This window comes from Colias eurytheme, chromosome 9 (assembly GCF_061535395.1).
Source record: "Colias eurytheme isolate Ceu_HAF_F1 chromosome 9, ilColEury1 Martin Lab GWU primary, whole genome shotgun sequence".
In the NCBI taxonomy this organism is placed as follows: domain Eukaryota; kingdom Metazoa; phylum Arthropoda; class Insecta; order Lepidoptera; family Pieridae; genus Colias; species Colias eurytheme.
In genome coordinates, this window is record NC_142988.1 from 4331138 (window position 1) to 4475316 (window position 144179).

The 144179-nt window shown below is 33.1% G+C and overlaps 3 protein-coding genes and 2 long non-coding RNA genes across 6 annotated transcripts; 3 read left to right on the forward strand and 2 right to left on the reverse strand.

Moving 5' to 3' along the window:
- The first annotated feature begins 10686 nt into the window (after nucleotides 1-10686).
- On the forward strand, nucleotides 10687-38557 carry Tob (Transducer of ERBB2). The gene is made up of 4 exons (XM_090105731.1): nucleotides 10687-10972; nucleotides 34411-34711; nucleotides 35254-35345; nucleotides 36374-38557. Exons 2-4 carry the CDS (start codon nucleotides 34423-34425, stop codon nucleotides 36749-36751), a joined length of 759 nt encoding a protein of 252 aa, XP_089961857.1. The 5' UTR covers nucleotides 10687-10972; nucleotides 34411-34422; the 3' UTR covers nucleotides 36752-38557.
- A 1591-nt stretch (nucleotides 38558-40148) lies between these two features.
- On the reverse strand, nucleotides 40149-49819 carry LOC149905740 (uncharacterized). The gene is made up of 5 exons (XM_090105993.1): nucleotides 49488-49819; nucleotides 48705-48851; nucleotides 48529-48618; nucleotides 48197-48277; nucleotides 40149-45717 (listed from the first exon to the last, which is right to left on the reverse strand). Exons 1-5 carry the CDS (start codon nucleotides 49626-49628, stop codon nucleotides 41473-41475), a joined length of 4704 nt encoding a protein of 1567 aa, XP_089962119.1. The 5' UTR covers nucleotides 49629-49819; the 3' UTR covers nucleotides 40149-41472.
- Nucleotides 49820-52939: 3120 nt separating this feature from the next.
- On the reverse strand, nucleotides 52940-103822 carry Rab26 (RAS oncogene family member Rab26). Of its 2 annotated transcripts, XM_090105903.1 has the most exons (6): nucleotides 103662-103822; nucleotides 91412-91570; nucleotides 89593-89703; nucleotides 57250-57358; nucleotides 54805-54915; nucleotides 52940-53373 (listed from the first exon to the last, which is right to left on the reverse strand). In XM_090105903.1, exons 1-6 carry the CDS (start codon nucleotides 103665-103667, stop codon nucleotides 53132-53134), a joined length of 738 nt encoding a protein of 245 aa, XP_089962029.1. In that variant the 5' UTR covers nucleotides 103668-103822; the 3' UTR covers nucleotides 52940-53131. The 2 variants fall into 2 exon arrangements, with proteins under 2 accessions (XP_089962029.1, XP_089962028.1); XM_090105902.1 differs by lacking the exons at nucleotides 89593-89703; nucleotides 91412-91570; nucleotides 103662-103822 and adding exons at nucleotides 58798-58908; nucleotides 59071-59378.
- Nucleotides 74367-76104, forward strand: LOC149905742 (uncharacterized). Its single transcript, XR_016457070.1, has 3 exons — nucleotides 74367-74716; nucleotides 75273-75414; nucleotides 75765-76104. It is a non-coding gene; the product is annotated as an uncharacterized LOC149905742 (long non-coding RNA).
- A 1324-nt stretch (nucleotides 103823-105146) lies between the features above and the next one.
- LOC149905743 (uncharacterized) lies at nucleotides 105147-106532 on the forward strand. The gene is made up of 3 exons (XR_016457113.1): nucleotides 105147-105606; nucleotides 105733-105794; nucleotides 105872-106532. It is a non-coding gene; the product is annotated as an uncharacterized LOC149905743 (long non-coding RNA).
- Nucleotides 106533-144179: the final 37647 nt, after the last annotated feature.

The following is a 144179-nucleotide window of genomic DNA, read 5'->3' on the forward strand; positions in this document are numbered from 1 at the left end:
GATCTTTTCAGAGAACCTCTTGCGTAATTTATTTTTTACATTGTTACGTAGAAACAATAATAGTCGTTAATCTTGGTCTTTGTAGCGAATTTAATAAATTTGATTTGTTTTCCCATTTAATAACCAAGTAATTCAGATTCTTACATATTTCTTTAAGATTAAGAAAATATGAAATAAACAACCCCTTTTTGCTCCAAAACGACGTCATAATCCTAATATCTATTTATAGCTACAAAACAGAGGTAACATAAATACAATTCCAAACCATGACCATGGTTATGCGGTTTTATTAATCACCCAAAGTACCGTAAGTTTATAACCGCTACGAAGCTGAATATCGTCGCCTCCGAAACTATCGAGAATGCTCCTAAACTAACAAAGTGAATTTAGAAATCTAGCATCAAACACCAACTTCGAAATTTGCTAAGCCAATAATGCTGTGTTTCGCGAATCATTAATATGATATTACTTTAATTAACATAACTGAATACATTAATTTTAACATTGGCATTAATGTGAAGACACTTTGAATCTTTGATGCATAAAATATAAGGTACGAGATAAAGGTGGAAGGGTATTATGGTCTGTATAATATATTGTTCACTGAATTAATATATCACATAAATAGGTTACAGTGTGTGACATGAGTAATTTTAGCTTATATAAAGGATTATTAGTTTCTCGTTGCCCTTCAAATAATTTAATACGGTAATCAGTAAAGTAATTTAATTATTGTTTATTGCGAATAAGTAGATATATATATAATAAGTAGCATGTTCAAAACTAGTCAAATTTAATGAGATGGCAAATATTATGTACAACGTAAATACTGACTGAAACTACTGCCCGTTATTTATCTCGCATCTTCATGGTATATCTGTAGATAGCGATGGCCTTCTTTAATGAGATTACGTTTGTCGAAAAAAAATAATTTATCTAAAACATTGAACAAACTACACAAACATAATTATTAGTTTACGATACCTTTCGACTTACATTCTATATCTATATTCTCACATTCTCCATTTCTGTGAGTCATAGTGATTATATAAAATCCCTTTTAATATTAATATCATCCCATACTTGGACTCATGACCTAATCTCACCAAACAAGACCTAGTAGGTAGAATAAAGTTTGTTAAAAAATTTGCTTAAAGCCTTGAAGATTGTAGTTTCAGTTATGCGAGTTTTCAATTAATGCATTGTAACCGAACGATAACGCGCACAATAACATAACGTAACTGTTTTGTTGATAAGGGAAATAACGAAAAAACGTAACTACTGTTTCGTATGAAGTAAAGTATACTTCTGTGCCACCTTAGAACTAGAACCTGAATAATACAAGACATCATTAGAAAGCAGGAAAACATTTAATTGTGTGATGTTGCTTTTTGAACGACGTTTGAAGACACTGTTTATCATTACGTCATCCTTTTATTGATCCTTACTTCTTTTTAAAATATTTTAACTCGCCTAAGGGCAGTTTTAAAATCTGATGTGTACCTATTACGAATGGCCTGAGTCTCAAATTCTTCTCAATACATTTATTTTTTCGTGAAAATCCGCTCTGAGAATACTCATGAGCAGTGTTAGTTGATTACTACTATAATAAAAAGAGCGTAATATAAAATTATAGAACTGAAAAATGTATTATTTATACAATAAACCTAAACACTAAACAGTCTAATAAATTACCCACTGTTTCTGTGAAATATTCGGTCTAATCGAGATGAATGCGAGATTTAAAATAATTGCAGTAATATCCTAAATCTGAGCAGTAATTGTGCACATTAGGCTCTCGTTACGGACAAAGAAACGTCGATCTCGAACATCGATTATTCGAGAACTAATCGAGTTGCCGAGGTAATCTCATTTAGTTCAATAAATACAAAGATGTTTGTGCCAAGATAAATTGAATTGCTTTAATTAATGAATTGTTATTGGAACCGTAATTAATATAATATCCATTAAATTTCGAATATATTTTAGTCTATTATCTATTGATAATTAATATCTAATATCGAGTATCTAAAATAACTAATATATTTGAGGGACTGTTTTTTTAATTGTTTCATATTAAATGCTAAGGGAGTAGAAATACGAAAACAGAATTAATTTTTTCTCTGCAAATTTTCCGATATTTGCTGTATAAAACTCACTTATGTTTAATTTAGGTTAAAATGTTTATTTATTATGTAAAAACTTTTACAAATCGGATCAGATTTAGAGTATAGCACAAAGATAAATTATCGAATGAGTTTAATCCCGTAAATTACTAATACACAATTCTGGGTAATTATTTACATACATATAGATTTTTTATATGTTTATTAAAGACTAGCTGCTCCGCGCGGTTTCACCCCCGTGGCTCCACCCCTGTTGGTCATAGCGCGATGATATATTATAGCCTATAACCTTCCTCGATAAATGGGATATCTAACACCGAAAGAATTTTTCAAATCGGACTAGTAGTTCCCGAGATTAGCGCGTTCAAACAAACAAACAAACTCTTCAGCTTTATAATCTTATATATTAAATTCTCGTGTCACAATGTTAGTCTGCATACTCCTCCGAAACGGGTGGACCGATTCTCATGAAATTTTCTGTGCATATCGGGTAAGTCTGAGAATCGGCCAACATCTATTTTTCATATGTACCACGGGCGAAGCCGGGGCGGACCGCTAGTATTAGTATAGATGTGTCGTTTAGGATCTTTTATTGGAATTTATAGTTCAACCTACATAATTGATATTAACTAAACATATATTATTTTATATTATATTTAAACTCTATGTCCGTTAATTAACAGGAACGTGTAATCGTATTGTTTAAATAACTATAAAACGGCATCTCGATTGCTTTCACAGAAATTGGGTTATAAGCAATTGGGTCGACTGCAAATTTTGATGATTCATGCTCTATTTCCTCTGCCATTCATTTAGTCGCCTCCAAATGGTATCCTTGGAGCTTTTATTAAAATTCCCTCTTTACTGTTGTGATTGGAATACTTTCGCTTTCATGGTTATGAAAGAAATGTACAGGGCGAATACTTAAGGGAAAGATCTATCTTCATATTTTTAGCGGCTTTGCCTTTTGGCAAAGGAAACCACCCATATTTTTATATCGGTGGCTTTCTTTTAGAATACAAAATAATGTTTTAGAAATGTAGGTAAATAATATTCGGCAGTGATATTTGAAATTATTTATTGAATAAGATTTAGCTCACACGCCTATTACGAAATATAGAAAAGAAAATCGTAATTGAAAATATAGTAGGAGCTATTTACGTGCCCTATTTTGATGCGAAATATGAATTCACTCGAACACACTGACACAGAATAAGAAAAACCTAGAAATATTAAGACAAAAATAAAACGCCCTATCTATTGAACTCACTTTCAAAAAAAGACCCTCAAATTAAGTTAACGTTTTCATTAAGTATCTATCAAACGGCAAAAGGTCAAATGGAACTTTGGCACTTTTTTGTCAGTTGCTTGAAATTTAGAAAGTCCAATATTAATTTTTAGATAACTTTTCGTTAACATAGCTCTCGTGTTACCCACTCGAAGAGGACAAAAATAGGTCAATATTTGGACAATCTTTCAAAAACTTTGTTTAAAATTCATAGCATAGTTTTTATGATATGTACGAGTAATAGGACTGTTATTATTTTTTTACGATGCTGTTTTTGTTTGTGTATGTTTTTTCTTTTCGTTTTAAAGGCCAAGAACCACGGCAGGGTCACTGCATTTACTCATTAGTAAATAGTAGTCATTGTAATTATCTTCTATATATAAAAATGAATCGCAAAATGTGTTGGTAAGCGCATAACTCGAGAACGGCTGAACCGATTTCGATAATTCTTTTTTTATTATATTCCTTGAAGTACGAGGATGGTTTTTATGTAGAGAAAACGTAAATATATACCACGGGCGAAGCCGGGGCGGACCGCTAGTTGTATGATAAAAAAATATTTATTTAATCCACTTTATTGTTTATTTTACAGTATCTAACGGAATCTGCGCGTTATTTACGCTTTACTAGACACAGCCTTGAAGACCCTTAAAGTTATATCGATAGTTTTTTGTACGGAACACGTTTAGGAAGTAGGAAATGCAATAGAATGGCCTTCGAACCCTAAATGCATTTCGTTACAACTCACTGAATTGAACACTGCGCCATCAAATGCTGGAGGTTATTTGTAAAAAATGTATTCAAATACATACCTTAAATTGCTTAGAAAAGGTTTAGACAAAAAATATGAGAATTAATCATTGGTTGTTGTAAACTTCGATGAAATACATTATAAATTAAAAGCGATGTATATTTGAGTGGTGTAAGGTTTTGGACAAAATACATGGTACGCAATCATATTTATATGAGCAATCGCATAACTAAAAATAAAAAATCTGTCAAGTACGAGGAGGTTTCGAGCATCAAGAGTTCCAGTAAAAAATTGTTTGTATACAAATACTTGACAAATTATAATTATTTAGATGAAGTTATACGCATAGCTGTTTTCCATTTTCCCTATTTACTTAGGCCATAAAATATTGAGATCTAGGTCGAGAAGCCTATAGTTTTAGGCTCCCTGGAGGGTAACAAAACATGCGGTGTGAACGGCCATATCTTTTGATTGCGTTGACTTTGATCTATGATACTTTCTCTCCAGACTCCTATACATTTCCTAACATTATTAGCAAATTATCGAGTAAAAGAAAGACATGGATATACGGGAAGATAACTGTCATCTATCATCTATCAAGTTTATTTTCGAAGTAGGTAACATTAAGAAACATATAATTAATCTTCATCCCTCTTACAAAAAATATCAATATTGCAAAAAAATACAATATTTTCAGATAATTATTGTTACAAGGGTTTTATAAAATAAACTAAAGCAATATTGTGAGAAAACAGTTAAACTTTCTATTATATTGAGGTGTTTCTCCAGATATTATAAAAGCGCTACGGGACTTACTGAAATCGTACCTCCTCGCTATTATTTAGCGCACTATATTTAATTCGATATTACATCTATTTATATAAAAAGAAACCCGTTTTCCTTGGTCACGGTAGCACGCGTGAACGGGTGAACCGATTTCAATATTTCTTTTTTTACCTATTATATTCCTTGAAGTAGGTACGAGGATGGTTCTTATGTAGACCAAATGTAAATATGTACCACGGGCGAAGCCGGGCGGACCGCTAGTTTTTTATAATTGTTTATTTATTTGACTCAGTTCACAGTAATCACTACATGGAATAAACTAGATAATAAAATAAAGCCGCTGTATCTGTCTGTCCTATGTATATGTCCTCAAAACTACGCAACATATTTTGATGCTTTTTCAGATAGAGTGATTATCGAGGAAAGTTTTAGTATATAATTTATTAGGTTTTAGACAAAAAGGAAAAGACTAGAAAACTAGTCACTATATAAACTCTAATTAATGTTCAAATATAGTCCGAATATGTACATATAACAAAGTTAACCCTAAACAAACTAAAATTGTAATATTAACACAAAGTTTAGTAACAAATCCATGTATTTATATAACATACAACGTTATACATGCTCAGATTCACGCGTCATGGCAGAACCATTTATCAAACGATGATATGCAGAAAGTGTACCCCAGTGGCCTGCAAGGAAAATCAATATGAACATTTTGGGAACGCGGAAATCCTGCTTTGATTGTATATGTTGAAGCTAGCATAATTTTTCATGTTTTGGAATAACATTTAGGTTTTGGATATCTTGCTCTACGTTGAAGAATATATTCTTCAACATAGAGCAAGATTGCAAGAGCATGTGTGATTCAAGGGGCCTTTGGAAAAATGAAAATAATATAATCATAGTTAATTACCTATTATGTTTATTGTTATGCTTTACATAAAATTAATTAACTTTAATAAAGACAAATATTATGAGTAGTGTAGCAATAAGTTTTTATTGTATTTATTATACTTCACAAATTGTAAAATATGGAAGAACATTCTTTTGTACTGTATACATCTTGCTACACAAATTTCATTAAGTAAATGTGCTAAATCGTCAGATTGTTGTATTGGTTGTGTTGCTTTCCATGACAACAATTCACGTTACATTAATCCACATCAACAAATTGCCAACAACACAAATAGAAAATACTACAGCGTTACGAATAGACGTATCAAATGGAATTAAAAGGCAAATTTAAAGCGACCTTCACAGTTTCATTCAAAGCCTATACTTTAACAAGTGAATCGCGTTTCGACATATCAAATTACCGTTCTAACGTAAATTATGGCCTCCAACTTATTTCCGTAATACTTTGTAAACATTTCTCCTAAAACATTCGTATTTCTCAACGAGGAATAAATTTAAGAAATTCTGCTCTAATTTCAACGATTAATCTTCAGAACGAGCTGTTTGTTCAAAGATGTTTTATGTAATGATATTAAAAATTATATAATTTTTACACCGCCGTTAGATACGACTTTTTAATTATAAGGTCGCGTTAATTGTTTTATTGTTTGAGTTTGAGTCTAGAATTTTTTAACCTTGCAAGTTAAGAATACGCGTATAATAATATGGTAAATAACGTTTACATGTTGTCCGTGATGTATGGATTTTTTATAATAAAGAAGTATAATATTATATATAGATTTTTGATACTACAAGCTAGTAAGTGTTAGTAATTAATCGTCACTTCGTTTTGTAATAGACCTACCATTTCAGTCATGTAACTTTTTGACTAAATGATGAACATCCATCCAATCAATATCAGAAGCTTTTCCATTAGTAAGACAAATAGTTTCAAAGTAGCCATTAAGTCTCTAGAAAAGCATTTTATAACATTTGTGTACCTTTATTACTTTCACAATAATATAATAAAAGACTTAGGATGATAAAATATGAAAAGAAGACGCCATACTTGCTTCTGAAGGGGAGCGATGCCAGTAAAAACTCCGGCAATTAGTTGCAGATTCATTTCCATATAGACAGGAAAATATCGTAATAATATAATTCAACCCTATAAATTATATATTAAAACCTTCCTCTTGAATCACTCTTATCTATAAAAAAACGCATCAAGATCTGTTGCGTAATTTTAAAGATCTAAGCACAGACACACAGACAGCGGAAAGTTTGTTTTATGCATATGCATAACATAGACAACTATAATATGATATATTATTATTATTCAGCCATGGCTGTCCCACTGCTGGGCAAAGGCCTCTCTTCCCTTCGTCCATGTGTTCCTATTGTGAGCAATTTTGGCAATATTATACAAATAAATAACATTAAATTCTTTAATCATACAAACCAACCATAGGAATGTTTTATGTCACTAATATGCAGTGGTTATACGGATAATGCTAAAATATTCTACTAATGATGCTAATTTTCCGTAACATGATTATCCTGCTTTGCCCGTTAATTTCTCCTGCGGTTAAATTAATAGATGCTAAATAGACTAAAACATTGGTAGCATACTCAATTATTCAGTCTAACCGTAAACATGCTTACTGATACTGATTGAAATATAGCTATAGGGTTAAATAATATAAATTAAAGATCATCTTTAAAACCCCGGGCAAATAAGAAAAACACTAGTCTACAATATCATACCATAGATATTCTTAACTATATCTATTATCAAAAGAGTAATAATAAGAACAAAATAGGTATAGAATATATATGAATGTATAGTACGATAGATATTAAATTACCTACCGAAAAGTAATTCCATTATAATGTAAAAAGGATTAAACACGCTTCCAATTATAACAAATAAAAAGCTAAAAGGCAGCCATTTGAAAAAGTAACGAACACGCCTTTTACACGTCCAAAGCGTTCTCCGCAAAAATACTATTTCGACCATGTTCATTAACAACCTTAACAAAAAGTCCCTTAAAACCAATACTCTTTTTGGCCGGAACATTTTTTCGGGCGAAATTCGTATTGTTCCCATTTCCCAATAAAACGTGGGATTGATAAATTCAGGAATATAATGAAATGTATTCCCCTGCGGTCGTCCTTTCAGTTTACGTTATTTACATTTATATGAAATATAAACGGCTTTGTAAATATTAATCTGGGCACAAAGAGAAAGGTAAAGTTTGTATGGAAGTAGATAAGTATCAGGCATTGTTTTATGTGTAAGGTATGAAGCGGTAAATTGCGAAATAAATTGAATATTAAGTTTTGGGTAAACTAATATAATATCTACTCTTTGTACAGTGGTTAGCACATGAACATTATTTCTCTGGGTTCGATCTTATTGGAGATTGTTAAAAAGGCTGGGTTCATAAAAAGTGTGTAGCTACGCGACGCTTTGATAGTCCGTCAGTGAATACTGAAACAGAGTTAACGCATAAAACATAAAATTTTGATCGAATTTCTATGAATCTAGTAATCCAATAGTAACAAACAAAAAAAAAACAAATGTTTTAAATATTGGCTATATAAAATATAATAGACTATATAAAATATAATAGAATAAACGAGAGAAGAGAAGAAGCTATAGAGGTAAAAGCCATTAATACAATAATGAGCTACATCTACTATCATGGCTCACATAAAACACAGGGTCGATGAAAAGGTTACATTATAACAAGCCAAACGTTGGTCCGTTGGTTTGTTAGCAAGGCCGTCGAGTGCAATAAAGGGCAGTATTTTATAACTTTTGTTGACATTACGCACAATAAATTGGCTTTACTAGCAATCCGATGTTATAGAGAAGCCTAACAACACCGCACTTCTCAACGCCTTGCAGATACGATATTGTTTATATAAAATGTATTTTAAAATGTGTAATACGTAATTTTACTGAACACCAGATTATTTTGTCATCAATTTTTTTTACTTGTTTGAAAATAAGAGAAATTTCGATGTCCATTTTTACATACTCAGATTATATATGATTTAAATTGTCTAGGAAAGTATATAAAATTAAATCTAGGAATGCTAAAACACTAAATAAACTTCACTTATTTGCTTTATCACCATTATTACCGTATTTTATTACGTAAAGTATTTTCCACACCGAAAATACCACTAACGAACAATATGCAAATAATACGCTACAATTTAAACACATTATTCTCACTGATCCGTATATTTCGACCTTCATTACGCGTTCTATTTTATATAAAAAGTAAAATAAAACTTACAATGAATTTCATACTAGCTGCGCCGCGCGGTTTCACTCGCGTGGCTCCCCTCATGTTGGTCTTAGCGTGATGATACATAGCCTTATAGCCTTCGCTATATCAGGCTATCTAACACCGAAAGAATTTTTCAAATCGGACCAGTAGTTGTTCCTGAGATTAGCGCGTTCAAATAAACAAACAAACTCTTCAGCTTTATAATATTAAGTATACTAATCCATACTAATATTATAAATGCGAAAGTAACTCTGTCTGTCTGTTACTCAATCACGCCTTAATTACTGAACCAATTTGCATGAAATTTGGTATAGAGATATTTTGATGACCGAGAAAGGACATAGGATAGGCTTTATCCCGGATATCCTACGGGAATGGGTTTTTCTTTGAAAACGCGGGCGAAGCCGCGGGCGGAAAGCTAGTACTTTATATGTCAGCTAAATGAGAGAGCACACAATAGATGTTCAGTATTTCATGTTTCGCAGTCAAGGACAGTGCATAACTCGAGGCAATTTTATGCAATGGAGACTAATTTTCAACGCTCCATATATGTAAAACAATGTTATAGGCATTTGATAAAGTGCGTTTATTAGATATGATTTGTGTGAGATACCTTGAAATTGGTATCATCAAGAAAGCGGATCTTTATTTTAACCGCGTCGACGAAAGTTCTTCTCTAATGGCGTAACATAGTTTTAATATATCTGTTATTTTGTCCAGATTGTAGTAATAGTAAGTACCAGTCGATTTTTTAGTAAAGATTGGATTTGTTTGGAAGTTCAAAATGTTTATCAATTATGTTATGTAACTGAATAATCATTAGTTACAAAACATTGATATGTAGAGATTTTCTAATCGTTGTAACTTTATTTAGGACTTTATTTATAGAACGTTATTTTTCTTTTCTCAACATTCTATCGTGGAATGTATAAGATCCAATAAGTAGTGTTGTTTTACAATAAAATTTTGCATAGAACCAACTTAATTTGTAATTCAATGCGAATTTTTATGAAAACCTCTATCTATTGATAATATTACGTTTTAAACTTTTAGACCTTAAAAATACAAAAACATTTGAGTTATATAATCTTTTCTTCTTCTTTGATATGAAAAAGCATTGAATAGGAACAAATGGCATACCAAACATAAGAGAGCCCTTTTTGAAACATAGCTCTACAAAATTTAACCTACATTAATTAATTATCAACCAGTTACACTTATTTATGAAACATATAGTAAGCTGCCATGAATACTTTACAGCAAGGCTTTAATCGCAATCATCATTAATCAGAGCATTTACTAGGAATACATGAACGGACAGTAATGCTACGTTCCAGTGCTACGAGATCGTATGCAAAATTATAGAGCGCATCTAATCTTGCCGTTACGTCCTTAAACTTGTCAAGTGTATCAGCGAGCACGCTAGAGTGGACAAGTGCAGCCCAGTCCCCGTGACCTACATCCAACGACCCTCGTTCGGGAAGCTGCTAATTTCCACCATCGACGTCACCGAGGGGGGCGCCTCTACGGCTAGCGAGCTCTCGGCAGTCTACAGCCCCACACCGAACCGAGCACACGTCTCCCCGGCGCCGCGCACTCGCGATCCACACCGAACTGAACCACGGAGCCGCCTGAAAATTTTTCCAAGTGTCATAGTTTTCTAAGTGAGACACTAGTGATTTATTTTTTTAATTCCGAACTGTGATAAGTCAGGCGAGCTGCGCGGGCGGGGCGCGTTCTGCTGACACACTGCCTCAGTCAGCCGACGGACGCCGAGTGGCACACACCATCGATTTTCTCCATACAACTGTACGAGGTACGTAATCACGTGGTCGTATTTTCATCGCGGCTATTTCCACGCGGCGCTTATTTTCGAACGATCTGCTTAGCGTTCAAGGCCGCAGCTGTTTGCTTTAACATTTACGTTAATGTTTTGATCTTGCATCTTAAACAGCCGTCGTGCTGATCGGCGACAGGGGAAGCGAATCGTTTTCATGGTTTCATGATCTTTACGTGCGTTCGGAATAAGTAATGCGATAACGACATGTTCAAGGTTAGATTTATATCGATGCTCAATGTTACTCTCGTGTGTTTTGATTTATTGTAATCATGTTACTAGTGTGTGCATTACAATAATAATAAGGCACAACGTCTCTATGTGAACTGCGTAAGTAGTCTTATTTCTTTAAAAATTATATAAAGTGCTTTAACTGCAATAAATCAAAATGTAGTTACTTAGCCCAAAATGGATTTTACCGTACTTCATTTCAAGATAACAACGGTTAGTGACTGAAACAGCTTCTCTAATCTGTCCGTAAAATATTGATTGTTAGATAGTGACGTAGAGGTTATAAATATTACGTTAGCAATACGCATCTGGCATCTCTTCAGATGAAATTCATTGAGACTCTTATATAATTAATTTATATTTACAAACACAAATTTATTTCCTTCATTCTACAAATGTTTACTATTTCAAATTATTTCGCGAGTGATTATAAATATATAAACTTAAAGTATAGAGTTATTCTTAATATTGTGTATGCTACGTAAATAATAGGCAGGTAGAGATTGTTCTTACTTCAATATATTATATATCTTCTTATATATAAAAATGAATCGCAAAATGTGTTGGTAAGCGCATAACTCGAGAACGGCTGAACCGATTTCGATAATTCTTTTTTTATTATATTCCTTGAAGTACGAGGATGGTTCTTATGTAGAGAAAACGTAAATATTATGTACCACGGGCGAAGCCGGGGCGGACCGCTAGTTATGTATAAAAGTAAACTTATTCTAGTACCGTTTGATAATGTAAAAATATATAAGTTATATGTACAATGTAAATTGGTAGTTCTGTATATTTTTAACCGACTTCAAAACATGAGGTTCTGAATTCAGCCGGTTTATTTTTTTAAGTTATTCGAATTGTTATCATTTAAACTTAGCGAAGATCAATGTGCACTTAACAAACTTAACATTTCTAAGGCTTTTCACATCAAGATCTAGCAAGTGGTTGTATTTTTTAAAAAATATGATTTTGCCTGAATATAAAGAATGAAGAATTAAAGTAACAGTAGATTTTGGATTCAACATAATATAGTCTATCTTTTAGTAGTTAGCGTATATTAGTTATATTTCTAAACTAAATATTAATTTAGAATGTTGTACTTACTGAGACGAAATATTGAGATTCTTTATGGTAGAGTTACTTATTTGAAATCCTTTATTCTTTATAAAAATATTAAATACATAGATATTCTAAAACTCATTCGTGTAAATCACACATACTAAATAATTTAAATAAGATAGAAAATTCAAAATTCTCTATCATATTTGTCTATCTGTTGTTTATCCCTTAAAATAATTGAAACACAGTGATAACTAATATATTAAAAATGTAATTGCGATTAAACTCCGTTTAAATAAGCTTCTTAAATCAATTGAACCAATTAATTGTTTAGTAACCATCAAACACAAAAAATCCCTTATGTACCTATAGTCCAATCCTACTTATTACGTTCATAAGCGAAATAATACTAAATCGGAAACATTGATTCGTTAAGTGACATTAAAATCAATGAGCGCGACTTACAAGGTGTCAGTGTAACACGTATTAATGTCAAGGCATAACCTATGTACCGATCTATTGTCCGATAAGTGGAACAGACTATAAATTATTTTTTTTTAACACTGAGAACGAATTATGGAAAAATAGATTGAAAGATATATTTGGTATTGAATTATAAGCATACAGAATGTTATAGTTAAGATTAAAAATACCAAATAGACCTTCATACGGCATACCATCTATATGTTTACAGATTCTTCTATATAATATGTCTATAGTCTATAGTTATATATTATAAACCCATGTAGGATGAATGGGCATTCAAATAGAAAGGGTAAAATAGGAGTCAATGTAGACCCGAATTTCTTTACCTATCTAATGTGCTTTTACCTTTATGCTTTAGTCCCTCTTCACTCACTCTCTTCATATTCTAAAAGTAGGTATTAAGAAAAGACCTGTCTTTCCAAACGCGCATAGATAACGATAATACAAATTTTATTACCCTACCCTACTACACTACATTATAAACCCATTCTTTCAAATACAATATGACTTACCAAATTTTCTATGTCACTAATAATATTATTTAATTCATTAGTTATCTATACTTTTCAAAATAATAATAACCACCAAAATTGTATTTACGTCAATCAAATTTTATTTTCATTCTCCCTTATTAGAACCGTTTACTCTATCACGATAATTTGACCAATACATTTGTAAGCTATTAAAAACATTTTAAGAACAAGAACGTTTTATAATGTTAATCAGGAACGTATTTGGTGTAACCCAATTTATTAACAGTCACGCGACGCTTTGGACCTGTCGAGGACTTTTCCTTTCATATATTTATAGTTTTCCTTTTGTCCGAGGAAACTGTAACTGTCCAATGTCCATTGTATTTTTACAAAGAAAACGTGTTTTTGAACGCATAGTAAAATAAAGTATTTTTTCTTTTAAAAAGTTGCTTTAATAAAGTCTCCTTAAATTTTAAGACAAGTGGTTTACTCCACAGACTACTACTTTAAGGGTATTGGTTTCTAAACTGATTTTTTTTTCTTATTTTTTTTAATTAAAAAGTTAAGTATAAGTAAAAAGACAAAACAATAAAATACCTACACCTGAATAAGGTTTACCGTAAATAGTTTTTAATCACAATTGTAACCAAAATATCGACATAGTCCAAGTAGGGATCTGAGATATGACGATAAACACGCGATACAAGGATTTACTGAATGAAATTACATTATTATGGGTATTTATTAAAATCTAATTATGTCACGTCAAATTGTACACTATAGTTTAGTATTTCAGGTTAATACTAACGTTACTTTAAAAATACTTCATGAACTTTTAACAAAAAGTATAATGATTTCGGTACGTGTACAAAATTATTCGTAAAATTATCATAAAAACGTGCGGAAAAAAGATCTTTATGGGCAATCAAAACAAGGAAATCTTAATAATTGCGATACAGATACGACACATAATATATACACTATTATATTTTATTCATTTTATTAAAACTCTATATTACTTTCGATGATAAACAAATCCTCCACATAAAAAACATTAAACAATGAGCTCCATAAGAAATCATTTATTACATTTACGATTCACAAGGCCAGCATTTCTTTCATGCGTGGTTTTTGGCATAGATTTTACAGAATATCGGTAAAGTTACCAAGGTCGGAATACTTTGCCAAGCCGCGGATCAATGGTTGCATGGTATATAAAAATGGTGGTCCACAAAGTCGGAATTTATTTTTATTTTTCGACAGTAGCCGGGGTAAATTTGGTCATTTGATTTTGTACGGCATCTGTGGCATACTATTTCTATACTACTTTTAATCAATTATTCCGCAACGCCGTACAAAAATCATGGAGACAAGGGGAGAAAATCTCTACCTGAACCTTCGAATTCTCATCTGCACTCAGGTGGACAGCTTACAAGTGACGTCATAGTGCTGAATTTTATTATTTTATGCTCTTATATACTGTCTAGATAGGTCACCTGGTGGGTCAAATGACCCATAATTTTTTCAACACGGGCCTGTAGTCTAATAGCTTTATATAGTTTAGAAACGATTAAATAATGGCACAGATAACATTTTATTTTTAAGGCATTTAAGAGATCTACCTTATTATGAGGTATAGTTGCTAGTTGCGTTTATAATTGAATAATAAGTTCATATTTCACTCATATTTTAAATAGCCTAAAGTAGCAAAATACGTTTTTAATTACACTTGGAGCATTTCAGCCTTAAATCTTAACAAACATTTGCCTGCCCTACTAGCCCATTTATTGCGTCTCGTTAGAGTTATTATTAGACGAAGGCTTCCAATGTAAAATGCATTTATTATTTTCACGATAACTCGAACAAATGTTGTTTTTGTTAAGATTTTCCTTATCAATTGTGAGATCGTGCGGCGTTAATTTTCTAACCGAATCATTTAAACGTTAATGTGTGATAATATAAAAATAAATTACGACACGTGTTTTCTGTTACGAATGTCCTTCATGTGGTTTATTTATAGTATAATCGCGAAGTGCAAATAGCGAAAGAGTCAGAGCCAATTGTTAATATCTGCTGTGTAAAGTTATTATTGCATTGTGACATATTGAAATAAAACTACATGTATGAAAAAACCTTTAACTTGAATACATTGTTGTAAGTAATACTAGTAGGTCATCTAGGTAATTTTCAAAGAAAGCAAGAACGATAAAAATATCTAAATAAAATTATTAATTATTAATTTTTGTGGCTACGATACGTACGATAGTCAAAAAAACAATAAAAAATTTTAAAAACATCTGCTGGCTCCTCTAAAAGTAGGTAGGTACTTACATACATTTATTATATACCTATTGAAATGTCAATCGCCATTGAAGTCATATTATACAACCTTCCTCTGCGTCTCATATCTAAAATCGTATAATTTAAACTTTAATTTATTTGCATTCCCATACCTCATTAATCAGTAAACTGAGATAACCGTCACATATTCAGAACGTCCGTCGAATGCCAAAAACTTACATCCGAATATAATTGGCATCACTTCAAAATACCAAAAAAATATGTACATGTCATGTGAACAATATGCATTATTTAACAAGCATTAAGCGCGTCACACACGGTGAAGATACTATAATATTTTATCTTAAGATACTGTAACATTTTATATTATAGTATCTTAAGGTATCCGGTATCAGCGTTCTGACCATCATTTTTCTTTTTGTCATTGCGTACTAAGACCCCTGTAGAACCGCCATCCTGTTACAAATGACCCACAAAATTTCGGGTCATTTGTAACAGGATGGCGGATCTTATATACCTATACTTATATACCTACGTACGTATATATATATCTTTTCTTTATTTCATTATCTATTTTTTATATATTCGGGATATATTTACAGAGTCGGTGTAGAGCATACAAATTTCAAGAAACAAAAGTAAAACTATATAAATTAAATTTATTTATTACTAAACTTATACATACAATCATTCTCAATTCAGTGTTCTCAATCAGGTATCTAAATGTAGTTAAACATTCAGATAATTAGATACCCCATTGATCAATCATTATGAGAATCTAACTTCTACATCAAACGTGCAACAAATGCCGTCAATACTTCCTTACCTGCCTTAACAATAAAACTAACCTTAGTTCTCTTGAAATGTTTAGAAAATTGTTCGTGAGATAACGTATAACAAGGTTCCAACAACCGACTAGGGCGGACAATATAGATGCTATTCGAGCAAGTTGAGGGTATCCCTGAGGAAATGCTGGATTTTCTCTTTGACTTGTTACCGAGATTCAATTGTTGTCGCATTATAGAATTTATTCTTACATAACTAGAACCGCGCACTTGAAGTTAAATTATACAATCGTTATTATCATTCGATTATCTGATGTTCCGATATTTTATTCATTGGTATATTTTTCCTAATTCAGATTTTTGCAAAACGAATTTAAATTTTTACTCAGAGAAACGAAAAATATAAAACATTTTAGTAAATTTTCCCTAAATTTGTAAATACTTCCTGTTTTTACAACTACACCATAAACTCTAATATTATAGCCTCTATAAAACGTGCTTAAATTATAATAAACCCTCGATAAACTGTGATTAAAACACATGACTTGTAAGCGGTGCTACGACAATCTTTGTATTTCTTTTAAAAGCTCTATATTTTAGCGGGAACATTTATCTTTTTATAGTATAGTAATTACTCAGTATGGAAGTCGATTCTTTTTAATGTGAATAATTACCGACTAATATTGTAACATCTGTACGTAATCACATGCTAACAACAAAACAATGCTATTCTTATTGTTATACTAGCTAGGATTGTATATATTTAAAGAATATATGAATATAACAGGAACACTGTGACGTCATAATGGCTGTATCATATGACAGGTGTGATGAATTGTGTTTAGATAAACTCAAAACCTGAGCTTATCACTTTAAGAAATCAATACTGCTTTTGGAATGAATCTGTTTATAGAATTATCGGAATCAATTCTGTACAGATTCCTTACTACTTAAAATTACATTTATATTGTATATATATTCTTCATTAGTTAAACTTTGTTTTAAAGTAATAAACTGAATATTCAGGGTGTCCCATTGTTGGTATACTAAGCTCAAAGGAGGTTACCTATAGTTTTGCATACACTGAGTACGTAAAAAATACTTATAAAATTCCAGACGCATATTAATTTCAAATAGATGAATTCTTAAAACTCTATGTTTTTAAAACCAATAACAAGCAACCCGCCCATCTTTGCTACCAGCACGTGACCTATCGTTTAAGATTATGTTTTCATGGACAAAATGCTCACATTAGCGAAGCGGTATATGCCGGCTGCGCGAAGCTAGAGAAGAAAACATGAATTTTCAAGAAAAATTTAGCAAAAATTTTTTGATGTAATTTGAATTTTTAACGTGATCAGTGTATGCAAGTCTACAAGTCCCTTCGCGCTTAGTATACCTACCAATAGTGGGACACCCTGTATAGTATTCGTAGAGCCTAATTTTAGTAGGACTCTATTTGCTCTTGTATCTTTGCGATTCTTCTGTAAGATTTAAATTTCATAGACTGATATTTCAGAGACCACATGCTTTGTAAAGAAAACTGATTTTTTTCCGCGTAGCATAAATTTAGACAGACATGGTTTGTGTAAAATGCCAGTTAACTAATTTCTTCATTTTTTTACATAGACTTATGCATTATGCAAATATTCTCATATCTACTTATGTAGCAATACGTTTGAGATACCGTCCGCCCTTGTTCCATATTAATTATTGCAGGTGTTCCTTCATTATCATTAATAAACATCGCTGTATGTTTTGCCAATTTCGACGTGTATTTTACGTAAATAAAGAAGAATACAGCAAAGTTAACGCAACATGGCTGTCAATTTTATATATTTTTATTTGTTTATTATTGCTAGATACTAGTGGGATACTAAAATAAAAGGCATTTTTGTTTGCGTAAGATTTATTCTTTACCTTCATTTAAAACTTTTACCAAAGCTTACGTGAAAGAGTAACAGATTTTTTTTTATAATTTTAGTATGGATAAAAATAAACTGCAAGTAACAAATAAACACGTTAATAACGCTAAAAGACCAGACATTGTGCTCAAAGTGTATATACGTACTTTATATGTATAAGAAATCTTGAAGCCATATCAATATAGAACATTCACGCATGAAGACGTTTACACGAGGCGGTATAATAACTTTCAAATCTTTGAATTTGTTATTTTTTATAATATAAAATCAGCCAGTTCGATTACTAAAACCTCATTGCTAGGTTTATAAAAAAAATATAATCCTCGGGTAGATTAGACTTAAATGCGCATAGTTCGTTTCTTTAATATAATTTAATATATCTTTAATCTAAAATATATTGATCTAGCTAGAATGTGACCTCTCGAAGATTACATTCCAGCCAGGCCTTACGTAAAATATATAACCTACTTAGGACTGATATCAATCGCTTAGGACATTATCCTTAAGTAACAAAATACATAGGTATATTTCCTAGATATACGTCTTTTCAACTATCGGTCTAAGAGTCTAAAGGATACCCTTTATATTTATGACTGGCCGCTCGTCCCGGCTCTGCCCAGGTTGACCCGGGATAAAAACATCATAAAAAGGTCTATGTTCATCAGTCATAAAGCAGGTTTATTTATTTATTTATTTATTATTTTATTTATTAAACAGGTCCAGTAGATTCGGAGCCTATCTATCCTATTTCCAATCCTATCCTATTTTCCTCCTTATAATATTATAGTGAAGATGTCTCCTATATTTTATATGCTGGCCTACAGAATAATTTAACAAAAAAATAATTTGATTACCACAGCAGTGATCATTTAGCAGCCAGTTGCAGTTAGTTATTTCAAGTTGTTATAAGGATATTGAATGATGAGGTCAAAACTCGGCCTCGGAACGCATCCGTCATAACTCATAACCAATCATATGTAATGTCATCACTGAATTACATTGAACAAGATTAATACTAGCGGTCCACACCGGCTTCGCCAGTGGTACATGTTTACGTTTTTTCTAAAAGAACTATCCTCTTCAAAGAATATTATGAAGAAGAATTAACGAAATCGGTTCATCCGTTCTGAGCTTAACAATACATTTTTATTATAAAGAGAAGATTTATTGAAACTGAATAAAAAAATATCTGTGAGCATAGTAGAAGTAGGTATCACTATAGATATAGTGGATACAGTCGAAGTTCGTATGATGTTTTCCATTTTCAATTTAAATAGCCATAAGAAACTTACTCAATTTATTAGCCTTATGTCGTAAAAGATACATGTAATTAAAATAACACAATTTAATGAAATACGAGTCATACTTTTACTATTGACTCTATCAGTTTTTAAAGGTTCTAGAATCTAGATATTATAATTTATTTTTAAAATTATAACTTAAATAACATTAAATGTAATCCAAAATCATTTTTCAGAATCGGTATACGAATTTATGCTTTCGCATTTCGCCGAAACCACGTCGATAAATCAAAATCAAGTTTCAGACTTCATGCATTTAAACATCACGTAACATCAAACGAATTATCTCACACTGAAACTAGAATATTCTGGAATCTTCGAGATGTAAACTATAATCGAGATGAATAGATAATCGTTTAGTTAATGAGTCTCACCTTTGTTAGTAAACTAACGCCTAGAGGACAGCTTTGTTATATTTTCATAATAGTGCCTTGAGCCGAGTTTCACGTGAATATAATATTCTAGATAGGCTCTCATTTTCTACAGCAATATTGATGTTTTTAATACGGAATACTATTTTTACGTTAGTGCGTATGTACCTAAACCTTTTTATTTGGGACTGAAAGTGTTAAGTACATTTTTTAATGTTCGTACTTATTACTTTAAATTAAAATTTAAGATTAGTTCGATCCCATTCATAAAAAATATTTAATTAAAATAATATTTTTATCTATCTAATATTAATATTATTCAGTATTTTAAAGAGTATATTGCAATAGGACAAGGTTTGTTTGATCAGAGACTTTATAGCGTTATAAATAATTATTATTTATTTGCTTATAACAATCATTTTATGTAAGAATCCATTACCGCAGGTAACCACAATACGGCAATTTGCCAACTCGTCTGTATTGGCCTTAATGATGTGGATAAGCAATATTAAAAACGTATAATAGTATTAAAATGTTAATAAAATGCACTTAACCTTATTTCCATTCCACACGCGACGGTTTATACAGTGACGTACGAACTATGTACATAAACGTTTACGCAATACCATAAGGATTAGCATTTATAAATACAGACGCATCATTTATAGCATATGTGATTATAATGCTGCAAATGACGTATTACAATGTGGAATAGAAAAAAATTATGTAAAACCGGCTACACACCTACCTGCAGCAGAGGCAACTTTGGAATTGCACCCTTAATTGGCTCCTTGTTATGTGTAAAGGGAAGCAGGGGCAATTTAGAGAACATCTGAAATTGCTCCAACCGCCGGCCGACCAACCGAGATTATTCCAATATTGCCCCTGCGGTAGGTACGTGAGTAGCTGGCTTAAATATACCCATTTATAATACGCAGGCTTGAAACAATTTTTCATGAACACACACCTAACTGCTAACATGACATGTCACCGTAAATCCCGCTTAAACCGTTCAAATTATTGCGAATATACGCGAATTTCAATTATGAGCTTTTATAATTTAAATTTAAATGTTATGTAGCTAAATCAAATGTTTCGTGTTTGTTATTTAAACACGCAGCGCAAACAAGCCGTGTCACGCATCACGTGCTTCAACGCCCAAATAGATACGATATTTTCGTGACGAGATTTATTTTGAAGCTTTAGAACTAACGTTTTTAGATTTCTCGTAAATCAAACTATGACTGAGGCTTCCCTCGCGTGATGTTCGAACATAGGTAGCTCTTGTGCTCATCTAAATGTTTTATCAAAAAGATCGGATCGATCAGCTGATCAATCTTTACTTTTAAGTAACTGGTTTTAACACCACAATCGTTATATTTGTGTATATTGAATAAAATATATCCAAACATTTGTATTCAAAAGAACTGCAATAAATGCTTCTCATGAACAAAGTCATAACAGCTCGTATTGTTGTAATTCAAACAATAGACACATAAAACGTCTATCCACTCTTGTCCCACTGCCAGCGATGAAGCGACCGTGACATTGACGACCATCACGCAACGCCAACCTTGCCTTGTGACTTGTGACCACGGAGTTTTCAGACAAAACTTCAATGACTATCCACTTAACTGATTAGCATAGTTCGCACAAGTTACGTGAGCGCGTGTAACATTTCATAATGTTACCCTAAAACGCTCTAATGATAACCGACCTCAGGGTGACCTCTTGAAGAGGTCGTATGTTGCAGTGCACACTGATTCGATAGGATTTAAGCTATCTGATAGCACCCGCATTTGCATTATAACCTTGTGATGTCACAGGCCGCAATCGACGTCGCGTGACATCATTATCGTGTGCCATTCATTTGGAACCATCAAACGATTTTTTAACATTTTCGCTGTACATCGTCGCCTGACCTCGCGAATGTCACGGACGTTGCGTTGGTGAACGCGAAACGTTTTTTAATTATCTCATTTACACGTCACGCGTTACGAAATTGAGCTCACGAGAATAAGTACCTAGATAATCTCATTGAGTTAGGACGTTTATTTAGTTATTGTAGCACGTGATGCTAATATCATATTTATTAAACTGTTATGCCTGACAAAAACGAAATAGACGATTCTATAAATAGCATAATATTTTGAGAATAATAGAATTTCGTTCATTTCTATAAGATATTTTTGGCTTTGATGTTATATTCGTCAAATTCTCAATGTAAATTCCCAGATAATATCTTTAGAAATGATACAATAACATTGTAGGCATTCTTTATCCGAATTAGGAGCTTTCCATTCATCATTTTGTACAATACAGGAATAGTTAGGAATTTAGTTCTTCATGAAGTAAACTTAATATCCAAAAATATATAAAATTTACTTATAAATTGATATGAGAAATCAATACTAAACCAACATAGTAAAAGTCCTAAATAAAGCGTAGACTACACCAATCAACTCTACAGGTAAAACTAAATAATTCAGACGACACTTTCAAGGACTTGAAACTATAATTATAATGGATGCATGTCATTGATTGATACTCACAATTTACTGACCTTGTTTGTAATCGTGATGATGAACGGTCTTTGTCGGAACCAAAACTGATGTGACATGATGTTCATTTGGTTTACATACGCATTTGTATTGTGACGATTTAGTTTTGAGTGTTTGAAATATAGGTTATATGAGGATTATCGTTCCCTTAAGGATAATTGTGGTGGATTGAAGGTAGTAAATTGTATTTATAGTAGAAGCTTTGATATGATTTATTCAGTTATTAATGATCTGTTATTAGGTTAGGTATATTAGACTTATTATTGGGATAGTATTTTAAGTTTTATGGTTAGTGTGTACAAATGAATGTTACCTATATATTATCTACTAGCTTTCCGCCCGCGGCTTCGCCCGCGTTTTCAAAGAAAAACCCGTTCCCGTAGGATTTCCGGGATAAAACCTATCCTATGTCCTTTCTCGGGTATCAAAATATCTCTATACCAAATTTCATGCAAATTGGTTCAGTAGTTAAGGCGTGATTGAGTAACAGACAGACAGACAGAGTTACTTTCGCATTTATAATATTAGTATGGATAGTATACAATCGGATTAGTATATATTTTAAATCAGATAAATCCAAATTCTGGGTGATTAGATCCAAAAAGAGCTTTGATTTATTTTCACGTTCAACTTTAACTATAAATCCGAATAAGCTTAGATATATTTTTATCTCTCGATAAAATCTTTTCTCGAAATTGGCCAGTCTTCATATTAAGTTATTTACCTAAAAAACAAGAGGTATCTCACACCTCTCTTGAATAATTCCCTACCTTAGTAGATAAACTTGTAATTTCGTCATAAGTATTTACTTGACACTTAACAAGGAAGATCGTAATAATCATTTTTTAAACGGAAAATTCTTTACAAATTGAAATAAATAGGTTTCTAGAACAACCACAAACTGTATTCTATAGCACTATAAATATCAGTACGAACCAAAACGCGAAGAAATATTTTGTCGCCAAAATAACGCCTACACATGAAGGCTATACAAAACCGATAAATTATTACAAGACATGACTGAAGTTACATCTATATTATGTACGAATACGGTTCGAAAATAAATTCGAAGAAGTTTCCAATAAAATTATTTACATTTCTTATTTCTCTCTCGTAAGTATAGGAATTCGATCTTGCTGGCGTTTGCCTTAATTAGGTAATCTTTCGATTGTATTTGTCATGTAGTAAAATTTATATCGTAAATGTTTTTTTTTAATTAGCTTTTTGTTAACAAAAGGTTTTCTAGGATGAAACTGAAAAGCATGGTAATTTTACAAAGTACATATTCACTCATAAACTTAACTTAAAAAATAACTATAAATATAAATTTATAAAAATAACTATACTTAAATATGAATGCCATAAAACCAAAAATATCAATAATTTAAACTTCAAAAATAACTTTTAACTACAAATCTCGTATGGTTCTATGATAGGTATATAAGGGTATAGAGTATGCTCATATCTAATCGTCTTAACACGTGCCTTATTCCATCACTGACATAATCATTACACCGAGCTAACAATTAAATTAATACAAACACACATTCATCCTTAATAATTCACTAACATGGAAATATCCCTCATCCATCAAACACGTATAAAACAGAGAGGAAATGGGAGTAAATATAACGAACGTCCTCCGATCCTACATCAATCAAGTTTTTCCCGCGATTCGGGGATCTATGCGATATAAATGGCCAACATTAATCATTATAGATGGACGTTGTTTGGCCCACTTTCTTTTGGGAACGCTTTATCGTCCCATATCTCACTCGCTTTTCGTCAATTGAGGACGGGAATTTTATACTCTGTGGCCCTGGATGGAAATGCGGTTATTTTTTATCTATTCTTATTGTAATGTGGCCAAAACATATTTTTTGGATAGCTTTATGGGGTGTGAAATAACATGAATAAGACATAGGTATACATTTATACTGTTCGTCACTAAAATTATACGAAAAACGGATATATATTAACTTTATTCCATATTTACAAGTAGTTTGCCAAATGCCAAAATTTAATCATCAACTTTTCCTCTTTCTAGATTAAACTAAAATGTAAGTACATATTTAAATTTAATTTTGTACTTAAATAACAAATATTATAATGTTATGTAGGTTTATACCTAATACATATAATAATTACAATCATGTCGATAATTTTCTTATTCAATAATGTAAGTAATAGCTTTTAAAGGAACTTCATTTGCGTAAGTTATGTATGAGGAAGGCTTTATTACGAAGTAATATACAATTAAAGGGGTATGTCTTCTCTAATTATTAAGTAATTGAAACATTTAATTACGTATATTTAATTAAGCTTTATAATATACATAATATATTATACGCCATGTTATGTAGAGCCATACATTGTTTTTCCTTATTATAAAAAAAAAATGTTTTTCATAAAATATATTTTCATTCATTTAAAATAAACATGAAAATTTTCGATTCAATTATTTACAGCCGTTATTGTGACTCTAGTGTTGAATTTTAAAATTGAACAGTTATCGAAATCAATTTTCTCAAGAAAATCTCTATCCATTACGCCTTTTATGATATAAGAATATTTGAAAAGCGTATTAGAAATACAATAAACTAAAACTTTGATCTCTATATCACTTTTACTGCCTATTTTATATTCACGCAATACAGACCAAAATATTCACTTATCTTTATTGCTCTCCACGCAATCTCATTCCATTTACTCTGCGTCAGACCAACACACATACACTATAATATTGTACTATTATTTATTCTCCAATATAGGTCAGGGAAATGTTTCAAAGTTACGCTATAACAATCAGAAACAATCATTCCTCACACATTCCGTTGCAACACGGGGTTAATTTACAGCAGCTTCGTTACGTCACATATAGAAAAATAGAATACAGGAAACTAATCTTTATTAACGTTGCACAGAGTTTAATTTCCCACACCACCGCTACGACCGAGACCTAGCTTCCTAATGTGAAAAGTTTGACGTCAGCGCGTCCCGCATTTCCCGCCCTTGTCTGAGCTACGCTATTCGCTAACATATGTTACTTTGTGGAGAAATTCTACTATTCCCAAGCTTTATTGTGAATAAAATTCTCGCTTTGACTGCGTTACCTATGTACAAGACGATTTTAAATTGCTCTGGGAATATCCCGTTGTCAGTGCTCGTGTGTGGAATTTCTAAAATTTGGCACAAAGGATATCCTCGCTGTGATAAGAACTTTTGTTTAATTTTTACTAGGTACAATAAAAGTTTATGAATATACACTAAAACTTTTAAGATAAAACCTTATATTTTATACATTATTTTTTATTTACCAGACCATTCTTGACGTAGGTAAGTAATTATTTCTCAATTTCAAATTATTAACGTTGAAAGCAGAAAAAGTAGAATTATTAAAAGCGTTATTTGCCTCATTAAATTTAACATATATTAAGCATGGATACAATTTTAAATATGTTAACAAAGTAAAGTATTATTCACGATATGTAAATATATATTCGTGTAACGCGTATTTAAGAGCTCTCCGCTAATTATCTGAATATCTACATAACGAGGCGGTCATGAAAAATGTACACATTCGTTACCGACCGATGGTTGCTATATGAATAAAATTTTATTTTATGGAATATATTTTAAACACGGCAATAATAATATGTGTATTTAAACGCAATACATATATAAAGCATGTTAACTATGTACTAAACTAACAAATGATAAGTAGGTACCTATTGGTAATTCAGAAGTTTTTAACTGTATCTGTTATCTCATAACTAGCTATAAATAATGAGTATTTGGTAGCTCTACGTTGAAACTTTACGTTTATTAATTTTACTATTGATAAGAATTTGGTGACATAACACTTTTAGAACCTATGTATTGCTACATACATACATGTTATTTCATAATCACTTACGTCGGAATGTCGCGGTCGGATGAAATGTTTGCTTCGTCCAAAGAAATTTCTAGAATAAAACCTAACATTATGAATGATGATCGTAATTTTATTGCATCAACGTCAACAGTCTATTATAAACCCCGATGATATTACCATAACATTATATAGATTTGAATTGTATTGAATATTTCATGAGCTCAATACCTTATCTATAATTCAATCTGTTTATGCCGTAGTCCCTTTATCATATTCCATATAATATAGACAAAGGACTTGTTTACGATCTATGTTTGTTCAAAACGCCAATATAAATAGACGTTTGTACGTAATCTAATTGACTTTTGTTGTTTTTGTTTTCTTTCATTTTGTTGTCCTGACAATACTTATTTACTTCCATAATTATTGGCATATCGTATATTGTATATTAAAATCGTATTCTTGTTTTATTTTTTATCATCTGTGTATGTAGACCCATATTTTCATAGGATAATATGTATACCGCAATACTAATAATTTTTCTATTATACTTATCATCGGTTTTTACTACCGTGAATTATATGTAAATGACATAATTATTCCAAATCATGATCACATGAAATGCGAGGTTTACATCAATTTAAAAATTGATGTGAACCCGAAAAAGAGCCAACAAGCGAAAAAATTACTGAAACTGCTGCTAATCAATCAACGTATATTTCAAGGTTACGTAGATTCTGAGTAATCTATCACGATTTCTGACATCTTCGACTTATACACGTGTAACGTAAACAATCGAGGGACTTCCTAAATTTCCACGTAACAACGTGTTTTCGTGACACAACTATTGTTATACCTATTTGTCAATTTATTTCGGGACGATTATATTTAGTTGTTTTCTTCACTATTTTTGTGTTTTACTATTTGTGTGTATTTATTTTAATATTTTCCTCGTACCTTATTTATCTGACAATATTATGTTTTAAGCCACAGAGCTTAATGAGGAGGTATTATAGCATTTCGGCACCGGCTACGCTCGTGCGGGTTTTTTTACACAATATAATATTTCCACCCCCTATATCGAATTTTTATGTATATTTTGTGGCAGTAGATTCTATCCAATAATGTAAGAGCATTTATCAAGAATTTCTTTTACTTTATATTACCTACTTGATTACCTATTCATTCTTATTTATCTTTTAACTTTAATTACTGCCTTGAAACACTACCCAAAGATAATAAATCTTAAATTTCAAGTTATTTATCGACTACGTTTTCTGCATTGATTACAATAATGTCCCTCTGACTAATTATACGGCGAAAGTCAATTAAATTTCAGCAATAACTTCGTTTAATCTACAAATTGGTTTGAGACTGTAAAGTTTGTACCTAACGCCAGCACTGATATTGAAAACTGCGCAAATTATTTCTAATTTACGGCTGTTTCGAAGTCGTTACTAGTAATCAATCGAAATTAATCAAATATGCTAATGCAAGTGAATTAATTCTAGATAATTGACTTTCCCAAAATAGCTATTAAATGTGATAATAATAATTAATAGACAAGTCGTAGCTTAGTATATAGTATAAGTAAGTACTAAATACAATAACAGCATTATGTGGAAGTACTGAGTATATTTTTAGCATCGTTTATCCTGTATATATCATACTAAAAAGCACATGCATTAGTTATACAGTATTTTAAATAAATTAATATTTTAAAAGTCAAAGAATAAGTGAGCGTAAAATCTAAAAGCGTTTCAGTGAAAAACACGTGAAAACACAAACTCAATTTACGCTCCGAATTAATAATTCGAGCTTCACCTTTCGAGTTAATGTTTAGCAAATGACTTTAAAAGTAGGACGCGTGGAGTGCGGCCATACAACCAATAATTACGAATATCCTCCCAAAAATGTTTCATTAAACGCTAACAAACTCGTTGAGATACGGGTCGCGTTTGCTGAGCGAAAATAGCATTTATGTTCTCAACATACAGTGCATTTTGTTGCAGTGTTGTTGACTGTGCGCTTGCAAACCGCTGATAACCCACATCGTTATCGAAACCATCCCAAAACACGTGTGAAAGTGTATGTACGTTAATTTGCATAGCATGATAAGAGAATTAGGGTTACTCACTTCGCAATGTACCAAAATTTCCAGCATAATATAATATGAATATTCCTACATGTACAAATCTATGTAAATGTGCAGTTTGCAGTGGGAATATGAAAGCGGGACTTACAAAGTTTATTTCAAGCTTACCGCTAAAAGCCGTACTAACTAAATAATAGTAGGTCCATACTTTTAATACATAAGTTGGCGAAATACTTAGTCCAAGTAGAAACAGATGTTCTCCCCGGAGGTCTCTCTTCATATTTTTTTTCTCTTCTTACCTACTTGTTCGTTGTATCCAACAACAGATAATAATATATTAATATTTATGAAATTTCAGACTTCTTAAATTTATTAATATACCATGCTTTTGTGACTACTTTTGCAGCTTCTAATATCATTTTTTTTTTTCAGTAAAATGACGTGACGGTAATTGTACCGTGAATTGTCACCCTAGTCATTGCACTAGGGTGACAATTCTCTCCACTAAATGAAGTGGGTCAATTTTGAACTATTCACACATAAAGTACTACATAAAATCACCCTATTATCGTAACAATTAATCCTTTAATACATTAAGGATCGGGTTTGGGATACGAAATAGTGGCCTAGGGATGGAAATATATAGCTTTAGTTATATGGATGCTGAGCTACTATCGTCCGAATAGCGATAAGAGAACCCAATAGAGTACCTATATACATATAACAATATAAATAACAATATACATATACTGGGTGTGTAGAACAAACTTGGTCATGGATTTTTATTTTCAACTCAATTGGTACCTACCCTTTTTTAGCAGGAAATTTGAACTAGTCTTCATGAAAATAATACTTCCTAGGTACTATAATCATATTGTGATATCGAAATACTAAATGTTCGGTAATACCAAAATGTATTCTTGATACTCATAAATTTTAAACCCAATACAATATTTGATGTTAACTAATCTATCTAATACATATATATACAGTATACATAACGACATTACTACCGCAGATGATATAATACTGTTACTACATCTAAAATAATCGAATACCTCTTAACAGAATAGCAATCTATACTAATATTATAAAGCTGAAGAGTTCGTTTGTTTGTTTGTTTGAACGCGCTAATCTCAGGAACTACTGATCCGATTTGAAAAATCTTTCGGTGTTAGATAGCCTATTTATCGAGGAAGGCTATAGGCTATAATATATCATCACGCTTAGAACAACAGGTGAAACCGCGGAGCACAGCTAGTTTATAAATAAAGTGCCATTATACCGCTAAATAAACTGTGAGCCAACAACGTCCTATAAATTGATTACTTTCCCAACCGGAAGGTATGAGGGTAAAGTACCTCAAATCTGCTGATGAAGGCTCGTAGGCGGAAAATTCGACCAAGTATATTAAACTTGTAAGCAAATTTAATTATATCGGTAATCTGTAAACTTGGGATACGCAGAGTTTCTGATAAGAGGATAGAAAATAATACACCAATTAATTACTTTTATTTAATTTATTTTTGATTTTATTTAATTTATCTCTGATTTTTTTTCGTGTCGTGTAACTGTAAATGGAAGACACAGGCTCCTGAAAAACAGTTCTTACTATCTTAGGAGCCTGGGTCGCTCTAATTTGTAAAATGTTTTAAGTGGAACAAATGATTTATTTATTTATTTATTTATTTATTTATTTATATTAATCTATAATTTTATATAAGGCTAAATTTTAAACGAAAAACAATATTTTTAACAGAAGTGCTATCAATTGGCTACAACTACACTCGACGTAGTTTTTTTTCAGTATTTTTTTTTTCAAACATTGCCACTCGAATATACTTAGGTAAATGTTAAAATATAAAATATGTCCATAAATGTAGTGACAAGTTTTCACACTTTGAATATTAATATTAATGGAATCATTCAAAATGTTAATATTTATTTCGCGCTAAAATGTATTTCATCGAAACGCGAGTAAAATATGTAAATAGAAATGAAACTACCATCCAACATCCATTTGCGATGGCCGTCGAAGCGTAAAATTATTAAAATGTCCTCTTAAAGATATTATATCTAACACCCTTCGTGTTTGTAATCTCTACGTTAAAATATTTCACGCTATATGAACTGTTTTAGTAATAATTTATTATCAGCAAGGGTTCTAATTGAATAAAATGATAAATATAATGATAATACACCTACACCATTTGTAATTATATATCTCGTATAATTAATTACCTATACGAGATGATTTCATTATAATAGGTTTTTCCCAAAAAGTAATAATTGTGATCATATAATCTATTTAGTAATTAGGTTGCTTCGTTATCCGCATATCTTGACAGCTATTCCGTCTATTTTTTATATAAAAATATCCTCTGAATTCCAAGCCTGAAATGGATTATTAAGGCGTAAGAAAATATCACCATTTTATCCAACGATTACACACTAACGTAGATAAATACCGGCCATTTATAAACGTGTGGAGGGGGTGGAAATGACGTCTTTCCCTTTCATATACCTACTATACATAAGTTTCAATTCATACTCGTACTATAAAAGCCGTCGTCTCTTATATTCGGAAGAAATCTTTCTGATTATTTTATTTAACAAGTTTATTACTAAAATTACAATTGCGCATAAGATTATACATAAGAAGTCAAAAATGTTTTTGAAATAACCCACAAATCTAAAATATTATAATTTTGCGTTCATAAAACATGAAACGGAGTAAATAATAACTTAACTGTATTGTTAACTCAATGTAATGTAACCGCGAATGCTTCAAGTACCTTCTACAACTTCTATGAATAATAATTTCACAAGCGTAACATTGAAATACGGTTTTGTTATAGCGATAATTCATGATAAGTTAAGTGCCGTGCCCCTTTGTAGCAATAAGATGAAATGTTACTCAGTACTTGAGGTTTCTATTATATTATATAAATATAACATTTATAGATTATAATATAATAAAAGTATAAAACAAAACATCAAACTCTGCCAAGTTCAAACTCATTATTTATTCAGTTAGACTTCTTCTAAAAGCACTTTTGAATCGTACATATTTTTAACATTTACCATCGATTTGGAAAGCAGTATCTATGGAGAAGAACCGGCAAGAAACTCCATAGTTATAATTTAAAGTACAATCTCTATGAAGCAAATTGATTAGGCACATAATCGCAGCTCGGTTCACGCGAGAGTATTTCTATAAAGATAAGCTTCCATTGTATTTAATGTGCTCAGATAACTTAGACGTCCTAGGGCTTGTGAAAGTTGTGTTCATATTATCATGCTATCTAACGTGATATAATATATATTTTAAAGTTCATTCAATTTTTAGGGCTTTTTTGTCAATATATTATGCTAATATGTACCTTACTATAGTGTATAGATTACAATTTATAATGTAGAGATCATATAATATTGTATAAACCTAGATTCGTAGTAATTAAAACCAAAAGATATATAATATTTTCTTTACACAAGAAAGCAATTCGACATCAATTGTACAATGTATATTGTTTCCGTACAGAACAAAAAGAACGTATTTAAAAGGAGCCATCCTTAATTACACCCAGAAGTCAAATTCGGCCGGCGTATTTCGCCAACGCAGTTGCTGAAATTGCGACCGGGGATTCTGACCTTTACACCTATTGTTACAAGTGATTTTATTGAATGTACACAGTCAGGGGTTGTCGGGCAGTGGGGCGCCGGATCGATACAGGGATATAAATAGGACAGCCGAACTTAACCGCACGCCCCTAGAACGTTTTTATTGTAAATCGATAGAGATGAGATGCTGTTGTCAGCAAGGGTTAATAAAGACTGATGGTCGGGAGCCGTCAAACAAACTTAGACTTGGTAAACTGGTATATTGTAAGTGATCTATTTTAGCACGATTTTGTTAACAGCTACAGAGTAGATATTGAAAGATTGAGTAGAAATTAAAAGTTAATTTTTTTTTGGTTTTCTGTAGTTATAACAAGATTATTTTAAGAAATCGGTCACACATAACTTATTATTTAGTGTTATTTTCATAGCCTAGTTTTATAAGAACACGGTCCACTTATTTCGGGGTTAATCATTATAATGCTTTCCACGTTATCTAATTATAGAGACCTTCAATTAATTTATACATCGTTAGACATATTTGGACAAGTCATAGCTAATGGATCTTAGTTTGTTTATGTAAAAGCAATTACTCGTCGCCTCTATCTAGTAATTTGGGTTCCTAAGTTTTAAGGCTATATGTGATCAATTTAATGGATCCTATTAATTTGTTTTCAATATGGAGTTAGTACTCTTGTTAGGCTTTGACTTATCTATTACAGGACGCAAGGGAATTGAATTATTTAGGGTTTGAATAGGTGTACTAGTTTCTTGAACAGGTTGGAATAGAAATAAAGATAATACTAATGTATTTTGAATAGTTTTTTATTTAGAATTCTGGATTCATTGTTTAATTAAAGAGATATCTTTAGTCAATCTTTTCGCTTGAAACCTGGCTGCTTCTTTGGTTCTTTCTCAAAGTTTTCCTGGCTGCCTTTTAACCTAATAATTCAAATTTAAACTTCTATCTATATTTATAGCTAATCTTAGTTGTTCTGTTTCCACTAGCTCATTTGTTTATAAAGGTCACCATACAAGCGCACACAAGAACACTGACCTGAATTGCTATAGTTTCGCAAAACTTTCCATGCGTAACTAATTGTACACGAAACTTGGGGATATCGCTTCAACTTTAGCGTCAACCGCTCACAAACTTATCTTCCCGTAGGCTCACAAAGGGTTGGCCCTTCCATTTATTCCACGATCGCGTTATCTTAGCCGAACGTTCAAAAGTTTGCCTTCGCTTTCAAGGCTTTTTATGTCCATCTATTCTTATCGAGACGGCTTCGTTGACAATGTGGAGTGGGCTATTTATGTTTCGGCTTATTTTAACTTTCCCTTGCGTTTGTGGATTTTCACTTCCTTATGTTTTTTAATGGGATAATTTATTTCGACCGTTTTTTGACCCAATTCCTTATCTCAACGTAGCTGTAGTAATAAAAATATTCTAAATGGATTTAATAAAAATTTACAAAACGTTATTTTACTTTCATGTTATACTTAAACTTAATTTGACCTGAAAATTTAAAACTTCCATTTGTACGTAATAACTTCCCCATTTTCAGTTAGTCAACATGTATTTGATTACATTCTTGTTTAAAATGTAGCAATTTTGCTGCAAATTGAGGCTTTGATTAATTTAGTCACTGTGTATGACGTGAATGAGTTATATAAGATGAGAACTCAGTGAAGTTAATTGGCTGGAAAATTGAAAATAGGATTGATTGTACACGTGTTACAGTGCTTTTACAAATGTTTCCATTTTTTGCTGTACCTATAAACTTATTGTTATTCAGTAAATAATAACTGAATGAAAAGTTTAAAGTTTTTAATCATTCATTCCAAATTTACAATCGATTCTTACCGCGTTGGATTTCGTTTCAGTCAATTATTATCCATTAGAATACTTAAATAATAATATGGACTGTGCCTGCTCAAAATGTTAGGCTACTGTTTATGCTCATTCAACTGCTTATGTTTGCAAATTTCAAATGAATATCTATTCTGAGTATTTGCACAGTGGCAATCGATGGGACGATACAACTCGTAACAAATCGATGCCATGCACTTAGCTGTATTCTTATAATTAGACATGTTAAATGGAAATTGAAACCGTTTTCTGATGAAACATTTTAGAACTTCCCAACCCAATCGGTCATACTCAGTCTCTCCTGAGCGTGATAAGATTATATCTTCAGAGTTTATCTCGTGAGATGTCACCTTATTTATCGTATGATATATGATACCTACAGATTACTTCACAAAAATACAGTAACATTAACAATACGTGTAAATTTAAGTGGCGTTATTTTAGTATCATTTCTCTTGTTCCAGGGATAAGACAAAATGCATATTGAAGTCCAGGTGGCCCTTAACTTCGTTATATCATACCTTTACAACAAATTGCCCAGGCGGCGGGTGAACATCTTCGGTGAGGAACTCGAGAAGGCGCTGAAGGACAAATTCAGGGGTCACTGGTACCCAGACCGGCCATGCCGGGGGTCAGCGTTCAGGTGTTTGAAAACCGGAGGACCACTGGACCCAGTGTTGGAAAGAGCAGCGAGAGAATCAGGCGTTCCTGTTCGGGATGTTTTGGAACACCTACCACGTGACCTTGCTGTTTGGGTGGATCCAGGTAAATATAGTTTGAAAGCATTTACTTATAGAATAGGATTCTTAGTTATATTTTTAATGGTATATAATATATATTGACATGTGTATAGATAATAAATAAGTACCTAAGTGCAAAAACAGGTCATCCAAATGATTTCAAATTTTATGCCATTATAATATTATGTGACCTTGGAACATTGTTTTGCTCATTACTAGCGACATTTTAAATTTGTTTCTTCCTATAAAACTGACTAACGCCAGTTAAAACACGGTCCATTAAACGCTCTATTTAACTTATTATGTTTTTAACCGCAATAAGCACATCATATTGTACTAACAGTTGAGTTAATTGAGGTCGCTTTACAAATCCTGTTATCCTGGTAGGGAATCCTCTAGGTATATTAAGTAGTAGTTAGTACAAGATCACTGTGGAGTCCCTAGTTCCAATAATGGTTAATTAAATTTATATCCAAGGATCAGGATTTATGATTCTAGAATTTCTTCTCGCTTTTCTCAAAAGCAAGGAATTTTTCCTAATTAAATGTATTGTATTTATTGTTTCAGGCGAAGTGTCTTACAGAATCGGAGAAAAAGGTGCTGTGAAGGTTCTTTTCAGTAGTGATGAGAGAGCAGCGGAAGAACGAACTGACAGAGAGGTAATTAATTTATATCAAATATCAATATCTATAAATGTTAAAAGAATAAATAAAAAACGTTTAGCATACAAAGTAATATATTGTGCATTTTTAAAGCAGATTATTACTTCCATTTTTTGTAGTAAGCTCAATTTTTATAGAGGGCTATTGCCAATTAAAAACTCTTGGCTGATCTAATTCATTCCACGTGGAAAGAGCAAAAAAATATCAAAGCGAAATTGTGTCAATACAAAAACGCTCAATACCATTTAAAGATATCTCAACAGTATTTAAACTGGAATAAAATATTGTTTACAATAAATGTAGGCCACACGGAGACGCGAAATTTGGCAGATGTTCAAGTGGGACAATAAATTACGCAATAAATCAATAGCTGATCAAATGCAGAACTATCTCTATGTTGATAAAGTGTTTTATACTGTGCTACGGAATTGAGAACTTTCAATTATTTATTTGAATTTACGGGTGGAATAAATTATAAATTAAGTTATAAATTATCATGCTTACGAATTTTGTTCATTTTTTAATTGTATTGGTGAATACACCCCATAAAATGAATTCTTTAATTAAGCTCCCAATGCTCCCAACACTCGGATTCAAAAAATCATTAAAGGAATCAAAAATTAAATTCGAAATTGTCATGACAAATCATTTTATTGCCGTGTAACTAAAAAGCTGTTCATTTTTCATGAAGCGTATTATCGTGGTTACTGGTTTACGAATGACGGATGTATGTGAGAACAAATCATACATTGAGCCGGAAGTAAGAAGTAGGAGTGAGCGGAGAGCTTCATAGAGGATATTTAATTTAACGTATAAAGTTGAACTCTATCATACAATGAGAAAATAATTTAATTGGAAGAACAGAAAAGTTTAAATAAAATATTGAAATGTGATGCTGCCACGCATTGATTAGAATACTTATGATTTAGAAAGCTCATTTATATATTACTCATAGAGTATGTGAAGATGTCTGTATAGTGTTGATAATGAACCAAGAGATTAATAATGATTTAATCTTGTTGCAGGTGACCCGCGCGTTCAACCCCGAGGCGCAGTGCTTCCGGCCCGTGGAGCCGGTGGCTGCGCCGTCGCCCCCCGCGCCCGCCGCCTTCTCGCCCGCGCCGCCGTTCCGCGCGCAGCCGCTCACCTTCACAACGGCCACGTTCGCGCAGACCAAGTTCGGCAGCACCAAGCTGAAGACGAGCAGCAAGCGCGCCAACCGCATGTCGCCCACCGAGTTCAGCAACTACATCAAGCAGCGCGCCGTGCAGCAGCAGCTGGCGGCGCGCGCGCTGTCGCCGGCCGCGGATCCGGCGGCGTACTTCGTGTCGCGGCGCGAGGCGGCCCCGCCCGCCGCGCCCCCCTACCCGCCGGCGCCCGCGCACCTGCTGCTCGCCAACTGAGAGAACTAGCCGCCTCGCGCGACCCGCTCATAGAGTCTACTTTTTTACGAGAGAGACGCGCGCCGCGATTTATTTTTTTATTTTTCGCGGGGGCGTCCCGCGCCGCCCGCCGCTTGTGATATCCGTACGATTTTTCATAACTTTTTGTATTCTCGTTCGTTACGTCGATGTGTAAATTTATCGATAGAAGCAATAATCTGCCGCGCGACTCGCCGGCGATTTATTTTCTTACTATTTAAAGCCGAGTCGACTTTTAGATGTCTTCGTTCGATATCGATATAATATAATATTATGCGTAGGGTAAGAACGAGAGGCCGAGTGGCCGTGCGCTTACGACGACGTACCTTCATGAGCGAGCCTGTATTCATTCGTCCTCCGATCTAAGAGAATACTAATATTTAAATATGTATACTTTATATATTCGTACGCGAAACGTCTAATTTTTCACGTTTAAAGGCCAATAGAGAAATTACATATTTTTAATATTGAGAAATAAATTCATACTTTCTAAGATATAGCGTACTGTTGTGTATTCGACTTTTGTATGTAATGATGTTTGCATATCCGTTCGGACGCGGTCGGACGGCGCGGCGGGCCGCCCGAAGGCGTCGGAGATCTCACCTAGTATAATCATCACTTGTACGATTGTACCCTTATAATAATTATAATATACATAAATATATTATAGGATTAGCTACGTTTCAATCTAACAGTATTTTTTTAAGAAGATATTAGTCCTCGTGTACATTGCCGGACGACCGCATCTAGGTGGCCGGACTTAGTCTGTATCGTATACTTATATAATGTTATTAATAAAAAGACGTGAATGTGAATAAATGAATAAAAAATATTTCTCAATTCATAAAGTAACTGGTGCATGCAAATTCATAAAGTAAATACTATGTGTTATTTATCTTTTTTATAATTCACTTGGCAACGGCGAGTGTTTCAATCGAGGTTCATAGTTGTAGATGGCTGTGCTTAGGTATGCAGTAGTCAGCTTGTCGTTGGTTGCGACGGGTCGCATGTCGCCGTCGCATGACGTCACACGCTACGGGTTCGTCCACATGACCAGCATCGTGTTATTGCGAGCGACTCGCGGGCAGGACGGTGCGGGTTGCTCATCCATTCACATAACTCCAATCAAACTGCATCGTCTCTCGCACGTCGCTCGAAAATCGAAGATGCACATTAAAATAAAGCTCAAAATCATGTCTTCTCGCAAACGTTAGCTAGAGCGAGATCACGATTTCGAGTTTTCTTTTTCATAGTTTAACGCATTTTCCTTTATAGAGTACGCTGAGTGATGTTAATATAATTTGTGTTCATATGCTATGCTATAAAATTGCGTGGTCGTGTAGATAACCGTTTTCAAAGCACAACAATGACAAGTTGTACATACGGAAATGTGCACTATTTTTTTACGATTTTTATATTTTGATTTAGATTAAGTGTAGTTGTATAATTTTAATACCTTAAAGTAATTTATTGATACCCTATTCTTATTACGTAACGTAAAAGCTCGATTGAAAAACTGGCCAAGACGCTACAGTATTTTTTGTAGATAAAATCTTATAATGTAAGTTTAATATTACAACTTAGCGTAATGAGATTTTTTATTAATAAAGATACTTTTTATTTTTCCTTTCTTTTGTAAGATATATTCGATGAGGTGTTAAATATAGAATAATATTTGCATAATATAGATAGCGGTTCTCCATAACCGCGGATATAATTAGTCAATAATAATTTTTCATATTGTTGTACGACTTTTTAAGTTTATATTAAAATGTTTTGTGCAATCTATGATGTGTTTAAATTTCCTACTTTCCCCATGACCTACCTACCCTGTCAAGCTCAGTTAAATAAGCCAAACAAACTCTTAGTGGAGATTTTTTTTAATATCTAACTTTGCGCACTGAGGACACCTAGTTATTGTTATTATGAATATTCAGTGTATGTCTATGCACTACGCTTAACATAGGTACAGTTAGTTAAGTTCAGCTCATGGAAAAAGGTTTGGATGGCAATACCTATAATCGTAACTGAAACCAAAGAGCAATTAATATGTTGATCCTTATCACGAGGAAAGTGCATTTACCCATACTTATTCCGAAGTTACGAATATGTATTATGAAAAACTGGCTCTAAGTTTTAATGTAAAGTTTACTAATTTGTAGGTTTGTTTGTATGGATTAAGCGCGTCACACACGGTGAAGATACTATAATATTTTATCTTAAGATACTGTTATATTTTATATTACAGTATCAATGTATCAGCGTTCTGACCACCATTTTTCTTTTTGTCATTGCGTACAAAGACCCCTGTAGAACCGCCATCCTCATCATCATGGTCATTAAGTAGTTACCTACATACAACATAAAACGGTTTTGACACTTCTTTCATCAAAAAACTTCTTTCATCGAAAAATCGACATTGATCATGAAGCGTTCATTCATGTAGAGCCAAACTATACTATACCTCTGTTAAAATACGTGGCTTGGCCGTTTTGCGTACTTCGGATGGCGTAGTGAAAACTTTGTACAATAGTTCTTGAAGTAACGAAACGACCAGTTCGCATATTTTAACTAAGGTATAGTTTGTTAAGTTACGGGTTAGTACTTAGGACGTGTACTAACGTGTGAGCTAGATGAAAAAATATTACAATATTTATTTAGACCCACATTAACTAGTTATATTTGACCATGGTACAGTGATTGACGCGTAAGCGTTGAACCAAGGGGTCCTGGGTTCGGTGGAGACGAAAAAAAATTTCTCGGTCTGATAGTACACAAAAGGCTGATCACCTACTTGTTCCTAAAAAAATCGATCAGTGAACCAGATGTATACATAAGGGATCTGCCCTTACCTCACTAGGGGACACGGGACTTCACAAAAAGATTATTAATTATAATTTATAAAGATGAGATTCTTGTCTGTACCACAGATAATATAATACTGTACGCTCTACATTAGATCTGATAACTTTTTAAAAGTGCAAGCCCTACAATCGCATCTTTGGAATATTTTTCATGATAATGTTCGGGGATTGTTGTTTCTATTAAAAATACTTATACCTACAACTATTGCTGAAGGCTGATGCAAGATGATGACATGATCGTCAAATATTGTAGTTAACCAATCTAAACCTTCATTGTATATTGCTGTTATATAAGAGTTTCCTAAACATGTTTACTTTTAAAATTTAATATTCATGTCTTTATGGTTGACAAAACCAAATTTTTTCAGACCATGTATAATATTGTTGCAAATTATCTTCAAAACATTTAGTATCTGAAAGGTGTATAACTATAGGGAAAATTTGATTCCTCTCTCAAAACATAATAAAGGACAATATAATATAGGGAAATGATCAAATAAAAAACAACATTTTATTAAGTCACTTTATTTGTGAAACCACAAAGATGACAAAGTAAAAACCTCATCTATGGACAATAATTTTATATAGCTATACATATCTTGTAAAATAACAATGATTAAAACACAATTTACAGCCGAATAAAATGAGAGATCAATAAATATACAATTTGGTTTTATTTCCAATGGCAATTCCATGATGTAAAAAAGTATATTATAATAATCAGACTTTTTCCTTAAGAAAAATTACATTCCTAATGAAAGCGATTCAATAAGAGTTACCAATATGTATGAAGATTACATAATAAATTATAATTTAAAATCATGAGAAGAATATAATCAACAAGGCACAATGTCTTTGAAAATGTAACTACATAATGCACATAGCATATGTCGCTCAAAATATACATCATTATTTTTATGGGGTTGATTTAAATCTTAGTATTTTAATTGATTTCTTAGTATGTCTTCGTAGAGACTCAAAGAGATGATGAAATTTGTAAAATATGTTGCGGTATATAAGATTTAGATTAATAAATGATTAAATTGGTTGATTAAAATTAATAATTAAACAGTTAAAATAATGTATCATTTAATTTAAAATGATTAGGCCGAATAATTATCATAGATGAGGAGATGATGCATTTTTGTGGTTAACTTATTCGTAAAAAATATACAAGTTTAATTGCTATAAAATAATCAGTACATTTTAATGGAACTTAAAATACTCTTTAAATCAAAACTCAATATCCCTAATTTGTATTCATCGAACTATTTACAATAATAATAAAAGAACCTAATTATTATTATTAAGAACTCACCAAGATTAATTTAGTTTATCTTGCCCTTATTAATTCAAAGACAAAACATCACTTACATAAAAACAAAACATTTAAATGACTATATGAAAATTTTGGCCCGTTATTTCAGTATTTAAAATACAGAAATAGATATAATCACTTCACTTAATTAAAAAATACGAAATAACAATTAACTTATTCGGCTTAGTATTCAAGGCCTAACTTACACCTTCATAGTTAATAATCAAAATCAAATTATTGAGTCACTTCAATCGCTAAATTGAAAGTTAAATAAATAACACAAGATATGAGCAGATATTAATTAAAATTAAAAATTATTTACCATAATACAAAACCAAACAAGACAAGGAATGACAACAAAATAAAAGTTAAAAATACCTTTTCCTAAGGTAAGAAATCATTAAAAAAACGCTTATTTACAATAAACATATCAATTTCCACCTCACTTGTAATGTCCAGTCATTTCACTCGAAAAGACAATATTGAATCCAGCTGGTGTTCAACCAGCTTTAAAGTTAACATCAGTGAGCCATTTCGATGTGCCGTTGTAAGCTCTTCTTATTCATATAGAAACGGTCGCACATAGCACAAGGGAAGAAAACTTTCTCATTATCAGAATGCCTGGCTCGCGTGTGCGAAGACAAGTCGATTGCTCTGGCAAAGTAGACCTTGCAAATGTTGCAGAAGAACTTGGTGGGCGTCGAGTGCATGGTCCTGTGAGCGATCAGATCGCGAGGGGTGGCGACCCCGTCCCCGCACTGTCCGCAGGTGAACTCCCCGGGCTGTGGGAGCGGCACCGAACCGTCATCTTCAGACTCGTTAGATTCCTCATCACCGTGTTGCGTCTCGCGGTGCATGTTCAACGCTTTAGCGCTCTCGAATTGCTCTCCGCACACTTCGCACGAATTATTATCGTCCTCTTGAAGAGTCATGCTCGAACTACCTTCCCCGGTGTCGTAGTGCTTCTTCATATGCACGATTAAAGTGGACTTTCGCGTGAAACTCTTGTCGCAGACGGGACAGAACACCGAGTTCGGTTGATGCACCTCGTCCATGTGGCGCTGATAGGCTGCTCGTTTCGTAAATTCGCGATCGCATATATTACAGTATCTGTCGTCCGCTCCGCTGGATGAAATCTGCTGGTCCATTTCGATAGAATCATCCGATCGCATCTTTTTGTTCGGATTGACGACGGTCACCTCCACTTCTGGCGGTAGCCTCCGCTTGGCAATAGAGGCGGGACTGGTAGTCGTGTGCGACACGCGGGCTAACTGAGACGGGTCGACGACTTCGTATTTACTGACTTTACTCGTTACTTTGTTTTGCGGCATCCACAAGCCGCTGTTGTTCGCGGCGGCCTTGCCATCTGGCGAGCGCAAGTGCCATCCACGGTGACTCTTGAGTGCAGCGATGGAGGTGTAACTCTTGTGGCAAATTTCACAATCGAAAGTCTGAGGTTGTTGTGTAACTTGATTGATACATTGATGGTTTTGTAAGGCGAGCAACCCAACGAATTGTTTCCCGCACGTGTCGCACGGGTAACGAGCTTGGTAGTCCGCACTCGGGTCCACGGGTTCAGGCTCTGGCTCGTATTCGAGTTCCATTTCTTGACTAATATCTTGAGCTTTACTAGGACCTTGGCTAGCGTTGTAGCCTAACAATTCCCGTGCATGAGCAGACTTTAGATGTTCATAGAGCTCTAGTGTAGAATTCAATGGCTTGCCACATATTTTACACATCTGAACAGTCGACTTGTGGACATTTTTCCTGTGCCTATAGTATGATTTTTTGTCGGTGAACGAAATTTTACATATGGTACAACTGGATCTACTATTGTTAACTTCTACCGAATTGTCTGTGGCGCTCGCGTTAATAATTCCATGCTTTGCACGTTTATGTTTCCACAAGCTTGTTTTAAGAGGGAATCGCTTATAGCACAGGTCACAGGAATATGGCATTGCATCCTGGGAAGGCGCTGCCTGCATGTTAGTTGCAAGATTCGCAAAATTGAAGCTGTTAAACTGTGGCGTAGATAAAATCGCTCCATTTTCATCAGGATTATATTCATCATCTTCTGTGGACGCATGCATAGTGTTCTCCTCGCTGTCATTTCTTTCATTCAAAATATCTGCATGCAGAACTTTCTTGTGTTTCCAGATATTTTTCTTGTGCATAAATCCTTTTCCACAAATGTCACACGAATAAGGTGCATTTGGTACATTACAATTGGGTTTAAATGGACTAAATCCAGGTTGTACCATAGAGAAATGACGAATTGGTTTACCAATAATTTGTGGAGCAAAACTTTTAAGCTCTCCAGACTTTCTCTTAGTAGAGGGCACTTTAGCATGAATACGCATATGGTTCGAGAAGGCCTGACGACTTTTGAATGATCTCACACAAATATCGCAGAAGAATTCTGTTTCTCCGGCGCCTATTCCCATTCCTGGGTGAGTCTGCTGAACGTGCTCCGATAACTTTTGTGGAGTACTGTAAGAATTGGAACAAATACTACACGGGTACAACTTGACGCGCAAGTGACTATTTTTATGCTCTGCCAGTTCAGATGGTCTTAGGAATTTCTTTTCACATTGGTCGCAATGATGCGCGATTTGATTATGTTCTGCAACCTGATGATCAGTCCATGCATCGACAGTTTCGAATATGGCATTACATTCTGTACATGAATAATGGTATTCTTCAGTCTCTTCTTTTACAAGCGACATGTCTGGCTCCGAGGACTGCACTCCTAAAACCTTATCAGAATGCTCCATGTAGATGTGCTTGTTTAGATCGGTGGCTAGCTCATATTTTGAATCACAATGTTGACAGTAATGCGGTTTCTCTTCATTGTGTATTATCTTCAAATGCTTAACTAAATTTGGATAGCCACTGTTCTTTTTACCACAAATGGGGCAATCAGACGGACGACCGTCCACACATTTGTTCTGATTATCAGGATCAAAACTACCAGCATGAATTGCCAGAGCATGTTCATTGAAATCTTGCATATTGCGGAATGTCTCTGAACATAAATCACAGGCGATGTAAACAGTACATTCACCATTACGAATATGTTTCTTCCACAAGTTCTTATCTTTGAATCGCGACCTACAATGCACACAAGCAAGATGAACCCGTGATTGGCCATCCTCATGAACATCTAACACATGTTTCATAATAAATTGTTTCAATTGGAATTTTGCAGGACACAACTTGCAAGCATAGGACCTAGCGTTAAATATATCTTTGTATTGTACTTTGACATCTTTTGGTTCATCTTCAAGAACTTGATCATCACTGATACCATTTTCATTATAAATTATTTTCCATAGATCAGTACAAGTGTTTGACCTCATGTGACTCAATAGAGCACCAATATGAGTGAAGGTTACGACACAATTGTAACAAGTATGTTTAGGTACTTTGTGTCCATTTTTCTGTAAATGTTGTATAACTGCTTTTCTTCTCGGGTGTTCTTTATTGCAGCAAAGACATCTTTTAGTGTTGATCTGTTCGATGATGTCGCGATATTTTTGGATAAATTCCTTTTGCGTTTTGGTGACGTACTGTTTATCTGGATCGAGTTCTTTATCATCGCCATCGACTACGTCATTAGGGTCGGCTGTATCGTCAAGTTCTAATTCTTCTTCTTCATTAATCTCGCTGTTATATGAGTTTGTTTGCATATCTTCATTTATCTCCACAACCGGGGCTAGGGGCGGTAGATCGGGATCGAAAGCATCATCTTGGTTTTCTTCATCTTGATTTGCTTCTTTTTCCTCATTACCTTCTTCATTCTCTGTTACTTCTTTTTCATTTTCGTTATTTTCATCATTACCATCTTCTTGGCCTTCACTTTCTTTAGGTTCAATTTCAGTATCATTCTGTTCCTCATTTTCATTTTCCTCGTTATTTACAGTTTGCTCTGTTTCCATTTCATTCTGATTATCAATTTGGTCACCTTCAGCTTCATTTTCATGTTGACGAGCGATTTCGATCTCATTATCAGAGTCCATGTCAACAGTGTCATAATTCTGGCTTTGATTTTGCATTTCCTCATCATTTTCTCCCTGATCTTGATGATTTATGAAGCCATCGGGCTCTGATAGAATAGTCTCTACTTGAAAAGAAGCTATTTCAGGTTCTGATATTAATGTCTCAGGGCTCTCAGGACCTGAGTTGAGAATTTCTGGTTCAGATACTAGCACCTCAGGCTTCTTTGTAAGTAGCGTCTTCAAGATTTGTGGTTCTTTCTTTTTGATTTGCAAATCTTTTAATGCTTTAATACGTAAAGGATATGGCAGATTGTTTTGTTGTTGTTTGATATTCTTAATAGGAATGGGTTTTGGTGGTATGATAGTTTTTTGTGGCATCATCTTAATTGCCATCGGAGTATTTGGAATGAGTTGCATTTTATGGCTTATAGGATTTGGCATTAAACGGGCCTTAGGATTGAATGGATTAGGCCTCAGTTTTGGTTGCATGCGGTTAGATTTTTTGTTTGTAATTTTATTTGTATATCTATCGAAGCTATGCGCCGTGAGTTCGTGGCGTCGGGCATTATGTGAGTACCTGTAGGATCGGCCACAGACTAGGCAATCCTTTGAAGCTAGTTGCTGTATGCCCTGCCGCGCGTGTAACGTTTCTCCTGTAGGGCGCATTACCGTAATAGAAACTTCTGGTACATTGGGCGGGGTCGGAAAGTTTTGTTGTTCATTCATCTCTTCGTCTTCTTCTTCTTCATCTTTTTCGCTTTCCACGCCCTGTAATGTTATATAAATTAAGAAGTAATTTAGGTAAGTAATAATAAAACGAAAAATTTAAAAGGTTTGGAAATAAATCAACTCTTTATTTAATAAACATAAAAATAATTGAAAAATAGATATATTTTGTATATGACACATCTATATGAATATAGTAAAGTTTAATGAAAAAAATAATATTTCTTTTTCCAATCAATTGCACACTGGTTTAATAAAAATTTTATTCACAACAATTTAAATTATTTTACGATAACGTAATAATTTTACACATTTCTAAAATTATTCAAAATTTTGCAATGAATATTAGATTGCGACTAAGAGCCAGCGCGCACGAGCAACTTTGTCTCCGCAACTATTTTGTCTCTCCCATCAATTTGTATGGGGAGTTGCGTCGCTACGTGCGCGCACTTTCATACTAGCCATGGGTGGGAGAGACAAAATAGTTGCGGAGACAAAAAAGTTGCGGAGACAAAGTTGCTCGTGCGCGCACTGTCTAACAAGCTATATATTATGCTTGAAGACATGTCTGATTGAAAGCTATGATATAATATAAATGTTATTTAGGTACATTTTTTTAACTTCTTTCACCATTCTAAACTATATCGCTTAAATTTAAATAAAAGGTAATTTTACATTGATTATAACATGTAGTTGTAATACTGTCAATATCTTCATTTTCCCTTTATTCACATCATGCAAACTGTACAGATGTTGACTGTATGCTCTCTACAAATAAAAGTTCCACATCTCAAGCAACTCTGCCTCGTTCTTCTATCCTTCTTGGTTGATTTGATACAAATTTTGCATCGTTTTCTCTGCCTAATTCCTGTCCCACTATTATTCCCTATAGCAGACATCCTCGGCCGTTTAATTAAGAACTCTTCTATAAGTTGAGATGATTCATCTGATTCCATTAAACTAACAGCAAGATCACGAATAAACATACGCCGCTGGACTACATTCGTTGAATTAGCGCTGCTCCATATAACTTGAGCATTAACTGAAGCAATATTCAGTAACATAAAAAACAGTGACATAGTCCAATCATTTGTATCCTGCATTGTTGTGTAGTAATGCATTAAAACATCAACAACTTCAATTGCAGATTTATTTCTCTTGTAAGCTGATACAACTGTGTGACTCATATGTCCTCTTTTATAATAATTAGGTTCATTGGTCAGAATATTCACCACTTTCGAGTTTGAATCAATATAAGAAGACAAAACTAAGTCTTTATCTATAAACCCGTTAATAAATGGCTTACACTTTCTATACTGGGATAAAAATACTGGTGGAATATTTGTATCACTTGGGTGCAACGCAGCAATACTATACAAATTATATTCTTTTTTCAATCTGTTTATTAATGTCTCAGATGAAAACCAACAGTCCATATAAATAGATCTTCCGGTCCCTGCAAGATGTTGAACTAATTTTGTAGTTATATCTTCATTACCAAAATACGGGTCTGTTATAACATCCAAGTTGCTGACATAAAAATTAGTTGGATCCACTACAAGTACCATTTTCATTCCTTGCTTTATTTCTTTCTTCTTTATAGAATATCTAAATGGACACGGGCCATGGACTGGTAATAAAAGTTCATCAATAACAGCGGTATTTCCAATTTCCTTAGCAGTTCTACAGTTCAATGCAAAAATTTCAAACACCTTGCGAATGCGTTTCATAATATCCAATTGCATAATACAACTGTCATCACCTTCACTGTCAAAACTCAAGTTCTCAAGAAGAAACTTGAATCTATCATACTTCATTGTTCTTCGAATGCAAATAGATCCAAAGTCATTGTCCCAGAGGTCACTGCATTTCTGATGTGTTGGCCTCATTATGCCATGATAGTACAGTATGCCAATCAATGTTTTTATTTCACTTACATCGGTGGCCTTATTATTTGAGTTCTTTATAATTTTTTCATTAGTGGAAGAAACAATGAGTTCTAGTAAGTCATCGCTGACCAATAGTTGCCATGCATTTTTAGGGAATTGACAACTCTTCACACTTTTTATGTTTCGCTTTCTCAAGTTTGTAAGTTTCTTTACTATAGCTAAATTTTCAGCGAGCGGCAGGATTGGGTTTTTGGACAAAACTCTTTTATTTTTGCACATGTAACCAGTTTTGCAATCGAGACAGTCTTCTGGCACTGCTCCCGTTAAATCACCTTCCATATCTGAATCATGATCAGATTGATGCAAGACTTCACATTCTTCCACATTTTGTAGTGAATCAATCACTTCATCATCTTGAATTATACCAAGTATTGCATGCACCCGTTGCCAATCCATCCTTGGATCTATATATTTCTGCGAATAAAATTAATTCAAATGAACTATTCTCACACTACTACCTAATAAACTCCTACAAAAATATCAAAATACATTCTGTATAGAAGTGCCATATACACTACTTCTCTTATCAGTTCATTACAGTGCATGATAAGAGCATTAATAGTAATCTTTACCTTATCACTTCTTGGAGTGAGTCCCAAAGATGCCAATATTGGAGGTCCTTCAGGTTGGATTTTATTAGAGGGCCCGGCATTCTGAAAAGTTTACCAAAAATTATTTCAATATTTAAAAGTGAATGAACCAAAATTAGCATCAATAAAAAATTACCTTATAAGAAAAAATAATTAATTGTACCACAATTTAAGTATCAATATGTCCTTGACACAAAAATCTAGACATAGCTAAAATAAAATAATCATGAGGCATTACTCAGACAAATGGAGGATATTAACAATTATCCTGTTGGTAAAAATTGCACAATCATAAAAAGTAAAAACACACAGACCTCAATATCTGGATATGTTCCATCAATAGCAATCCCATCATCATATCCACCATCTGATAATCCTTCATTTGGTTCAGTTTTAATGTGAACCTGAAAAATATTTTCCATTATGTAAATATGTAAACAACTATGTGACAACTGTATTATAAAATAACAGTCAAGAAAAATAACCTTACCTCTTCTAGATGGCTGCTCTCTTTATGAATCAGAGATTGTAGTTTGTTTTGTGTCCTTTCACAAACTGTCTTGAATATATGCCAGTTATTGACATTATCCAAGCATTTCCTGCAGACATTAGTGGGCAGTTCGTCATTTTCGTTTATCTGGAAAGATAATCATACGCAATCATGTTACGAAGGTATAAAGAAGCGCGCATTCCATCCCGATGTGGCGAGCGAAACCGCGCCTCATATATAGATAGATATGGCGCGAGGAGAAACTAAGTAGGTAGGCGTAGGTATAGTCGAGCGGCGGCGAGCGCCTGCTCTTCAACCGAATAAGTAGAAGCGAGTCGAGTGGCGACCAGTGAGCCCCTCAAGGGTTACCGCTCGATAGTCTCACACACACACACATCTATAGCGCACTGACGCCGACAGCGACGCTCCTCACTCGAGACGAGCTGCACAGGCCTGGTCGTCCGATAAATCAATACGCCCGCTCCCAACGCCATGCTTATCTAACGCAGACCCCCTCCCGACCAGGCCCCCGGGAATAATGCCAAACCCGACCCTCATCATGCGTTCCATACCTCGCCGGCTGCACGGAATGCGACGCAATGCGGCCACGATTCGAACGAGAGCCGTGGTACATTACAAAATGGTGGACGATCTTACGACATCTCCACCTAGACACACTGCCTGTCATTACACGAACCGAGACGGATGACGAGTTCTCACGTACATCAAGGGTCTACTTTCACTTAAAACTCATTTCTATAACTTAATTATCACTCTTCTTACCTGAACGGACACGCAATCCTTTATTTTCGACACAAGGACAGGAGGTTCCGAGTCATCCGAACTGGTGGTAGGGAATATCGGCAGTAATTCGCCTCGAGATGACAAGCACAGTCTACAAACACGATCATAATTCACATTCATTGTAAATAACTACTATTTTGAACTATTTACACCATTCACAACGTTTAAAATACGGACGCCATGTCACCACGACCACTTCAACACAAAGCACTGCATATCGCTCTTACTTGAGCACGATAGCGGCTGATGATGAGCATGAGAAGTCGATGTTCGTTCGCAATAGCTGGGTCGAGCCGTCGACCACCTGTCGTTCTGCGCATGTGCGCGTATTATGTCGACAAGGCTGCCAACATAACGAGAAAAAAGATACAACTTGCAGGGATAAAACACCCAAAATATAATTTATTAATTGTACTATATTTTTCAGAACATTTAAATTGTAGTTGAAATATATCGAAACGAAATGTTAATAATATAAGCTATATAGTATAGCTAACATAAAGCATAGTGTTACGTAACTGTGAAAAATTTGAACACCAATATTCAGTCTTATAAAACGTATATTGTCGTGTTTCATAATTAATGACTAAAAATGATTATAGTCTGGTAAGTGCTTAAAGTTTTTTAGTTTATGATAAGTAATGTATAGGTTCAAAATTTCAAAATTCTCCCCTAAGATTTGTATTGAGACATAAGAAACTGGTTCCAATAGAAAATAGTGCCTTATTATAATATACTCCCCTGTTTTGAAGGGTAAGATAATACTGATAATAAATTATCGTCTTTTTCATTGCAACAATAAAATTTTACAAAATATGCTTATAATATAAAATGTTTATATCCCCTGACAGTAACCTTCCCCCACTTTCAACACAACGAAGTTGTAGTGGCGCCAAATTTGAAATAGAATGAAGTTGACAGTTACATTTATGAAGCGGGATTTTTAAAAAGATGGGTACATAGCTGTTCTATTTTCGTTTGGATAATTATTACGTATTATGCATGCATATATTATTATTTACTATTATAATATTATATAACAGACTGTCTGATAACTTTAATAATTATCCATTTATGATAAGCTAAAATACAATTGCTTTATAAAAGTAAGTAGCTGTATATTCGAGAGTCCATGTCATAATTGTAACTTCGTTTTTTTGTGTTATCAAGGATATTAAAAAGGAAATAAATAAAACAAAATTAAAATAAGTAGGTATTCAATTCTTTATTTGCGCAAGCATGCCACAACATTTATTACAAATATTTATTTATTTATTTATTTATTTATCCTTTATTGCTCTTAGATTTAAACTAAAATATGAACTTAATCTAATTATAAATTAAAACAAATGGCGGTCTTATCGCTAAATAGCGATTTCTTCCAGACAACCGGAGTACGGAAGGAAATTAGTTAGAGGAGAGGGATAGGGCAGAGCATAAATATAATATGTAAGAATATAATATAAAGATATGTATAAATATAATATATATATTCACAAAAGTATAGGAAAATATTATTTATGTTACATATACATAATATTATGTAGGTACGGGTATCTTAACTAGTTACCTAGGTATAGTAGTATATTCTAACATTAAAATTTTTTAACAATGAATCATACGAGCCTGAACCTTACAACAATTTTCAAAACTACCTATTTAGTAAATATTACAGCAGTAAGTATATTACTATATTTTCCTCATCAATTTTTAGTATAATATTACTAAATATATTACAATATAATATTTATGTTTAAACTTTAAAGGTATTTGTGTAGCGCTCAATTTACATTTTTTTTTTAATATTGAAAAATCGCAATAGATAGGTATTGAGTAAAGAAGTAAATGCTACAGATCTAACAGAAATAAAAGGTATTTAGTTGAATGTGAATTAATATCACAGCAAAACATCACATATTTATAAAAATAGCATATTGAATTAAAACAAATTGTCTAAAAACAAAGATTTATAAAAAAAATTGGTAAGTAGTGTGGTAAGTAGATAGTATCAAAAATGTAAAGTAACATAATTAAAGCATAGAATAAATAATAATATGATACCTAAGTCATACAGATAATTAAGAAGTAAAAATATATAGATAATAATATTCATCCTTTTGGTTATAATCAAATAAAACTGTAATATTAACTGGTAAACTATAATAAGTAATAACATACTAATGTAAAACAATGACAGCAAAATAAATTACATACTCGATATTATAGTTCTGACTAGTTCAGATATAATATGTAAGTACCTAGTACCTACCATAGCTAACATTATATGTAATACTTATATTTTTTACAAATACTTGATTATAGACATTATTATAGATACTATATTATAGTTATATAATAATTTTGAAATAAGTTGATATTTCGCAATCTGAAATATATTTTCTTTCTAAATAAGTGCATATATTATATCTAGGTATATCGATATGTTAATATCAATTACTTAATTATTAGGTTTTTATTATACTAGCTTCCGCCCGCGGCTTCGCCCGCGTGGTGTGTTGATAAAAGGTAGCCTATGTTCTTTCTCAGGGTCTAAAGGTTTTCTATGCCAAATTACATCAAAATCGGGCGGGAAAGCGTAACAGACGGACAGACAGAGTTACTTTCGCATTTATAATATTAATATTAGTAGGGACTAGGAGGGATTATCTCGAACCCGATCTCTTCTAGGATATTAATTTTATGAATGGATGTAAATTGTAGGTAGTAATACCTAAGAATGTGAAATTTACAATATCAATAAAAATATTAGTCCTCCTGTTTTGTTATTTATTTATTTTTATGTTTTGTTATTTATGAGGGTGATGATTATTATTGGCAATTTTGCTAAAGGAGTGATGACGTATGTAATTTATAGTTACTTATGTTTATTTCTATTTTATATCTTAAACGAACCTAATAGTATCTATTCTTCGAAGTGGAAATAATCCTTTCACTTTTGTTCGTATTATCTCACCTTTATTTCTAAATGCTACAATATTTTAGCCTTTTAAACCCATTACACACAAATTAAATATTATCCAAATGTAGGTATGTAGGTAAGTACCTACTTAAGTGATTTTTAAATACCTATTATGTTTAGAATGCTTTAGTACCTTAATTCTCATTTAAAAACCTTAATCAATAGTTTTGAAGAATCCCACTCTCATTACAATAACATAATATTATTTATATGAATACAAAGCTAATAATGTGTGTCACAGTTACAGCTAAAATAACATTATTTTGTGCACTTATTTTTTGTGCATCTGTGTAAATAATGCCAATGCATAATAAGTAGTAAGTACATGTACTTCCCATTTATTAAAAAATAATAATTTTGTAGAATCATCATCAAAATGAACCATTTTTTTGTAAATAACATGATTTTATTTGGTATCATACAAAAAAATACCATTGACTCCGATACTCATTAGGAAAATAAAGAATAATTTTGAATGTCTTGAAAACTGTAATAATACTATAATGAACAAACAATGATTTAATAAAGTGTACAAAGTGCAAGCCCAAGCTTTATACATTTCTGAAAAATCCAAAGATAAACTGTACAAGACACAGAGACCGTCCATTCTATTGGTCCACGGATCCGTTCGAATTTGGCGCGCTTACGAGCATGGCGGGCAAGAAGAGCGTTGTTCTTGTGACGGCTGCGCGCGCACCGCCAGCCGCGCGGGGTCCGCGGGGTTCGCTTTCGCGACGAGAGCGCGTGCAACGTGGGCAAATGCCGCCTCCACATTCAGGCCGGTTTTCGCAGATGTCTCCATGAACGCGACTTGGTACTCTCTCGCCAAGCGTTGCCCTTCCTCCCGCCTCACCGCCCGCTCTAAGCCGCTGTCCGACTTGTTTCCTGGAAGGAGATGCCGCTCCACATTACTGTAGTCTGTACGACGTCAATAAAACTAGAACGTTGGAAAGCTTGTGACATCAGCATGTTCTTTTATGAGATCCTACTATACAGTATTATGACACAGATAGGGTATCTATGCCGCGTTGATGTATGATTATGATGATGTTTAAACTATAAAGAGCTTTCATTTGTTAAATCTCACATGGGTATGGACTAACAAATTCAGGTACGTAGTTACTTCGCAAAATAAAGCATTTCTTTTTTACCCATAGAAGATATTACATCCATAATAATAATTAACGCATGTAAGTAGGTACTCAAAATATCAGAAGGAGAAAAATATATGGTACGGGAGCTATTAACGTTTTAAAAAAAGTCATTTTAGTATAGTTGGGTTTTTGATATACTGTTTCTCTTGCTATTTCGGTTAGAGTCCGCGCTGTCTGGCTGGCGGTAGTGGTTGCGTTTATTAGTGCGCACAGGAAAATATCCGTAATTTAAAGTCATTTATTAACGCGTAATTTTTAATCTTTTGCCTTTAGATAGATCCATCAGACATAAATTTGTTATTGCAAGACGTTTTTTTCGTTGTTAAATAGGTGCCATACGCAATTTTTTATATCAAAATCATTAAAATGTAATAGATGGTTTCATATTTATTACACTTTTGGGTATTAATATGAATTTGATGATATGTATTTGGTTTTTATCAAGTTTACATTGACGTCCTATTTGAGATTCGTTCGGAAAAGGAGGCACCATGGTAGATTGTTGCTAAAAAATTGTAAATAGTAAAATGAATATTATACATAGTATATCCTTCACGGGGACTCATGTTGATGGAATTTCACTTATTTCGATGACATTTTAATGATTTTGTAATAAAAAATTGCGTCTGGCACCTATTTAACAACGAAAAAAACGTCTTGCAATAAAAAAATTATTACTCATGGATCTATCTAAAGGCAAAAGATTAAAAATTACGCGTTAAAAAATTACTTTAAATTAAGGATATTTTCCTGTGCTAATAAGATGCGCACTAATAAACGCAACCACTGCGACCAGCCAGACAGCCCGGACTCTAACCGAAATAGGAAGAGGAACAGTATATCAAAGAACCAACTATACTAAAATGCTCTCTTGTCAACGTTGGTAGCTCCTATACGAATATAGGCATTGTAATTTGTAAGAGTAGCTAGCTAATATAAAAGGGTCACCCAATCGCAGACTGTCGGCCGGAGATTGATTCACAAGCGGACTCGAAACCGTCACTTTTTGTCATAAAAAGGGAATCTACAATGAAAATAATAATAATGGTCTTCTACTATATAGATGAGTGCAACCATTAATTAGTGATTAATTATTTGTACTAATAAATTGGGTAGGCATCCGCATATTTCATAGAAACTGTCGTATGAGTATTGAGCTCACCAAGAAGCATTATAACTACATCATCTTGCGCATACTCCCGGATCTCGCCGAGCCACGCTCGTATGTTGTCGAAGCTCGTTTTGTTCGTCACATCGTATAGAAGGAGCAGTGCTGGAACATATTGAGCATTAAACGGTTGTACACTGTAGTCTCTGTAAAATTACTAGACAATTTGGTTTATAGCATGTTCAAAATTGTAAATAACATAATCATATTCCCTATAGGTATAATACTTAAAAGCTTTCTCGTCCAGTTCTAAAAAAATATGGTTGGTTAAAAAGCTAAAGAATTTTATAGAAATGATTCTCAATATTTCTGTGCTTCGAACCTACATTATCAGCGAAATTATTACGATAATTTCGTTCATTTCGGACACTGCGCCTACTCTCGTACTTACTAGATACATAAATACTTCTAAAAGAGCATCAATATTGAATTAAAAGGAAAATCTCAAAATGTCTGTAAAATTTGTTAATTTCCAAGAAATAAGCGTGTTTCATTGGGTCTGCCTGATGGGTTTTTTACACTTAGGACAATAATATACCAAGAAAATATTATATAAGTACATAATTGAATATTGGCTAGCAAGGAGAGATATAGTCATCGAGATAGAATGTACTACGTACTAGAGAGGCGATCGCTACTACACTCTCTTTAACACGAGCTAGAGGTAAGAATCACAAGTCTCTTTAGTCTGTGTCGGACTGTGCCCCCCGCTTGCCGCGTCAACACGTGTTATTGCTCTGTTCAAAATGCCTTCGTGTTTGCTTAGATATTGTTTTAACAGTTCCCATAATACAAACAAAGCCCGAGGAGTGACTTTTCACCAGTAAGTTTCCTTATTATGAGTAAGTCATGCATTTTACTAATATTGTTATCATTTTGCGAAAAATCACCACGCGTTCTGCGTTTCGCGCCATTTTTCATAGACTAACAGCACAGACGTGACACTATCGATGAGTCTGTTAAAAAAATGTAACTGGATTTTTTTAACTATGTATATACAATATCTACTAGGAAAGATTACCGTGGTGTAGTACCTAAATATTTATACTTTTACCCGACTACGCAAAGTAAAACGGTAGGTTATATTAAGTAATATTTATTTATTTACCTATTTTTATTTATTAAAAAAAGCCTAATCAATAGTTGTTCCAATAGGATTTATAAATTATTATGCACAACAATTACAAATAAACACAACATTCACAGAAACTAATTCAGTAAAAGTTCCTTAATCGCGCTTCCTTTATTCGTGTTTTCACTATTCGCGGATTAAAAAAATGCGACCCAATTTCTATATTCACGACTAAAAATTTTTTTTATTCGCGGATTTAATAAGTACATACATAATAATAAAATTATTCCAATAGGTATCTTACCCAATATCCTTGTCAAATGGACTAATAAGAAAGTAAAATAGATCTTATAACAAGTTTGCCTAAAGTACATAATATTATGTTCTTAAATGATATCGCCGAGGCCTTTGACACAAGCCGCCTTTGTCGCAAGCCACCTCTGCAGCGATTGATGTTTTTGAGAATGTAAATAAACAGAATGGAAGCAACCTTATAACTCAATAAATAAAGTATATTTTTAAATGTAGTTCCGTTTATAGTAAAGTTACAAAAATTGTGATCGAGTAAGGGGGCGTCCATAAATTACGTGAGGTGTTTTTTAAAATTTTCTGCACCTCCCTCCCCCCCTGGTGAGATGTCGTGAGAATTTATTCAACCCCTCCCCCATCCTCGAATCTCGCGTGAGATTTTTCAAAATGTGAGTTTCTTATACGTAAACGCCATCAACATTGAATCATCGTATCCATTTAAATTACATCATGAAGCAAAAACTGATAAAACTATTGATTACTACACAAAACGACAAAAGCTTAATAAATTGATATTATTTAAAGGAAATTAAAATACACAGTTTAATATAAAATCCTCGTTTTATTAATTCCCTAGTATCAGTACCACCAGATAGTACCGAGTAAACAGATTGCACAATGTGTCGCATCTGCACGCATTGCTTAATCTTTGAACTTGAAGCCACGCCTCGCTCGTTCCACACGTACCCCACCACATCGGCCGCGCGCAATGTTTTTGTTTGGAATAACCCCTCTAGTAATATATCTCGATGGATATAGTCTACAAAATAAATATGAAACCTAATTCTAAAACAATAGCTACATAAATAATAGCCGTATACTCTACTCTTTGAATAATAGTGGTAATGAACCAATTATTATTATTATCACAGATAACACAAAATGACGTTAGTTGCTGCCAACATAACAACAAGCCAATAGCAATAGCCCTTATAGTTTAACATACAGCACCAAAAGATAGCGTTACATGACTTTCATGTTTATAGATTAAAATTGCTTTTTATTTTATTAAAACATTAAAAAACAAATCAATTTTATTTTAATTTAAATTTAATTACCATGAGCATCTCTGTAGTAAGCATGTGTGACGCTACGGAAGCGCTCTTGTCCAGCCGTGTCCCATATCTGAAGCTTCACTTTTATACCGTCTACAGTAACTACCTTATTCTGAAATAGATGGCATTAGTATATTATGTGAGATGATTTTAGTGAAAACTTATTTACACTGTTATCGTCAATATATGCCTAATTGGCTAATTCAATGTGTATTGTTTGAAAATATGTTATCATAATATATTGTATGGACAAATTTGAATAATTATAGTAATAATTACAATTGCTAGAAGGAAATACTTTACCATTAGAATATACAAATGTACCTATTTATTTACTACCTACTCTATTTTTAGGTATATTAATATCCACTCAAGTGCGGGACGACCGGGAGCCGGTCGATCCACATTCAGGGGCTTGTGCGTTGCGACCGGCTCCCGGTCGATCAACAGTCGTGGGTTTTGCGTTCGCTTTATAAAACGGTCTAATAACCTTTCTCTTTCTAACTTATATGACATGTTAAGGAAAGAACAGGCTAGCTATAAATCAAGATAACAACATAACCACATGATTTAAGTGGCCCACTTTTCATGACACATTGAGTAGGTAGTTTTTTGTACAAAAAAATAAACAAGGAATGTGTAAAAAAAATGTATGGGAGGGTATGATGTTTTTATTTTCTCGTAAGAAGAGTGTAACAAAGGATCAATAAATATTAAAATCTCACTGAACAGCTGTTTTAATTTTTTATTAGCAGACAAAATGTAACAAAAATTACAAGGGTACATTTGCTTTGACTTACAAGTTGTTTTTATTTATTTAAATGTTACCATGTTTTGACAAGGCATAGACTATTTTATTATCTATGAATATACATACTTGCAAATGTGCTATTGATAAAGGAATCTGAGATAATCGACTTTAAAAAAATATTGGACCGCCAAAAACCCCAACTGCGGCGGCACCGGGAGCCGGTTTCGCACAAGACCCGATTTTTGCAAAATGGCTCCCGCACTTGAGTGGATAAAATACTTTGCCATAGTAATTCTAATGTAAAACATTTTCAATCCCATTTTAATGAAACAACTAAAAAGAATGGTAATATATTTTACAAAAAACTATTCCAACTATAAATTATAGCGTAGTTCATAAAAATAGAAACAGAAAAAAATTAAATACCTCGACCCTCGCAACTTTCCAATAACCATCAGGCAAATACCATAAATCAAACAGACAAAAAAACATCGGTGCTTTGGTGCAATAAATCACTCAGCCGAAGAGTCGATTCAATCACAGCTGTCAAGCTAACGGGGCGGGAACAGAAAAAGCGCGCCAAACTTTAACACCAATAGCGGAGCAGCGAACCGGCCACGTATCCCCGTGACTGGTCCATTTGAACTTGGAACCCTTGCTAACGATGTTATTAATAAATATTAAAGCGAATGCTAATTAACGACCAGCCAGTTAAAATGGCTGTAATATAAACTCTTTGGTAAAACACGGTAGTATGTTAAGGCAATGTAATAGGAAATTGCTATTGCGGTTGCGTGTACCCGGAAGTCAATGCCAACGGTGGAAATGTAGTTGCCGGCGAGAAACGTGCCATCCCGGAAGCGGACGAGCATACATGTTTTACCCACGCCGCTATCACCGAGCAGCATAACCTGAAATAAAAACGTCAAAAATTTAAAGCAGGATCAATAATTAATATTCGAAATTATGTAGAACATTTTTAAGATAGGATTCTATTAACCTACCTACAGGCTATATTTAATTAAAAAAATGTAATTATTTTGTCACATAAGTCACGATAAGTACTTACTAACCTTTCCAAAAACGTCGTATTTATCATCTTGTTTCCCATATTTATCCCATTGCTCACTCGGCGACGGCGGGTCACTATGTGGCATCATGGTAACTTCTTCAGATTTCTCGTCCTCGTCTCTTGCTTCTGGAAGGTTCCTCGCCCACGTAGGCCTCACTCGACCAACGACAACACGCTTCTCCATTTGTCTATTGTCCATTGCTTTTGGATTCCACATGTTCTTTATTTGAATTTCGCGGTTAAAAGTTTTTCAACATTGTGCACTTTGACGTTTTAATTAATAAAACTTTATACGTTCGGGAGTTCATTGTTTGGATACGCTGGCTGAATTGGAAGGTGGTTGGTAAATATGCTTTTCAGTGTTAATTAAGTAATTAGCTAGATAGATAGTCACGTTAATATTTAATTGCAATTGCTTTTATAACATTTTTTACATTCAATCTTTGCTTTTATATATACATATCTATAGATAAATAGATAAGCTAATAAACCTTCATTTTGTGAAACGTAATAGATACCTATCTACAGCTACGTCTTTACATCAAAAATAAAGTTTCTTCTACTTTTTATATGTTTGCATCATACCTACCTCACAACCATTGAGATATAAATATTACTACGTATGGAGGAGACACCACGAACAAAATCTGTGCGCCATTTTTTTGCTCTGACTAAGTTTTAAAAATTATTATTTAGTTAGGTACTTAACGATGAAAGTTATTCCTTTGCACTTTTCCGTATTATTTGTATTATTTGTGCAATATCGTAACACACACGAAGGCATGTTTGATGCGTTTCACTTTAAAACCATTAAAAAATACCGCTCAACATACGTCACATGACGTATGTTGAGTGGAACATAAGTGATGTAGGCGGTGTCGTCTCCATATTAATATTATCTCAATGCTCACAACGTGATAATGTGATTCATGGAATATATCTATTTTAATTTTAACATGAAAGGATATTTTTAGCTCGCTAAAATTGCATTTAAAAAGCGTGGGCCGTACTTAATGTTTTTGCTCTTTAACATATTATTTATAAATGATGCATGTGTGAGTTAAAGAGACTAATTAACTGGTAATAGCTTTGACATTTACTTTTATAAATCAGGTTTAAATTAAGCTCTGTAAAGTGATTTATTTTGGGAGTCGCAGTTCGTTTATGCACCGAAATAATTGTAGGTACCTATAGCATTGAAGTAGGTATTATTACTACGTATAGAGAGGACACCACGAACAAAATCCGTGTGACAAGCGCGGCGGTGCGGGGCGGCTAGTGAGTCCATACACTTTGTAGATATTCTGCCACTTATTACTTATCAATTAAAACCAATTAATGTAACAGAAATAAATTGGTTTGAGACGATTGACTCTAACTTGTGTTACAAATAGTGTAGTAGCAATGTCCTCTCTAGTACGTAGTAGGTACATAGTAACTCAATGACCTAAAGGCTATATTTATTTTAATATACGAAATCAAACAAAATACCTAGTCTCTACCAATTCCTAGGTACATATGTATATGAATTTGTATAAACTAGTCTATACATAATAATATCTACTCGTATTATAATACTAATGTATTATATAATATTATGTACTCATTTATTTTTATTTTGTCTATTTTAATTGATGTCTATTTACTGCCACAGATCGTAAAATATAAAAGAAAAGTTTGAATCAATTTGACATACGATAGAACAATTTTATAAAATGAATATTACACATGTTGTATATTCACTTATAATACCACAAGAGCTTCAAAATTATCGGGTATTTTCCGATAGGTTCGTTGCAAACAAATGAAGGAGTCAAGTTTTTAGTCAAGGTTAAAAAGGTTAAAGGTTTCCTGAAAAACTTGACGACTTTATTTGTTTGCAGGGAACCTTGTGGGAAATGCCAGATAATTTTGAAGCTCGTGTGGTATTCGGGAGATTATTTTTCCGTCCCAAATGTCGGCCAATAATTTCACAATTGAATTGAACCTGTCAGTTTGACGTCAACGACCAGAGAAAATTTTCAAAAAATTATCAGTATAATACCATGTAGGTTGTACCACGTGACGTCGAATGGTGCAATTCTATTGGTCGATATTTGGGTCGGAAAAATAATCAAAATAAATATTGCATATTGCAAAATGTTGCATCCGTTATCAGAAGAGGCATATCTGACAAAGAAAATGGTAGTGAAATGTATTCAAATTTAACATTTTAATTACTATAGTAGGAGTAGTTAAACAGTAACTAACAGTGAGAAAACAAGTTGTTACAGCTTGTTTACACAAGGCTCATAGTGAATCCTAGGCGTTTAACAAACTAATTAACAGCTAGATTTCATTACTACCACTATAATTAAGCTTTTAGACGGGTTGTCACAGATAACGTTAACAATTAATTAAAATATTATTTCATGACATCGTTACTTTTCAGTATTGAAATTTAAGCATTAAAATTTTAATGGCATTTTACATGACGGACTGACAACCCTACGAAGGGTCTTTCCGGCCCGTCACGACCCTTATCAAGGGTGAGGGTGACAAGAACAAATACGATAGGTACCTATCTATTAAGTACGAGTTTGATTTTATCGCAAATTAATCGTTACATTTTCAGCGGTTTCATATTTTGAGGTTAGACATCTCATCAGCGGCATGTTTTTAATAAACTTGTTTAAAAGTTGTAGGTAGGTACTTATTTATACGGACTACGGAGATGAGGTCGCGGAAGAGTTCCAAGTTCCAACCAATACTCGCAAGTCGCAACAGCGACTTGACGGAACACACAACAGTGCAGGGTTTTAATCGTTAAGAATCCGAAATAACCCACGGCTCCTTCCTTCGTGTGTATATCTATTGGTATAATGTATGCAAGATTTAAACATTTGAACATAAAAGTTTATATCCTTTTAAAATGCGATATAGATTATGACAATATGAAACAACCAATAAAACAAACTAAGGTAACTGCATAAAATATATCTATATCTGTGTAACATCATGTGTTTGTGCAAATGTGAGGGATCTCAGCCCTCCGTTTACGCAACCCTCACACTAATAGGCCTGAGTAAAGTAATACAGCGATTAGCAGGGAAAAACAGGTGTCGAACTTAATACAGAATACCTACTATAGTAAGTATTAGTTTATCTTCTTTTAATTGTTATTTGTTAATACTTAAATGTGCATTACTTACGAATATGTAATTCCCGAAATATCTTTAATATGTACCTATATTTTAGTTGTAAGTAACTGGAAATGCTCTTACAAATTACAAAGCAACCCGAAATTCACGTTATCCGTAATATCCGGCTTCAAAAACGGAAAAGTAAAAAATAAAAAAGATTTGATATTATTAATTTTACTACATATTATTCAGATGTGCTATTTACTAAAAAGTGTTATTATATTATGACTTTATTTAAATATCTTTGTCCCAAAGCAACTTTGACTTCGCTAAACTTAAGGTTTCAGGATTTAAATCCTTAGAGCAGTATTAGGTATAAGCTTTACTCTCAGTATATGAAGCTTTGTATGATCTTGATTCTTGTTACATAGCAACTGCTAAGCTCTTGACATGATAGTGTGAGATTAATCTCTTCACATTGTTCTAAAGTACAAGTAAGTAGTGATTATGTTGTTAACATACGCTTAACGTTATAATATGTATTTATTTACTGGTTTGTCTAAACTCTAAAGCAATAGGAAGAGGGGAGGTTTAATTTTTTGTTTCTTTCCATTTATCGATCAAGTATAAAAATTCTTTTAAAATGAAAAACATCACAACTTATACGAATAGTGCTATTACCGGCCATAAGTTGTGTTGTGTATTATATTTTTATTACTTACATCTTTGAATTTAAATAAAGTGGGTTCCCAAATGCATTGATAAGCGTGGCTAAGCGCAATTCTTAAGAATCTCCATTTCAAATCTAAAAAGAATTTCAAGTAACATCAGCAACAGATCATTATATTTTATCAGCTTTGACAGGAAATACCTTTAAAACTCATTTTTGCTTTTAACGCAGTACCCACCGTCTCTCGGGTTATCTAGTAAAAGTATTTTCTAAGATTTTAATAAACGATTTTCCTTCCGTACAAATATTTATCAACACTCTAAAAGGTAGGTATCCGCAATCCTCTGCGGACGCGGTTCTACCGAATACCCGCGGCCCCGTCAATAAAGCGGCACGGCGGAACACAGTGGAGTTTAGTCGGTAGGACCCTGCACTCAGCAGGGTGAGTCCGACATAACCCAGGGCTCTTCCCCCGAGTGCCCTGGGTATGCCTAAATGCATTCTCCACTATAAAAAAAAAAAAAAAGGTATCCGCAATCCATACTATAATATTATAAATGCGAAAGTAACTCTGTCTGTCTGTCTGTTACTCAATCACGCCTTCACTACTGAACCAATTTGCATGAAATTTGGTACATAAAGATATTTTGAAACCCGAGAAAGGACATAGGCTACTTTTTACCCCGGGACATAGGATAGGTTTTATCACGGAAATCCCACGGGAACGGGAACTATATGGGTTTTTCTTTGACTGCGCGGGCGAAGCCGCGGGCGGAAAGCTAGTTCGGAATAAGTCTGTTAATTGCTTTTCGCGCTAGCCTCTAAATGAAAGTCGATAACACCGATTATTGAAACCTCTGTTTTTTCAATTTTAATTAAACCCGGTTTCACCAATAGTCCAGTCTGTGGGGAAATGTAAAAGCCTCTGCTCTACAAAAGGTGGCGTAGAAAATGTTTTGAAACAATATTGTTTAGGTATGAAAGGTTAATAAAAATCCAAGTTTTCGACCTTGACGGACCCCGGCGCTAGCCGCCATCTTGAATTAAAGGTGCTAAAATTAGGTATATTTTAAATAACTTCTCAATTGTTTACTGAATCACAAAAGTGTCTATGAGGGGTTCAAAGAAGACAAAATTACCTACATTTTTTTCATACATGATTATTCTGTAAGTCTTAAAGGTAAAAAGTTACAAGCGACGGAAATAATAATATTTACAGAAATCATATAATTTTAATTTTGTTTAAAAATTGTGCAGCAATCTTTTTTTATTCTTTTTGATGGCCCAGGCTGGTTAATGGTGGCTTCTTCATTATCGTCGCTGAAATTTTCTGTTTCATTGTCTGTATTTTTAGTTTCCAACCATGAAATTTCGTCGATTAAATTTACTTTTTATTGATAACTTTATGAATCGTTCATATCGGATATCTTCTAAAGATTCCTTATCCATGTCCCCTACGTAAAAAGTTACTAGAAAGCGTGCTCCAGCGTCTTCGATTTCTTCTGGTGATGATGACGAAATTTCATGGTTGGAAACTAAAAATACAGACAATGAAACAGAAAATTTCAACGACGATAATGAAGAAGCCACCATTAACCAGCCCGGGCCATCAAAGAGAATTAAAAAATGATAGCTGTACAATTTTTAAACAAAATTAAAATTATATGATTTCTGTAAATATTATTATTTCCGTCGCTTGTAACTTTTTACCTTTAAGACTTACAGAATAATCATGTATGAAAAAAATGTAGGTAATTTTGTCTTCTTTGAACCCCTCATAGACACTTTTGTGATTCAGTAAACAATTGAGAAGTTATTTAAAATATACCTAATTTTAGCACCTTTAATTCAAGATGGCGGCTAGCGCCGGGGTCCGTCAAGGTCGAAAACTTGGATTTTTATTAACCTTTCATACCTAAACAATATTGTTTCAAAACATTTTCTACGCCACCTTTTGTAGAGCATAAATACCTACAGACTGGATTACAACGTATATGGGTGTCATTGTACAATATGTTGCTTTTAAAATGTGCCTGAGTATTATAACGAAATAGCTTCCGCCCGCGGCTTTGCCCGTGTGGTGTTTTACTGTTTTGATAAAAGGTAGCCTATGTTCTTTGTCAGGGTCTAAAGATTGTCTGTGCCAAATTTCATCAAAGTCGATTGAGATGTTTAAGCGTGAAAACGTAACAGACAGACAGACAGACAGAGTTACTTTCGCATTTATAATATTAGTAGGGATTACAAGTACTAAAAAAACAACAAACAAAAAATGTAGGTAGCCGGTAGGTATTCATATGATACTTTTGAGAAACCCGAAACGTTTGAAGTAAAAAGTATTAAAACATAAAATGCAACATCCTTATGTAAAATATCTGTCTATTCAGCAGAAAATGTAAGTTCATAATTATTATAGCGTAGAAAATTCAGTGTGCATTATGTAAATTTGGCCAATTTCACGTATAAAGTTGCTACATGAGAACCTTTCTAGCGTAGCAGTGATAATGTGACAAAGGTTTGACCGCCTGTCATTACTCATTAGCCAACCCGGCTAACAAAAAGGGAATATTTTTGGTGAAAATTGCTTGCCGATGAGATTGATTTCGTGGTTCTATTATAGGATTTGTGGTTGTAATAAAGGATTTGTAAAATATAAAAAAGAGTGTGTGTGCCGAGCATAGTCAGAAGTGAACTTCTTTGGCAAGATAAAAAGATACCAAAATCGTCGCCTTACTCCATGACGTGACGGTATTGCCATGACGCGACCTTGAAATTTTACTCTCAACGCGTCTAAAGAAGTTTCACGTCAAAAAAATCATAATCTTTTAATAGTAAAAAGTTATAACACAAAATGAATTTATCTCAAAAGTCATACGAAAGCGATCTGCAGCCGCGAGCCAAAGATAAAAATTAGCTTATGATCGAATAAGTTTTCTCATTATCAGTATTCAGTATTTTCATTTCCTTTGAAATAGCGCTTCTTTGATATTTAAGAAATTGTGACATAGTATTTAAAATAACATTAAGCTTAGTTTATATTTAGATAGTTATAGAACAATAAGTTTGACAACAAACGAATGACGACGTAATTATTCTAATTGTTTTTTTAGATTATGTATAATTACAACTTATATCGCCAAAAAACTATTTTAAAAGTCCTGCATTGCTGATACAGGAGTTAACTGACTTTCGCATTTTTTATGAAAAAATACAATGCTGAAAATCAACCCTTCTCCGAAAAAATTAAAAAATATATACATTCAAAAACTATTAAAAGACAGTATATTTACGGCGGAACCCTAAAAATTAACATCTGAACGCACTGTTAGCGCCAAACGAGGGAGGGGAGACAATGCTTCAAACAAAATTGCATGCACCCCTGCTCACCTTAATACGATAGGTACTTAATTAAACAGGAATTATAAAAAAGAAACTTTATTTTGAAAATTTTAATTTTCTTCTTCTCTAAATTAATTGCTCAAACAAATATAGGCACAAAACATAATTTTCAATACAACCATAGAAAGGTTTGAGGCGTTTGACATAAAAATAAAAACATGGCGCCAAATCGTATCACAAAAAACTGCCATTTTGATTTTTGATGCTATTGTAATAAATGCCAATATACTAACAATAAATATCGGCTGGTCATTAAAATGTAACAAGATCCCAGCGGACTTCTAGAAAATTCGTATTTGGACAATAGCTATTTTCCTTTTGCGACTACAGTTACATCGAAAGTTTTGTTGTCTCAAATAACGGTTTATTTTGAACGTTGATTGTTGGAAATTGAAACTGTCCTAAGCGTTGTTTGTTCATCGTTGTTTCAAAACAAAATGATGTTTTGTTTTGTGAAATTTACATTGGCTGTGATACAAAATTTAACGCTGTTCTTGTATAAACAGTTCAATGTTTATGATAAAATACATTTATGTTGCTCGTAACGGCAATGCAAATGGATGTAAAATAAATACCTACATACTTCATAGTATTATGTTTCCCTACTCTATAAAATATTTTGTAAAAAAGCGGTAGATATTATTGCACGAGAACCACTAAAAAAGATTAAACTATGGTAAATTATGATAAAATATGATTTATTTCCAAGCGTTGCCGGTTTCAATTAATCCTCTTTCAAAATTTTCCCTTTTGCAGATTATTCAATCCTATACCAATTTCAAATTGTTTACAGATTAAAAATTTAATAAAACCGGCCAAGTGCGAGTCGGGCTCGCGCACAAAGGGTTCCGTAGCAGCAAATATAATAAATTACAGTTAAATCAACCTATCTCAAAAACTATAAGAGATACTTTGATCAAACCAAAAATCGTTGAAAGAGTTAATTAGCATGCATCACCTCTATTTTTTTTAGAATTTTATACCCCGTAGTTATAAAAATAGAGGGGGGGGGACATACTTTTTACGACTTTGAGAGCTGATATCTCAAAAACCGTTCACTTTAAGAAAAATGTTTTTTAGAAAACTTTATATCATTTTAAAAGACCTTTCCATTGATACCCCACACGGGTATGTACATCGAAAAAAAAAATTTCATCCCTCAGTTACATGTATGGGGGGCCCCACCCCCAATTCTTTTTTTTACTATTTAGTGTCATATTTTTGTAGCGGTTCATACAACACATATTCCCATCAAATTTCATCACTGTAGTACTTATAGTTTCCGAGTAAATCGGCTGTGACAGACGGACAGACGGACAGACGGACAGACGGACATGACGAAACTATAAGGGTTCCGTTTTTGCCATTTTGGCTACGGAACCCTAAAAAATGAAATCCCACAGATAATAAACATAAAAATTAATTGCTTTCCACAAATAAAGCATAAAAACCCGTTATCCGCATTATCTCCTTTTTTTCCTTCTAAAAGCTGGCAATCTATTTGCAAAGGCCTTACCTATAGCTACATAATATGGTCTTGCAGGGTTATGGTAGCTCAAGTCTTAACACCCATCTTCTTTGCCGTCTCTAACATAAAAAAGCTTCAAGAGATACAAACGTTTTGGTTTCCTTTCAATATCCACTGGGAAATGCGCAATGAATCCTGATACATACCCAATCTATTATGAATAATTAATATTTGTGAATCTTATTGCGTTTGATATTCAAAGTTTATATCTAATACGTAATAAGAAGATATTTTGCAATATTTTGCATGTATCGCAGTATCGATTTCATTTTAATTCTACCTATGTAAGTATTAATAATCAATTAGCTAATAATATAGGATAACATTATTACCTGTACGATAACAGAATCATTATTAAACATAACCTCTTATTCTACGAAAAGAAGAATGTCGCAGAGATGTTATTATAGAGATATGCATCTACCCTATGCATCTACCTAACCCTCATTAGTTATCATCTCGGAATATTTCTTTGAATTTTATACAATGTAGCTTTTACGGTAATTAGCTATGAGATGCTAAATAATATAGATTTCTTTGAAAAGCTCGTTAGCATTTGCTGCAATGTAAGCGCTGAAGTTTTCAATACAATCCTACTTAATATTATAAATGCGAAAGTTTGTGAGGATGACGTGTGTGTGTGTGTTTGTTACTCTTTCACGCAAATACTACTAAACCGATTACCTACAATGAAATTAAGCACACATATAGAGGGTAACTTGGATTAACACATAAGATAGGTTTTATCCCGGAAATACCACGGGAACGGGAACTGTGCGAGTTTTTCTTTGAAAATGCGGGCGAAGCCGGTGGCGGAAAGCTATTTATTGATAATTTTAAATAGGATTATATTTCATTGGAGTTTGATTTTCATATCGCGTGTTTAAAAAAAATAATGATTATTTTGTTGTATCAATATTTTTTTATTTTCGTGATACAATTAAACTAAACAACTAGTTTAAATTAAGTTGGCCTCAACATGAAATGCGACCATTTCGTGAAATGATCAATCATTTCATGAAATGAGCAAATCTACGATATGGCCACGACATATATAAATTATATCAGTTCTCCATTTTAAACTAGCTCCATTTTTAAGGTCAAACATTTTCAAGAAGTAGAAGTTGCCTTTTAAAGTTTTAAAACGTAGCTTTGTGGGATAAATATTTAAGAATGCATACGAATGTATATTTTAAAGAACTTTGCAAGTGGCTGGAGAAAATTTTCAGAGATTTTAAACTCTCATCTCGACGTTCTTGCTTGGTTTTTTTATTAGACAGTTGAAGAACTGAGCGAACATTTTTTTACCGTACCTACTAGTTCTCCCCTCTCCGTACTAGCCAGTAGTTAAAATATTAACGATATCATTACTATGATGCTTTGCTTAATAAAAATGAAAATTTTAACAACGAATGAATCATATCACATATCTTATGTTAAATAAACTCAACCATTAACTTATTACGTAGGCAGGTAATGGAAAGCTCAAGCATATTTAACCAATTCTTTAAACCAAGGCAAACCACAATTATATGTCCAGTTTTATCAAAACACGTCTAGGTAGGTATGAGTCAAGTTAAATTTTAGCAAATAGTAATTGCTTCTCAACTTCGAGGTTGGGGCAGGGAACAAAAGACAAACAGCTCTAACAGGGAGACTGTAAACAACTTTGTGATTAGTTCCTCTAGAGGACTTCCTCGGGAATAATTATATAGTTTAAAAAACTAAAACACATTTCAATGATGAAATTATTTTGATCCTTGATCGTGTAAAATTGGAATTAAATCTGTCCGTTTAAAGAGACGGAGTCTAAGCAGTTGGTAACATAAAAACATACAGATGAAGCTAAAATGATAGGTAGGTAAGATAGGACTAAATACAGATAACATATGTGACTGATATGGTCCTCTCACTATAGTTTTTTTGACCACCTTGTTCGTAGTACAGTGGTTAAAGCGTGAGCGTAGAATCCAGAGGTCCCGGTTAAAAGATTATTCCCAATTCAATACAACTTCAGTATTAGGTATTCTAAAACCTTCAAATTAATAACGTGGAAACCAGATCACAGAGCATATGCTTTAGATACCGTACACTAGATACATTTATTCTATTCAAACATCGCCTATTAAATGCATTGTAACACAAATAAAAAAACTTCGATCAACACTGAACTGAATCATAAAAGCTGGCTCATTAGTTCGCATTCTATATGGAATTCCTTTCAACAGATAATAAATTTCATTTCGTAGTCTAAAAACTCGCAGCGTATCGAATTTCGTTCGCTTCGTAAAAAGATTCAGATTCCCCATAAAGTTTACAAAGGCTATACCTATATTTTTACTTATATCTATAGGTATTATGGCGACTACTTAATTGGCTTTATAGCTTACGCGTTAATTAATAAGATCTTTCTGGAATGTTCCAAATTTTAATTGAGTACAAATTACAATCTACAAAATACCGCTGTGTAGGAATTTTGAAGTTGCAAAGAAAAAGCTCCTCCAAATTGTCTAACGAAGCAAAGTAACGATAAATGTAAATAAAAAAATCATAATCAGATCCCGCGAAGAGTTTATTCAAAATTCTTTTGACCTTTTCGCGAATGTCAAATTTGATAAGAATGAATTTGGAGATAGTACCTAATTTGCTCTTGGAATTTGTGATAAAGAGGAGCAGATTGCGTCAATGTTTCGATTTTACATTATGAAACATATTTGCTTAACAAAGAATAATATAAATCTTAAGTATTTTACATCAAAGGGGATTATGTCAGTATTACCAAAATGTGTACCTAGGTATTTTGTAATTTTTATAGGTATAAGTTTCTAAGAGAAGGAACCTAGCCGTATTACGACCTTCCCTTTAAAGATTTCTTTCATATTTCTTCTAATAAGTGTATTTTCTCAACACGTAAAAAGCTGCATTTGTTTATTCCTCAGTGAGTAAAGGATTACATTACAATGCTTAATGCAATACTCCCGTGTTCAACCCCGGGAGGTCGGAGTGCTGAGAGGACTTGTAACAATATTTCCTGTGAAAGTAGCTTTCATGCTATGAGCAATCACGCTGAGATCGCTGGAGGGCTGTTGTGTGTACAATACATCCAAGTTATATTAGAGAATATTTAGATGGGTTGTAAAAAAAAACTAATCAGGTTATAATTGTGTAAATTAACTTAAACAATTCAAGAAAAAAAAAATTAAGAGATTCCCAGTTCATTTTCTTATTTTAATACTCAATGTTTTCATCAAAATAATAGTTTAATTTAACCGATCCTTTACCAATTAACATAGAGATTAATTAAATGTACATATTACGATCTTGTTTGTTTTAAGCATCGCTTGGCTGAAGCCATAGTTTATTAATTAATTTACGAAACTTGTAAGCAATTCTATTAAGTCGTCAAAAGCACACGATAAATCACATTACCTCTCACCTACGCTTTATAATTCAGTTATCGATGGATCAATAAACCTTTGCTTGATTTTGTTAATCTTGGACCGGAGACGTGACATTTAAGATAACGATTTTATTAATAACTGCTGCTTAAACTGGTATTATACGTATTGTTAAATTGCTGCTTACTCATACGCATTATATTTTTAACTAGCTGTGCCCCGCGGTTTCACCCGCATTGCTCCGCTGCTGTTCGTTTTAGCGTGATGACATATAGCCTATAGCCTTCCTCGATAAATGAGCTATCTAACACCGAAAGAATTTTTCAAATCGACCCATGTAGTGCCTGAGAATAGCGTCTTAAAACAAACAAAAAAACAAACTCTTCAGCTTTATAATATTAGTATACCTAGATGATGTTGAAAGATTTAATTTCAAGTTACGTGTTAAGTAGGTACTAGGTACTTAACACTATTTAAATATACTTTGATAAAGTGTCATATCTTATTTCTTTCTTTCACAAAATAGACAAGGGACACAAATTAATTGGGCAACTTTGTGACAGCTGGCGAGTGGCGCCTGATGTTACCTCAATTTAATTGAGAATTTACCTAAGGTTCTTTTATCCTTAGTTTTTTATCATGTTTAATGAGAGCCAGTTTCACTTCTGAATATGTTTGGTTAAATAGCTGTTAAAATAACAAATAGTTCACGAAAATATTCGTCAAGAGTCAAGACCAAAGACCTACCTATCTATTAGTGATTCTTGTGGAACTTTTAACGTAATAATTAACTTCTAATACTTATGAACCCATAGAACTGAAATAAAGCTAAATTGTTCAATTTATAAACATATACTAATATTAAATATAATATAATGCATATAATATAACCCATTTCGTTACCATAAGGGATACCTTATAAGCGTGAAAGCTGTCACGAACTCAATTTGAAATTAAAGTAAGCATCCGAAGAGATGGCAGATAGGCCCGTAGCACCCGTAGGTAGGAATCAAATATTCAAGCCACAATTATTATTTTGAAGCCAAGCTGAAGCTTTTCTACTGTGAATGACGTTTTTGCATTATTACAGCGCTTATCAATATTAAGTACCTATAGGTACGTAAGTAGATTTTTAAGACGATTCTAATTCAATGGATTTTGATGTACAAAATGATAAATAATAATTATGATTGGTTAATCTTAGATACAATAGAACGTTGATTAATGCTTCTACAATCAAACAGAAATTAAATAATATTATTTTATTAGGTATTATATAAAACTAGCTTTCCGCCCGTGGCTTCGCCCGCTTTGTCTAAAACATAATAAATTATATACTAAAACCTTCCTCTTGAATCACTCTATATATTAAAAAAAACCGCATCAAAATCCGTTGCGTATAGTTTTAAAGATTTAAGCATACATAGGGACATAGGGACGGAGAAAGCGACTTTGTTTTATACTATGTAGTGATGTCAGCAATTATTGATTAATGTTACCTACCGACATCATTCTATTCTGTTACTTATAGGAATTATAAATATTATTTTCTAAACTTTTACCATACTCCAAAAACAACTTAATAAAATTATAACTCCCCATATTCTCGTGACACGTGCCACAAAAAGCGAGATCCAAATTCGCAGCACAAATATGAAGGGATCAATTTTAGCTGGCAAAGCGTTTCAGGAAAATCCTTCAAAGGCGCAATTTTTCACAAGTTTTTCATAACTGCTTTGTGTGTCTGCTACCGTGGATATGTTTGACCTTTGAATGTGCGAAGCGCGATGGATTAAACGTACCTCTATAACTTTCGGTTTGAAAAAGCAGAGCATGTTTTGAAAGAGAAGTTTCGGTACTGCATAGTCGTTATAAACGTAACAAGAAAAACTAGAAAAGTTGTTTGTATATGTTATGGACCAAGTGATAAATTGGGCAGTATACATAATGCACGGTCATTATGAAAAATGCCCAATATGAGAGTGCAATTTGATAATAATTATTCAAATAATCAAATTGACCGGGCATTATACATATTGCCCATCACCTTTTGGGCAGAGTAATACAAACATATTTAATTACTATTTTTTTATTGTTATTGTCATTTAACTAATAATATAATATTTAATAAACTAAATATTAAACCACTTAAACAATCAGGCTCATTATTTGGATTAATTACCAAGGACTTCTACCTTAAAAATCTACTAGTTTTTGCATTTAAAACTTAAGGAAAGTCATATTAAAAATATAACATAAAATATAATTAAATTTAAAACAAAAATTTCACAACGTACCTTTGTTTTATAGAAATGACTTATTATTATGAAACATAAAATAAACTAAAGTTTAAGCAATCAGACTCATTATTTGGCATAATTAGCAATTACTCTTAATAAACGAAATGTAAAGAAGTAAAATAGAACATAAAATTGAAAACAATAATTATACAATATGTAGCAAGTAACAGGTTTATTTATTAGAACAACTGCCACTGTGATGGCATTTTGAGGTACACAACTTTTTGGCTTTGCGACAACTACCTACATTTATCAGACTTGCAACCACCTTTACAACCACATCTATTATAACCTTGCCCTCAGCATCTAGATGACATTCTACAACACTCTCTCAGCGAAATCTGTCTCTGGAACATCTTCAGGCGAAACAAATCTTTCCTTGCAGACAGTAAATTGGTTTCTTGAATATAGTTGATTTAAAACACCTTGTTTTGTTCCCAGTTTATAAAGGTTATTGGCTGTTAATTCCGGTTTAGAGACATTTATTTTCAAAAGAATTTTACAATTCACTTATTCTAATTCAATAGTGTTAACAATTGTACACCTTGACAAAAAAGTTAAAAATTTGCGGGTGAGCGGAGAACTACTCTGTACAATAATATCGTCTTATGACGGTATGGCTAATTCAATAACTGTAGCAAGCATATTTCTCCCTCCCCGCCCTCGCACCGCGTTAAATATAGCTTTATTATCAAATTGCCCAATTGTCATGTAGCATTATAATAATGACCGTGCAATGTGATAAATAATGAAGTTAACATAGTAATTAATCACTTAGCCCAATAAAGCTAGACATTATTCATAATGCTCGTGCATTATAAATAATGCCCGCATTAATCACCTGGTCCATAACATATATTCGAAATTCATTCATAACAACACAGATCTAGTACCAGTAGATATGCAATGCTATGGTGAAAAGAGATAGATAGCTACGCTTACATTATGTGAGTGAAGGGGATGTAGATACGTTTTTTTTGTCCTTATCTGCGTGGCCACTTTTTTGTTTGGCCCCTGTCAAACCTGGGCCAAACAAACAAAGCAGATCTGATATTTAATTAGTTTTCTTGTGTCTAATGTTCTTTTTGGTGATAAATACATTTGGAAGTTAATTATAAAAGTGTTCTGAATGTACTACGTGTACTGAGTGTTTATAATTATGGGTGGTTGCAGCGTATTAGGCTATAACAGCCGCACGGAAACAAACGCCGATGGAATTTCATTTCATTCGTAAGTAAACAATTAAATAAAGATACATAATATCAGAATCATTATAATTGACTGTTTCCTATCAACTGATCATTCTTATTGTTAATATTTCGTGGTAATTTTAGCTTTTAAGTGTAAGATAACCTCAATCACAATGTTGCCTGCAAATGGGAAAAAAAGTCCACAAAATTGCAAAAAAATGTTTGTCCCATAGTTTTCCAACGTATAATGGCATTTGTATATATGGATTGATGCTAGTCGGTAAAATTGGGTACCATCTAAAAAGCGAGAATATGTTCAAAGAATTTTAACGCAATTTTTTTGTTTGCAAACCTAAATAATCTCTCCTTGAGTCAAATGCTACGCCAACAATCAGCATGAATGTAATTACTTATCTACATTTTAAGAAGTTGATTTTAAATCACAATCAAATTCCATTGTTAGATTTCCCTATAACCCTAAGATAGATTATTTTCATATGCGTTTATTAAACTTTGTTACATATTAAATTGCTTTTTACATTAACTCTCTAGTAAAATAAAAGTAAAATATAAATCTAAGAATTTATATTTTTTAGTTTGAATCTGTGCAGTCAGTATCGGCAACACAAAATGATGATCCAATTTCCAATACCATCAACGAGCTATAGAGGAGTTAAAAGGAATAGACAGAAATCAAATGATTAAAATGTGTCCCCAGGTGCTAAAACTCGAAAACTGGTTTGTACTAAAAAAATACATCTTTATTAATAAAAATAACAAGTTATTTGGTAATACATAGTTAATAATGGATAAAAATTTATAACCGGAGTAAATTAAGCATTAATTCCATTTTATTTGCCATTAATTGTTAGCATTTCTCTTTAAAAATGTTTTTATTTCTAAAAGCAGAGTTGTTTTGATGCCATAGTTTCAAATTTAATATATTGAAGTATTTTTATTTCTAATTATTTGCTATTAATGTTAGTATATTAATGTTATACTTTGATACCAATACATCGGTATTAAAATAATTAATATAATGGCCTTGACACAAAAAATATTTTATATTCTGAAATTTATTTTTTCAGTTGCAGAAGCAAAAACAGATATCAGCTAATCGTCTTAAGAAATTGCTTGTTAAATGCTTATAAATATGGAAGAAACAGAAGTTCTCCGCAGCATCGAAAACGGAAATAAAGATTTTCTAAAACTCAAGGAAACGATATTCAAGCCAACTACGCAACTTTTCCTTATGTCTAAATTTCATAAGCCCAAAAGCGTACATTTACGTACGAAAAACATTCGACATCGGGCTACGTAGATTTTGTACCTACTTGATTTTTATGTTCCAATATTTGTAATCGGCCCTTAGCACAGAAATTTATACATGTGTAAAATAACCTATGATAATAAAACACATTGAAACTGTATCTGAATTTAATATTCCTTTATTTGTGGTCTTCCCTTCTCGAATGTATATTATGTATATAAAAACTACAAAGGTAAATTTTCATTAAAAATACGTCCTCAAATTCACCTAACATTATTTATTTATTACACTGAATTGTTTATTGTAATAAATAATTAATGTAAGAGTGAATTTGAGGACGTATTTTTAATGAAAATTTTCCCTAAAATGAAGGAAAGTTTATAAAATGGCAACACTCGAAGATAGAGCGAAATGCACTGAGGTGGCCACGCATGTTCTGAATCTAGTGGTACTAGATCTGTGCATAACAAAGAATAGTTGATACATCGTGTTTCTTTCATAACAGGAAGGTGTCAAGCAAAATTATTTGTATTGAAAAGTATGACAACACTGTTCATTAGATAGTTCCGTCACAGATGCACCGTCACTTGCATGACGGTGATATGAACAGTTGTCTATTAAGGCCTATACACACGGCTTTGATATGTAATTGATACACTTTAGCGGTCTAGTAGAGCATATCGGATTGCTTTCCTATCCTGATACGTTCCTAATTTAGCCATAGGATGATAGCGATGATGGGTATCTTAAGGCAAACTTTAATACACAAAAAGTTACGTATTGAACAAGTAACAAGCCTTAACAAAGATGAAAAGTTTTACTTTGAAAGTAACGAATTTATCAGCGAGTTTCCATTACACGGTCTCTGATTAAAGCGTTTACTGTGGATTAGTTCACATGAGTCGGTCTGTTCAATACAGGTGTGATATATTTTTAGTTAGAGGGTGCAGAGACTATGAGTAGCGGCTTTTAATGGACTGTCCCGATATAAATATAGTTTTTTTATGGTGTAGGTATTTAGTATTTTTAGTATTGTCTCTTAGTGCAACTTAATAATTTGCTTAGTTATACAGGGTTTCATTGACATAAAATATCGAATAAGTATGTTTAAATATCTAATAATAGTTTCCAGTTGGGTTTGTACAAATAATTTGGTTTTATACAACCGATAACTTGCAGTAGGTATACAATTCCAAGTATAATTTTATACTACATATGTATTTTAAAATCCTCAGGTTAACATTTTTATATTAAATGAATCGTTGTAAATATTATTAAATGCTCTACTACGTCCTTTAAAGCATCTCTTTCACCGTTCCACTGGATTAGTTTGCACGAGTCGGTTCAGTGAATTTATGTGTTATTATGTAACACAAAATGTATTTATGTTAAATAAAAGGTAGGTTTATAATTTATATATTACTAGCGGTCCGCCCCGGCTTCGCCCGTGGTACATATGAAAAATAGATGTTGGCCGATTCTCAGACTTACCCGATATGCACAGAAAATTTCATGAGAATCGGTCCACCCGTTTCGGAGGAGTATGCAGACTAACATTGTGACACGAGAATTTTATATATAAGATATTATTTTATAAATTACAAAGATTGAAGTTGTGAAGTTCTACTTTAATTACGAATGGACGCAATGAAAGGCTTTTTAAAAAATATTTCATTTCAAAGCTTGGAGGTAGGAGTAGCAATATGTCCTGTTATTTTTTTACGTGTAAGCGCGAGTGAGGTTCTTCATCATCCTAAATTTTTGTGTCTTTTCTCTAAAACCTTTACATAATGAATAGATAAAATATGCATTGCTTTTTATTTATTTTTTTTTTTGTTATAAGTTCCTATAGGCATAATCTACATACCTAAATAAATTGCCAAATGTATAATCACCAAAAAATCGATTACTCGACCAATCCGTCTGATTTTATTTAAAAGTTTTTGCAAACGCAGAAGTAAGATTCTAATTGAGAGAGAGCACGTAAACGGAGTAATAGGACAGAAAAACATCTGCGGGGCGGCTAGTTTTTTATAAGTTATTGCAAAACTAAAATCTAAAGCGTTTGTAAAATCCGACAAATGAAAATCAATTCATCAAATTTTAACAGTTAACACGGGTTGAACGAATTTAAACCACATACTATCTGTTGAAATGGAAATTGGGTCGAATCAATCGGCTCATTGAATGCATGTAAAATTGAATCTGTAGGGTTTGGATTTAGGGGCTCGATATGGTGACAATGTTCATATTTACAAGAATTTATTGTAAAAAAAAATCTAGAACTTCTGCGTAGCATATTTATCAAAATAAATAAAACTTTAATTCACCTATTAGATTTATAAAGAAATTATTTATAGTCTAAATGAATAAATCCTTGCTCCTTTATTTATTTTTTAACTATACAGGAAATAATATTCGGCAAAAGTTTACTAGGTACCTACCTGGTTTGTCTTATTAACTTTATAAGTATGTTAATCACAAGCATGTACCTTATTGATTGGCTGCTCAATATGAAATTACTGTACACGACGTTAAAACGTATAATTAACAGAACATTCTCAAATTATGGTCTCCCTTGTGTAGGGGAAGCTTTGTTATCCCCTTACGTTGTAACGAGAACAAAAGGAATCTATTTGTTCCTTGTTTTTACTTCACACAATATATCGTTACCAAGATACATAATAATTAGAATCAACCGAACTTTCCGGTTGGGTAACTGAATAGGGTTCGAATAACATTTTGGGTAATCGGTTCGTACAAAAGAGCATCTCTCGAATACTATTTCTAGGAGAACATATAGGTAAGATTACCTAAAATTAACGTTAAAAGCACAATAACAGCACGAGGCTGTTACGTCATAACTATAATATGTCGGTAGTTAGATTATTATTGTAAAAAACGCGTGTAATTTTCTACATATTCCTATTAGAATCGGCTCATAAGCGGGTTGCAGACCAAGAGCTAAGCTAAGTTAGTTTAGCTTAGCTCGCATAGCTGACGCAGTTTTCCATACTTGTGAGCTAACTAAAATTCAGTTCAATGGCGGACGATGATATTATTCCTCTAATGCAAAGGGATTGTCTTTGCAGCAGAATATTTTTCTGAACCGATAGTAAATGATGAAACGATGTTATGACGATACAAAAGTAAATCTGGAAGAAGTCTAATTAAATAAAAAAATTACACTCACCAAATTGCATTACTCATGCAACATTTTCATTTCATATAATTTTTTTATTATCAAACTTCAAAGCCTATTTTAAAACCAAGCTTTAGAAATATCTCCTTATATTTACGTTGTAAAAACCAAATTTATGAAATATCTCCCTATATTACAAATTTTTTCTTACAAACGAAGAATTTCATGTTCTCCAAATATTTATGCAAACGTGTTTTTGATATTTTAATGAATTTTCACTTCGTGATATGAAAACACGTTTCCGAAAATCGTATTTGTACAGGTGTATTACGGAATTTCCAGTATATTGAGGGATCAGCAAACATTTGGAGCAAATATTCATCTTTGAAACGTATAAGAAGCTATTGAATACATCGAAAGTGTAATCAGAATATACATAAATACCTACTTCCTAAATATTGATACTATTATTATGAAAATATTCTGCAAAAAAAATTTAAACCATATTAATTTGATCTTAAAACTACAAAAATATAAAATTCAAGGTTCTGGCGGGATCACGGGAGGCCGAGAGGTCATGCGTCGGACGCCAGCATTTGAATGCTTTAAATCTTCTTAGTCAAAAGTATGTTCCTAGAGTAAAACACTTGTAAAAATTCTAAGAACTTCATTCTTAAGTCTTAACATTGCCTTTTATAATGTTACATAAAAACATTTTCATTTTTTGTGTTAGGTAGAGCCTTAGGGTAGAGCGAATAAACAATTATTATGGCCACCCGATCAAAAGTGATTCCGACTATTTACTCTAACAACTATAAGTAATATTTTATTATACATAGTTTTTTTCTTTTAAACCACACAATCTAAATGATCAATTTGGAAGATTTACCAAAGTTCAACTTTCACAAAAGCAGATGAATCTGCAAAGTAAAGATCAAACGCAATCACTAGGTTCCGATTCAGGTAAATTGAAGTCATATTCTATTATCCTGCTTATGCTTCTGTTCGTTCAGAAGATTATATCTAATGCCCCACGATCGGCTTATAGCGTTGGTTACTAAGTACTATTGATCCCTGAACTATAACATTATTATTTTTGTAAATGCTACATGAGTTTATATATTTGGTAGTTATTTTGTAAAATTTTACACTGAAAATGGAAGAAATCTAATTAAAGCACATATTGTAAATTCGCCCTATTTAAATTTTAATGTCAAAAATAATATACCTACTACTTATGGATCTATGGATGTAGCCGTAGGTATGTTTGTTACTCTTTCACGCAAAAACAGCTGATCGAATCGGTATGAAATTGTGTAAAGAGATAGATAAGTCAGGAGTGTCGCGAGTGTCACGTGTCTAATTATCTAATTTCAGATTTTCATATTTCATGTTCTGTTTTATGTTAACAAATATATGTTATTCATATTTGTGTTCAGTTTTAGTTGAAAAGTTGAGCAATTTTAGTTTCGCGTATTTGTTTTCACTTGTTTTAGTTTTCAAATTTACTATGTTGCGTTGTTTACTATAAAAAGTATGTGACAACTATCGTCTAATAATATCAATTTAACTAATACAGTTTATAAGATAAGTAGGAGAGTTCCAATTAAACTTAATTTTTTTTTATAAAGTTTCCCTCCTTATACTATAACGTTTTTTTAGCACAAATTACTCACATGCTCCTGCTCAGTTTTTTTTTCTAGTAAACAATACATTGCAATTACTCAATATTGTCTCACAAAGACCTTTTAATTAGGGTCTATTAGCGAAAATCCCTAAATCCTTTATATATGTGTATTACCGTTGTTCTGAGAACAATAGCTCACATTGTCTTCAAGATTGCTACATAATCACTGCTAGTGACAGCCATTCAAAGGGAGCCTTGAATATGGAGGGCAAATTTTTAAATTAATCGTTTGATACACTGCGGTAAAGCTCATGCTTTCCTGGTACACGGGTTTCGTAAAATTGATTTATAATGGAAGTTCTTCTGAATTATAAATTATAATCATATATTTTTTTAATGAATCATTAATTAATTTTCAATGTAACTTCTTAAACATGTGAGGATTAAGAAATTAACAACAAATTAACAATTACTAGTAATAAAATTAAGTCTGTTTCATATTCTCTTCACGCTACCTTTAGGATTTATTTTATTTTACAGGACCGAAGAACAATGCACTATATTCATTGCTTTCCAAAATGTTGTACAAGACAGCTTATCTTATTTTAGCAACAAACACTTTGCACAAACAAAGATAATATAAGAAATTAAATTGATGTACAACATAAAACTGTTGAATAGTGTTTCTTAGAATTCGAATCCTAGGTTGTATTTCTCAGATTCAGGTAGAGTTCCTTCGCGATTTCCACAGTAAATGTAGAGCGAAGCTTTGGCCGAGTAATGGTATTTCAATTGAAAAGCATATAAATCCTTCATAATACAACTACTGTAATAAACGCGAAGGTATTTGAACATGAATGAATGTTTGTTACTCTAGCGCAAAAACGGCTGAACGAATCGGAATGAAATTAGCATTATAGAGATTATAGTCTCAATTACCAGATAAATATAGATTTCTTTGGATAGACTATCTAATATCTATGCTTTTACTTAAATAGCGAGCTAGATCTATTGATATAAATCTAAGAACTTAGAACATACGCTATTATATTCGTAACTCCCCAAAAATTATCTCATATAAAAAGCCCTTAATATTCTACCTCTAATTATCTATTAGAAATTACTCCAATGATTATGATAATTACGCGTCCTATTGTTAAATTGGCCCTTAAGAAAGTTCTCGAAGTAATCTGCAAACTCAATACGCAATTATGTCGGCGGGCAATTACTGTTCCAATAGGAAACTGTTGGACCTTGACATGGTGTAGCTATAACAATATGCCATATTGGATATTTGGCTTAGCGTTTATAGGGTGTGATACACGTGCCTTGTAGTTATTAAAACAATGCAAAATATTAAGAAATAATATTGGAATGTATACTTATAGTTGATGGGTTAATGTGTAAGTAAAATTAGATGGTAAATCTGTGAGTAAAAAATAATTATTATTGTAATAAAAATAAAAAAAACTCGACTGCTAATTTATAGCCTACTCACAACTCACAATCATAATTTAGATGATTACAACTACTACACCTCAGAAGTCAAAATCCGTCCAGCGGTTTGAGCTTGCGTGCCAAAAATAGGTATTCATACACACCATATCATATCATCACCATACACACTCTAAAAAATAACCCTCCATCTTTCGCAGGCGGGTAAACTGTATTACCAATTTTTTTATTAGTGTTAGAAATTAAACATGCAAAAGTTTAGATAGGTACATAGATAAAATAAATGCTTACGTACGTATACCTAGGTTCCAAAAACTATGCACAAATTGAACACGAGTGTTGTCACTAACACAACACACACATTCGCATGTTTATGTTTCAGTTAGATTTTCATTAATGCACTCGACAGTAAATATCGAATATTACTGCTATTAAAATCTCCATAGAGATGATACCTATATTTTATCAAAGTGCCGTAAACGCCAAACTTTTTACTAGCTTTACTAATAGCAGTAGAATAGTCATTAAATCGCACAGAGAAAAAAGTTTTATAAAAAAAAATTATCAGTATTATTTAGTAACGTAAACTAATAAACTATTGCACTGGTTTTTTTATCCTGCTTTCCTAGTAGTTCTTGTGGTTTTCGAGAAAGGTGAGAAGTAGGTAATTAATTTGATAACTTGTACTACTCGGACAAGGCCGGGCGGAAACCTAGTTAATTAAAAATTAATAGTAATAGATATCATATCTTCATTTAATAACAGATAAATGTCCTATCAGTGGGAACGCGGAACAATAAAGTAATATTTATGAAGCTCTTGATTGGCAGATATCGAACATCGCTTGTTTTATCATTTCATTTAATTATTAACGGAGGAATTAAATTATAGAGGTAAGATTTAATTATATAAAACAGGGCTATTTCACGTAATCTAACGATTGTGTTCCAATTTAAGTAGCCTATACGCTAATCCTGCCTAATCAAAATTAATATAACACTTACAAATTTAAGGGAGATCCAACGAAATGCGTGAGTGTAACACACCGTAACGGACACATTCTTACAAACTTTCGCGTTTATAATATTAGTAGTATTTATATAAAACTACTGTATAGTGTTAACCCTATATTTTATACCCTCTAGGGTACCAATAAGACTCTTAATGTTCGTGTGACACAGGCCCGTGTAAAAGAGAAAACTTGACAATTTTTCCTGAATGCATTAAAAATAAGTACAGTCATTATTGTTCTATGTTTACATTAAAGCCAACTGCCGCCAACCCTACGTAATGCAAATGTAGGGTTGTTTCATTTTTTAAATATACATTTTCGCTTAAGATCAGATTTTATCTGTGTGTGACTGCTTATGTTTCATGGAAGTAATTAGAACCCTTAATGAGCAATTCGGCATTTGTGAATTTTATTTACTAAATAATAATTTATAAAAGTGAAAGAAAATTGTAATATCTTGATGAAAAGTTACATATTTAGTAACCATATAAATGCGTTCTCATGTCATTAACAGTTCAAACAAAAAGCAATGGCAAAATCGTGTATGAAATGTAATTTTCATTATAAATGAAAACGCAATTTTAATATTCATCGGCTTGAAAGCCCGTTACTTACGTTCAGTTAAAATATGAAACAGAATGTAATTATATTTCCAACAAAAAGATTAATTACAAATAGCAAAAATGTTGCGGTTTAATACCTTTATTAATTTGGAAAGCTTAATGATTGACTTTTGATGTTTCCTTTGTACTATTTCTAATGCAATGCACTTGAAATTTTTATTAAAATCCGTGGAAAAGTAAACCATTGAAATATGAGATTGATAGAATGGTTATAATCCTTTAGACATACAATTCAATTTCAATGATCAATAATATATAGGTGATTCACATATTGTGATTTTCGAACACGATAGGTGTAATCAGGTTGGTACTAATTATCTTATTGCTATGGGCGTAATCTTATAATTTACTAAAAGTATTATAGGTAACTTTTCGCTCATTTAAAGTATAGGTAATGTTTTTAAAATTCAATTATTTAAGTTAATATTTTGTCACCTAGTAAAATTTACACATAATATCGTACGCATTGCAATTATTTTCCGATATTTAGATAACTCACTTATTTCCAAGCAATAAGTTGGCAAATTCCCGCGTCCCTTGTTCAACAGATGTTTTTCACATCTGTTTCACTAATCGATTGCTCAAGACAATTAGGTGAGATATTAGCCCTCAGACACTTAGTTTGTCTCAAGTGATCGAAATATGGATAACTAATTTATAATCTTCTTCATGAGATGCGGAAATATTCGGCATATATTCTGGAGAAACTAATATAAGTAATAATATACTTGTTATTTTATAAGTGTTATTTACAACATTAATACACATTAGTATATGTATTATCATAATCATCACTTTCCTATCCACTTTAGCCATTAGGGATTATAAGACAGTGACTGTTGCACATAAGGTTGTCGGTACATTATGGTTCGAAGGTTCTATGCGTTCATCGTAGTAATGTAAACGTACATACATATTGATTATGTATTAAGGAATTTCAAAGTAACAAAGCGATCGTTTATTGACCCTTTGCGTTTTATATAAAAAAAGACGGGTTGCACTCCGGGAGTGCCGGCAGAAGTGAAAACTTGATTATTAACGTTGAGCATGTTTGATATTTTGGAATGGTATCCGTTTTATGCTTTTTCGATCAGGTCACGTGTCCTGACGCGAGTTTAAGATTTTATACCCATTACAGAAAAGTGCTCAACGCCGCTAAAGAAGTTTTCACTTCAATAATTTGGATGTTTGTTATGGATACTAGAAAATATTAAATAGTAGTAAGAAGCTTTAAACGGAAGCTAATTAACAAACAACTCAGTCAGGTTATCACATTTCACTATATTTATAACTCACAAACCAGAAGCACTTACTCATCAAAAACCATATTATAACTAATACTTTTACCAGTTTTAAAACTCGCTCATCACTACCAAAGGGCCGACTGCCGAGGGCTCGCCCCTACACTTACATTTTATTACTCCAATTACGATCTGACCGCTTGGACACTTATCAGCGATATATATTTATTATCTTGTAATTGTATGTTAATAGAATTGCATTCTGGTATTTGTGACGGAATGAGAGAACGGGTTTATACAATGTATTGTTTTGTTGAATGTTTTGGTTTTTATTGGGGTTTGTTTGTAAAACTTGTGTTTGAACTAAGAGTGTGTATAGTATATATGAATGTTAAGTAGATGAACAAGAATTATTATTAAAAATACTAAGGGATATTTAGTGAGAAATGATTAAAAGTTAAAACTATTATCTATGTAGTTCGAATTCTCCACTTTTTTATTTACGATTGTAAGTAGGTAAGTTTAATAGTAAACAATTATTTATTATTTACTCAAGACTTAATCGTTTTACGCTCCCAAGTTTACAAAGTTAGTGTGTACTGTGTACGAATCTTTTCAAATTTAATTTCATACTTGTGCAAGAAGATAAAATCTAATCGAAGTGTTACTACTCGAGGTATTGATTAAGATAAGTCAATCATATTATAATATTAGATATAATATAGGTATTATTTTACCCAAACAATACATTAAATAATCATAGACTCATGTTTAATTTTGCTTAGTTTGAGAGGTTTGAATATTTTTTTTTACTTTTTTAAGTGGTTTATCAATCAGTTAAAATCAATTAGCAAATTAAGCATAAACACATCATTACACGCATCAAAACAAACACCTTCCAACTGGCCAGTCACAAAAAAAGAAAAAAGTCGTTTTGACAGACGTCACTTTGAAATTTCGAACTTTCCCGCGCTTTGATAGCTCCCGTGGGAGAGCGTCAACGCGCCCTCTTGTCCTATCGCAACTGGTCGTAAATCCTAGACCGCTCCTGTCCCGACTAGGGATGCCCTCCCGGCCTCCCTGCCTCCCTCCCTCCACAGTCCCCTCTCGCGTCGCTCCGGCAACGGCATTGAGCTACGAGCTCCGGTGATACAAATTGGATGCGGTTTGTGCCTGACTAATTATAGGAAAATATGGATGTGCGAAGTGAGTTTGCGGATTTGCAGTTAATATTCGTTTAATGATATTATCTGGCATCTAGAAACAGCAGTCTAATTGACAACCCAGTATGTGTTTCATAATAGTACCTATAGTTAGGCAACATTTGACAGTTCAACAAAATTCAACAACGTTACCTAGTAACGACGACATAGAACAATATGATATTTCGTTTTGTTAGAACTGCACATTTGCTTAATTTTTTTTCAATTACGATAACATATTTATAATAATAATGACCGATACAAGTAATTTTAGGATTTGATTTTACTGATAAACCATTCTAAACATAATAAACAATTTCTGATTTAAAGAACTGACGTTGCTACAATTTTGTGTCAATAAACCTTTTTTCTTTTTAAATACCAGAGACGTTACTCTAAAAATTGAAATCTGACATCTAGAATCGAATGCATTGATTACTTGGGAATAAAAATCATCATAAATTATTGACATGTGTTTCAAGTTCGATTGACAAATGTTTCAAGTCCGTATCGATTAATTCACTTTAATCGATGTTTTTAAGCAGGTTACCACCCTATGAAGATAAAATTGATAGACGTCAAATGTTGCCTATTAAATTGGCTCGACAATAGTAAGTACTTTAGGTTTGTAATTTTGAGATATTATGTTTTAGCTTATAATTAATTATAATGAAAGGAAATCTTCAATTTCGGCCTTATAATTTAAAATAGGTACCAACTACCAAATAGGTATAAACTTTTCCCAATTTAGGTACATGTCATGTATAAAAGCCATTAATTTATCTTTCACATGCTTCCCTATATTTTTAACAGAAAAACTGAATAATGTTCAAGATTTATTAGTTTAACGAGAAATCAACAAATCCCATACACTTAAAAATATAGCGTCAATGTAAGGAAAATGTAAAAACATTTTTTACATTTTCAATTAACTTGTCACAAGGAAAAATGATTTTTTCGCCGTCAGTGTTCAATACGCTTCAATAGTTTTAATTCGAGAACGGAAAGGTTTCGCAAAAACGTCAAATTTAAAAATTGCTATAGGAATTTTAACAATGGCGTCCCTGAGGAACTTACGATATTATTTTCGCTTTTGCTTTGTGATATTCGTTTCAGGAAAGCAGAAAATACGCTATGGCTTTGCATTTTTAAATGGAGTCGAGACAGACAAGTCGTTTAAAAATAATGATGTGGAACTTTCAATAAAATTTAGCTTTAATGCTTCATTCGAGACATGTAGGTAGGTATTATGTAAAACTGGTAAATTTCTAAAGTTAGCATTTATGCGATTTATTGAATAACTTTTTAATCCGTTAAAATGAACATGACTGGTTTGACTAAAATTATTGAAATGGATGATCACATCACCATAGTTTCAAAAAGATTATGACCTGAAAGATTGGAACATAATAACCGAGTGTGAAGAACGTGTTGAGGAAGTTACCTATATCATTAAAAAAGTAATTTCGACAAATAAACAGACACATTAAAAACTAGTCATTATGAAGCAGAAACAAGAAGCGTTTTAAGGATCATTATAATAATTATTTCGCATTACACAAAGCGATTTACCATAAATTAACCACAAATAAATAATATGCAAATACATTCGCCATTCTCTGAATGCTTTTTGTTGCTCGGATTGTTTTCATTATAAATTAAGCTGCTTAGCTATGGTTTCAAATTAAAATCCTACTGTTAAGTCCATATAATTAAATAAAGTAATAATTATACTTATTGTTTAATATTATTTTATAATTTAAAAAATTCATACCGTTGAAGAAAGTTTAAAAAAATGTTTATTAATCTTATATACCTATCTTGTATAATCCACACAATTTTAACTAGGTCATAAATTCACCCCGATATTTGCAAGACAGCCCAAATTGGAAAATTTTAGTTAGTACCTATTTGTTCATTTAATATAATGTATCATACACATTACATTATGTATGTAGATATGTATAGTAATTATGTATGAGCACACACGTTACCCGCATAAGGAGCTTTATAAGTATTTAGTAATCTGTGGCTTTATGTTACCCTAGTACTTAATCCTTCCTGCAGGATAATGTTCTCACTAGCCTCTTTGATAAAAGTCATGAACTAATAAACTTCTTAGTCCTTACAAATATACTTTAACTGTAAAGCTGGCAGCATCATAATAAATAAAACTTTGCTAAAGTACGAGTTTTGGGTTGTTAATTTTTAGCCCTCCGGCAAACTTGGGGATATTTATTAAGAAAATGCTTTACCTTACTATGTCGCGCTAAACTTTAAATATTAATGTCACAAGAACATTTATTAAACTGTATAACTTGTTACTTTCAAACTGAGATTTTACATCAAGTAGGTACAGCGTCTGTTATTTGTAAAGAAAATTGTATTTTAAATGTGTAATGTAAATAATAATAGTCGTTTTGTTCAAGATAAATTTGTGCAATTTTTATTATTATATGTAGGTTATATGTAGGTTATATGTATGATATTTGCAAAAATTAGGTAGGTTCCTACTGTTTACAAAATTATAACCAATGCATTGAAAATAGAAAGGAGGAAATTTAGAGGTGTTGCAGTTTTTTTAACCGAAGTTAAAATTTTTGCGAAGTTTAAATCTCATTTATCAAATAAACTAGGAAAGGCTACATAAATGAAATGCTCGATTACAATTATTTAATATCTTTAATACAATGAAAGAAAATATAATCAGGTAAGTCTTAATGGCTTCTTTTATCATTATTAATAATTAATGTAAGAAGCCGGCAATATCCAAGTAAGGGATAAAATTAGAAAGATATGGGATCCTCGCTAAAGAAAGAAAATAAATATGGCCGCTTTTTGATAGGACACATATGGCCAAATTACTTTCCTTAATAAAAATGTTAGGTTATAAAATAGACAGATCGTTTTTTTTATGCCTATTTGAGTGGTCTAAAGAAATTAAATTACTTGCGTAATATCAAAAACTTGAATTAAACAGTAATATGATAACACACCTTCAAACACATTAATAAAATAAAATTATTATGATTTAGATAAAATTACATCACATGAAAGATGAATCAGGGGCCGTATTATGACCTGTTGTTTCCAGGCAGATTACGCCGTGAATTGAACTGACTGGCAAATTCATATTATGATCGCAATAACCAGCCATGGTTAACTGACTGGGAATAAGAGGTCATAATACGGCTCCAGAACTGATTAACTGCAGAACTGCGAATCCTTAAAATCATCTAACAGATCCATATAGGTCCAATATCTATAATAGCATAGAAATCAAAAGGTACATCAATATCAAAATACACAATACTAATTCCCAACTAAAATGCCATTTCACTTACCGTAAATCCGATGCCCACGGTAGCGGAGAAATTCCCCGGTTGAAACTTGCCGGTCTCAAACTGTACCAATAACGATGTCTTGCCCACTCCACTGTCCCCCAACAATATTGTCTGCGAATTCAAAGGATTATTACTTTCTGACTTAATGAATCTGCATTGGTTTATTAATATCGAGTTGCGGAATGTCTTTAAAGTTAACAATCCTGCTGATTTTGGCCGATCTGGTAATTATTCAAGGAGCAGGTATTGTTACAATGAGGTATACTTATCTGCTGTTAGTAGACAACATTGTCAATTCTTTAAAAGTGGATCTACTTATTGATTTAATAATATGACTAAATAATATCGTGGTCGAAATTTTGAACGTAGTCCTTCAAAAACAAAATTAAGATTTTGTATCCGACTATCGGTTCGAAATAATAATGGTGAATTTATTCAAGTTCAAATTAGAAACAAAGTCACATAAAAATGTTGTGTGGTTTTATGAAACCACGGTAAAAGTGAAACTGTTCGAACGGTTCCGAACACTGCTTTGTGTAGCGCATGTCGCGTGACGGTCGGCTGCCGAGTAGGTATACCTACTCGGCAGCCGCGATACACGCGACATGCGCTACACTGACCAAAAAGTTTGAGACGATGTAATAAAAGTTTCACTTTAAAACGTAAACAGACTAAATATTTCTGCTCCCTCTTGTTAATTAAAAACAACATAAGCCTTGTATAACATATTTAATAACTTCCCGCTTTCAGAACCATTTCACGTTCTGTTAATCTCGAAAAGACACATAATAATTATGTGATGTTTCATTTACATATAGAGGGTATATTTATGTTAAAACTGGAGCATTTGTCTCACAGAAAACCAAGAGGCGAACATGAATTCCAATGGTAGTGAATACACAGTTCTTATCGAGATTACTTTTTTCTTGAAGGGTCTGAGTTAAAGGCTCTTGAAATAAGGTTTGCGAACGTTTATTCGCTTCTAGATTTCTTCATGAATAATAATCAAGATTTTGCGTAATATCGTAAAGGGACCATTTTTCTGAGAAGATATTTTCGCTGTATTTTATTTTGTTTGATTGAATTTTATTTACAATGTCCTGTGATTATGAGTTCTATGAAGAATATTTCTTAGTAGATAATAAATACCTAGGTACATATTGGCGTATAAATGTACTTTTTTGATCGATTTAGTTCGGACAAAAGATAATAAATAAATAAACCTACTGTGCCATTGGTTTTTATTACTGTCTAGCAACATGTCAAAGATATAGGTAATAAGTAGTTAAGCTGAAGACATTTATCAATAACATTATATTTATATAGCAGTAGTTATTTACTGAAAAGATGCTCGTTTCCCTGATCCCTATTGACCATAATTGGGACCAGGTAGGATTAAAGATACAATTTGGAAATGAAAATACATGTCATATATTCGTAAATTAATAACCTTCCCATATAAATCTTTGGTAAACCGCGCAATGACCATTCAACAATATACGGTATTTCTCTTATTTTAGTTATATCAGAGAAAAAAATAAATGACCAGGTTTGTCAATCGGTAATCAATACAAGAGATTCATCGGTGATTTCAATGAAATTTTTTATGTTTATTGTTTTTTCCTGAGAATAGCGCGTTAAAACAAAATCTTAACTAATAAAAGCGTTTGTTTGAACGCGCTTATCTCGGGAACTACCATTTATCGAGGAAGGCTATAGGCATATAATATATCATCTCGCTAAGACCAACAGGAGCGGAGCACTGCGGGTAAAACCGCGGAGCACAGCTAGTGTTCTTATATAATTAGTATAGAGCTACCTTATGTATAGGAATGTCATCATCCACCAGAGTACGGGCGGGTGACTCAATAGGCCGGTAATCTCGATACCCAGTAGGGGAGGGTGTGGTCCGCTGGATCGGCGCTCGGAGCTCGTCTTCGAACACGTCGTCAGACATGCTGTCGTCTGTGCCCATGTGCTGTACACAAAATTATCTTATTAAAATAATTGGTACGAATTCTTCTGATATGATCAAAACATGGCGATGCATTTTTAAGATTGCATCAGTATTCAGTGCATTACACTGTTTAGAGATAGAGATATAGACTGTAGATTAGGACAACTTTAGTAAAAATTCTCAATTACCATTATTTTGTTTTTTTTTTAAAGTTAAGGTGATTGTGATACAACTTACATTTATATCGGTTATCTATACGAAGGCGTTGAAAAAGATCTAACATCGATTTTTAAGCGTAAAGCATGAAATAACTTCATAAAAAGTTTAAAATTTGTTATCGCAATGACAGAAGTTTTAAAAAATATTTTCACCGTTCACCAAATAAATTTAAAATTCAAATATGAAATTTCAACTTTCTTCTGAGAATTTTATGAATATTCTTTGTAGATTAGACTGTTCATTAACATGAGTTTAAACTTTGATAACAAAAATAAAACAAACAAAATAATTTTAAGTCTAGACGAATATTAGAGTTCAAGTCTACTATTAGCCCTAATGAATCACCTATAGATTTAGGGCCGATTTTTCAATCTATGGTTAAAACTTATCCGCCCAATAAAGTATTAAACACGGTAATATTAAAATGTCACCCGTAAACTGTGAAATATAGCCAAAGAATACATTTTTGAAATGGTAGTTTAGTACGTTATTCGACGAATAAGAATTAACCAAGGATTGAAAAATCCCTTAGATATATATAGGATTGTGTTGATGAACGCTTGTCACAACATGACGTAATTATATCGTATGCAATCAATAGATTAGTATTTAGTGACGAGCGATGGCCTATTGTTACAGATGCCTAGATGTAACCAAATCAAGACATCTTGTGCATTCTGTGTTGAGCAATATCCGATTAATATTAACAAATTCAATGATTGTAATTTATATTGTTATATTTATTATTATGCACATCTACCGACCCTTTTAATTTTGCAACCGGAATATATGACGTTTCTGAAACTTAATAAACCACAAAAAAAACCTACACAATAGAATTAAGCATGCTACGTAAACAACGTGTTTAAATTTAAACTATGTCTTCACAATGTCTATCCCAGAATAATATTAAACGCGGTTTTGTACTGACACTTTAGAGCCACGTATTCAACAGACGTGTATCCTGTGTGTTTGTCTTTTCTCTAATATATCTGTGTACTACAGAAAGGTAAAAAACTATTATAGTCAATCAAACAGAATGTTAAATGGCAGTTGGCACATCAGTATATCACCTAGATTAAAACATAGGTTGATTGTGCCAAATAAAATTGTTTGTCTGTCTAACGAACAGTCCGTTACACTGTATCTTGTATGTACTGATTCTTACAAATATTGATTTTGGACATATTTTTTTACTGTGTCTTACTAGACATGGAAAGTAAGGAAAAGTAGAAAACATGGGATTTTACCTGTTCCGAACTGAAGCAATTATAATAATATGTTTGATGCTGAAATAAACATGGCCAAATTTATTCTGTTCTTTTCTCCGGTTGTTGCTCTCATCTTTTATTTTAAAAGCGCTCTTTGAAGCCGGTCTCAAATATAAAGTGGCTTTACTTAATTGTTTGCGTTGGATCAAATTTCTTTTCGTTTTAAATATTTCATTTGGGTTTCTTCCACCTACACTAAACTTCGGTTCAACCGCTGTTTAATTGGAGAAATCAAAATAGACTGAAGTTTGATTGGTATCTCAAGTTTTTTTTTTTATGGTTTAAATATAACCAGTAATAGTTAATTCTTAAATTTCAGTGTGAATAAACGTGTTCAAATTAGACTTTAATTTTTAGGTAGGAGTTAAACTGAAATATCACACAAAATGTAGTATTACATACTTCTATATCCATGCTTTTTAGTTCAAGCTACCAGCTAACTCAATATGAAAATAATGTTTCTATGATTTAATCAAGCAAACCACCAGCGACATAAAAATAGTAGACGCATTTTATGAAGAGAGGTGGATTGAATAGGGTAAAAGTGGGATAGATGCCCCACTTTTTGAAATAGCCTCATAATTTAAAAAACATGAATCTTATACGAACACTTTGTATGAATATAGCTAGGTTAATTATCTGTTTTGAATTACTATATATATTTTTAATCCTATCATTTATAGATAATGTGTAATAAATATTTTTGTAGAACACCTTTTTTGAGGATAGATGCCTACCTAGTTGGATAGTTGCCCCACCATGAAAATACTAAGGAGGATAGATGCCTGCAGAGTGGGATAGATGCCTGACATACTCTATAAACGCGAAATCTAATAAAATTAATATGATAAACCAGCAAATGTCAAGTTCACATAGTTGTTATGTTGTCCAAGAATATACTTGCGCTCGCACTCCTTCTTTTCTTTTGTATTTTCGTGGCGTGGTTCTCCTACAATCAGTATAAGGGCAGATCATTAATAAGTAAGTAAACATAACAAAAAAAAACAAATTAAACGAGTAAAATCGGTTAACATAGAGAAAACCTCTGACGCAATCAGGTAAAAATATAAACAGTACCTGTGATTATCGATACTAACATGTACATATGTATTGAGGGATAGATGCCCTTAGAGGCCCCTAAGGGCATCTATCCCTCGAAAAAAAAGGGGCAACTATCCTTTTTGATAAGGATAGCTGCCCCAGTAGTTTTTTTATTAAATAAAAACAAAAGAGCCACTATTTTCACTTAGATTTGTACTTAATGAACCAGTGTATAGACATAATAAGAAATATAGTGAAATTTATTAATACTTATAAAGTTATGCAAAGGCAAATATCAACCTTTTTAAATTTTAACGTGTTCGTGAAGTTCACCGCCGATATTATAACACGCACTAGCGAAACACGTCTTCACCAAACAACAGCTCATGCGTACACGAGGTGCGGGGTGATAGGAGCTCCTATTTAAATCATTAATTCGTAGTCAGGACTCTGGGAAGTGAGGTTTTTTTAAAATGGGGCATCTATCCTAGTGCGGCATCTATCCCACTTTTACCCTAATAATCAAGTTTGTTATACAATATACGGGCTTATGACGTCATCAAGCCCATCAGCCCGTGTGGAACATCAAAGGCATGTCTGGCCCATGGTATTAAACGAGGGCAAATAATTTGCGACACAGTTTAATATCCACTTCAATGGAAATTCGCGCTTATCTCTTGAGCCGCACGAGTGAATATGGCACGTGTGTTTCCCATCTATATTGAATGTGTTGTGTTGATGTAAATCCATCAGTTATGAATTGATGCATCTTTCGTAAACATATTATGTTTAATTATAATTGATAGGTACAGGTGTAGGTAGTGCGAATAAATGCCATTATTATTAATTGTTTTATCGCATATAATTATTGTTTATGATATTGTTATAAGTTTTAAAAATAATAATATGATGGGATGAGATTTTTTTGATGTTTACGGAACGACGAGCGGCTAACAACCCCGGTCCCTATTTACGAACGACTTTTCGACCGGAAAGGTTATTGTTGTGAATTGTGATTGAATTTCAAATGATAATCTCATACATATATTATAATATGGAAATGTAGGTATCAATAATTGTGTTCTGAAAATTCTTTTGTGAATATGGCCCCTGAAATCCTATTTTGTCATTGTTCAGTCGCGCAGTTAAATATTTGCGAAATTGTTATGGTAAAAAGTTAAATTTTTATCATAATTCACTATGTATATGTCTATTATATACTTATTTAAGTTACTTAACTTAGCCGTAAATATGTACATATATAACAAATAGTAAGTGCTTTTCAGGGGCTGAAAGTTGATGCTTCACGGCCAATAAATTTGATATGGCCATACGGCGCCTCATAATACGTACAGAGCTCGTCTTTTCTTACTTCCTTACACGCACATGCTATCTACTTTTTAGATAAATGATATATTTTAAGTACGCAAAATGTTATGATTAATGCAAAGATAGTAGACGTGGCCCGCTCCTTCACGCATAGTAAAACCACGAGAAATTATAACTTGGTTTTTAGGAGATGATTTTGACGTGACAACGTCTTATAATTCGATAGAGCCGGTTGCACGCACGAAAAAACATGACTCATGCGGCGTTCCGCGTTACCTCGCTCTGAGGTGTTCCATGTAAGGCTTGAAGTGCAAGTGAGAGCGCGGAACGAGCGACAAAGAAGCACAATCGGACGTTGTCACGTTCAACTATAGTCAGTAAACCGACTTTACAGACAACCAATTTTTTTAAAACTATAAAACCTCTCTGGGTCTTCTTTTCAAAATCAAATCTATGGATTATCCGTGAAATAAATTGAAATGTTTTCGCGTTTATAATATTGACACAAATAAGGAAGTCTTTAATATTATTTGTGAATCAACTGTTCAAAATCAAGATTACATAAATTACGAAGACAAATTACCACTAGACCTCCAATATTTATTACTCGAGATAAATTACTACAAAATGTCACAAAACACCCTTAACCGCAATAATTAACGAATTTACATATAAACTAGGATATGAGTAGTTGTATAAATGATATTTATGTGCACATGTAGATATTCATTAAAATAGACACCGCAAACAGACTGTTTAAACTAAAGTAATTATTGTGCTAGTAGATATTAAATTATTAATTTCGCTCTATGTTTATCACTTTATGCTTTTTTACACGCTTTATATTAGCTTCACCTGTATGTTTGTAACCGACTTCTTTGGGCGCGATTTTGACCCACTTTAAACGGCCAGATTTCGTTCAAACTTTGTAGATTTATTGAGGACCGATGACAATACACTAATTTGATAAAATAAATAACAGTTAAAAAAAATAAAAAACACGCTTTTTATAGAAAACCGACCTAAAAGCGTGTTTTTTAGTTTTTTAAACTTTTATTTATGCAGTATGTTTGCAAATTGACATGATTTGTAATAGTATAAAATATAATATACATATGTATAGATTTCGGCATTTCATGTTATTCCTGTAATGTTAATCTGTAGAAGGGTCAATTCTGTACATTGAAAATATTGAAAAAATAAATAGCATGGGGTGTTACTGGATCAATACCAAACCCAAATATGTGATTAAAAATTTTTTTGTCTGTCTGTCTGTATGTTCAGGCATCACGTGAAAACAATCGATTCGATTTAGATGAAACTTGGTATAATTATACCTTATTAACCTGGGCATAAAATGGGATACTTTTTCCGTCCGCGTGGACGGAGTCGCAGGCGGAAGCTAGTTTTTAAATATTTTTTTAAATATTTAAATAAATATTTCAGGACAAATATTCACACACGGCACGATCTGATCCCATACTAAGCTTTCGCTTGGTTTATGGAAAACAGATGGCTGATAAACATACATAGGTATATAATTTTTAAATAAATACTTATATAGATAATATAATATAATAAATACTTATATATATATATAGAAATGTTCGATAATTTGAAAAATTTTGGTGCAGACGCAACTTCTTTTTGTCTTCATCATTGTCTGGTTTCAAAGTAAAAAGAAAATTATCGAATGGAAAAAAAAATCTTATAGATCGCATCCGGGGCGCGGCTAATAAAACTAAAAAGTATGTTGTTGCTGCTTTGTTGACAGGAAGTCCTGCGTTTATCGCCATTTCCACGTTGAACATAATATTTAGGTAAATAGGTATATTGTGTATGTATATAGTATATTTTTTAATAAGAAAACCAATTTTTAGTTAGCAATAAGATGTGTCCTTTGTTTGCGCTGGATTAAATTTCTTTTAGTTTTAAATATTTCATCTTTCTGATTACTAATTTCGTTGATTAATAAAATTATTTATTAAACAACGAAAACTATGTGTGAGTTTTAATTTATCATCTATTGATAATGCTCAATAGCATCGTTTTTAAATAAATTATAAAAAGCTGTGGAATATAGAACCTTCTTCTTTGAAGTTGGTTAAAAACAGTGGCGATGTTAAATGCAAATGCTTTAGGTGTCCCATTTCACTATCGCGATGTTATTCTGCACACGATATCGGTCCCATCCCCAAATATGGGGTACGTGGGGCTTATCTTATATAAATATATCTAGGGTTGGCACTTATAGAGTTAATTAAATAATTGTTTAATTTGTTTTATTCATTACACACAAACACAAACCAGTAATTGTTTAATTTGTTTTATTCATTTATAATGTATAAAACAAATTAAACAATTACTAATACACTTTAAACTGGTTTGATATTTATTATCATATTGTTTAAGGGAAACCTACCTACGTCTGGAATTGAAAAGCCATTAAATATTAAGTTCATTTTTTTCTATATTGAAAGGGAAACGTACATACTTTTCCCTTCGTCATGCATGAAAAATAATTAAAATACCAAAAGATACTTATAATTATTAGTAGATATCAATTTCCATACATCGTTCGATACAAACATGTTTAAAACTTTAAAAGTATAATTATGACCAGAAAAAAAGTATCTTGTGCAAAACACAATTTAAAATTTCCATCATAATCAAATTGAAAACTAAATGAGTGACAGCCCTACTAGAAAGCGACCCTTTCTATTGTTACGTGGACATGTCACGGTTCGTAATTATACGATGTATTGTGTTATATTCTTGAGTACATAATACAATATTTTTATTCCCAAGCATTTTATGTTTTTATAAAGAAAATGGAAAAATAATTTCGCAATTACGCTGAGTACCTACTGTTTGATTTGTAACATCAAACATTTCTTCAGAAACAATTATTTCTGTTTTGTTTACTTCCAGTATCTATACATATGAATTTAATAATCAAAATATTAAAACGTATCTAATAACGTTTAACTTAAAAAGGCCACCGTCACCAGTTCCTCTAGCTCTTGTGTTATTCTGGAAAATATGCTATGCGTTTTATGAAAATCTGTTCAGTAGTTTTGGGTATAGTGCGTTTAATAATGTTTTCCATACATTCCAAAATGCATAAATGGTAACTAACTAGGTTCCTACGTACTAACATAAACAAAATGTGACACAGTCAAAGACGTATTTTTTTTTGTTTTCAATTAATTATACCTGTTTACCGTTTCATATGATTGTTTGAATTGCACGCCTCATAAGCGAAGCGTTGAGGTGGGTACTGGGTACTACTGTCACTTCGCGCAAAACATCTGATTTTTTAAAATGTCTTTATGTATCATACATTGCACTTGTAAGATAATACATACACACACATATTAAGAAAAAAACACTATTTTTAACGTTCATGATATTTTTGATGTCATTTTTGTTATTTAAACTAGTTAAAAACAGTTTAAAAAAGTTCTGTCTTGGACGTCCGTGTGTCTGTATGTGCGGATCCTTTTTCTTGTTAACACGATAGCGACCGAAATACTTTACTAATCGAGTCTTTTTTTTTCTCTTACGCTTGAGTATGCTCAGGAATAGAACCCTTTCATTTTTCAGGGTCTGATTCGATGTGGTTTAATTGTTATTAAATAAACAAAAATAATAATTAATAAATATTTATTAAAAAAAAAATATGAGGCGTGCACTTTTGGATTTTCCAAATTTTTTAATATACTATAGACTTGAATTCTTAAAGAATCACTAAAGAGGAAGAATGACTAATAACTTATTGTCGTGAAACAAAACTTAAAGGGTGTGAAATAGGGCATGGAATGTGAGGAAGGGTGAGACGATAACGTCAAGTGGGTACGGGAATAGACGCGAGACGCGGAATTTTATTATGATTTTCTTTTAATATATGAAATTTATAAGCAACTGTTCAGTACGAACATACCTAATATGTTATGATATCCTAGTATTTTGATTTTTGATAATACTGTTGTATGCTACATTCATACATTACAAGTATTTTATTTTAAGTTTTTAAAATTATATGTTATAGTTCAAGACGTATAAGGTACATATCCAACAAAATTCTATAATAATTATTTATTGGCAATTTTTTTAACTGTTTCACATGACCTACACTAACTCTCTCTAAGAAAAAACAGAACTTTAAACATTATAACTTGCGATGAAGTTCTAATTAAACTTTCATGTCAGAAAAAAGACGCGTGAGAGGAAATATACCTATTTGTTTTATCAGAACCTGTTTCAGTTCTTACGCAAGCTAAAACTTATGTGACGTACATAGTTAGCGACGAATATGACGCAAATGGTATATAATTGCGTTTGCGAAATAATTCAATGACGCCTACATGGCAATCTTTTTGATGAAATTTGCTCCCCAGAGACGCGGGAATAACGAATGATAGCAAGATGAAGGTTCAAAATCCTATTATTTTGTGAATAGCGCTTCGCCCGCGGCATGCCGTGCATTTTAATATTCGCGTGAAATTCACTTTTGAGTTTCTTTTTTGAAAAATTAGCCTATATTTTTAATTTACTTTTTCTCTTATAGACTTGGCAGATTTTATCAAAATATACCGTGTTAGTTCACTTTAACCAACAAGTTCTACAATGAAGCATGGCTATGGCTTCAAAACAATTGTATTTTAAATAAGTTACACATTTCTATTTATTTTGCCCAAATAAATTCAGTCCGTGTAGGTAGGTATACTTTAATATCTAGACATTGTCTGAAAGGGACACTGTTGGATCTAAATTCAAGGCCAGATAGCTTTAGGCCTTTTCCCCGAGAATTCTTTCGATAAAATAAAATTTAGTATCTACGTAAAGTACCTATTGGATCACTTTAATAAAGAAGAGTACCGTGTTTGTATTTTTTTTACTTTTTACTGTATGTAATTTAGAAGTAAATTATTTAAATCACCCTTTTAACGTCACAAAACAAATGTCTGACCAATGCTCATTGTAATTAGCTGCCGCGGTTTTGGTTCGCCGTAAATTAATTAAACAGTGACATAGCCCATACATATTGGTGTGTATGGTCTCTTTTTAATTGCTTTTTTCTGTTTTATTTAAATAATCATTTGAGAAACTAAGCAGGAATTGAGAAAACTTTTTCAATTTTTGCGAAGTTCGAATTTCAATAATTTGAAATATCATAATATTTCATTCATACGTAAGTACTAAGTGATACTATTATAAACTTCAAATGTACGAATTTTTTATTTTAAGTCGATATTGACTTTCATCATATTCCCCTTTGTAATGGGTTTCATCCGACTGCGATTTTTTTTTGTTTCAAAAATTATCTAGGTACTCTAGTCTAATAGGCTGGAGAACATTAGAAAACTGCAATGTACGTTGTTATCAGATACTTATTAATTATTTATAGATATTAAAGATCCTCTCAACCTTAAGAATATGAAATCGCTAGCATTAAATTTATATTAATAGTCGTATGGAAACGATTTACATCCGAATATAAATGTTTATAGCTTCTCAAAGTGGAACGGTTTATGTTACTGGTAATAACACTAGTTCTTCGAAGAAGACTATTTTAGAATGTCTTAAAACAGAGTATGATAAATTGCCTTTTGATTTGTGCCTCTATAGTAAAATTAAAAAGTGAAGAAAATAAAATTACGCATCTTCAAATTAAGAAGATAGATACGTACACTTTTGAGAAACTAATTCTCTTATTATCTTTCTCTATTTTTGAATTTAAATCGAGTTGCGCTTTCATTATTTCATATACAGGGTGTCCCTCTATTGGTATACTAAGCGCGAAGGGACTTATAGTTTTGCATACACTGATCACGTAAAAAATACTTATACAACAAAATTACGTCAAAAATTTTTTGCTAAATTTTTCCTGAAAATCCATGTTTTCTTCTCTAGCTTCGCGCAGTCTGCATATACCGCTTCTCTAATGTGAGCATTTTGTCCATGAAAACATAATCTTAAACGATAGCTCACGTGCTGGTGGCAAAAATGGGTGGGTTGCATGTTATGGGTGTACACATAGAGTTTTAAGAATTCATCTATTTGAAAAAAAAAAATGCGTTTGGAATTTTTTAAGTATTTTTTACGTAATCAACGTATGCAAAACTATAACCTCCTTTGAGCTTAGTATACCAACAGTGGGACACCCTGTATTTATAACATCCGTGTACACAAGAGACATTTTTCATTTTCACTACAATACATGAAAACACCTTCTCCTATGTAAGTGAAATTGAATATTTTTTTGTAGTAGGTAGGTATTTCCTAAATAGTTGCCTCTCTTTTTATATTTTCCACAATGGTCGTAAATCGGTCAGACAATTCAATTTTAATTTTGATCATGATATTCTCTCTAAATACATTGAGAAACAATATCGGTAGATAAAATATCGATAGATATAATCTACGAAAGTCGTCTTGTTTATATTTCATGACATATTATCCTCGGTTCTTGAACTTAAAATTCACAAAATAAGAACCTACTAGGAAACATATTTATTAAAAGCTTTTAGCTTTGTATCACTTTCCTTTGAGGACACTCTTTGATGTAGATTTTATTGATATAATAAGAAAATGAGTATTGTAAAATATTAAATCTTGCGGGATTATACATTACAGGCTTATTGGGAGGTTGTTTTCTGGGAATATTACTCAAATTAATGGTACATATTATAATTCGAAGTTAGGTATATATCTACAAGAACGCCGTGAGCAACATTTTTTGGAAATAATAAATACGATTTGCTTTGATTCTTTCTGTCACATCAAAGTGACTGTAGAAAATATGGAGTCTACTCGAAAACAAGCGTCTTGTTCACTTGTTGAAGCTATTATGTGCTTGAAGGTTTAAATAATTATTAGGTAGGTAATTATTTGCATGAGGAATGGTCATCTTGAACTATGAGTTATAGTTATAAATTTATTTTATAGTAATTTAGTGTTTATAATTTTTCAGCACGTTAATAACCATTTCTACTTATTTATCGTAAAATTAAAATTACCTTTTAATAACTGAGGACTAAGTTTGAAAACAGCGCCATCTCTTTCAAATTGCATTAAACTCTATTAAACCTTCAGAGTAGGTACGTGTTTTCAGGAATTCACTGCATTTTATAGATCCACCTCAAATTCGAAAATAAAATTTTGTTATTTTTCTTTCTGTCTTAGGAAACACGTTATGATAATATAATTACAAACATGATTTTAGAATAAAAGATTGAATAGAAAATCCACATGTAGAGTTTGTATTGTCTTTGCTCTACGTTAAAAATTTTCCTTTAAAATACTACATAATACGTTGTATTATTGATAAGTACATAGGTATTATATCGAGTAAGAATATTCATTAATTTTTATTATGATACTGATATTTAAAAAATAACAATTGAAATTGATAAGGTCAATTAATTTTATGATAAGCTCTGTTTCCATAAGCTTTCCATTAAAATTTAAAGTTATTTTAAAATTTAACAGATTAGATAAATTAAATACAATCTAAATATATTTCTACAACATATCTTCTTCTTCGCCCATATAGTTATGAACAAAAATCTAATCATATAACACATTTAATAAAAAATAACAATTTCATAAGCGTCTAAAATTCTAAAAATGACCTAAAACAATCAGTTTAATTTAGCTAGACGGAAAAGCATCCAATAATGTAAAGTCAACATTCAACCGGTGTCCCTTCCCCTAATTGGAGCCATTTAGAATCTATCGATTTCCCTTCCTTTTTATTCATGACGAAAGACAGTGAGATGTATTAGATTGGTATCTGATGAAATTGTCTTTGTTTTGTTAGATGTTATTGATGTATTTATTTTTTTAGTTTATAAGGTCGCGTGTATGTAAAAAAGTATTGAAAATTATTAAATTAGAATGATTTTTAACGACAAATAATGCTGTGTAGATTAAAATCATATTATGTAAAGAACTAAAGTGAGGATCATATGTACCGTGATTGAAACTGAAATAATTTAATGATTTTTTTAATAGTTTTACATCATGTGTTTTTCTATGTATTTAATGACAATTGCATTTGCATTAAAGCGAACAATTATTTATAAAAGTTTGTATTCAAATTATATTTTTATTAAAATTAGCTATTAAAACAAACGAAAATAGATAAGTCGAACAATTCATGTCACCAAAATGACCGTACAATACAGATAAGATAACACATCCGCAACAGTGGCGAAACATTAAAATATACACCAATATATACTCACACTCATTTCTTCAACGCTCCCCCAGTCATTTAACACTGTCACCACACTATCATAAATTGCCGAATAATGTTAGGTATCAGATCACGCATTCTGAGGACCGGTTCACACGAAAAGCGCACTACAATGACAGACTTATCACACACAGCCAACACAGACATCAACGAACGTACATTTAATTCATTCCACAATAAAAATCCACTGAACACTAGCTTCTATACTAACTTGATCTTCGTAAACCAAAAACTCATATTTTGAGGTTATGTCCTGGATCACTGAATGTAGGGCGACCTTTAGGGTGAAAATTGCGTGCACCCGCGCGCATGTGTGCGTTTTCAGATCGTAAAATGTATTTCTATGTAGAATTCATGTGTTTATGTAAGAATTTTGTCAGTGTGCGAAACGCGATGTACATGTGCGGGAGTTTTCACGATCTGTCCGAAGTAAGGTCCGAAGATATCCAGCAGTTAGTTTTCCAGACTTAATGGTTTTTTTTTTATATTTCCAATTCTTAAGCTTTATGGATACATTGTATTGAATATTAATTCCACAGACTCGATTTTGATCCCTATGAATATAACGTTTTAATACAATTTTTATATTAAGGAGAAGGGAAAAAAATAAGACTTTTTCAACTAGGTAACTAGGCAGTTCAATTTTTAGACAATAATACCGTGTAAACCCGATGTCTGTTAGATCGATTCCAGCCGCAGCCTCAACAATAGTTGATACCAAGATTCTGTATCTCGCTGTTATCTCACAAGCAGTTGCACACACTTGTAAAGTATCAATATAATAAAAAAATAACTTAAAATAAGGATCGAGTTATTATAGTTATTCAATTATTGATAGAAATGTGTGCGTCAATTAAATACTCACACTTGTGTGAGAAATTCTTGACATACCTTTTTTCCTCAAAGACTCACAAATCAAATTGAACCTTATCACAGTTATGTAGAGTAAAATATCGAGTATTTCGAAAACCTTTATATCGAGGGTAGATATTGGATAGATATATTTATGCACTTCCCAGTACTGTATTTGTTTTTGAATACGCTTTTACTGATTATTTTGCTCGGGTCACTGCTTTTCTTTGAGTACCTAAGCGGAATTAAACATTTTAATATATCGAATCCGTTGGATGATTTTCAATAAAGATGAAAAGATAATATTATTATATTGTGTACTCGTTTACATACTACTAGCTTAAACCCGCGACTTTACTCTCGATCCGTCTTTTAATTTAACTCAATGTAATATTATACATTCAGATTTCAGATAAGCTTTTAGAACTACATATTTAAAAAAAAAGTAAGCAGTGAGCTAGACATGAGAGACATGAGAGAGTAAGAGACTTTGTAATTTTGTTATTAAGGTGATGAATTAATTTTTCTAACATTTACGGCCCTTTTCAAACCTTCGTAATTTTTATATTATTAAAGCTGTCGTGATGAAAATTCTTGACAAGAAAGTTCAATAGTAACACAATACGTCTACCGTTTTAGAAACATGATTCCATGATATTTTCTCGATAGAAAAAAAATACAAAGTTATCATTGTTATTTTTTTTTAATCTCTGGCATCTTCAAAATAACAAACGTAAAGTTACGACTTTTTGGATATTAACTATAAAATATACAACCTATACGTCTACCGTGTTAGAATTTTGAAATATGCGATGGTTTTGAAATAAACAAGAAATACTTGAAATTAGCGCGCGACCAGCCAATATAGCGAGAGCCGCCCTGTACCTTCCTACCCCGATCGCTGCACGAGTCATTCCCGCTACGGCCGTCACACGGGGAACTTGTGTCGCTCGCGCAATCGTAAAAAAGGGTGACAACACGATAAGACAAAATGAGACAAATGGGGACAATAAAGAAAATAAGAAGAAGAAACATAAAGGTTGGAGGAAAAAGAATGCTTACAATTGGAACAAATTAATGAAGTAAGTTGGTTTTATTTTAAATTTGATGATAATTGTATTATAGACGATATTTGATATGTACCCCTGTTTTAAGTACATAACGAATGTGTAAGATTTTTTCATTTATAGCATAAATAATCTGTTCAGAAATCCGGAATCCAGAAGGAAAATAAACCCACTGATTGTTCACAATGTGAATCCACTCCTTCGTAAGTACCTTTATTCAGTCAAAAATGTATATTGTTATCAAAGCTCTACTGGTTTTATCGCATGATTCCATTTTTAGCAAAAAGCAACAAAGTGCAAAGAAATAAAAAATCATGGTGAACTTAGTGGAAGTATGGCGGACATAATATGGAACAGGAGCTCATTGGAGTAGTATTATATTTAAAAAAAATACGAAATAATTTCAAGAATTACATTTCTTAGAAGGTGGTAGATAAGTATGTTGTATAAAGAATTTGATGTTGATATTTATTTCATTTATACTTACTACACCTGTGCGGGAAATTGCTTAGTAATAAAACAGGTTTATATTCATATTTACATAGTAATGTGAGTTTTCATTTCGAAAAATTTTGTGTAAGCATATTAAATTGAGTTCCTGGGTGATCTGGAAACACAATTGGGCCCGGAAGATGGCGCTGCAGTCACTCCTCCTAATGACATGAACCGATTTGGATGAATATTTGTGTGCACATTTCATTTTTGTGGGATGATTGGTTGATTCGCTTTCACATTAGCTAATATTATGTATTTTTGTTGTTAGAAAGTAAACTTAATTTAATGTTTATAATACATTATTATTGGTATAAATAAGCCAGTGTTCGTCTCACATTGCTGTACCTGCCTACCTACCCTACCAGGGCCTAACTTTGTTCTGGCTATTTTATTTTGATTATTTGTAATGAATAATTACAATTATAATAGAGTGCAAAAAATAAATACATGCGTCAATATATTTTGTGTTTTTTTTAAACGATTTCTTTATTTAAAAAAATATCATTCCGACCGCGGCTTTGCCCGCGTGGAATTAGATTATATCGTGAATCCTGTCTTATCCCACAGAAGTGTTCAGTTCGGATAAAAAGTATCCTATGTGTAAATCCAGGCAATTAGCTATATTTTATCAAAATTGGTAATGTAGTTTTGACGTGATTAATTAACAACTAACAAAAAAATATACAAATTAACATCCAAAGTTTCGCATCAGTTTTACTGTATTAGTGATATCTTCCACTCTTGACTTTGACTGAGAAGAATTAGGGTTTATAACTTCTTTCAGAAATATTACCTTTCATTTCTGGGCATGACGTAATATCTACGTCAGCATCAAATTCTATCTAAATCCATTCAGTAGTCCGCGTTATTGAGTACCATTTCATTTTTTCAGAGTAACAATATTTTTTGTTATTTTAAAGATTATTTATAACCTGTATTATTTTGTAATAAAGTAAACATTACGAAATAATAATAATTATTAATAATGTCTAAGTAGTTGTTAAAAAGAAGATTATTTGTTTATAAGCAAGAAAATAAAACCAATAAATCAACAATTAAATATATGTATAAGAATATTATAACTGTATGACGACTCCATACATGTTTGTCCCGAGTCGGCCAGCGGCAGCGCGGCGAGTATGCAAGAATGACTTCGCGCACACCCGCGTTCGCGATAGCGAGCTATTAGACTCCGCCCGCCAAGCAGTAGATTTTTTTTTGTGTATCGTCTTAAGTTACGAAGGAATCGCTCAAAGAGTTGGCTCGGCGAGCAATATAATTGAATGCTACATAATATGCGTAGATTATTATCTATTTATTTCTAACCAGTATATAGTATGTGTTATTAATAAAACTATGACTACACTAATAAAAAAAAGTATAAACATATTTTATTTCTATTTTTACTTCGTGAATCAATCGAGTCGATTTCTCATAGTAATCAGCCGTCCATACTTGACATGCGCGAGTTGACCTCCGCAATCGATGGGAAGAGTTTGTTTTTGTTCTATCCCTTTCTCCCACAGCCGGCTATCTCGCTCCCTCGCATTAATGCGCCGATAGACATGACCGTTTCTAACGTAGGACGTAGTTCGCATATATTGACATAGATGGCGCTAGTTGTACCTTAGAATAGGATTAAATATTCATTTGCATAGAATTTAGTGTTGGTTACATTTTAATTAATTATTAATATCAAGTATAGCTATCACAAGATTTTCCATTTGTGTTTCTTTTATTTAATGGTTTTTTAATGTTATAAAAATTAATAGCAATAAGTAAATATGATTTAGGAGAGACGTGGTGTTAACTGCAATAAAATTAATATGCAAGGTATTGGGATTTAATGGCTGCAGTTTCATTTCAAAATACACATTGAAAATAATCGAGAATGTTCTTCAGAAAAGTTCTAAACAAACAATCAAGTGTCTAATTAACACCTCCAATAAAAACATACCTGCCGATATTATCAGCGAAGTAAAGCCAGTGCTACCCTTCATTCAATTAAAATGAATCCAGAGAACAATCAAAACCCACTAAATCGACATCAATCAACCAAACAAAGATTCAATTTCATCCTACAGAACATGCAAAAACTAAATCACCTGTTAAACGAGTAAAAGAAAGGCCATTAATTGAAAAATCCCATACAATAGCAGGAAACGTGGTCTAAATCTGTGCGTAGCCTCGAGTTACAAAAGAAATATAAAAAATAACGATGCAACTGAGCGCCCGCCTACCGCAGTCACAAATAAACCAAGACATACAGATCCACCAACAAAACATCGTACATCACAAATGTATCAAGGGAAACCCGTTCTTCAGCCTTAGCAATAGAACATACATTGCTGTGCTATAATTATTGCGGTTGAATAATGAAAACGTTGACCGTGCTACTTGCAGGGAAAATTCAGTGAGCACAATGAGATAAGAATAAGGAGAAATACTAGTTGTCTTAAATGATAAATAAATAAAGGTATGATAAGTAATAGTCGAAGGATCTATTGAAATTTTACCGAATGGTTAAGAATATTGTCCATTGACCATATTGTGCAAATCGTGCTCGAAATCATAAGATTATGTTTACTAATGTGTGTACCTACTACCTACTTTATTCAACACTTAAACTTAAATAATAATTTTAGTGAAGGATATAATATAAGTACAGATGATGATGGTGGTGATGACAATGCAAAAGCTAGCGCACAAAGAAATGAAACGGATATAAAAGCATCAAATTAGCAAAACGGAGAATCCGAGAGTCTATTAGATATACCCATGAAAGCTATGGCTAAAGATGTAGGTATGTACCTATTATCTGAGAAACCATTGTTTATTAATTAGTCTACATTAATTAATAAACAAGACCCATTACGCTGGATTTCATCATTGAGAGCCATGACGTCCATAGAAAGTAGAAACTGACAGACAAATAGTGCAACAAAATACCAACTTAGCGATTTGGACTCGCTTATCGGGAATAAAGCCCTTAGCACCTCTAAATTGCACAGCTTAGAACATCGTTGAAAAGTGGCTAATTTGGCAGTCTTCTACAGGATTTATCATGGAGAATGTGCTGAAGAACTGCACAACCGGGTACCTGCCCACCCCTATGTCATCGACATTCCACCTATACCCATAACCCACTAATAGTTAGATACGATTCACCCTTTCTCGTGCGTACAAGTAAAGAATAAAACAATCTTCCAGCCTCCGTGCTCCCGATAATTATAATCTGGACTTGTTTAAAAGAAAATAGGCATTTATTAGGTTAGCCTGCTCCATCCTAGACCACGCTTGTCGCTTTCCATCGGCGAAGCGATGGTCAAATGCTTGCCTAATCCTGAAAAAAAAATTCTAACTGCGATCTAATTCTAAATGTTGATTTGTTTTTGGAAAGCGTAATTAATAGGTTGGTACATTCTTTTATGTACATATATATTTTTTGCTAATAATAATAATTTATTGAGCTAAAAAGTTCATGGCCCGCTGTGTGTTTGTTGAATCACAGAAAGACCACAACAGCGAAATTCATGTCGTGGTGGACATACTTAATATTATCACAAAAAAAAAACAGACACGTTTTGAACATAGTGCCAATGTATCAAGGAGTCCGCGTCGTGCTGCGATCTAGGCTGCGATTGATGACATTTTGACGTGAGCGCTGAGCTTGATTTTTAAAGAGAGTTTTAGGTCTTTGGGCTACACGAAAAACACTGCAATTGTGCAAACACCTAATTCAGGGCTGCTGTCCCTACATATTTTAAACACATTTACTTTTTGAAATCTTTAACTTTCTCGAACTTCGTCTATCGTTTATATGCTTACAAATAAATGTATCCGCTTTATAATCGAACGCGTAAGAACCGTGCTGCGCGGTTTACATTTTACTAGCATTGCTCCGCTCCTATTGGCCTTAGCGTGATGCGATATATAGGTACTGTTATGTATGTGCATTAATGTCTGTAACGTTGTCATCTTACGTCAATTAAAGTCAGTACGTTAACAGCCGTCTAGCGTTTCATTCGTGTCCTTCCGCATATCTATCACGGTACCTAATGTATATACTTATACCTAGCCTTTCTCGATAAATGGACTTTCTAACACCGAAAGAATTTTTCAAATCGGGCCAGTGGTTCCCGAGATTAGCGCGTTCAAACAATAAAACTTCAGCTTTATAATATTAAGTAGGTATAATTAGTATAGACCATATAAGTTAAGCCAGTTATACAATTTATGGGTATGTTGATACTGTTTAGCTAATCTGTTAGTTAAAATTTCAGTGACTTCATCAGCAAGTCGTGAAACTGCTCTTTAAGAAATAGTAGCCAAACTATTTGGAAAATTTGGCGATTCGGCGGATGCAAAGAGACAAACCAAATAATTTATTCCTATAGATTAACTTTTCCGCTATCAGATATCGTGTGAGACAATACGCTGCGGTACAGTGTAGGTACTGTGTATATGAAATACATGAATAAATATAGAAGTACCTACTAAAGGTGATACTGGCTTTCCAGCCGCGGCTTCACCCGCGTTTGAAAAGAAAAACCCGCATAATTCGCACTCCCCTGGGATGTCCAGGATAAAACCTATCGTATGTGTTAATCCAAGTTACCCTCTATATGTGTGCTAAATTTCATTGTACCTAATTGGTTCAGTAGTAAATGCGTGAAAGAGTAACGAACATACATACATCCATCCTCACAAACTTTCGCATTTATAATATTAGTAGGATATGATAGGATAGGATTTCCGATTTGTCAAATTTTTGAAATATGATGTAGTTATCACATTTCCTTTGCAAGCTTATTTTTGTGGAATTGTTATTAAAAAACTAAAGTAATTATCTTCAAAATAAGAATAACCCATAATCATTTCCTAAAAACTAAAACTAATGCCAACTCCGCGGATATGTTAATTAACTCAATATAATATTAATTATGTATATGCTATCCGAGTAAGATCAAACAACCCACATTAATAAAACCAAGGAAAAAAAATCTATTGAAACACCATTCATTCGTTTTAATGAATGTTAAATGTTATATTTTAAATACCTAACATTATTGCTAGTAGAGCGTGACAAGGTCACAACGACAGTCGGCGCGGCACGAACCGGCAACGTCGCACGGCTGAGTGCTGACAAGGACATCGATATGCATCGCGCGTGGGATAGAATGAGACACGCGTACTATTGTGCATTCAGAAAAGAACGGATGTGATTATTGTGCTGTGTGCAACGCGTGACCTGCGAGAAAGCGGCTGATTCTAACTGAATTAATTTTCATTGATGAATGATTTAGTAAGCCACTACTATCTTACTATGCGTTACACTTTAGAATTATTTTCTCTGAAATTATTTAGACTAATCTCTCATTTGAACTAACATCAAGCAAATTTTGCGTTGAATATGAGGATTGCTCGTTTAGAAATACCTACCTATAGAAGTACCTATATAATTTTATAGCTTAGAAAATATGTGAATATTTTCAGTGTACTGTTAATAACTTTATTTTGTTTTGAAAATGGCTTTAATTAAGCTACGACGTTGTATTGTGTTCCCATTTCATTATTTAAAAAATATATAAAATTCCTCTTTAGTACCTACCTAGGTAGTAGGTCATAACAAGACGTATTGTTAAAGTAAAAAATAAAAATGTTCCCTATTTTCTTTTTAAATTAATAAGGAGCCTAGAAGATAAATTTATTAAGTTTACTAGGTAGGTACCTACCTAGCTGAATTTAGGCCGTAAACTTTTCTGTTTTTCTTATAAAATAATGTCAAATTAATTATAAAATAACAAGCACAAATCAACAAAACAAGTTACCAAGAAGTGTTTTTTTTGAAAAATTAAACAGCAAACCTTTCGTTAATATACAAGTTATTCTATAAGTACCATCGAGATATTTCTATACTTCATTTTTTGTAACCGTAGGCACACCATTTTTCACCGTTCTGTGTTTTTTTATTTATTTTTGCTCTCGGTAAAGAAACGTAAAAAACAAAGTGAAAAAAAAAATATTTGGTGCGCGGGTACCAGGCGAGCAGAATTCAGTGAGAATCACGCTACAATTTAGGCCTAAAGCGACGGCCGTGGCGCCGGTTCGACGCCACCAAACCCGATCTACAATCTCATTTACATCGAAATTCATATAATTTCACTCTTTCAAAGAACGATAGACATTTTTATTAAATGTTTTGAAATCGTCCATCCATAGATAATGTATTCAAATATTGGTTTATTTCATAGAAAAGATAAAACAACCGCGAACCGGTTTTACGTCGTTGTTTAGATTGTAAATCTTGATAAATTTGAATTTGGATTTTTCTGAGAGGAGATTTATTTTATTTTTTATTTAAATTAGATAAATCCAGCTTGTGAAACAAGTTATCTAATAGGCTGGGGTAGAAGCCTTTGAAAATAATGAAAAGATAAAAAAAATCGCAGTCGGATGAAACCCATTAGAAAAGGAGGGGAATATGATAAAAATGTAAGGAAAAATAAATTACGGTCAATCCGAGTTCGGGAAGCGGGAGGGGGGAGCTTTTAAGAGAAAAAAATGGTTTCTCTCGATTTCCGACAAAACTACAAGTCCTATAGAAAAAAGTTCAATGGCAAAGTTGTAGGTAATTAAAAGTTCTACAACTTTTGTATTCACAATTTTTTCACATAACCTAAAAATTTAGGTGAAAAATTAAAAAAACCAAGTTTTTGGTCTTTTATTTCTATCTACTTCAAAATTTATTTTTTTTTCTACGAAATTTGGTAGAAACTTACTTTATTATGTCCCAAATACACTGTAATTTATTTGATTGAAAATATTTATTTTTTCGCCTTATTTTGAATTAATACCAAAAAAACAACCTAATTTTCAATCGAAAAGTCACCCGTCAAAATATCAGCTTTTTTCAAAAACTTGGGGTGCCTTTTATTCATTGAAATCTCTACTTTCATATGGTGTAAAAAAAATAAACACCACCATAGTAAATGTTCTCAGGAAATGCATACAAACAGTGTGATAATGAGCTTTTACTAAATCAGGCACAATTCTTGAACTCTATATCTTCTCTTGTATCGGCTTTTCGGTAATATTTCAAAAGAAAAATAATTATCTGTTCTAAGTTTAATATTTTACAGCATATTCAAAAGCAAAATGATGTCGATAAAACATTTCAGGTAGTTCGAGAAGTGTGCCTGATTTAGTAAAAGCTAATTTTCAGACTGTTTGTATGCATTTCCTGAGAACATTTACTATGGTGGTGTTTATTTTTTATACACCATATGAAAGTAGAGATTTCAATGAATAAAAGGCACCCCAAGTTTTTGAAAAAAGCTGATATTTTGACGGGTGACTTTTCGATTGAAAATTAGGTTGTTTTTTTGGTATTAATTCAAAATAAGGCGAAAAAATAAATATTTTCAATCAAATAAATTACAGTGTATTTGGGACATAATAAAGTAAGTTTCCACCAAATTTCGTAGAAAAAAAATAAATTTTGAAGTAGATAGAAATAAAAGACCAAAAACTTGGTTTTTTGAATTTTTCACCTAAATTTTTAGGTTATGTGAAAAAATTGCGAATACAAAAGTTGTAGAACTTTTAATTACCTACAACTTTGCCATTGAACTTTTTTCTATAGGACTTGTAGTTGTGTCGAAAATCGAGAGAAACCATTTTTTTCTCTTAAAAGCTCCCCCCTCCCGCTTCCCGAACTCGGATTGACCGTAATTTATTTTTCCTTACATTTTAATCATATTCCCCTCCTTTTCTAATGGGTTTCATCCGACTGCGATTTTTTTTTGTTTCAAAAATTATCTACTCTAGTCTATAAGTTAAATAAAGTTATGATACAAAATTTTTCACCAATATGCGGAGTTTTATAATTTTTTTTAACAATTTAGTCACTAGTTAAGTTTATTAATTTATACCTATATAGTTTACTTATTTGTTTTTATTTAAACACACATAAAGAACATATTCGATTGTTAAAGTTTTTAACCAAGGCAAGCGTACAGAAAAATACAGGGCTCCGTCGGGCCGCGGGCGTGGCTTTCGTGTTAAAATATAACTGTAAAAAAACATCATTTGCATAAAAAATAGATAAAAAGTCAACTCTAATTGAGTATTTATTTAATTTAAAAAACTTTACATAAATCTAAATAAAAATACCTACGTAGGTAGGTTCTTCATTTTCATCGATTAACTCACAACAAGCAAGGAGTTAAAGGCAATATTATGTTTATGAATTCTATAAAATTATGAATAAATCACTATTTTAACAATTAGGCTTGTTTCATCACTACATATGCATAGTATAAAACAAAGTCGCTTTCCCTGTCCCAATGTCCCTATGTCCCTATGTCCCTTTGTACGCTTAAATCTTTGAAACTACGCAACGGATTTTGATACGGTTTTTTTTAATAGATAGAGTGATTCAAGAGGAAGGTTTATATGTATAATAACATCCATTAAATAGTGGAGAAGTACTGTTATTTTTGAGGTTTCTAATGTGAGGTCGTAAAAAATTACATTTTTTCCGCTTACATTGCAAACGCAGGCTGAATGAACCCTACGAGTTTTATCAAAATAATGTAGGTACTAAGTATTATACACATTGAAAAGGTCTACAGAAAAGTCCGCGATGGTATAATATGTCTATCTCTTATGGATAACCCACAATAACTTTTTTTTGTCATTTACTTTTTACGACAAATAATGGCTAATTTTCGATGCGATTTTAACCAATACAGCATTACTCCTTAACCAATTAAATACCTTGAATACCTACATTGTTCATTTAATATAGATCTATATGGCCTTTTACACCGTATGATTTAAGTGAATATTTATTAATACGGCTATCTATTTTATACCCGTGCATTGCATTTCAAATAGGTAGGTAGGTACCTTGTCGCACAAACACCTTCGGCTTACCTATACGGTATACCTATAGGTACTACGGTTAGGTACTTCTCACTCACTAGATTAAGTTTAGTGAAACGAGAATATATCACTAAACATTTTTAGCAAAAAGACGTTATGAACAAGACCTATTTCACATCTTAGTCTTACCTAGGTGATTTTGTAGTGTCAAAAATTTTCCCTGAGTACCTAAGTTATGTAAAATACATAAGTTACTCAGGGAAAATCTCCTTAACCATTTCAAATGCAAAACTTAATACCTAACTATGAACTATCTACAATTTTCTTATATTATCTCCAAATTCAACTTATTACCTACCTACAATTATTAAGTAAGTTAGGTACTAACTTTCTGCCCGCAGCTTCGACGGCTTTGTCTAAAACCTAAGGAATCTAGGTACCTAAATAATTAGGTATATCTACTAAAATCTTTCTCTTGAAACACTATTAAAAAATACCGAATAGGTAGTCAAATTCCGTTGCGTAATTTCAAAGATTTAAGCAGGCATACAAAGAGACATAGGGACAGAGAAAGCTACTTTGTTTTATACTATGTAGTGATATTGAGGTTAAAAAAAATTTAACGTTTACTATCTTCTTAAAACCTTAGGTACAATCCTTAGGTACAATAAACATAAACTAACTCAACCCCATACACCAAACATAAATTAATTAATTAATTTAATCAAATTTCATTAAGAACATAACATTATTATCCCGTACAAACCCGTAGCTCATAAGTATCGAGGAGCGCGTCTGCGCATTGCTCCTCCCCTGGGCGAAGCCCCGCCCCGCGCCGCCCCGCCCCGCCCTTCGCTGGCCCTTCACGCCTTTGCGATTCGAAGAACATTCGGATTTTGTTTCGAACTTTAAATTAATTGTAGGTATTTGTTTTTTAAACAAATGAACTGTTTAGTGTTAGTTCGTATGTTAGGAGTTGTTAACTTTATAGGCTTTATAGGTTGTTTACTTTTTGAGAGGTCTTGATATGTTAGGTAGGTACTAGAATTTAGAATGTTTTTAAGCCTTAGAATTTATTCTCATAGGTAGGTATCTACCTCTTTTCCCTTTGTGTTTTACCTAGTCTAAGCTTGATTTTCTAAACTTCTCCTTGCAAGAGCAAGGAGATTTCCAGAGATTCCAGAGATTCATTCTTTTAACCTTCTCTTTACATTCCTGGTTTTCTGTAATTTTATTACATTCGCATTAACATACTTTTCTAGTTCAGAACCTTTTAATAAGAAATATAACGGCTAGTAGTGATTACCTAATGCTTAATCATTTGTAGGTAGTCTACCAAAAAGTATTTTTTTTACTTATTTTTTGCAAAATTAAATAACTTCTTCTTAATTAGATAGGTACAATTATTATGTACCTCATCCCTATTTCATACCCATTAAATTTTTAGATATACTTACCTAAATATTTGGCAATAAAAATGAGTAACTCATAACCTATATAATTTTCCCAGATTTTATCTAGGTACCTATATATCAAAATTCACCCAAATTAGTCTAGCGGTTAGGGCACAACACAGACAAACTGTTACGGATAATTTGGTTCACGCCCCTACACGGGAACGCTCACATACCACGCCCACTTTTCTACCTTATAGTTAAGTGGATGGATTTTGAATACTTGCGTCTTGTTTAGTAAAGAAAAGGAATTTATATTTGAATTTGAATTTATGAAATAATTTATGTTTCTTGTACAAATAGGTACTTAGATGAGTAAATTGTGCAAGATAATACTTTTATTAGTCGTTCACCTACTTATTCATTTTAATATATTGCTGTACTGCTTTAGTTTTTAAAAATTATAATGAAGTATAACCATTTTTTGTGTAGGTATTAATTAAAGAGCTTTGACTGTTTATTTTCTTTAGTTCCATTTTATATTATAAGGCATTGCTTTGAGAGTTATCAATAGATAATATCTTCACGACGGACGATTTGAATTCGAAGTAGATGCTGTTGGTACCTACTGTAACTGTGTGTACCTAAGCATTGTCTGCCGTTGACAACTTCAGTCCCCATTATATTTACGATTAGGTACCTAGACGTATAATTGGAGACCCGTGCACATTGCCTTATGCTTCCTACCTAGTACCTACCAGTCCTTTCCTTTATTCCCATCCTTTTGATCCTTTTCGTAAATCCTGACCTGTTATAGTCGGCAATCCATTTATAGAGGCGTATCATATTACCTATGCCTCGGCAAAAGTTTAGGGGAGACCGGGTTTGGTTGTCTCACGGGTTGTTTGTCACAGCGGTCTTAACACAAAACTGAACTATCGAATAAGTCTGTTGAACAGCGTGGCAAGAGCGATACAGTGAAAACGCTGTCCCAACTTCGCGGCAGACCGCTCCGATCTGCCGTGAGGGCCTCACACGTGTTTATTGTTTTCGCACAGCAAAAGTAAATTTTTGTGCTGCTGTGTCGAACCTCGTAATTATACGTTCTTGTTTTACAGTAATAATCTTTCAGTTCATTTGATGATGATGAAATGTGTTTTATAATATCGTAGTATAGTTTTTTAGATATTCATTGATCGGAATTTATTTTCAATTTTATTTTCATGAAACGTGTTATGGGGCTCGTTGTCACAAATTTTCGGGGGCTGGTTGTCACCTATCAACCAGCCCCCTGTATGCGAGATGACTTTAATTGCGTTTTGAGGTTGTTTGTTTTAGCCGTAAATTTTCAATCAACACCGGAAAATCACCCTAACAAACCTGCTGGAAGTCCATCTGCCCTTGATGACTCTATATTGACTCACGATTATTATTGTTTGCTAAAATTGTGATTGATTAATATTCAGACTGAAATAAAGACCGTAGACACGGTTTCATTTGGTTAAGAGTTCTTAATTAAAAATTATTCCGTAAAATTATAAGACCAAAGTGTGACTTTCTATTTATAAATTGCCTGTTATTTAGTACGTGACTACCTACCCTAGGCATTGTGACAACCATGCCTGACCCGGGGTTATAAGTCACATTTTTCTTTAGAGTGAAAATATAAAATATTTCTACAACTGATAATATTACACAAAAATACGTTTATTTATTTTGTAACAGAATAATTACACTATCCTTTGGTATACAAATATCATTCCTAAACAACGTATTTTGGAAGTTACATAAAAAAAGATAAAAATGTGACTTTCATCCCCGCTCTCCCCTATAGACGGTGGTAGCGCTTTTAAAATTAATATGAATTTTGAATTTATGGATTTTGCAGGTGGTGAAAAAAATTAGCTAGGTGCGTTTAATGGTGATGATGATGATTATTTACGCGAACGAATTCGTGCGTAAAAAACTAGTCATAGGTTCATATTTATTACATGTTTTCATAACAAGTGATAGGTAACTGCGTTAAAAACAACCGACTTCAAACTTGCACTTGCAACATTTACAAATACAGACAAAAATGCTTATAAAATAAAAACTACTGGGCCTATCCGAATAAAATTTTTATGGGACCAATTCGACACCATCCCGCATCGAACAAAAAAAGAATCACGTAAATCGGTTCAGAAACCTCGGAATAATCGGTGTACATACATAAAAAAAAAACATACCGGCCGAATTGATAACCTCCTCCTTTTTTTTGAAGTCGGTTAAATATGAAAACAGTAATGCTCCAAATATTGGAAGGAATCTTCAAACCGCGTTAACACTCAGCTTCAATAACAAGAATATTATTTTCATTCGTTCTCAATAGATGGCGTCATACGTTCCAATATGATGATAAAAAAAAGATTAAAACGCAAGTTGGTAGCGTTCTAGTTGCTGGGCGTTGCTATAGAGAAGTTTACGCACGCATGTCGCTAGATGGCGCTGCGTGAACTAAAGAATAAGCGTTCTTAGGACAAGTTATTACCATTTTACAAAAAGAAGACTGAAATATTGGAGTATGAAACTTTTATTAAGTAGGTATATAAATGTGTGCAAGCAAGTTTTTGTTAGTAAGAAGGTACCTATAATAATAAAAATCCTCACTTTTTTATGAAGACATTTATGCGCAATCACCTAGGTGACGAAACATAATAAGCCATAAACTATCCTAAGGGTGTTTTAAGTTTTTCCACCAGAGAGCTATGCTACGTTGCTTTGGATGCGTTCGATATCCACCAATCTCAATGATGCATATAGCTAAGCACAGGCAGAAACGGATTGACATAAGATACGATTGTTTTATGGAAGGATGCGTGCTATGATTGCCTGCTTAATAGCAGCATACATATGCGTGCTATAGTTTCGAGAGGATTGTCCCTAGTGGTGTAGCTATGTATGGATCCTACTACACTGAGAAAATTTTGCTTTAGCAAAGTACCAATTTAGCTCGGTTAAAAAATTTTCTGCTGCATTCAATCAAGACATATTTAAAATGTGCATTAAAGCTTTGCTAGTATTATACAAGCAAGTATTGCTAAATATTCTTAGCTATTATTAAAAAAGTACTTATTTATTTCAAAATTACCGACTCGGTCAATATTACCTTTACCGAATTAGGTTCAAAATAGACAAACTTACGTTATTATTTATTGATAAGTAAGTTATTTAATTTTAGACTTAACCATAGTTGGTTACTATTTGCACAGAGTTCGGTTAAAAATAAACAAGCTTATATTATCATTGAATGACAAGTAAATCATTTAAATTTAGACATGTATTATTTGGCTAGAATTAAATAACTTGCTATGATGCATTTATAACCGTGTTTCTTATTTAAAAACAAACAAGTAACTTATCTATTGGGAGATAAGCACAGCTCGGCAATTAACAATGGAGCGAATACTATTTTTGACCGAGTAACTTGATAAAAATTAAACAAGGAATTGGCTGCGTAACCCAGCAAGGTCAGCCATTTCTATCAAATCATAGTCGAGTGACGAACGTGTCTGTTGAAGCGCCGCCTCAGCACCTACAATTCAAATTTACATTAAAAACAATAACTTTTCATCATCATTATGAATTTTAATCAAACTATTATAGAAGAGCAAGATGCAGAAGACAAACTATTATGGCTCAAAAACTCCTCCGAGCCATGGACAGCCGTAAAACTAAAGTGGCAAGAAACTACAGAGACGAGGCTAATTGCTGCAAAAGAGTTACCCATAGCTCCAATACCTCAATACAATGAATATGCGTAAAAAACCCAAAGGATATTTTCTGGTGAGTTTAGTTTTTTTTTTTTAATTTTTTGTCTGCTTTAGTTTAATTACTTTTGTATACTTACTTACGTTTTTTTTTATTTGTTTACAGCTAGAAAAAGATTTTGAAAACCAAAGGACAATATACCGAAATCACTGAAAGCTTTCCCACAATCAAGCCAAAAATATTTGAATTAGTAAGTTACTTCATATCAAGCAAGATATTGTCATATACCTATTACTTTAATATGTAAATTACATTAGATACAATATAGTTCCGATATAATATCTTCACATCAAACATCCTGGAATCAGTTGCTGGAATACTTAAAATGGCCTTGGGTGAAGACACATTTCATTTTATCTATAAAGTGTTTTGGGTGTGGTTTTTTCACATTTTGTAACGAGGTTCAATCAGAACATTTTATAATAGAAAACGAACAATATGTAAACAGCTTATTGTACCTACTTTAATTTTTTTTGGTGCAAAAAATGTTTAAGTTTTAGCATTTATGATCATTTTCCTGACGACGAATGTGAATTATGATTCAATGAGATTAAATTCAAATGTTTAAAAAAATGACGGTTTTACTTGTTGGGTTGTAATAAAATTATTAGATCAAAAATATTACTTATTCTATAGTTTTTGCCTAAACTTTTGACTTATTGTGAAAATTAAAACAAAGAACACCAGTATCGTTTCTTGACATTGTAAATTGTGTACTATTTTTAAAAGTAGTATTTAAGTGTAAGTAGTAGATATATGTTACTTGAAATGATTGTATCGTGTACTGAATAAAGCTAATTTCATTAATGTGCATGATTTTATTTCAGTTTCTTCTAAGTTTTTGGTGTGTCGGCAAAACGAGTGTTGTTTTCCTACATGAACGTTTCATTGGCTTTTTTTCCGACATGCCAAAATTTTGCCCTCTGCACTAATAATGGTACAAATGACAACATATCGAACAAGGTAAATATTTTCAGTATGAGCTGACCTCACATTGTATACAGGGTGTAACAGAAAGGGGTACACATCTAAGCAGGGCGTGATGTACCTACTGATGAAACTGAACAACTTTTCTCAAAGAACATAAGGTCAAAAGATGAAAATAATGGAGAGGTTTAATTTTTTTTTTCATCTTTCGACCCATTTTCCTTGGGAAAAGTTGTTCAGTTTAATCAGTACATCACGCCCTGTTCGTATGTGTATATCCCCTTTCTGTTACACCTTGTATAGGTTTTACGAACATTCACAGGTCAGCTTATACTGAAAATATATAGCTTAATATGTGTCGTTTGAATTAGTACTTGCAACTCAGTATTTTAGCTATGGTTACCTACCTAATAAACCCGCCTAAGAATACAATGTAACTTGGCTAAATATACCAATCTTAATTGACTAGAAAGAGTATATTATTTAGTTATAGTTACCCAATTAACACGATTGACAGTACCCAGTAACTTGGCTACGTATACAAATTTTTAATTGAGTAGAAGTAACAAAGTAGATTGGCTGTCCCTACCCAATAAATATGATTAACATTATCGTGTTACTTAGCTAGTTTTACAAAGCAACATATTTGAACTCACTGAATTACTTTGCTAAAAACAACAGAGCACGTTGGGTATTGTTAACAGAGTAACACGATTCACTATAGTAAATAGGTTTGTTAAGTTTACTGAGTGAATAGGTTAAAAGCAACAAACCTTTAATACGTATTTTTGACCACCTTAGTGGGTTTATATTACCAATATACGTTAACAAAGTTGACTTGTATAATTTTAGCAACAAACTTTGCAGGCTCCCTCCGAAGCAAGTTACTCGGTTGTAAATAGCAGCAACTTGTTTATTTATAGCCGTTACGTTTTCTCAGTGTATCGATACATCGCATAGCTCGAGCTGCGCATCTTCCTCGCATAGCTACTTTGAGGCGACACATCTTCATAGCACATCTTACTCGCAGCGCTATAGGTACCTATAGCTTAGCATCAGTGGAAACGGACACATAGTTTCACGGCAGCTATTATATTTTCGCAGCATAGCTGCACATCGCTGGTGGAAAAGCACCCTAAGCATCCCTAAACTCTGCATTCTATGCGAATGCAAAGTGCCATGCGTGCAAAGTGCCATGCTATTCTACTTTTTCATCATTTCATGTAATTTTGTAAACTTGTACGGTCTAACTGTACCTATTGAGCTTATGTGATGTAAGGCTAGCCAAATTGGCATAAAATAAAATAATTTTAGTTTCCTTAGATACATAAAAACTAGAAAAACGCTAATTTAAAGCCGAAATAAATAGCTTAAATGTTCCTTCATTAGACGCTTCAACGCTCTTCTTACTCCGTTACATTATTAGTCAAAAGTGGTCTCAAATGCCAGAACTAAAACAACTATAATTTTTAAACTAATTTAAAATTGAAATTGCAGTTCCACGCATGCTAAGTCACGTAAAGGGTTAGGGGCGGGGCTGTGGGCGTGGCCTCGCTCGTCCCGTTCATACGCGAGCGGTTATGCTGCCCTGGTCCTGTGACGTCACCGCCGCCTATTTATGGGGCGAATTGGAGGGAAGTTTAAAAATATTTTTAAATGATGGTATTTTTAATTTCGTTTTAGGTACCTAAGTATTTTTAAAATTCCCATCCCATCAATTATAACAATTTCTAATGTGTTGTGATTTGACTGTTTTAAATAAAATACTAATAAATAAACATCTTCATCTTTTTCTTTAGTGGCAACATTAAATAATCTATGATCCGTTTCTGACAGCTACCAATGTCTATGGTTAAATGCGCGGGACATTGTTGTTCAGGCAGATAGGATTGTATTTTTTAATTTTTAATTTGATGATAATTATGATTGTTTGTATCATTGTTAATTACAATTAAGGACATGAGTTGCATAAGAATAACATCATAATTTAAGAGGTTGTTTATGAAGTAACATACAACGAGAGCGAATGTGCGAGAACATAGCCACAAGCCACAAAAAGCAGCGATATTAGGTGCAATTTACAACTATGTAGGTAGGTAAGTGGAGTTTTAATTGGAAAACTAATATTATAAAGCCGAAGAGTTTGTTTGTTAGAACACTCTAATCTCAGGAACTATTGGTCCGATTTGAAAAATTATTTCGGTGTTAGATAGCCCATTTATCGAGGAAGGAATCACTCTAAGACCAACAGGAGCGAAGCAATGCGGATAAAACCGCGGGGCACAGCTAGTTGGTAATAAAAACCTAGTAGGTAAAGGTAGGTAAGTGTGAGGTATTATCTTGGGAAAAACTGTTGCATGTGGTGATGTTTATTTTTTAATAGAGAATTAAGATATATATTCCTTTAAATTAAATAAATGTTGCACATATTATAGCGCTGCCGTTCGGTGCATGAAATGATTTAGAGTTACCTAAAGTCTAAGCTATGGATTTTGATAAAAAATATGAACACTGCATGCCGGCACAAAATACTTAATAGTACTTAGTATAGCTAATGCCGGTATCCGTCTAAATAGCTAGATATAATTAGTTAGGTATCTACCATTCGGTAAAAAGAGAGCATTAGCAATATCTGCCTTATAAATTCTATCTATAATATCTGCCTTAAAAGATTGACTAGTTATGACATTCAAGACGGTTTTGTAGGCACCTTCACGGATAAGAAGAACATAAATAAATAACACCATACTTAGGTATAGGTATAGACTGGTCGCTTATTGTGAAGGCTAACGATATAGACGCAAAAATTAATTTATTCAACACCTTCCTTCTGCAACTGTATGACAAGCATGCGCCACTCAGACCAATTAAGCTGAAACATCTACCCGCACCTTGGCTGACGTCAGAGTTAAAATCTTTAATTAATAAAAAGAATCGCGCAAAGGCCGTATTAAAGGCCAATAATACTCTGGCGACTCGCGAAAGGTATAAGAAAATTCGTAATCGCTGTAGCACCATGTGCAGAGACGCGCAACGCCGACACATTCACGAGTCAATTGAGGGTGGCGATCCAAGTAAAGTTTGGAAGTTTTTAAAGTCTCTTGGGATTGGTAAAGCTGCTGTCTCTTCAATTCCATCCAATGTCAATATTGACTCCCTTAATAGTTTTTTTTGCTCATCTCCTGTAATTGATCCGCATGTTAAAAAATGTACTATTGATACTATTTCTAAAGCTCCAATTCCAAATTTTTCTCCCTTTTGTTTCAGTCAATTCACTGTGTGTGGGGTTAAGAAAGCTATATTATCCATTTCTTCTAAAGCCGTTGGCAGTGACAATATTGGCCGTAATATGATCATCCCTATCCTTGATACCATCATTCCCATTCTAACTCATATCCTTAATTTCTCCATTACATCCTCTCAATTTCCAACTCCTTGGAAAGACGCTCATATTATCCCCCTTCCCAAAAAAAATAACCCATCTACTTTCGGCGATTTCCGTCCCATATCCATTCTTCCCTTCTTATCCAAAGTCCTCGAACGCCTTGTTAATGAACAGTTAACTATGTTTTTAAATTCCAACAAGCTGTTTGATCCTCTCCAATCCGGTTTCCGTCCCGGTCATAGTACGGCCACTGCTTTAGTTAAAATCACTGACGATATCCGTATGGCAATGGAGAATAGGCAACTTACTCTACTCACTTTGATTGACTTTAGCAACGCATTTAATTCTATAGATCATGACATAATGTTAGCTTTATTATCCTCTCTTAATATATCAAAATCTGCAAGTAATTGGATGTATAGTTACCTACGAGGACGCCGTCAACGTATCTATAACAACGATTCCTATTCATCCTGGTGTGATATCGTTGCTGGTGTTCCTCAAGGTGGCGTACTATCTCCCCTTTTATTTTCCTTATTTATTAATTCTATTTCTAACAACTTTTCCTCTCTCTATCACTTATATGCTGATGATCTACAAATCTACACGCACTCTTCTCTTGAGAACCTACCTAATGCTATACGTGAAACCAACAAAGACCTGTCTTCAATAATCCAATGGAGCAAAACACATGGTTTAAATATCAACCCGGTTAAAACTCAAACCATTATAATAGGAAGTCGTCACTTCATTAACAAAATTGACTGGGTTGGTATTCCTAAGATTACTGTTGATGGGATCGTTATTCCATACAGCTCCACTGTTAAAAACCTTGGCATATATCTGGACCAAACACTTTCCTGGTCACAACAGCTACAGGAATTGCGTAAAAAAGTTTTTAGCTCTTCCGCTTCACTTAGACGTTTACGTAATGTCCTACCAATTCCCACTAAGGTTGAGCTAGTACAATCATTGCTTCACCCTATACTTGATTACTGTGACAGCGCCTATCCTGACCTTAATGAAAATCAATTAGATGCTCTTGAACGTGTTCAAAACCTCTGCATAAGGTTCATATTCGGTTTGCGTAAATATGATCATGTATCCTCTTTCCGTACCAAACTGAAATGGTTACCTATACGCCTTCGCCGGAATGCACGCATTCTTCATCTGCTTTACTGCATTCTATTTGATGTTAGAACACCAATCTACCTAAAGGAGAGATTTAAATTTCTTTGTTCCAATAGCCTTGTGTTGAGATCTGCATATAATCTCTCTCTTTTGATTCCATCTCATCATTCAGATTTCTATCATTCCTCTTTCACAGTACGTGCTATAAACCTTTGGAATGCTTTACCTAATACAATAAAACACGCCCAAACAATATCTTCCTTTGATAGATTGGTTAAAAATTATTATCTTTCGCTGTAACGTCTTTTGTATTTATATTTCTAACTCGCACATACTAAATATATTTATATATATATATATATATATTTTTATGTATGTATGTTTTATTATATTATGTATGTATGTTTATTTTATATTATCTATATGTTATTTATTATATTATCTATAGGTACTTATTTAATAAAGTAATGCTTGCTTTGTTTTACACCTCCAAAATTATAATCTTCCAGCATTTCCTTGATCACAGGTTGTCTGGTAGAAATCACTTGTTAGTGATAAGACCGCCTATTGTACAATAATCCTATTTGCTGTTATTCTTTTGTATTGTTTTTATTTGGTGTACAATAAAGAGTTTATTATTATTATTTTGTTTATCTTTCTGTTTAAAGATCTCGGCTCCAATTGTCGCCGGGGTTAATGGTGTTCACGGGCCTAGGCCAAGTGAGCATCATTTTCGTCTACTATATGTGTTGTGTGTATCGGTGTACTGAATTGGTCCGTTTGTAGAAATTTTCTCGTTATCCTGCAAGTGTTTAATATGACGGCTTTTTGTAGTAAAATGAATAAAGATTTTGGAAGATCGAGTGATTTTACGGCTTGATGAAGTTGAGTTGGTACTATTCCAGTCGTAGATAGGACTATGGGGATGATTGAGACTTTACGAAGATTCCACATACGTGTAATCTCATCTTTTAGCTCTAGATATTTATTAATTTTGTGTGATATAGTTGATTGGATGTTGTGTGTGTTAGGGATGGCTATGTCTATTAGGTATGCTACTTTATTTACTTTGTCAATCAGGGTGATATCCGGTCTATTATAATGTACTGTTCTGTCTGTTAGTATGGCTCTATCAAAATAAAGTTTGTGATTACAGTTTTCTAAAATTGTCTCGGGGATATATTTGTAATATGGCACTGGTGTTTTGTCTATAAGGTTGTGTTTTATAGCGAGTTTTTGGTGTATTATATTTGCAATCTGGTCATGTCGATGCTTGTAATCTGTTTGAACTATTGCACTGCATGCACCTGTGATATGCTGGATGGTTTCTGTGGAGTTGTGGCATTTTCGGCAAATATCTTGTGTAGTTGGTATTTTCATTATATGCTTTCGGTAGTTGCGTGTTTCTATCACTTGATCTTGGATAGCTATCATAAACCCCTCCGTCTCTGGGAAGAGTTCTCCTCTTCTGAGCCATTCGTTTGACGCTAGTTTGTCAACATGTTGTAGGTTCAGATCGTGGTAGTGTCTTCCATGAAGAGGTTTACGAGACCAGTCACTATGTTTTGTAGCTTTGTTCACTTGTACTTCGTTAGTTTGAGTGAGTTGACTATTGAGGTTCAGTGGAGTTAATTTTACATCGTTCTTGACTATTGCTTTATGCAGATTAGATGAATTTATTTTATGATGAAAGTATGATCTGAGGCCTGTTATCTGTTTATTGTGCAAGTTGATAATGTCTATAAGTCCTCTTCCGCCTTCGTATCTTGGTAAAGTAAGTCTCTGTATGCAAGATCGTGGGTGATGTTTCCTATTATAAGTCATTGTTGTGTTAATAAGTCGCTGTAGAGATTTAAGTTGTGTTTTTGACCAGTTTATTATACCAAATGAATAAGTGAGCACAGGGATGGCATACGTATTGATTGCTTTTATGGTATTTTTTGAATTTAAATTTGTCTTTAGAATTGAATTTAATCTATGTTTGAATTGTTGTTTCAGTTGGTCTTTAATCTCTTTCTGGGGTATTTGTCTCGCCTGATGATATCCTAGGTATTTATACATCTCGTTTTCTTTTAAAGGTTCTATTATTTGTCTATTTTGTAGTTCGTATTGATGTCCATAATATTGTCCTGCGCGTATTGAGTTAATCCTACATTTATCAATTCCAAACTTCATTCCGATATCATTTGAGAAACGTTCAGTAACTTCAGCCAGCTGGTCTAATTCTTCTTGTGTTGAAGCATACAGTTTGATGTCGTCCATATACATTAAATGATTAATATTGTGTTTTTGTTCTATTTGTATGTCAGTCTGTTGGTCAGTATTTATGTATATAGCAGGGTATCCAGCATCTTCGTTATTTAGGAGATTCGATAATGGGTTGAGAGCGAGGCAAAACCACAAAGGGCTTAATGTGTCTCCTTGAAATATTCCTCGTTGGATTTTTATGGTATCAGTCTCTATTGTAGAAGCAGATGTATTTAGTCGTAATCGTGTTGTCCATTTTGTTATAGTGGATTCTAAAAATGAAATTATTGTTGGATGGATTTTATATATTTTAAGTACTTCTAGTAACCAAGAATGAGGCACGGAGTCGTAAGCTTTTTGGTAATCAATATACATACTAAAGAGATTTTGTTTTTTCTGCTGCGTCCGTCTCAAAATTACAGAATCAATAATTAGTTGTTCCTTACAGCCGCGACTAAATTTTCGGCAACCTTTTTGTTCTTCCGTGAGTAAATTATTTCTCTCTATGAACTTATAAATAACTTGTGATATGCAAGCTGTAATGATTTTATAAATAGTTTGTAAGCACGTAATTGGTCTATATTTAGCAGGATCTCTTAGATTATTTGGATCTTTTGGAATCAGAAATGTGATTCCTTCAGTTACATATTTAGGTATAGTTTCTGGATTAGTAATAAAATTGTTTATGTAAGAATGTAGGTACGGGTGAATATGGGTGAATTTCTTATACCAATAATTGTGAATATTATCACTACCAGATGTTTTCCAATTATGAAGTTTATTTATAACACTATTGAATGTTTCTAAAGTTATAGATTCAAATGACATCGGTTCCGCATTGATATTATTTGTTTCTGTTTCTATCCATTCAGCTTCTGTATTATGTAGTGTAGGAGATTCCCAAATTTTGGACCAAAATTGATGAAATTCATCTATATGTGTTTGCATGTGTATGTCTGTAGCTTGTTGACCTTGGTTAGTTGTTGTTGCTTTAAGTGTTCGGTAAAATTGTTTTTCGTTATTGTTGAACTGATTATTTTGATTCTTGCGTTGTGAACAAGTTTTATATCGTTTTAGTCGGTTACAAGCCACCGCCAATTTCTGTTTGAGAGTATCTAAAAACTGATTTAACTCTGTGTTAGGATCTTCATGAGTCGTATGTATCTTATAATAAGCTAAAATATTGTGTACGTGGTTACTCAGTTTGGTATTTCTATGTCCTCTAATATATTGCGTAAGTCTCCCAATTTTTGCTCTTAAGTCTTCTATTTTCTTTTCAAGTCTGATTTGCCATTTAGGCTTACGGTGTGAGTAAGAATTACGTGTTTGTGTACCAGAAGGGATAGTTATTTTACTGCCATTTAATTTTGCAGCCGTCCATGCTGCACTATACAAGATCGTCTGAAATGTATCGTAAGTAGTGTCGGATTTTATATGTATTGGTAATATTTTTGTGTTTATATAGTTAACAATAGAAGCTAATTTTTTTGACGTTTTCTGTTTGGGGATATACTGTCTTTTAGTGGGTTCTAGTTGAAGGAAGTATTTTAATGCTGTATTGAAAGTATTATTTATATCAGAGCATTGGTCATGGTCTGTTATTGTTACTTCATCCTGTTGATCTGTTAAATTTATTTGTGCATTAATATTAGTATTCACATTATGGTTTGTTTCAGGTTCAGAATGGCTAAATGTTTCTATATTGTTTGATTGTGTTAAGTCTTGTTCTGTATCTGGTGTTTGTGTTTCGATGTTAGATGATAAGGTGTATTCGTGAACCATTTCTGTTTGATTTTGAGCTATTGATTTATTAGAACGTCTTTGTTGAGATTGTAACTCCTTGTTTACTTCTTGTTTAATTTCGTTTAACCTTTTTTCTGTAATATATCTACCTTTATTGTTAATTATGAGTCGTCTTTGGTCTGCTACTCTTTGTTCAGTCACATGTTCAGCTAAATGGGGGAACGTTTTAATGAATTCACGATACATGGTTGTTCTGTACATTGTTAGATTAGTTTCAAGATTAGTTACTCTAAAATAAGATCTCATTATTGCTTCATTATGTTCTGTAGTCCATCTCATTCGACGACCAGGCTGCAAGGTACTATTGGGGATTATCAAATCTTGAGTGAGGGAATTTAGATTTGCTGTAACTTCTGCTTTAATCTCATTGAGAACAGTTGTTGGAAGTAGTTTATTTCTAATTATAGCTCTATATTGATCGCCTAATCTTTGCCTTGAAACATTCATATCTGGGAATTTTTGAAGGAATTGGTTATGCAAAGGTTCAAGATATCCTTGTCTAGACGTATCTAGTTTAGTGATAATTAAGTAGTTACGATATATAAATTTATTCATTTCTTCCGTCCATGTTCGTCGGTTTGTGGTAGGTTCTTCTGTTATATTCAATGTGTTATGTAAACATGATGAAGATTCTATTATGTGTATATTATTATCTATTCTATTGATGTGTGTAATTTGTGTAGTGTTGGGTATTTGAGAATCTGATTTTAATATATTTTTTACTTCCTCTCTTATTTCGCGGAGTGTATCATCCTCTAGTAGTTTGTCTCGTATAATAGCCCTTTTAATTTCACCTATTTTTTGTTTAGTGACCTGTATATGATTATAATTTGCTTTAAACTGAAGATGTAGTTCAGTCATATAACGTTTTTTCGTTTCTAATTGAGTAATTAGTAGGTATGTACGCCAAATGAATTTATACATTTCCATATTCCATTTTTGACGCGTACGTTGGTTTTTGCCTATGATGGGAGCAAGCTGATGGCTATTAGCCTCTTGTTCAACATCACAGGTAATTTGAGAAGAGGTAGATGTGGGTGATGAGCAGTTTGATAGGCATTCATACGAGTGCAGTGACGATCTTGGTGATTCAAAAAGACTACGGGTTGATGTAATACTAGTATCGCTTGCTTCTTCGGTGTCCATATTCATAGCTGAAGTCGTTTGACGGGAAATCGACGCCACCCGGAGATTCTTCGCACCCCTGGTCCCAGTCCTAGGCCGGCTACCGTCTGTACCGGAACTAAAACTAGGGCCGCCGGGAACTTGGGGCCATTTTTTAGAACTTCTTGTATTCATCATTTTTATAAATATTCAGAAAATGTTTTTGTTTGTATAATGTTGTTTTGGGACCGTTGGTTTAGGAAGGGTAAAAGCTGGGATGTTGTGTAGCTGTATCGTTTCACCATACTATGCTTCTTTGCATTGGGGTTATAACCATGATGTTCTTGGTCAGATTATATCCAGGGACAAGCCTTCCTGTAAGCCCCCCCACCACGACAAGGTGGTCCCCTGGGGGGGTTATTATTATTATTATTATAGGTAGGTATTGTATTGTTGCATCTAAAAGGCACGCGGCGGTGTTTGATTTATCCGTCCACATCAATCATTGTCGTATTTCAACCAATTTATACAAAAACTCGATATTATGTAGGTACCTATTCAATCCTGTCGCAAGAATAACTTAATAAGTCCGAAGTCCGCGTCTCGTCGGGTTAAATATGTAAGGTTGGGTCGCCTAAGATCGGACGCATATTATGCCGAAAATTTTATACGTACTGTATTTTTTATTTTATTTCTCATGATTCGATGTCGTTTTTCTGTTGCGGTCAACTGTAAATTGATGACAAAAAAATATTGTTTAACCCCTAATTTTTTGGTTTGCGTAGATGCTATCTATCTAAGCAAATTTAGAGCCTAAAAAGCAGACTTTTTTCGACTTACCTTAGTGAAGAAAATAACAGTTCGGCCGAAGATCGGACTATGTAGTATCTTCACTTCTATGCGTTTAATAATAATGTTAACATTAGGAAAACATCCGGACTTACGTCCGTACATTGAGCATCAATGATTGAGTCAGGAAATTCCTCAAAAAATTTGACAAAGAAGTTTTTTTTTTATTGCGTTTTTTTAGTCCGGTCTTCCCTCCTCATCCTAATTAAGTTTCTCAAACTTTTATCCTCCGTGTTCTAGGACTAAATAATGAAAATGTACCTAAGGTCTGATAGTCATAGCGTCATTGGATAGTTAAATATATTAAAAGTTAATAATTATTGCGCATTATTGCATAAGGCGCAGTCAAGAGCTAAACTTCGGTCCGATCTTCGGCATTGGGAGGGAAGATCGGATCTTGGGTTGTGAACGTCCTAGGCGTAATCAAAGTATACAGATGGAAAGAGGATTCGCTAATTCTGCCCCAAAATAATTAATTACATTATTTCAATGAAAGTACTCTCCACAATGAGCCATCAAAATTTTGTAGGTAAGATCGGATCGACGATTTTCGCCACAAAATACACCTTTTCTGCTGAATCACCTGTGTACACGTCCCGTCTGGTCGCTGGCCGGCCGCAGAGTGAAGAGAGGGGCAGAACAAAATGGCGGATCTAGTAGTGTTGGTAGCAGTAGAGAATATTGCCTAGTTTGCGAGTTACCTATTCCATGCATCCGATCTTATGTCACATCCGATCTTAGGCGACCCAACCTTAATATAATGTTCAAATCCTTTAAAAAACTTTGTCTTTTGGTAAAATTGTGCTGTACATTTTGCGTCAATTACCTAATTCTCATCCACTAAAGAAGGCAGTGCACTTGCAGAATGCCTCTGCAAATGTTCATGGGCAGTGGTGACCGGCGACTGCAGCTAACCATCAGGCGACCTACCAACTAGTAGCTACTTTTCGAACTCATATAGATAAATCATAAACTCATAGATAATAATAAAATATATAGTTATGTGTCACATAATAAAGCGGATAATGAAATAATTATACGATATGTAGGTACTGTAGTAGGTATAAATGTAGTTAAGGAGGTAGAAAGATTACAACAGAAAAATTATCAATGAGTATGGTAATTAGAAGATTGCCTTTTTTTAGGATTTGCCTTGATAATTGCTTCAACGTTTTCTAGAAAAATTAAATTAAATTTAAGTCTGGCAATATTGACGATGCCGGTTGTAGTTAAAATTAAACTAAATATTCTTCCACAATGTCCTACATAATTATTAATTATCTATTATCTATGAGATGTCAAGGATGAAGAATCTATTAGGTACATTATTACTAAGAAGTAAGAATAGTCCACAAATCGCTAATTTCTTATTTTCTTATACCTAGAGCTTTATGTTTTGCGTACGTGATGGTAAGAAATCAGATCAATATCTGTAAGATGAGAGATCCAGGGCAGTTTAGTCTTCTCCATTTGCTTACTATGGAGAAGAGAGAAGAATTAAAAACTTTCTAGGTTTGTAGTTATATTTTTAAAATTCTTTTACCTTTGTTCATTGCGTAAAAATAATAAGCCCATAAGGGAATAAGTCCATCGTTAGGTGTGGTGTACGCATTGAGGGTATCGCAGACGAATTGCGTACAACACCCACTTCCACGTCATGCGGCTCGACGGAACACAGTTGGGTAAGTCGATTGGAATCTGACATAACCTTCCCCGGAGGCCGTTTTCCAGTGATATTCTACATTCAATCTTAAAAAACGGCACACACAAAAGGCAAGTGAGTTGGCATGATTCAACTATTTTGCGCGAAAAAGAAATAACAGAACTAAAATGTGGCTAATTAGCTATATTTTGACGTACAACTTATGGAACGCTAATAAGCTATCTACACCTTTTTACTTATGCATAATATATGTAATTGCTGTTTATTTTGCACGCCTCATAAGCGAAGCGTTGAGGTGGGTACTACTGTCACTTCGCGCAAAACATCTGATTTTTCAAACTTAAAATGTCTTTATGTATCATACATTGCACTTGTAAGATAATACATACACACACATATTAAGAAAAAACACTATTTTTAACGTTCATGATATTTTTGATGTCATTTTTGTTATTTAAACTAGTTAAAAAACAGTTTAAAAAAGTTCTGTCTTGGACGTCCGTGTGTCTGTATGTGCGGATCCTTTTTCTTGTTAACACGATAGCGACCGAAATACTTTACTAATCGAGTCTTTTTTTTTCTCTTACGCTTGAGTATGCTCAGGAATAGAACCCTTTCATTTTTCAGGGTCTGATTCGATGTGGTTTAATTGTTATTAAATAAACAAAAATAATAATTAATAAATATTTATTAAAAAAAAATTATGAGGCGTGCACTTTTGGATTTTCCAAATTATTTATTTTTATTTTTAAAGTTGTTGTAGTTGTTCGTCAACAGGAAATTCTATTCTAATGAATTCTCTGTTGATTAATGTTATTTTTCTTTATTATAATAAAATTCACCAGTTTTTTCTTGTTTCTCCATAACTGAGTTGAATGGTTAATTAATTCTTTACGTTACGTAATAATAGACTAGTTTTTCTTTCATGTTTTACACCGATTATTCATTTATTAAGGGCGGGTCTGTAATTATGCATATATTCTTGCATATTCTTGCATGTGTGGTTACTGGTTATGTGTATGTATAGTGAGTTTTTATGTAGTTGTAAAGAATGTTCTTGATAATCTAATAAAGTTATGCTATGGTGTTTTTGTAGAGCTTTTGTATTTATTAAATATATATTGACTGTATGCCATTTCGGTGGAACATATTTCATTAATTTATGAGATGTCAGATGACTAGCGTTCCGTCCGCGGCTTTGCCTACGCTATCCATTGGTGAAATGATGGGTGCAGCAGTTTTTGAGTTTATGTCGAATCGTGAGACAGACAGACGCAGCGAAGGATTTTGGTTTGTTATACTACTAAGATATTAGATAGATTTTTAGATCTATAACTGTTTCTATACTTATTAGTTATTTATACGTACCTTATCTGTTATTCAAAATTCTATTAATTATATTTTAATAACAACTAATTAATAATCTATAGATATCCTTATGTACTTATAAGGTAAATTAAAAATACACGTTGTTTTATCAAACAACAATGTAGGCATAAGGTAAACCGCATGCTATCATTTACCGCAAGTATATATCCAGTAAATAGCGCGAAGATAACGTCATTTGGGTTGTTGAGGAAGTGATTATGAGGAAGAGGAGGAGGAAGAGGAATTTTCACACACAAATTTAGAGGATGCGGATGAGGAAGAGGATATTTTTTTGAGGAAGAGGATGCGGATGAGGAAGCGGATGAGGATGATAGAAAATTATAATCAAAATTAAAAAACACAAACTTTTAAAATTAAAAATTAAAACAAAAGCCATTCTCCTGTCTCTACATATTGATGTTTAAGGTTAGGGGAGGTTAGCTCGCCCGATTGCGAATTTACAAAGCCTGTAAGTACTATTTGAGTCACGAGCCGGACTCAGATGAGCTTTTGTTTATGCATATTACTCGAAAAAACCCACAGAAAAAAGAGGTAGGTATATCAGTGCCAGAAGCGACATAAGGCGATTTCCACAAAAAAAACTAACTGGTAGATATTATTATGTAAGCTTAAACAACTTGTTTGTTTTTTAATTATGACTTTTGACAAACATTATTTGGTAAAATATGTTTTTTCTGAGTATGAGAGAAAATGTTATATTATTATGTTTAGAGATAAGTGTTAGGCGCAGATATAAATATGGGGGTAAGACTCTACTCTTGTTCGTTAGTAGAGTCCGACTCGTAACTCAAATACATAGTTTAAATAGGCTTTGTAAATTCGCCGCCCGATCGGATCAGCATCCTCATAAACTTCCTCTAAATTTTGAGGAAGCGATAGCGGAAGAGGATTTTTTTATTTTCATTTTTGAGGATGCGGTAACGGTAGAGGAACCCAAAATATTGCGGAACTTCCGCATTATGAGGAAGCGGAAGAGGAATCCTCAACAACCCTAAACGTCATACCATCAACATTGGTAACCGACGCAAAGGGTCATGTGCATGAATATTAAGCCAAGGATCGATGTTTGCGCGCGTGCGCCTAGCCGCGCGACCCACGTGGCTATGAGCCTCAACAGATGGCGCTAGCACGCATGCGCCGTTTTATTGAGCGAACACAGTCACATGACACACACACACCACCACACGTGACATAAATCATATGTTGTCCGCTCTAAGTTCTAACCATACGGCATCAAATTACCTTCGCGTAATGACGCAAGCCGCTACCAACATGCCATTTTTCACCATAACTTCTAGACGATAAAGTTGATATTTGTATGATTATGATATCGGGATTACAGAAGTGCTTGAGTGAACTAAATGGCTCGGCAGCCGACGTCAATTACCGACTTCATCTGGTCACAGTTTGTGGTCTTTGAGTACGTTTTACTTGAGTTGAACATATTTCTTTAGATGGCCGGGAAACATTTGTCATGTCTTGTTTTAAACGTCTTGTTACGTTTTTACTACTAGTTGTAAATTTTGTTATAAAATATAGATCATAAAATTGGAATAAAAATCGCTGTGAATTTCAAACGGCAATCTTTTTTAGAAGTGACTTGAGAGTTGGGATATAAATATATTTTATAGCAAAGTTGATGGTGTGAAATACTTATCAATTTTGCTATTTTTTAAATTGATTATACTCGCTTACCTAACAACTACCTATATGCCAAAAATTAAAAAATATCTTTAGCAAACATTCGTAGAATTTCAGATTGAGTCAAATAGGTGATTTAGTTAGTTTTACGAGAACTCTGAGATGATTACCAATTAATACTAAAAATGTCTCAATGCACGGATTTATGTCACAATAATTATAACGAGCAAAGTTATATGAAGTGCCATAAATATTGAACAGCAAAACTTCGCAGACGCATTCACGTCGAAAGTTCGAGTTGCGAACAAGAAACAACTCCGCTTGTTTCAGTACCTAAAACTCGAAAACTAACAAAAGTACGGGCATCGGGAAGCCGGGAGAAGTTGTCCTTTCGACTTTACTTCTTAGGGATAACTGTTGGAGTCTTTATTTATCTTTATTCTTTATGAACGCAATAAATATGTACCAAATTTCTAAATGACATACCTACATGTAAAATTTTAAAGACATAAAAATAACACTTTACCTAATATTAGTAAATTATTAAAACGATGGTTGAGTTAGTATTCCTTAGGAGTTAGAACCATATTTGCGTTAAAAAATTACATATCAATTTTGTATTATTATCTTAATTAGATTCAGGCACATCACTTATTTCACCGCGTGTTTGACATTTACTTAAATATAATATGTATTTATAGGAAAGCCATTTATTTATGTGGCATATAATTATTTTCTTATTGCTCATTTGCACAAAAATGTAATAAGGCAAATACCACGTGTTTTGCTATGCCATAAATTATCTATTTCTAAACCAGGTGAAGTGCTTTTAATCTTTTCACCAGTTATGCCATTGTTCGCAATTTGTTCCAATATTAAAAAGGGAAAAAATGACATAAAAAAGGAACCACCATTACAAACGGTTTTTGTCACGTCCTGTATCTGTAGAAGAAAAATGACTTATGTTATTGTTTTTTCCTTCTGAACAAAAAGCTGTCATTAAGATCGTGGGAAAAAAAGTAGAACATGGTCACATTAAAAAAAGTTATTATGTGTCTTTCTAAAACACACAGCGTTGGTGAAGAAAGCTGTCTATGAATCCTATATATCTCTATGAAAAAGGGTCACCTTACCGAATATCGATGGATCTTTCACCTCACTAGCAAGAGCGCGTCCCTAGTATGTCGTCTGTCATCACCAATTTGACATCACCTTTGAAGCGCTGTCATCTGCCTCTGCCGGCATAGCGTTTATGAATTCGTGCGCAATAACATCGCGCAGAATATAATTAGTATTTATCTCTAGTAAAAGTGATCAGATTAAGTTACTTTTACCTGAATAAAACACATAAAGCGTTAAATTTTAGTAGTAATTGGTTTAGGAACGGAATTAGTTCCAATATGAAACACAAAAGACCACGTTGTCGGAAGAAAATTCGAAAACCGGTGCTTTGGTATGTATAATAGTGGCGGGAACTCTTTTTCGTCCTCGGAGGACGAGAGAAGCAATGGTTCGTCACTGCCCAAGAGACCGGGAGACGAGAAATTCCGTAAGTACAATCAGACTTGTCATAACATGTCCGGACTCGTGCATAGAATTCCATGCAACACGTGGCATACATATTTTCACAGTATTTGACACAAATACATCAATATTTAGATGAAGGTAATTAATAATAAAACACAATGCATGCCTATAGTGAGATCGCTATATTATCATCGGGTTTATTTATCATACACAGGCACATTGGTTACTGTGTCAAGTATTGCTTTTAACCAGAATTGTGAGATATCGTTAGGCTACCTAGGTAGAAGGTACTTAGGTTTATGGAATCGACCGTGATCCCCTATGACTAACGAGCCCCAGCAGCAGGTAGTGAGGTATCTCAATCACTTTGACCATTCAGTTGTAACTACCTCAACAAAAGTGAGTACCTACTACTTAGTGCCCACTACTACACAATTAGTTCAAAACAATTAAGAGGTACTTATATTTTAGATAGGTACAAAACCTGTCTATCACAATATTCTAAAGAGAGGAAATTGTTAATTAACTATTATAATATAATTTCAATATCTATCATGTATCAAGCATGTCACATATAGATTTTACATTACTTAAGATATGATATAGAATGTATAATGTGAACAACGGTCTCACACAATTTTCAGTATGAGGTACTGATTACTACAAGTTGAGATTACCTAGTTTATGGTAAATAATTCTTAACATAAAGAGCGTGTTTTCATAGTCAATTGATACCAGAATAAGCTTTGATTCTATGGGTACTTATTTGAATAAGTATTGAAAAATCATAAGAAATAGACATTGCATATTAGGAGATGTAGATATGTTTATATACGTTATCATCATCAAGGACCCATATTTACCATATCCCCGAACAGTTGAATGATATCATTCTTGCTTATAATGTTACCGATGATAATGATGTTTATCTAGTTCCTTTCTTACTTAAGTGAAAGAGCTTGCCTTAAAATTAACACTCAGGCGTGATAAAATTTTTATAATATCAACAGTAAAGTAACCAAAATCTTTGTATTTTTTATTTGTATCTTCTACAAAAATATGTACAAGGCGTCCTTAGCCATGATTAGCTTAGTATGGTTATGCTGAAAGAACTGAGTGTCCAGAAAGACACAGAAAAATATATGCCATACTTACATTCAGATATGCTTCTGGCAATAAGAGCTGATGGCTCCGCCAGGTTGATATTCAATCTGAGACACCTAAACACCTAGGTATTAACCAGGTAATTTTGATACATATCACAGGTTATAACGGTAATTAAATTTTTACAAAGCCAGGATTGGCTTGTAAAATTAGACATCATTGGTAACAGTAATGAGATTCTTCCAAGGCCAGGATTGGCTTGTACAATCAGGCATCATTGGCCTATTTTCTGCCTGCATATTGCAGCCATTTCAAATGGTCGCGGAGACCCTACAAGCTAGAGGTGCCCTCTTTCTGTTTTATTTAAGCTATTAAGTTTGGTCTATTGAGACCGTTACAAAATTAACTTCACAGGTCTTGTAGACTGTGAGGATTTTGGAAAAGCTTGATTGGCACTACAGCCACATAAAGTCCATTGCCTTCTGGTTTAGTTGGACAATTATCTTTTGGGTCTACCATGACTAATCCAATTTAACTTCACAGGTCGCGGAGACCATGGAGGTTTTGGTAAAGCCTGATGGGCAGAACTATTCCAATTCAACTTCACAGGTCGCGAAGACCATGGAGATATTGGTAAAGCTTGATTGGCACTCCAATCACAAAAAGGGCCACAGCCCTCTGATTTAGTTAGACTATCAGGATTATTCTAATAATTTAACTTCACAGGTCTCGGAGACCATGGAGATTTTAGTAAAGCCACAGAATGAGCCACAGCCTTCTAGTTAGACAATTATCTTTTTGTCTACAAGGATTGTTCCAATTAACTTTACAGGTCCCGGAGACCATAGAGATTTTGGGAAAGCAGGTTTGGCACATCAATTACAAAATGTACATTGTAAACCTGTACTTGTGCCTCATGTGTGATAGTATAGAAATGTCTGTGTTATTGCTAGTCCCAAAAGCTTCAAAGATAGAGCATACTGTGGTAGTCATTAAGAGGACCATGTCTTGCACTAAATAAGAGTTGCAGACAGTTCTAGACATCTAACACTGAGAGGACTGTACAGTTGTCGCCTCCAGGTATTTCTCTAGAGTTTCGCGCACAGCAGACCAAGAGAGAAAGGCTTTCCCTCTACATGCTACACAAGACTTACGAGCTGTGGAAAAGACAACATACACAGAAATGTCATAGTCTTTGTAAAAGAACAAGTTTGTCACTTCCTAACTACAGATACCGCGGATGCGGGCTGAGTAGGACATCTGAACAGTACTTACCTGTCAGAGAAATGGAGAGGGAAGCAGGGGACTTGGCCTTAGAATTTCTGACTTATATGTAGTGTACCATAGGTATGCAATAAAAATGCTTCTGAGTAGATTGAAAGGGGCGCACATCCTGTAGCCCAAGCAACCAATCAGACTTTGGTCGCCCACATACAAAGGTTGCTAACTCTCTTAGCCCTCACAACTGAGTAACTGTACCTAGATGAGAAGTTGAGAATAACTCTTGGCACGCTTCCAGGACGCCTAAATGGCTTTTGATTTAGATTGCCTCTCAAGAAATCTACCTGTACCGGAGTGGCTTCTCCTACCTTGTACAACAGGAAATATATTTCGGAGGCTCCTGATATGGTCCATTCCGCTATCCAAAGAGGTGCTTTAGTGCCAGGGCATATTTGCCAAAGCCTGCTTCGAATTATGCGACATCTGCAGTCGTTGATGGAGCTGACGCCTAGGCTGAATATTCCCTTCCAAGGATAATCCTCCAAGTGTACTAGCGCACCTCGCACCCCGGGACCCGGGCAGATACATAGCACCCAAGGGTGGCTTATGGTTAATATAATAAATAATAATAATATGCGGGCATTTCTCCGCAACTCGATGTCAAGCGCCTAAAGATGGCTTATGGTTATTGACTATTATGGTTATATATGGTTATTGACCCGGAAGTCAGGAGCACTCAGACCATTAGTGAATGGCCTTACCCCCCAACTGCTCAGTCAGAAAAAGGGGGGGGGGGGGAGAAAAAAGCCCATTGTAGAGCAAAGGAGAAAGAGCAGTTAGGTAGTGGTGCCCCTCCACAGTGCCAACATATGATCCTCCAAGCAGGAGGTGACTTTCATAATGCAAAAAAAAAAAAAAAAAATAGAAGAATGCATGTAATCTAGTACACAGAGATTCTATTTAGCTAATTAAATTAAATTAATTAATTTTAATTAGCCTAGGTCTATCATAAGCAAGCTGACCCTATTCTCTCAGGAGCTCTATGCTATTACTGGGGTCAGGCCGAGAAGCTCATGACATGAACATGACTTCTGAAGATCTCAAAATAGAGTTTTTTATCGCAGCAAAATAAGATTATAACCTGACCTGAATTTGGATATAAAATGGATACAACAACATATTATCCATCAGGGGTCGGTTGTGAGGACAACCAGACACATAAATATGCCCAGTGACCCATGTGGAAAGGTTGATTCAAGTAACAAAGGACTGATTTTCAGTCTTAAAAGTAGATAATTGATTCTTATCTATAGAGGGGCGGACCCTTTAAGCTTGCAACACAAACCTTTATGTCTGGCTAGATAAGGTCCTTCCAGATCTTAAAGACAGTAGCAACCCTGTCCAGCAGTGGCTTCAAGAAGGTGGTAAGGGCACCAACCTGTTGAGGCAATGGAAGGACCATACAGTCCTTTATAAAGTTTTACTGTCAATCAGTCAATTTAGCCAGTGCCAGTGAGTCTGGTTTACTTTAAGGTAACCTTAAACTGTTTAATTAATTATTTAATTAATTGTAATTAATTTAAGATCCAAGTAATGATCAATGTGTAACAAACATGCTTAAAGCTTAAGGTACAGTTGTGTTAACATTGGTATTATAGTTATTTTATATACAGATGTTATTTACTGTAGTATTTAGCCTTAGAGGCTCCATTGTTTATCCTTGATAACATTGATCTTCCTTTGAGTTATAATTTTTAAAATGTTATTTTTATCTTATTATTTGAACTTTGATTTGTTTCAAAGATACAGAGAAATAATAAATCAGTTCTTAGGTTCTAAGACTTAGTTCATTAGTATTGGCTTATGATTATCTGAGGAGAATAATTTAAAATTTAGAGGATATATGGTTAGTTCTTACATGAAAGAAAAACAATTTTTGTTGTTGCTACATAACCCCCTTGTATTGTTTTTAGAATTTAAAATATAACTTTATTTTACAATACAAGAGGTTCATTTAACATTCTGAAAGGAATGAAATTTAAGTTGTTAATACTCTTAGGTATTACAATATTAACAAGATAATTTATTTTCAACATAGCGTTTGTATGTCTTTCTTCACCAGCAGATATCAAACACATCTTCACCAACGCTGTGTGTTTTAGAAAGACACATAATATTGATGTTTTGCATTAAAACAAAACATGTATTATGTGTCAAATAAAACACACAGCGTTGCAGTTTACTGCTTGCTGATGAAGATGCTATGCCGGCAGAGGCAGATGACAGCGCTTCAAAGGTGATGTCAAATTGGTGATGACAGACGACATACTAGGGACGCGCTCTTGCTAGTGAGGTGAAAGATCCATCGATATTCGGTAAGGTGACCCTTTTTCATAGAGATATATAGGATTCATAGACAGCTTTCTTCACCAACGCTGTGTGTTTTATTTGACACATAATACATGTTTTGTTTTAATGCAAAACATCAATAACACGACTCGACAAAAAAATTTTCGTTCTTTGTCCTAAAGTTTATACTATTATTTTCCAGTTAGTTATGCACAAAAACGAAAAGAAAATACCTTTTTTCGGTATAAAGTTTGCTTTTGTGATAGTTATAATAATAATACTCATTTTTCAATTTTTTCATAAATTTTAATTGATTTTAATATTTTTAAAAAGACCACGCGGTGAGAGTGGGGTGTTAACGTTTACAATGTGCTGCTAGATGGCACCCGAGTGATAAACAACCATCAGGTGTTATTTACAAGCCCAGAATAACTTAAAATGTCGTCACGAAAGTGCAAATACGATGCTGATGCATTTTGTTTTATATGTGGTCAATTTATTAAAGTTCGAGACGTGAAATATGAACTAAAGACATCTCATGTTCTCTGTGAAGCCTATGAAGCATATTTTGACTGTCCTGTACGGAATCAACATAAGCCATGGGCTCCACATGTTGCTTGTAGTTATTGTAAAAGGTGTTTGGAAGGTAAGGCAAATTACAAATTTTAAGGCCATGGGCTGCAGGATGTCATTAAAAGTACATATGCTGCATGCTCATTTGGATAAATTTAAAAACAATATGGGAGCCTATTCCGAAGAGCAAGGAGAACGTTTCCATCAGGACATCATAAATTTTGAACAACGCTATCAAGGCCAATTCAATGAAAACATGATGGGCGACTATATTTGGGGTTTATTGAGAGAAAGTAGCTATGAACATAAAAGAAAAATTAAAAGTGTGCACTTTTAAGTTATTTCCCACTTTTCTGTAAGCTAATTTGATAGTAAAACTTAATAAAAATAATAAACATTTTTATTTCAATAGTTTTATTTTCAATCAAAAATTAAAATCCGAGATTTTTAAAAATTTCGTTCAATCAGTCTTCTAAGCACAAAAGCAAAGTTTTTCATGCCATATATTTTTTTTCCGTCTAATTACGACCTAAACTACCAAATTTAATGCTTTGCAATCAAAGTCAAATTTCATGGTGACCCGTTGTAATTAATCCAGGCGACAAATGCTCAATCGTATCTGGTGACAAGTACCAGGGCGACATAGCTCGGGAAGAGATCTTCCGTCGCACGTCGCCAGCTGTCGCACGATGCTGTCGGCGGGATGTAGGAATGTCACTCTTATCGACTCAATATTCTTATTTGTTCGATTTTCAGGTTATCTTTGTTGTTTATCTTTTGACGATTGTTTGGTTTTGTTAATGTCTTTATTGTTATGTCAATTTTAAATTTAAAACTTCTATAAAGAGGGTATGGTATGGCAAAAACAGAAACACACCGCTGAGAACAGGAGCAAAAATTGTGATGATATTTATGTCATAACTCGCTGTATATTTATAGGTTATGAAGTGATATGAGTGCATTATTTATTACACAAATAATGTACCTACAGTGCTTAGTCATATTATTGATTGAATTCTCGGAATCCCGTAAAATTGTCGAGAGGGGATCGTGGGTGGGCGGTGGGTATACTCAGTGGGAGGTGGTA

Bases quoted from the DNA above. Each gene is read 5' to 3' on its own strand.
- Rab26 (XM_090105902.1), bottom strand. From the start codon at position 59,286: ATGTGGAATCCAAAAGCAATGGACAATAGACAAATGGAGAAGCGTGTT. The intron at 58,909-59,070 runs GTTAGTAAGTAC...TTTTTATTTCAG, and splicing joins AATACGACGTTTTTGGAAAG to GTTATGCTGCTCGGTGATAG. The intron at 57,359-58,797 runs GTACACGCAACC...CATCTATTTCAG, and splicing joins CCGTTGGCATTGACTTCCGG to AATAAGGTAGTTACTGTAGA.
- LOC149905740 (XM_090105993.1), bottom strand. From the start codon at position 49,628: ATGAATGTGAATTATGATCGTGTTTGTAGACTGTGCTTGTCATCTCGA. The intron at 48,278-48,528 runs GTCTGTGTGTTT...TAAACTTTTCAG, and splicing joins GAACATATCCAGATATTGAG to AATGCCGGGCCCTCTAATAA. The intron at 45,718-48,196 runs GTAAAGATTACT...ATAACATTACAG, and splicing joins TCACTCCAAGAAGTGATAAG to GGCGTGGAAAGCGAAAAAGA.
- Tob (XM_090105731.1), top strand. From the start codon at position 34,423: ATGCATATTGAAGTCCAGGTGGCCCTTAACTTCGTTATATCATACCTT. The intron at 34,712-35,253 runs GTAAATATAGTT...TTATTGTTTCAG, and splicing joins TGCTGTTTGGGTGGATCCAG to GCGAAGTGTCTTACAGAATC. The intron at 35,346-36,373 runs GTAATTAATTTA...ATCTTGTTGCAG, and splicing joins AAGAACGAACTGACAGAGAG to GTGACCCGCGCGTTCAACCC.